The following is a 141,443-nucleotide window of genomic DNA, read 5'->3' on the forward strand; positions in this document are numbered from 1 at the left end:
AGGGGGTCGCCCTCGCTGATGTGGGCCTGCGTCCTGGGACCGGGACTCTCGTCAAGGAGAGCGACCCGAGGGGAGCGTGGGTGTGACCGGCGTGGGCGGCTTTGGCTCTGCTTGGCGGCGGTGTTGTGTGCCGCTTCTGCCACGTGGGCCGGAGGGCCACCGGTCTCCGTGGACAAGGGACCGAGGTTTCACGGCCCGAGGCCTGCACACGCGGGGTACACGAGCCTGAGGCAAGATGCCTGGTCCGCGTGTCGGCTGCAGCCGCCCGGGACACCAACACACGGGCCTGGGCTCCTTATTTTTCTGGCAACTGTGAGCTGCTCGGCCAGTCCCAGGGGATCTGCAGGACTTTTCTTCTGAGCTCTCCAAGGACATTGTCCTTCTCGCCCATCGGTTCTTCTTCTTTTCCTTCTCGAATCACTGCAGCGTAATGACAGACGGGGTGATACCAGCTCCAGCCGCACAACACAGCGACTCGGCGGCTCCCGAGTTCCTCAGGGCTCCCCGTGGTGAGCGTGGTCACCATGTGTCACCCCACAAATTCATTACAGTATTATTGACTGCGTTCCCCGTGCTTTTCTTTCCATCTCTGTGACTTACTTATTTTTTGGCTGCAAGTTTGTGCCTCTCACTCTCCTTTATTTCACCGCCCCCACCCCCCCCCCGCAGCCATCTGTTTGCTCTCTGTTTGGGGAGGCCCCTGGGTGGCTCGGCTGGTTAAGCATCTGACTCCTGATTCGGCTCAGGACACCGTCTCAGGGGTGTGGGGTCGAGCTCCGTGTTGGGCTCTGAGCTGCGGTGTGGGGCCTGCCTGGGATTCTCTCTCCCCCTCTGACCCTCACCCCACCCTCGCTCGTCCAAATCTCTCTAAAAAAACAGGTGTCTGATTTTTTTGTTCATTTGTTTTGTCTTTTAGATTCCACAAGGAATGAAATCTTATCTTGCCAATTCTATTTTAACCAGAGTTTTACCTCCCTTTTTTTATTCTTTGCATTATTTCCCTCCTGGCGTGCTGGGGAAACCTGGGGCTGGAAATTAAGAGACGGAAGCCAAGAACATTGTTATCAGGCTGTGCGACCTTGAGGAGGTCACAGGTGCTCCTGGGCTCAGACTCCTCCAGCGGTGGAGCAGGGGATCCCGGAGGCCCGTCCCCAGCTCTGCCATTAACCTCTCACTGGACAGTCCAGCGAGCTCCGTCTTTTCCCGGGTTGCTGATTTTTCTCATTCATAAAGTAGCCAGAAAATTCCTTCTTGCTAGGATCTGTAAGGGAGGCCAAGAATGAAGGGCCCCTCAGGGCTCACACGTGTCAGTGAGAGGCAAGAGGCAGGGTTCCGGTCCTTGGAGTAGATCTGCAATTCCAGAGCTGCCAGTTAAATCCCCACGGCTGTCCCTGACTTGCTTTGTCCAACTGGACCCGTTAATGAATTACGTTTTGTTTCAACACAGGCAGTGGTTGAGGTTAAATGTTCCTTGAAAACTGGATAATCAGGGAGACGCAAAATAGTGCAGAAATGAATAGCGACCACGCACCCGCTCTAGGGGCTTTGCCGTTTCGGCAGCAAGGCTCGACTGGGCCTACGGTTTGGTGTTGGGCCTGGTCCAAGCGCAGTGAGGTTCTTCCCCCTTTTGTCCATTCCACGTGCAGCCACGCAGTGTAGCCTTGGAGCGCTCGCTCCGCTTACCTGCCTGCGGTAACGGTCCTGGCTCGCGTGGTCCTGGCACTTACCTTGAGTCCATCCTAGGATTTATTCACCTGAAACTGGAGGCTCCTCTCCATCCTCCTGATGAGTGCCCGGTGGCTTCATGTCTGGCTGTGTGCCCCTCTTTAATTCTATTTAGCTCAATGCAGCTTTACAAGCGCAAGCACTTCCTGCTGTATTCGGATCCGTAAGGGCACACGGTGTCACATATAAGAGGACTGCATGACCCAGTCCTAGACTCCAGGGGGCTTACAGTTTTCCCGGGAAGATAAGATACATACATGAAACAGCCTGAGAATGGTCAAGATGGAAGAGCTGTCGTCCCTCGGGCTGAAGAGAGGTTCAAGTGCTCCAACGGATGACCGAGTGACGATGGAGAGAAATTAGAGAAAATATGGGCCTTGACCTGCTCTTGGCATTCTTAGAATGAGACGGGCGATACCAGTTTACGTGGGCATCTCAGGCCCTGGAGGATCAGAAGAACCCCCTAGACCCTGCTGGGGGTGAGACACTGGGTTGAGGGACAGGGATCTCAGGGGAGGTAGGATTAGTAAAGGAGAAGGGCCAGCGATGGAAAGTGGACTTGAAGAAACAGCCTGTTTAATTTGGACCGTGTGAGCTGGTTTCCAAGCAAACACCCTTCCCCTTGCTCCATCCCATACCTTTTTCACTTTCCAGGCCCTGATGTCATGACTCAGCACAGCTGCAGTTATGTATCTTTTCCTTTCCGCTTGAACCCCCTCGGCTAAAGTACCACTTTCTTGGCACCCAGCTTGGCGTGCGCTGCCAGCGGAGCAGATGAGAGCCCGATTCTGGGCCTTCAGCCCTGGTGGAAAACTGAGGGCTACTGCGTGGCTTTCTCTGAGGTGGCCACTAAAAAATGGGGTGGGGTGGGTCTTCCAAGAGGGTAGGATTTGCAAAACCTTTTCTACCAAATGGACACTGGGAGACCTCCCAGGGGCCTGGACTCGGAGCCCTTTTCGAGGGCGTTCCAGGGTTCCTTGCCCTCCAGAGGGACGGAGAGGGCGTTGTGGTGGGAGTTAACGTGTGGTGTACCTGGTAGGGTCTTGAGGGCTCCAGGAAGAACGGGATGAAGAATGAGGCAATGGCCCCTGCCAACCTACTATAGGAAACCACAGATCTGACAGGAGAGAACAGATTTTCTTTTTCACCCAGAGAGGACAGCTGCTTCCTTGGAGAATGCCAGCAGCCAGTGGTGACAGGTAACTTTGTTATTTAAAATATCATCAAGAGGAATTTGGGGTGGGCCTCGGTCTTTCCTAGGTGGGGGAATGGGCACATGACCTGATGAGGGTTTCATTAAGATGATGAAGATCAGGGGATCCCTGGGTGGCTCAGCGGTTTAGCACCTGCCTTTGGCCTGGGGCACAATCCTGGAGTCCCAGGATCGAGTCCCGTGTCGGGCTCCCTGCAGGGAGCCTGCTTCTCCCTCTGCCTGTGTCTCTGCCTCTCTCTCTCTCTCTCTCTATCATGGATAAATAAATAAAATCTTAAAAAAAAAAAAAAAGATGATGAAGATCAGTGTCTCCGGGGCCTTGGAAATGCCGCCTCGCTGGAGCGCCGGAACATTCCTGTAAGCTAACTCACCTGTGCCCGTGTCCTCCCGGGACAGGGAGCGGGGAAGCAGGCCCCAGAAGACCACACGCCGAGAGAAAACACGATCTCCTCGTCCACGCTGCACTGCTCGAGGGCAGGCAAGGGTGGCCGTGGCTGGTCTCTGCTTCAGCTCTGGTCCGACTGGGACACACCCGGATGACATGATGTTTGTGGCCCAGTCGACGCAGAAAGGCGGTTGTGCTGTTTACTAGCAAATAACTGAACAATCCGGGTCTGATCGAGTTTTGATATAAGAGGGGGAAGAAAAAAAAGGCAATTCACTGATTTTGTTACCTTGTGAGAGGCAGGATAGCCTGCTGGTTTAAGAGCCCAGGCTTTGAGGGACGCCCAGGGGGCTCAGTGGTTGGGCGTCTGCCTTCCGCCCGGGGCGTGACCCCGGGGTCCTGGGATCGAGTCCCCCATCGGGCTCCCCGCATGGAGCCTGCTTCTCCCTCTGCCTGTGTCTCTGCCTCTCTCTGTGTCTGTCATGAATAAATGAATAAAATCTTAAAAAAAAAAAAAGAGCATAGGCTTTGACTTCACTTGATTCACGTCTGTGCCCCTTGCTTAAGAGCCGTATGCCTGAGGCCAAGTTTCTTACCTTCTGCAAGCCCCAGTTTCTTCATCAGTAGGACAGGGACAGTAATACCACCTAAATAAATCCAGATCTAAAAGTTTCTTTTAAGAATTCATTGAGATAGTATATGTGTGGCACAAGGCGGTACAACCAGTAAATGGCAGCCAGGAGGAACACTTACTACTTATGGAAGATTTGGGTGGTGAAGATACTTGGTGGAGGCAATGACGTGGCCATTTGGCAAAGAAGTTCATTCTAATACTCATTATTAAAAACAAACAAATAGCATCACCCGGATGGCTCAGCTGGATTACGTGTCTGACTCTTGACCTCAGCTCAGGTCTCGATCTCAGGGTCGTGAGTTTAAGCCCGCGTTGGGCTCCACACTGGGCATGGAGCCCACTTTAAAAAATAATTAAAAACAAACAAATGGGGCAGCCCGGGTGGCTCAGTGGTTTAGCGCCGCCTTCACCCCAGGATGTGATCGAGTCCCACGTCGGGGTCCCTGCATGGAGCCTGCTTCTCCCTCTGCCTGTGTCTCTGCCTCTCTCTCTCTCTGTGTCTCTCATGAATAAATAAATAAAATCTTTTTTAAAACAAAAAGAGATGACCTTGTTAACTGCTTACACGCATAGGCCATGGGGTCAAGGCCATTGGTCACTGCTGGATCCCCGGCTCCTACAACAGTATCTGGCACATAGCAGGAGAGCAGTAAGTATTCTTTGAGTGGATATACTACAGTTTCCAACTCTGACCTATTCTGTTGGCCACCAGCAAGACAAAGGGTCATGGGGTCGGGAAACCCAGGTAGCCAGCCTCAGTCACCTGCCCAGTGGTCAAAGATTATTGCCATGTGGTCATTGGGGAGGTCAAAGGCATCTATCCTATTTATATTTCTTCCCAGTGTTGTTGACATTCATTTGCTTGTTTTCATTTTTTCTTAAGATTTTATTTATTTATTCATGAGACACACACACACACACACACACACACAGAGGCAGAGACACAGGCAGAGGGAGAAGCAGCCTCCATGCGGGGAGCCCGATTCGGGACTCGATCCCGGGACTCCAGCATCACGCCCTGGGCCAAAGTCAGCACTAAACCACTGAGCCACCCAGGGATCCCCATCCTGGTCATTTCTGATAGTGATGAGGGCTGTGGAGCATCTTCTTTTTCTGCAGAGTCGTACGTTGGAGGCTTTGCCGTAGCCGACTCGTGCTGACGTTGAATGTGGCTTTCAAGGCACCGGAGCTGATTTCTCGGTGCCCACCTCTGCCCACACAGGACTCCGGGGCAAAGCTTCTGACTTATGAGACACATGGGCCCCTGGGGCCTCCGAAATACAGAGCGCCACTCAATGTGGGAGAGCCTTGGAAAATCCTTTCTGCCTCCACCTAGGATTATGTTAATAGGTCTTATATCCTAAAAGGCCTCTTTGCAATAAAATTCATGTTTTCATCCAACTCAGTACTTTCCTGTCTCTCCCGCTTGCACAGGTCTCTGTTATTTGGAAGTTGTGTAGAGTCCTTGGGATGACATGTTTCTTAGTCAAACAGAACTATATTCCCCTTTTCATCCTCCAGGCAGAAAAGGATCTCTGGAAACATACACCGACCGCTGCCAGATGCCTGGGAGTCAGGAAAAGGGATACCTGCCAAACCTTTCAAGCTGGATTTTCATCCAAAGTGAAAATTAGGGAGCTGGCTCTCCTGAGGCTTGGATCTGCGTGACACAGGAAGCTGGGCTGGCCCTGAGCTGGAGGTCAGGGGGGCCTGAGTTCTCTGGAAGTTGTTAGTCATGTTCCACCGGACAGGTTGCCGGGTATCTCTGGGGCTGTTCCCTCATCTGTCAACTGGGACAATTCAAGAGTTGTGGGGGTGAAACGAGGCGATGCGTCTGCTTGTGTGATCCAGCAGCGCCCCGGCTCCTTTGGTCCTTGACCTAACCTCCAGAATCCTCTTTCCGCCACCAGCTCAGTCCTCCAGTCTCTTGGTCCCGGCCTGGATCACGCTGTCGCCAGCAGCTGCCCCTAGCTCTGCAGTTTGGTGGCAAGGATCCCTCCTCCGCGAATGCTCTGTTCTCCGGCTCCGGGGCCCCCACGCTGCGGAATTCCCTGGATCCCTGGACCACTCATCCGTTGCCCCTACGGCTCTGTCATTATCCGTCTCTCCCTTCGGCCGCATTTCCTTTGTGGTGGGCTCCAGAATCAGTGTTTTATCACAGCCGCTCCCCCCCCCCCCCCCGTTCCCTGTTGGATTCTCCTGGCACAGTCACCGCTGTGGTTGAACCCAGCTATTCACGTCGTGGCGGCTGAACAAGGCTGGGGAATCACACAAGGCGTGGGGGGGGGGGGGGTTCCATTTAAAGGTCATGACCCCTTACCTTAGATGAGCCCTCGGCCCGCCTGGCCACCCCACGCTCCCCGGTGAGGCTGCCTCGCCTTCAGCAGGTGCCTATTTTAGACTCTGCTCCGTTCTTAGAACTCCAGGCTGCCCCCCCCCCCCGCCCTCCACGGCTGCGGGACCTGCCCCGTGGTTCAGAGACTTGGGGGGCTTCCTGCCCGCTCCTGCAGCCCCGGGCACGCACTCAGCCCCCCGCTTCCTCTCGGCCGGGAGTCGGCGTTGAGCCGGGATCCCCCCAGGACTCCCCTCCTGTGCTTAGCTCCCCTCCCTCTCCCCGCGATCCTCTCGCCATGGGTCTGTTTCCCCAACGTAAGGGTGACGTCATGTCTCCCGCCTTAAAACGGAACAAAATATATTCACCTTGACCTTTCGTGCCCCTGCCTTCCCGGCTCGGCTGCCGGCAGTGGAGCCCCCAGGAGCGCCGTCTGCACCCCTGCCCTGACCGCGGACCCCGGCTCTCAGCCCGCCCCGCGTGGCCCCCCTCTGCCCGAGAGCTCTGGTCACCGGTCACCTCCGTGCCGTCAAGGCCACGAGCTCTCTCTTGTCCTCTTCCTGGACTGTACCAGCGTCCAACAGCTGGAGCTCCCTCCTCCTCCTCCTGCTGGAGACAGGCGCCCCTTTTAGGTCCCGCCAAGTGCCCGCCTCTGGTTGCTGTTCACCTCCTGGTGGCCCTCCCCGTCTCCTTGCTCTCATCTGCACCGTCCCCAGTGTCACCAGCACGCGGAGGAGGATTCCCCAGTTAATATCTTCGGTTCTGACTTCTTCGTCGAACTCCAGGTTCAAATACACAAACACAGGGACCCCTGGGGGGCTCAGTGGTTAGCACCCGCCTCCGGCCCAGGGCGTGACCCCGGGGTCCCAGGATCGAGTCCCGCGTCGGGCTCCCTGCATGGAGCCTGCTTCTCCCTCTGCCTGGGTCTCTGCCTCTCTCTGTGTGTCTCTCAGGAATAAATAAATAAAATCTTAAACAACAACAACAAAACAAGAAAACCCCCCGAATATACAAACACAAACGACACATCTTCACCAGGATGTCCATAAGCCACCTCAAATGTCAACTTTCCAGGACAGAACGAAGGAGACTCCTCCCAAAACTCGCTCTTCTCCAGCATCTCCTCCGTTGGGTTCATTTGTCTGTCTCGCCCCCTAGTCCGTGAGCTCCTTTGGGGTCCTCATTCTCATGGTGTTTAAGAATCCTCAGTGTGTGGTAAGTGTTGGTGCTCAGGAAGTACCTGTTGGGCGAGGGAGTGAAGGCAGGCAGGCGTGTGGTTCGGCGTCACTCCAGGCCGAGGAGAAGGGGGTCCGGTGTCGCGGAGAACGACGCTCATCCACACGGCCCCCGGCTGGGCAGGGACAGGCTCTGGTTTGCCGTCTTCGGTGAAGGAAAGCGAGCGAGTGAGAGGCGGTTAGGGAGAGATACTGTGTCTCTGTTACATGAGGAGATCTCTGCAGGCCGGGGCTCCTCGGCCTGGGAAACCTGCGGGACTCACTCGTCTACAGCTCAAGTCAGTTGACTGCGCCTGCAACGACGAGGTTACGCACCTCGCCTCGCCGTGTCTCCACGCTCGTGTGCAGCTCCCGCGCGGCCGGACGGTGGTGACGGGCGGGTTGGACCACGCTCCAGACCAGGCCCGGTTTCTGCAAACCAGCTCCTCCACGAGGAGCGGCAGTCGAGGTAGGAGCCCACTTTCCCTCTCACTTCACCCTGAACAGAAGGCGCCCAAGTGTCCTAAGCAGGCGATCTGCAGATAACAAGGCTCAGATTTTTAGCTCTTTGAGTCATGAATTTTCTCCAAGGAGCTGAGGACACTGTAGCAAGAATTGGGAACAGACTCTCTTCCTTACGGGATCCTCAGAGGAAGGAGGAAGCGGCAAGAGAGAAACCTCACGTACTGAGAGAGAGTAACTGGGGTCTAGTTGTCTCATTTGTTATCTTCCCTAACCCGATTTAGGGTTTGGAGCAGACACTATTGGTTGATGCCTAGGCCCTACGTCTGCTGTCGACCTTCCATGTCTTCAGAGGGGCCCCACGTCTAGCTCCACGGGGTAAACCATAAGTGGCTGAAGTCAAGAAATTGATACCAAATAGTCCCTTTTCTCTCCTTTTGGTCATCGTCGTGTATGCCCGTGGGTCCCTGCGTGTTGCTGCCTGGAACCGTGCAGCTCTGTTGGGACCATGAGGGGACCTAGAGTGAGTAGGACCCACCAAGGACGGGAGAGCAGAGAGGTGGAAGCGAGCTGGGTCTTTGATGACATCGATGTGCCCCGGATGAGCCGATCCTGGAGCTGTCCTGTTCTGGACCCCTTGTCGTAGAAGCCAAATTTCCCTATTTGGAAATTTCCCTTTTTAGATTAAAGTAATTTTAGTAAGGTTTTCTATTTCTTACAGCCGAAACATTAAGACTCATACAAAGGTGTGGAATGATACCTCGTGCGCAGCATCCAACCCTGGGCCGTCGTTGACTGATGAAGGGGACAATGTAGATATAATAAATGTATAAATAAATGTATAATAAATGTAATCCATTTATATCTAGGAACACGGCTTTTATGAAGAGGTCCCTCGGTAAAAGGGTTGCCTTCTTCCAGCATCTCTGGCGGGATAGGCGCCTCCAGCGCGATCTGAGAGCTTAGGGCCACGTGATGACTAGGAGGCCCCACGGCTGCTTCGGCTGAAGGGCGGGTGGACCGTGACCGACCGGGTCGGGAGCCGGGGCTTCGCCAGTGAGCGCGGCGTCTTTCGAGAACCCCGTAACTCGGAGAGGAGGACTGGGCAAGCCCGTAACTCGGAGAGGAGGACTGAGCAAGCCCGTAACTCGGAGAGGAGGACTGAGCAAGCCGACGCGGTGAGTCAGCCGCGAATTTGCGGCTGCCCCTTGGCAGTGGGCTCTGCTCACAGCTTAAGACACGGTTGGCTCCTAGGGCTTTGGCTGCCTGACGAATCGCTCCAAAACCTCGCGTAGAAGCGGCATTTGTTAGGAACACGGGTCCTGCGGGTCAGGAGCAGGGCACCTCGGGGCAGCTGGGGGCTGGGGCGAGAACCGGTTGCGACATGAGTCGGCCGCTCCCAGGCCTGCTGGTGCTCCTGGGGGGTGGGCCCTGAGCTCCTCTGGCCTCTCTGCAGCTGGTCTCTCCGGGAGGGCGGCCCCCGGGCAGCGCAGCGGCTGCTACGGCCTAGCCTCGGGACTTCGTGGCATCGATGTAGCCCGTCCGATGCCCAGGGAGTTCAAGGTCTGCCCAGGGTCGGGGGGGTACGGACGCCAGTGCTTGACTGAGGAGTGTCGACGTCGTGCTACGCCGTGAGAGGAGTGTGTGCGGATAAGGACCGGTTCCTGCTCCGTCTTGGACATTCACCGTCTCTCGGGCCCGGGGATTCCAGGTGTGGGGGCAAAGACGTAGAAGTAGGGCTGCCCTGCGGCTGAGCCCCTGCCGGCCCGCGCCCGGAGATGCCTGCTCTCGCGCTGCTTGTTCCCCGTGGAGCTTGACTGAATTCTTGAGAATTAAAAAAAAATATATTTTATTTATTTATTCATGAGAAACAGAGAGCGAGAGAGGCAGAGACCCAGGCAGAGGGAGCAGCAGGCTCCCTGCAGGGACCCGACGCGGGACTCGATCCCGGGACCCCGGGGTCACGGCCTGGGCCCAAGGCAGCCCCTCTGCCACTGAGCCCCCGGGTGGCCTGAATTCTTGGTAATCTCCTGGGAAAGTTCCTTCAGGTCCTTGCCTCGGAGACGGGGCTCAGCTCTGGAGCTGCGGAGCGCGGAGGCTGCAGGCAAAGCCAGAGGAAGCCCCGGTGCCCGACGGCTGGAAGCTTCTGTCTTGGAGCTGTTGCCACAGATGCGGGTGGTTGCTAAGGGGCCGAAAATGAATCCGCGGCCGACGCTGCCCAGCAGGGCTCTAGAGTGGATGAAGCATTTCGAGCCCCACGTCTCACCGACAGACCCTCCGCAGGGCGTCAGCTGTTCCCTTGAGCGCGCTGCGGCCAGGCAGCCCCGGGACGCCGGCCACGGCGGGAGGCTGCGGGCCAGGAGGCCGGGCCGTGGGCCGGGCGGGGCTGTCGGGCGCCCTCGGAGGTGATGATGCGGGGGAGAGAGCGCTGCGTCTGGGGGGAGGGAAGGGACGCTTCTTCTTTACTGTTTAAATAAATCAGCCGAGGCACAGGGCGGCACTAGTCTCGGATGCAGAGGTCAGCAGTTCCCCAGCGGCCCGCAGGCCGGCGCGCGCCGCACCACCCGCCCTCCTCCTGCCCGTCGCCCGGCCCCACCCCTGCAGCGGCCCTCGGCGGGCTTCCTAGGCTGAGTCGCTCGCGGTTTGTCCCCCTCTCTGGTTTCTTCCCGGTTTTCCCTCCCTTCCCCTATGATCCTGGGCTGTTTCTTACATTCCACGTAGGAGTGAGACCATATAATTATCTTTCTTTGATCGACTTATCTCACTCCGCACAACACCCTTCGGTTCCATCCACACTGATGTAAATGGTGAGATTTCTCCTTTTTGACGGCCGAGGAATATTCCATCGTATGTGTACGTACGTCACGTCCTCTTTATCCATTGGTCTGTCGTTGGCCATGCGGGCTCCTTCCATAGTCTGTCTCTTGGGGACGTTGCTGCTGTGAACATTGGGGTGCAGGTGCCCCTTTGGGTCACTACATCTGTATCTTGGGTAAATCCCCAGCAGTGCAGCTGCTGGGTCATAGGGCAGCTCCGTGTTCAACTTCTGGAGGCCCCTCCACACTGTTGTCCAGAGTGGCTGTGCCAGCTTATGTTCCCACCAACAGTGTAAGAGGCTCCCCTTCTCCACATCCTCCCCAACATCTGTCGTCTCCTGACTTGTTCATTTTAGCCATTCTCACTGCTGTGAGGTGGGATCTCGTCGTGGTTTTGATCTGTATTTCCCCGATGCTGAGTGATGCGGAGCATTTTCTCATGTGTCTGTTGGCCACGTCTATGTCGTCTTTGGGGAAATGCCTGTTCATGTCTTCTGCCCATGTCTTGACTGGATTACTTGTTCTTTGGGTGGAGTTTGATAAGTTCTCTATAGATCTTGGACACCAGCCCTTTATCTGATGTGTCTTTTGCAAATACCTTCTCCCATCCTGTCGGTTGTCTTTGGTTTTGTTGACTGTTTCCCTTGCTGTGCAGACGCTTCTTATCTTGATGAAGTCCCAATAGTCCATTTTTGCCCTCGTTTCTCTCGCCTCTGGAGACGTGTCTAGCAAGCAGTTGCTGTGGCCGAGGTCACAGAGGTTGTGGCTTGTGTTCTCCTCTAGGATTTTGATGGATTCCTGTCTCATATTTAGGTCTTTCATGCACGTTGAGTGTGGCTTTGGGTGTGGTGTGAGGAAGTGGCCCGGTTCCATTCTCCCGCACGAGGCCGTCCAGTGTTCCCAGCACCGTGTACTGAAGAGACTGTTCTTTCTCCAGTGGAGAGTGTTTCCTGCTTTGTTGGAGATTAGTTGACCACAGAGTTGAGGGCCCATTTCTGGGTTCTCTCTTCTGTTCCACTCATCTCTGTGTCTGTTTTTGTGCCAGAGGAATGTTGAAAAAGAAAACCACAGCTGGTGGCATCGCAGTTCTGGACCTGAGGCTGTGTTACAAAGCTGTGGTCACCCAGAGAGTAAGGAATCTTTCACCAGGGTTCTCCTAAGCAATGTAAACCCAGACCCTTTTCCTACAACCTAAGCATTGCTGCAGTGAAGCCAGTACCACCCCAAATCGGATACTGGTGACAGGTCAGTTTTCCATGTCCTCTGTGTAATGACGTTGAAAGAAGGAAGCAAGCGGTATAGACGGAGAGTGAACTTCTAAAGGTAGAGGCACTCGGTAAGTCAGCCTGGTCAGGTGGACCTGAGGCCCAGCAGAGGTCGATGCTCGAGTTCAGCCCAGCGGGGTGGTAAGCTCCGTCCTGGACCCCAGAATCTGGCCCCAGAAGTAACGGGCTTTGTTCAGGATGCGGTAAATCGCAAGTCCCGGGCTCCCCAGGGGGACTGCGTCTCCGTGGCCCGGGGGCATGTTTTCTTTTGCCGATTTTTAGCTCCCCTTCTCCTTTCCCTCATTGATCGGGATAAACATTCTGTAGCTGGACCGCCGGGTGTGTTGGGAACGTTTTCTCCAGTTTGTTATATGACTTCATTTTAGTTAAGGGTTTCTTTTTTTCCCATGAAGATTTTTAAAGGTCTTAAATATTTTATTTACTTTTTTATTTATTTGAGGGAGAGAGCGAGAGACAGAGAGAGACAGAGAGGCAGAGAGAGAGACAGAGAGACAGAGACAGAGATAGAGACAAAGAGACAGGGAGACAGAGAGAGAGAGACAGAGACAGAGACAGAGAGACAGAGAGAGACAGAGAGACAGAGACAGAGAGAGACAGAGACAGAGAGACAGAGAGAGACAGAGAGACAGAGACAGAGAGACAGAAACAGAGAGACAGAGACAGAGAGACAAAGACAGAGAGAGACAGAGAGGCAGAGAGAGAGACAGAGAGACAGAGACAGAGATAGAGACAAAGAGACAGGGAGACAGAGAGAGACAGAGACAGAGACAGAGAGACAGAGAGAGACAGAGAGACAGAGACAGAGATAGAGACAGAGACAGAGAGACAGAGACAGAGAGAGACAGAAACAGAGAGAGACAGAGACAGAGAGAGACAGAAACAGAGAGACAGAGATAGAGAGACAGAGACAGAGAGAGACAGAGAGAGAGACAGCATGAGTGGGGGAGGGACAGAGGGGGAGGGAGAAGGAGAGGAAGAGAACCTGGAACCCGGTGTGGGCTTGGTTCGGTGACCCTGAGACCATGACCTGAGCTGAAATCTGGAGTCAGACACTTAACCCGCTGAGCCACCCAGGCGTGTTTAAATATTTTAGATGTTACTCATGTTTATCAGCCTTTTTTTCTTTTATGGCTTTTGCTTTTAGTATCATGTTAATCAAGCTTTGCCTTTCACCAAGATAAAGTATATTTACTTTCTATTTCATAAATTCATTTTATACATCTAAGTGTTTGTCTGAGATTTATGTCAACATATGGTATAAAGTATGGGTATACTTCTTCCCTCTGCCCTCAAAGGCTTTTTTTTTTTTTTTTAAGATTTTATCTATTTATTCATGAGAGACACAGAGAGAGAGGCAGAGACACAGGCAGAGGGAGAAGCAGGCTCCCTGTGTGGAGCCCGATGTGGGACTCGATCCCAGGACCCCGGGGTCATGCCCTGGGCCGAAGGCAGGTGCTCAACTGCTGAGGGGAGGGGCGTCGCCGGGCTGGGCCTTGCGCGTTGCTGGCGGCCGGGGGCTCGGTGCGTGGGGTGAAGCAGCTGCCCTGGGGACCTGGGCTCCCCCCTCGGCCTCCCCTTGTTCTCCGGCCCCAGCTGCCAGGGCACCGGTGAGCAGCCGCGGCCTTGCTGAGCACTCGCCCCTGCTGTCGGCCTGGCCTCTCAGCAGCCAGACTCCGGAGTCCGGGGCGCAACCCCCGCCCCCCGCCCTGCCTGCAGAGCTGCACTCGTGGGGTCGACAGCGCAGCGGGGACAGGGGACAGCCCAGCGTCCCCTCCCGGGGAGGGCCTTGCGTCCGCTGAGCACCTGCGGTGAGTGGGGCGCCCGTCACGTGCTTCACAGTGACGGTGAGATGCCGGCGGTGACCCACGGGGAGCACGAACCAGAACTTGTGTTTCTACTTATTTCCTGATATAAAGAGGTTAAGGAGGAGACGACAAACGCCTGCACTAGAGGGACGCTAGCGCCTGTGTGCCTGGTGCAGGGCACCCCGAGGTGGGCCAGGGTGGCTGGCACCCAGGAGGCTGACGGTGTGTCTCAGGGCTCCGTGTGCCCGATCTTCAGCGCTGAGGGCCTGGGAGGCCGTGGCGGGTGGCAGAGGTGCGGGCTGGGGTTCCACGGTGGCCCGGGTGGCCTCCGCCCCATGTCCTGAGCTTGGCCGCCTTGTCAGGCTACGGGCGCCGGGAGAGGGGAGCAGAGGGAAACCGTCGGCGGCCAGTGCGGCTGCGGCCAAGGGGGTCCCCGCAGGCGACCAGAGCCCCCGGGATGTGTCCCCAGCAGCCGCCCCCAGCCCCCCACACCTGGTGACCACCTGCCCTGTGAGGTGCTTCCAGAAAAGACTTCTTGACTTCTTGGTCAAGACGCCACAGTGAGCTGCTCCGGCCCCGGGCCTCCAGGTCAGAGCTCCGGGTCCCACAATGAGCAGCCCGTTCCCGCTCTTGGCTCCACGTGTCCCGGGGCCCCGACAGCCGCAAGCACTGGGAGCGAGCAGAGGAGCCTGCTCCGTGGCTGGAGGTGGGGAGCAGGGGGGACCGAGTGAGGGACCAGGGGGTATCTGAGGGGGACCACCCATGCTTCCCCATCGTTGGGCTTCTGCATGGCCCATGGGCCCCACCCTGGGCCGGTGATGCTTCCACTGAGCAGCGGAACGAGTTGATTGACGGCCGAGAGCCTGTCACGGCACAGAGACCCCGGCGCTGCCGCTCCGACCGCAGTGAGCCTCCCTGTGCCTCCTCTTCCCTGTGACCCACAGGGACCGGGCAGCCTGGTGGCCCTCGTTGGCGGAGGTGGCCACACGGCTCCCTCACCTCGGCTCAGGCCTCTGTGTGGACCGGCCTTGCCTCCGGGGCATCAGAGGCCACACGTGCTGTGCCTGCGTCCCCATGTCACCAGCCTCTCGACCCTGAATCTGTGCCCGTCGGATACTCCTCAGGGCCGTGGCGTTGACTCACAGCTAAGGCAGTGCAGCCCCTGCCACGTGCCGTGACACTGAGCAGCGCTCCCAGCTGACGTGACGCCGTCCAACGGCCTGGAGAGGAGCCAACAAGGGAAGTTCCCCGAGCGCCAGGCCTCTTCCTTCTCTGCCTCCGGGTCAGCGCTCGCCCCCAGAGCGGTTCTCAAATGCCAGCGAGCGGGGCGGCCTGCGGACTCTGGGTCAGCGCGCGGCCCGGGCATCTGCGTCTCTAACCCATTCCCTAACGAGGCTGATGTTGCTGGTGCAGGGTTGTCATTTCGAGAATCACCGCTCTGTAGTTAGTGTCTTTGGTTTTCTGGCGTTTATCCCGGTGGCCCTGCGTGTACGTGAACACAGATCACTACAGTGGACCCGTTTATGTAGGATTTTGAAATTCGGTGGTTTCCGTCTCACAAAATATCCTAGACATCATCCCCACGCTACAGATTAGGATCGCCCACAGTCAGCAGTGTGGCCCGCCAAGTCGGTGGCACCCAGTGACGGCACCTGCTGCGGAGAGCCGGAGGGAGCACACAGAACTGTCCAGTCGTGCGGCTCCCCCGAAACCCGTACGACCCTGTGGGTCACTTGTGCTTCGATAAAAATCAGATTGAAGAAAGAGAGTCGGGAAACCAGCCGCGGAACTGATCCAACACGATGGGAGGGGCCAACGGGAGGAGGCTGCGTAGGCCGAGCCCGAGCCCAGGGGCGGAGGGTCCCGAGGAGCGGCCCCCGAGCTCTCCCGCCGGGCCGGGCCGTCTGTGCAGCCCCGGGAGGCTCCCGGAGGCCCCGGCTCCCTGCACGGCCGCCCGAGTCCTCGGCCCATGTGGACACGGTTCAGCGGCAGGCGATGCCCCTGCAGCCGGGCCTCCCACACGTCCAGCCGTGGAGCGTGATCCTCCGAGGACCTCCGCGTTCCTTCTGTTTTCTAAGCTAGAGGACTCCAGGAGACAGTGCTCCGCTCCGTCCGACTTCACTTCACGGGAGGCCTGGGGCTCGGCGTCTGCACCTGCGCCTCCGACCCGGTGGCCCGCGACCTGCGGCCTCCTCGCTCCTGCAGCTCTGGCCTCCGCCGGGGTCCAGGTGACAGCAGCTCCCTGCTGGGAGGGCCCCTGTCCCCACGGCCCCGAGCGACGGTTTCGCCTTCAGGGAGGTTCCAGTGGTGGCGCGTAACCCGTGTCAGCCCCCGTTCGCGTCCTCCGGCTCCGCGTCCCCGCACCCGCCTTACCCCGACCTCGTGCCTGGGCTCCCGGCCTTCCCCGGGGAGTGGCCGCCGTCCCCCAAGGGGCAGACAGTGCAGGAAGGGGAAGGCGCCGTCGAGGCCTCGGAGCCCGTGACTCCCCTCCTGGGAGCGGAACCCCGGCCGCGTGAGCCACCTGCACCCGTCGTCCCGCCCTCCGCCCGGGGGGGTGGGGGAGCCCACCAGACCCTGCGATCTGTGGTCCACTTTCCCGCCTTTGCCATTCCTGGTTCGGTCTGAGCCCTTTCTTCCTTTCCTGAATGAATGCATCCGTCCGCCAGCTTCCTCCACTCACATCCCTGTCCCGCTCGTGTAATCATTCATTCATTCATTCATTCATTTGTTCATATGATGTTCTGCGGGAACCGACTTCTGTGCCAGACACGTCCCAGAAATGCCACAGGACTGTGCGTTATGAGGCCGTCAGCCGTCTTGGTTCCAAGGACTTGGGGGACTGCCCGGGGAGGGGCTCCACAGGCAGAGGAACTTGGGGTGGGCCTCAAAGTGCGTGCGGGGAACGCGGGACGTTCGGTGAGCCCGTTCCCGTCCTTTCTGGCTGCCGCGGTGTTATTGGGTCACGTCGGTGCCCAGCGACACCGCTTTTGACTTCATGTAGGTCACTTGTAGTTGGGCCTTGAGTTCTCAGGAGCCCAGGCTACTGTGCAGGTGGCATGTGGCCCGGCGCAGGTGGGCCGGCCTCTGCTGGGGGCAGTAATGGGGTCACAGCAGGTGCCATTTGCTTCCCTGATTTCCCCAAGGTCAAGGCTGCAGATTGCGGGGAGTGGGGGTCGTTGCACGGAATCGGCCTGGCCCGAGGGGGAGGACGAGGGTCGGGAGCTGGCACGCGGGTCACGGAGCTTCTCCTTCATTCTTCTCCTAGGCCCGGCGGTGCCCAGGCCAGGCAGGAACCGGGAGCGCAGCGGGAAGGCATCAAGGGCAGAGGTGAGGCGGGGATGCACGGGGCGGACGGGCCCTGTGTCTGCACGATCAACACGCAGGAAGAGCCTTCGTTTGTGAACAAAGGTCCCTCTTGAGTTCCTCCCGCTGCCCACGGACCTCCGGGTTGACCTCGCGTCTTTCTTAGGGGAAAGGAAACGAAAAAGAGTTCCCTGCGGAACAGTGACCCACCTGCCACCCAGGCCCCAGGCTGCGCCAGAACGCGGATGGGGCGGCCTGAGCTCCCTCCAACGGGAGGCCTGGGGCAACGCGGCAGGTCTTGTGGTTTCTCAGGGAGCTCACCGCGGACGCAGGGAGCGGAGAGGGGCCCCTGGGGCTGGGGGTGCCGGCGTCGGGGTGGGGGGTGAAGACGCAGGGAGACGTGGCCAGGAGCAAGGGCTCTGACGGATGGACGCTGCATCCGCTGTGGCCGAGAGCAGGCCAGTGAGACAAAAGAGCCACAGAACACGCAGACGAGCTTAAAGACGAAGCCGAGAGCCTGGTCCTGCGATACAGAAATGGAGAAAACATCCCGGGGCGCCTGGGGGCTCAGCGGGTAAAGCGCCAGACTCTTGAGTTGGGTTCAGGGCATGACCTCAGGGTCCTGGGATGCAGCCCTGAGCCCTGCAGGGCGGGGGGGGGGGGGGGGGGCTTGTCCTCCTTGGGCCTCCTTCCACTCCCTGCCCCTGTGCACTCCCTCGAGTCTCTCTCCCAAGTCAATACATCTTAAAAACATCGTTAGGAGAGATTTATTTATTTATTTATTTATTTTCTTTTTTCAGGAGCATTTTACTGAAAAGTTTTTATTTTATTTTATTTATTTATTTTTTAAGATTTTATTTATTCATGAGAGACACAGAAAGACACAGGCAGAGGGAGAAGCAGGCTCCATGCAGGGAGCCCGACGTGGGACTCGATCCCGGGTCTCCAGGATCACGCCCTGGGCTGCAGGCGGCGTTAAACCGCTGCGCCACCGGGGCTGCCCTCCTCATTTATTTTATTCCCGGAAGCCTGTGCAAAAGTAGGTGAAGGGGAGTGAGGGGTGCAGGCTTCCGGGGCCACTACCCTCATTTGCATAATGAGGAAACCGAGACCCAGGGGAAGTTAAGCAACCTGCCCGGAGTCGCCACCGTGGGGTCGTGGGGTCTGGCTTCGTCGCCAGGGTCCCCGCCCCGGTAACAGCTTCTCGGCGATTAGCTGTAAAGACAATGTGGGCCGTTCGTTGCTTGTATCGCTTTATTTATCACTGTTTCATAATGAACTTAAAGGTTTTAGGTTTAAAGGAGGAAAGGAAGACTTTCCTGAGCAAGACAGGAAACCCAGTGCGCTGGCAGGGTGAGGGTTTGCAGAAGTTAAGCTGGGACCCGTTTACCAATCACGAGAAGCTAGCAAAAAAAACAAAACAAAACTGCATGTATTGATTTCGATGGTGGCCGTTTCCTGAGTGTGACACTTGGAAGGCGGCTTGTTCTCAGCTGGAAACTTTGCCCAAAGAGTACACAGTGAGCGGCAGCGAGGAGGCTGATCGTGAACAGCAGAGGAGAGACCAGAGGAAGAGCAGCTGAGGCCCCGCGGTCCCCGCAGCCTGCAAACCCAGGAAAGCAAACTCAATTTGCTCTGGAAACTGGAAGAACAGAGAAGCCGAGGCTCACGGCAGAGGCAGGGGCTGCAGCTGACGGGCGGTGGCGCCGGCCAGGGGTGAGGCCTGCGGTCGCCACGTGTCCTGATTTCCCGTGGGACGGGCTCGGTGACTGTTCCGACGGAGGCCGCCCAGGCCGCTTCTGGGCTTTCCTGCCCGGGGTCCCCCCGACGCGGACCCCAGCGCCCCCGGGGCCTCCAGCGGCTCCGCGAGCACATTCAGGCTGAAGGAGGAGACGTCATTCATGACGCACGTGCTGGAGAAGGTGTGGGATCACGTTCTGGGATCTTTAAGGCCCCCTTCTCTCCTTTTTTAAGATTTTATTTATTTGTTTGAGAGAGAGGACGGGAAGGGAGGGGCCGGGGGAGAGGGGGAGCCTCAAGCGCAGCCCCACCCGGTGCAAGCCCGGGGCGCCCCGTCCCACCGCCCCACCATCACGACCTGAGCTGAAACCAAGACTTGGGCGTCCACGGGACACGCCCGCCCTGGGGCCCGAGGGTCCCTTCTGCCTGAGGCCGTCACGCTGAGGTACATTCTGACGTTGGCGGCCAAATGACAAAACCTTGAAAACCGCCTCTCCGGGCGCTCGGCGTGCACCAGCCTGGCGCCGAGGTGCTGTTTGTGGGCCGTGACGCGGCCGGCTGAGGCCCGGGCCCGCGTGGGCGCACCTGAGGGCACCCGGATCCGCAGGCAGTGGGGCACGGCCCAGGCCCAGGTGGTGCTTGGCGGTCGGCGGCCACATCCACGGCGCGGCCCTCGCTCATCCGCGGCCCCACGTGGCTGTGCTGTCGCCTGGTCACCCCCGTGACGACCATACAAGGAACCGGCAGGCAGAGACGGAAGGCGCGAGGCGTGACACTGCGACACGAGAGACTTGAGCCGGACGTGGCGGGCGAGCAAGGAGCCGGCGCTGCCGGTGCTCACACGCAGCCAGCCGGGGACACGCGCAGCTGGAGCACGCTCGGCGGCAAGGTGAGCCGAGCGGGGACCTGGTGGTGACGGAGGGCGGCCACGGCCAGAGGAAGCCGTGGTAAAAAGAATTCACGGTAAAGGAAGTTGCAGAGCGACTTGACGACCTCGACAGCACAGGTGACAAAGTGGCAGAAGCGGGTCCCGGCTTGGAAGGCTCTGACGGCCGGCGGTGGCGGGAGGACGCCCAGGCCGCACCTCGGGCGCGGGAGGCCCAGCCGGTTCCAGGAGGTGACCCAAGTCCCCGTGTTCCTGATGTTCCGAGCACAGTGCACTAAACACCCCTTACAGTTTCCCATTTTATTTCACACATAACGGGTAGTAGGAGTTTTTAATATATTGACAGATTTTTGAGGTCACAGTCCTTCTCCCCATCGATTACTAAGCTTGCTTCGAAAGGCCCTCGATGCGGCCCGACCCTGCCTGTGGCCGGGGACACTGCCCGCTTTTTTTTTTTTTTTAATTTTAAGATTTAATTTATTTATTCATGAGAGACACAGAGAGAGGCAGAGACACAGGCAGGGGGAGAAGGAGGCTCCATGCAGGGAGCCCGATGTGGGACTCGATCCTGGTACCCCAGGATCACACCCTGGGCCGAAGGTGGTGCTAAACCACTGAGCCACCCAGGCTGCTCCCCCTTTTTTTAAGATTTAATTTATTTATTTATGAGAGACACAGGCAGAGGGAGAAGCAGGCTCCATGCAGGGAGCCCGACGTGGGACCCGATCCCGGGTCTCCAGGATCACGCCCAGGGCTGAAGGTGGTGCCGAACCACTGAGCCCCCCAGGGATCCCGCCGGTTTCCATTACTGATGGCCAAATACCCCTCTAATCAGACACATACATTCCTTTTGACTCAGTCATTTCTGTATGTGACTCCCTCCTAGGGGAATGAGGGTACCAGTGTGTAGAGATTTATGTAGAGTTTATGTATGACATTGTTTTTGGAAGCAAAGAGCTGAGAACAAATGGAAGGTCTACCAGTAGCCAGGTGGCTAACTAGTGTAGTAGATCCATGCAAAGCCTTGTAGTATGACCTTTAGGAGGAATGATTTAAAAGGAAGTCTATTGAATTGGGGAATGTTCATAGTGAATTGTTATGTGAAAACAGCAAATCGAATAGTTGAATTTATAGTGCAGTCCATTGTTTGTGGGAAAGATCTCCGCATGTGTGTAAATGTTTGTATATTTCTACACGGGCACAGGAAAAAGGGGTAAAAACTGCCTAGAGGAACGAGGGGAGAAACATTTGAATGACACAAGCCTGGTACAAGAAAAGAATCTGCCTTAAATATATATAATTTATATAATATATAAATAAAATATATACAAAAATATATTTTTAAAAATAATAAATATATATACATTTTAAAGATTGTATTTATTTATTTTAGAGAAAGAGAGAGAGAGAGGGAGGGAGAGGGAGAACGAGCGAATCTCAAGCAGAGTCCGTGCTGAGCCTGGAGGGCAGCTTGGGGCTCCGTCTCAGGACCCTGCGATCGTGACCTGAGCTGAATCCAACCGAGCCCCCCAGGAGCCCCAATCTGCCTTCATTTTCAAACTTTATTGAACTATGAAGAGAAGCGTCTCATATGACATAAATGTACATGGTATTGGCAGCTATGTCTTAAATATGGAGGTGAATAGAAGAAAAAAATTTTTAGACATGCAAAACATTAATTTTATTATACAGTAATTTAAAAAATAGACTTTAAAAATTTTTTAAAAAGATTTTATTTGTTCATGGGAGACACACACAGAGAGAGAGAGGTAGAGACACAGGCCGAGGGAGAAGCAGGCTCCTTGCAGGGAGCCCGACGTGGGACTCGATCCCAGGACTCGGGGGTCACGCCCTGGGCCAAAGACAGTTGCTCAACCACTGAGCCCCCCAGGTGCCCAATAGACTTTTAAAAAAAAACACTTTCTAAAAGATTTTTGTTTTTTAGTTCCAGTTTGGTTAACATACAGTGTTGCATTAATTCCAGGCGTACAGTATAGGGATTCAACACCTCCGTACATTACTCGGTGCTCATCCCACCTCCTTCACCCCCTTCACCCACCTCCCCTCTGGCGACCTTCAGTCTGTCCTCTACGGTCAAGAGTCTGTTTTTTGGTTTGTCCCTTTTTCTTTATTCATTTGTTTTGTTTCTTAAATTCCACGTATGAGTGACATCATAGGATATCTGCTTTCTCTGACTTATTTTGCTCAGCGTAATACCCTCCAGTTCCACCCGAGTGGTTGCAAGTGGCAAGATTTTGTTCCTTTTTACGGCTGCGTACTCTTCCGTTGCATCCGTACACCGCCTCTTCTTCATCCATTCACCGATTAAGGATGCACACTTGGGTTACTTCCATAATTTGGCCACCGTAAATCAGGCTGCGGTGAACACGGGGGGACACACATCTTTTCAAGTCAGCATTTTTGTATTCTTGGGGTAAATACCCAGTAGTAGAATTTTTTTTTTTGAAGAGAAACTCTTTTTTTTTTTTTAATTTTTATTTATTTATGATAGTCACACAGAGAGAGAGAGAGGCAGAGACACAGGCAGAGGGAGAAGCAGGCCCCATGCACTGGGAGCCCGATGTGGGATTCAATCCCGGGTCTCCAGGATCGCGCCCTGGGTCAAAGGCAGGCGCCAAACCGCTGCGCCACCCAGGGATCCCCCCAGTAGTAGAATTACTGGCTCCTGTGACGATTCCATTTTTAACTCCTTGAGGAACCCCTGTGCCATTTTCCACAGTTTGCGTTCCCAGCAACAGCGAACAAAGGTTCCCTTTTCTCCACATCCTCCCCGACACTGTTGTTTCTTGAGTTTTTGACTCTAGCTTGTCTGACAGGTGAGAGGTGGTGTCGCCTTGTGGTTTGGAGTCGCACGTCCTGATGCCGAGTGATGTGGAGCATCTCCCATGCGTCTGTGGGCCGTGCGTAGGTCTTCTTTGGGGAAATGTCTGTTCTTGTCTTCTGCCCATTTTAAATTTTTATTTATTTATTTTAAGGATTTTATTTATTTATTCATGAGATGCACAGAGAGAGAGAAAGGGAGACGCAGGCTCCCTGCAGGGAGCCCGGTGCGGGACTCGATCCCGGGTCTCCAGGATCACGCCCTGGGCCGTGACCACGGGGTGACAGCTCATTTTCTCGACTTTCACGACTTTCACGGCAACGGGCCGGGCCTCGGAGGCTCTCCGCCAGGCGCCAGCCAAAGGAGGACAAACACGACCCGGTGTCACCTCTGCGTGAAACCTAGAGGAGCTGAGCTGGCGGGGGTTGCAGGAGCCGCGGTGGGGTCGCATGACGGCCCTCGATGCCGCCGTATGGCCCCCCCGCAGGCTGCCCACGGCCGGGACCCGTTCTTACGACCCCACGGAGGTGGCCACTCGAGGCGGGAGGCGGGAGCTGATGTCACCGTGGTCAGCATCTTGCAGCACCTACGTGTGCCGAAGGGCCGCCGTGCACACCTAGAGGGAGCCCTCCCAGTTGTGGCCTGATGAGCATGGGGGGAAGGGGGGGCAGGCATCATTGTCGCACGCACCCGGGCTGGGCACGGTCTCCATCGGCCGCGGCTTGGGACGTGGGGTGTGTATTTGCCTGGAAGCTCCGCTTCTCCGCCAGACCAGGAAGCCCACGGACCTGCGGGGCCCGACTGTGCGGCCCACGTCGAGTGCCACCATCCGGTCACCTGCAGGGCCCGCTGGCCCCAGGCCACGGCTCCTCGGCCCCAGGCCACGGCTCCTCGGCCCCAGGCGACCACGCGCTCCGCCAACCCAGCCGTTGATCCGGTTACACCCGACGTGTGGCTGTCTGCCCTCGGGCTCTGGGCTGCATGCGGGACAGAGGTCCCCACCCTGGGGACGCCTGACGCACAGGAGTGTGCGCGGCCGCGGGGAGGCTCCGGGATGGCTCCGCAGACAGAGGCGCCAGCCCCGTGTTCTGGAAGGAACGGCTGCACTCCCACAGCCAGGTGGCCAGAGGGCCTGACCTGCTCACACATGCGCCGCGGTCACGCAGGGGACCCTCCGCGGAAAGTCCGCGCGTCCCGCTTCTCTCAGAAGGAAGGGGAGAAGCTGGCCCCTGAGCTGCATGGATGAGCCCGGGGAGCTGCCTCCCCAGCGGGTCCCTCCTTGGCCTTTGCTGTCCCCCCTCGGCCCCCTCGGTCCCCCCGGCAGCTCTGCTCTCGAGGCGCAACTGCTGCGGCTGTGGCTGGGCGTTCTCTGAGCCCGGGGCCGGCAGGACAGTCGGGAGAGGCGAGCCTGTGTCCGTGGGAGCCCGTGTCCTCGGGGGGCCCATGTCCGTGGGGAGCCTGTGTCTGGGGTGAGCCCGTGTTCCATGGGAGCCCGTGTCCTCGGGAAGCCTGTGTCCGGGGGAGCCCATGTCTGTGGGGACCCCCGTGCCCTGGTGCAGGCTCCCCCCGCCGACCCCCACACTCTGGTGCGGGCTCCCCTGCAGACCTTAGGATCCCCTTCGGGAACACGCAGGGCGCTGCGCCGCGGCCGAAGCTCCCGCTGGAGTAAAGGGACACGGGCGTGTCTGCTTTTTCTCTCTCCTGTTGGCTTTCGGCATAAACGTGGCCGCGGTTTTACCCCCAGTTGTAAAATCTGCCTCCCGAAGAGCCATCGCCCACTCGTGCACGACCTCAGTGCTGGTCACAGGGTGCTCCCCACAGGGCCCTGTTCCCCCGAGGCTCCTGCCCCTTCTCTGCCCTAGGGGACCCCACCCCGAAGGAGGCCCCGCCTCCGAGCCTCCCCAGGACACCAGCCTCTGGACACAGGGGATCCCTGAGCCCGGACAGGGTGGGGCGGCTCTGGGGGGGGGGGTACCAGGCGCCTGGGCTGCAGACACCAAGCCTCTCCTGGGCCACCCGCTCGCGGGGTGTGGGGTGTGGACGGCAACAGGGCCTGAATGAGAATCGGGGGGACTGTAAACATGTGCACGCGCCGCCCGGCAGGTCCGCAGCTGGCCTGATGGGGGGTCACTAGCTCAGTGGCGATGGCACCGCCAGGCCCAGGTGGTGAGCACATCCCGCTCGGCTGCACGGAGACCTCAGCAAGTCCCCAGAGAGCAGAGGGGGAGGGGGGCTTCCAGAAGGCGGGGAGGGGACGCGGGCGGGAGCTCCGGGGCTGCCGGGCAGGCAGGAGGCAGGGCCGCGCTGAGGGGGGCAACGGTGGGCTGGGCCAAGGCCACCAAGACGAGGCCGACAGTGGGGACTCCGGTCCTCGCAGGGAACAGCTGGTCCCCGGGATGAAGGGGGACGACTGCTTTGCTTCACTGCAAGAGGGGACAGCCCAGGGCCCCACCGGGACCGGGATCCCGACAGCCCAGGGCCCCACGAACCCCGGGACCGCCTCGGCTTGGGATCAGGGAGGCGGGAGGAGCGGCACCGGAGAGGCTCCCATGGGGTAGAGAGGAGGCGGAGCGGCCCCCGGTCCCCGGGACGGAACAGGGCCCAGGGGCGGAGGGAGCACCAGGTGCAGGCACGGCCGCCCTTCGGGTCCCAGGAGGGGCTGAGGGCTCTGCCGAGGGGCAGCCACCAGGCCGGCGCGCTGGGGACAGGGGCTGCCTCGCTTCACCTCCGGGGGAGGGGGGGGACAGCAGGTGCTCCAGGCTTGCCCTCCCTCATGAAGCCAAGCATCCCTTGGGACCAAGGTCCGGCGCCCCTCCACTGCCACCCGCTCCCGGCCGCTGCCGCACGAGCCCCTGCGGGGTGCAGGTGTGGGGTGCACGCAGGGGTCGCAGGTGCGGGGTGCAGGTGTGGGGGCAGTGGGCCTGGGGGACCCGGGTGGGCAGCCGTAGGACAGCCCTGCGGCAAGGGATGGGGCCCTGGGGGCAGGCAGGCCTGCTCCCCCGTCAGCGGCCCCAGGCAGAGAAACTCCAAGCAAATGCAGGCCTGAGGTCAAGGCTGTGAGTTCTGAGTCCCGAACCCCCGAGGCCTGTGTTGGGACACACGCCCGGGTTCCCTCCTCCGCCAGGCCTCGGGGAAGCTTCTCCTAAGGACGAGGCCCCACACTCGCCTGCCCGCCGCCGAGCCCTGCAGCACCGGGGTTCTCAAACCTGAGCACCCATTGGAAGCACCTAGAAGGGGCCCCAGCGCCTCTGCAGTTTAGTAGGTCTGGGGTGGGGCTGAAAATGTGCCTTCCTGAGAGGCCCCCGAGGGCAGTGTGGCTGCAGGGGGCCTGGGGTCGCCTGGGGTCACCTGGGGCCTGGGGTCACCTGTGGTCGCCTGGGGCCTGGGGGTCACCTGGGGTCACCTGAGGCCTGGGGTCACCTGTGGTTGCCTGGGGTCGCCTGGGGCTGCCTGGAGCCTGGGGGTCACCTGGGGTCGCCTGGAGCCTGGGGCTGCCTGGGGTTGCCTGGGGCCTGGGGTAGCCTGGGGTCACCTGGGGCCTGGGGTCACCTACGGTCGCCTGGGGCCTGGGGGTCACCTGCGGTCACATGGGGCCTGGGGGTCACCTGGGGTCGCCTGAGGCCTGGGGTCACCTACGATCGCCTGGGGTCACCTGGGGGTTACCTGGGGTTGCCTGGAGCCTGGGGCTGCCTGGGGTTGCCTGGGGCCTGGGGTCACCTGGGGCCTGGGGTTGCCTGGGGCCTGGGGTCACCTGGGGTCGCCTGAGGCCTGGGGTCACCTACGATCGCCTGAGGTCACCTGGGGGTTACCTGGGGTTGTCTGGGGCCTGGGGTCACCTGGGGCCTGGGGTTGCCTGGGGCCTGGGGTCACCTGCGGTCGCCTGAGGCTTGGGGTCACTTGCGGTCGCATGGAGCCTGGGGCTGCCTGGGGCCACGGGGTCACCTGGGGTCGCCTGAGGTCTAGGGTCACCTACGATCACCTGGGGTCACCTGGGGGTCGCCTGGGGTCGTCTGGGGTTGCCTGGGGTCGCCTGGGGTCACCTGAGGCCTGGGGTCACCTGAAGTCTCCTGGGGCCTGGGGGTCACCTGGGGTCGCCTGAGGCCTGGGGTCTCCTGAGGCCTGGGGTCACCTGCGGTCGCCTGGGGCCTGGGGGTCACCTGGGGTCACCTGGGGCCGTCTGAGGCTGCCTGGGGCCGCCTGGGGCCTGGGGCTGCCTGGGGCGGCCTGGGGCCCCGGCGCTCTCTGCCTTACAACTTGAGGCCCTTTTGCATGTGGTCTGCACCTGGTCCAGGACCACCGTCTGCGTCAGCGTCTCAGCCAGGCCCCGGTTCCTCTGGGGGCAGGGACCGCGAGCTTGTATTTCCCTCTGCATCGGCCGGCTTAGTGTCAGACGTGTGGACAAGGACCTGCACAGCCGGGACCTCGCAGGACTCGGTCTCTTCAGACGGGGAGCCTTCTCGTTAATTCTAGGATTCCCGCACTTTGCAAAAGAGCATCTAATTTTTTCTCGTCATCCACGTTTGTGGAGGAAAGCTGTGATTCGCTTTGCAGCGGCGCGCCAACCTCAGGGAGAAAAGCTCCAGCCTTGATTGGGGGGGCGGGGTTCCTGGCTTCCTCCTTCCCAACAAGGTGCAGGACAACCGGAGGACAAGGCGCAGGACTGAGAAACACACGGCGTTTTGTACTGCTCACCAGTCTTTAAATAAGTGTAATTCAGATATTAAGGAAAAGAACTGCTGATCACATTAACGCATTACAGAAATCAAAATTAACTTATCACACAAAATAAATTAAAACATTAAATATTAACCTTCTCAGTGCAACATATACAGAAGTCAGAGTAACACGTTCTAAAAAAAAAAAAAAGCATCAGGTTTGTTATAATAAAGGTACTGAAAAGCCGAATGCTTCGGGAGGTCACTGCGGGGGGAGGCGCTGCTTCTCGGGCCGCCTGTGTCCCCCACGAGATCCCTCGGGAAGCCCCGCGGACCGCGGCTGGGGCGGCTCTTGGGCCCCGCGTTAAGGCCAAAGGTCTGTGTCCGCCCGTGCCCGGGGCACCCGCCGCGGCCTGCGTGTCCCCTGCTGAGTGGGTGCAGGGCTCAGGGCCCGGCCCGAGCCACAGGGCAGGGGGGCGAGCCGCACGGGGAGCTTGTCGGTCCGTTTCTGCCAGAACTGCCGGGGGGGAGGGGCGGCTGGTGGCCCAGGTTCCGGAGACAACCCGGCCGGGAGCCCCGGGAGATGCCAGCGCTACCCCCCCCCCCCCCCCCCCCGCCTCGGAGGGCACCGTCCCCAGGGGCCGCACCTGCCCGGCTCCCGGCGCCTCTCGATCCCTCCTCCTGCGGGGGCCAGGGCTGGTGGCTGTGTGCCCTTCACCCGGAGGCCCGCGTGTCCTGTGGGGCCAGGCCAGGCCCCACGGGAGAGTCCCGAGCACCCTCTCCCCTTTCCTCTTCCCGAGACAGACGCGGGGAGCAGCCCCGCTCCCGCCCCGTGGCCGGGTCACCCCGGAAGGGAGCCCTGATCAGAACCCCGGGCTTCGGGGCGGCGCAGACGCAGGAGCCGTCGGCACGGTCCTGAGACGCCCCCCGGAAGGGGGCACCCATCCAGCTGCCGCGGGAGCACCGGCGCCCCGCAGGGCACGGACTCCTGCACTTTCTGGGGCGCACAGGGCTTCCGGGGCGCTCAGCCCCGCCCGCCCTCACCCGGCCTCTGCCGCGGACCGTCCTGCACCTGCCGGTCTCAGGGCACCGCCCCGGGAGCCACGGCGCCCCCCCGCCCCCTGCCCATGGCCTGGCCCAAGGCGATGGCCCGCGGGGAAGCCAGAGGCTCCCGTCCTCCCCTCCCCAGCCTCCGCGAGGGCCGGACGCCCCAAGCCTGGGCCGGGGGCCCGCCAAGCGCGTCAGCAGAGCCCCGTGGCCTCCACTGCTCTGGGAAAGACTGAGGAGAGTCGGGTCCGGGGCTCTCCCGTCCGACTCGATCGGCCGAGGACAGGGCCGGGGGCCGTGGGGGGCCGTGGGGGGGTCCACACAGCGGCCGCAGCCCCCGCCCGTCCCCTCCAAGGTCGCCGGCCGCTTGCTGCCCTAGGGCGGCTCCGGCGCTCCTGCCTCGGCTGGAGGACCTGGGGACGGTCCAGCGGAACGGACAGACGGGGGACGAGAGTCCACGGGGGACGGTCGCCCGATGGAAGATTGAAGCCAACCTGACATTCTAGAGGCCCCTTTCGGGACGTGGGGAGCCGGCGGGCCCGTACACCGAGATCTTCCGCTCCAGACACCAGGGAGCCGAGTCCCGCCGCCCAAGGGCCTCCCGTGGTGCCTCACTGCCGCTGTTTGCCGATTTCAGTGAAAATGACCGATTTCAGTGAAAATCCCGCTGCTCGGCTGGAGGGAACCAGTGGGCTCCCCAGGCAGGCCCGCGGGTCACGACGCCCCCAGACGCCCCCAGGACAGTTTCGCCTTCTGGGGGGGGTGAGACCCGCCCCTTGGGAGGTGACTTGTTAGAGTTTTTGTTAATAAAATTACCAGCATCCTGAATGGAAAGGGCAAAACCAAAACCAAAACCAAAAACAAAAAAAACCAAACAAATCACGGGGATGTTGCTCCTAATGCTGGAAAATAAATAGAAAAGTTAAATTTTCCTTTTAAAAATAAAGCGACAGGTCGACGGGGCAACGACGCGGGGGAGGACGCCCCCTTCACGGGTGCGGCCGCGTCCCTGGGCTCTCCCGGCGCCTCCTGGCTGGGCGTGCGGGGACCCGGCGGGGCTGCCTGGGGGCACTGACCCGCTGTGCACCCGGCCCGGCCCGCCCTCGCCACCACGCGCCCGGGGCCCGTCCCGGAGCCTCAGCTGCCCCGAGCGGCCCCCAGCTCCACGGGCACCACCGCGGCGCGCGCGGGCGTCGGGAAGGGTCGGGGCTCTTTACGCCCACTTGGGAGACCTGCGCCGACCCCACGGTCCAGGGGTCGTCTCCGGGCTGCGGCGGCCTGGGGGGCCTCGGCGACGGGGTGCGGGACAAGCAGCCCCCTCCCCGCCTTCTCCTCCCGGAGGCGGGTGCGGGGAAGCCCTCGGGGCCGGCCGGCACCCTCCGGGGCTGGTGGGAACACGCCACCGAGGGATGGGGCCGCGGAAGGGAGGCCTCCGTGACCCGCAGGACCCCCGCGGCCCGGGCACAGGGCGCAGCCGGGTCAGCCGTGTGGTTGTGCTGGGACCCGTCCTATCGCCGTGGCCCCCCGATGTCTCATCTGGGTCGCACCCGACGACCCCAAGCTCAGAGCTCCCGGCAGTCGCGGGGGCCGAAGACAGGCTGCGCGGGGGGGCTGGCAGGGTGGCGAGGTCTGTCGGCTGGTCCCGGAGAAGCCGCTCCCCTCGGCTGCCACGGCGACCCGGCCAGACGCCCCGGCTCCTCAGACGGCTGCAAGGAAGGACACACGGTGAGTCCAGGGCTGCCCACAGGCTCTCGGGCCTCGCCTCGGTCCTCGGCCTCCACCACCGGGGCCGCGGCTCCTGACACTGTGTCCCTGGAGCCACGGGCCGGGCCGGCAGGGGCGGGGGGCGGGGCGGTGGGGGGCACGACCGCGCTGGGGGCCTGGTGCCCTGGAGGACGGTGGCCAGCCCGTGGTCGGCTCCCGGGAGGCGGCTTCCCCTCGGGCCCCCTAGTGTCTCCCAACGGGGCCTCTGGAGGCCAGCCTCCCCGACGTCTCCCTGCCCTGCTCCCTCCCTGTCCCTCCGGAGTGGGGAGGACGGCGTCCCGGGGAGCTTCGGCCGGGGTGTCTCTGGGAGGCCAGACCTATCCGAGGCTCAGGGCCCACGTCCTCCCAGATGTGGGCAGAGAGGAACATTGGTGAGAAGCTTCCTCCACCCATTTTTTTGAGGGGGGGGGAGGGATTTTATCCATTTATTCCTGAGACAGAGAGAGGCAGAGACCCAGGTGGAGGGAGAAGCAGGCTCTCTGCAGGGAGCCCGACGCGGGACTCGATCCCGGGACCCCGGGGTCACGCCCTGAGCTGAAGGCAGACGCTCCACCGCTGACTCCCCGGGGCTCGGAACTTCCTCCCGTTACGTCCGCCCCGAGGTGCGCACAGATGGGGCAGCATCTGCAAGTCCTCTTAAAAGGCTCAAGCAACGTTCCTCCTGGTGCCCGACGACAATACGGAAGCTTCACCAGCTCTATGGACGGTCCTCCGAGGCCGTGGGGGAGACGGGGAGTGGGGCCCGCAGAGGCCCCTGTGGCTCACGGTCGGACCCAAGCACACCTTTGGCTGACTCAGTTTACCCGCGTCATTCACAAACCCTCCCAAGGCCATAAGGGCTAACGCGTTAGCATCCTCAAGAGGCTCCTGGAGACTGAACAAGCCGCCCCTGCCTGGCCCCTGCCCTGGGGAGGTGAGGGGAGGTGGGGGGGAAGGGGGCTCCTCTGTCTGCTGTGCCCCTGGGGCGGCCCCTTACCCCCCTTACCTGTCTCCGAGTGGCAGCAGGCGGCCCTTCCCTTCAGCAGGGCGCTGGGCTTCTCGTGCCGGCACAGGAGGGCCTGGCACCACTCACAGTGCTTCCGGACCTGGCAGCAGCTGTGGGCAGAGGGCAGAGGACGGGCTGTGCGGGGCTCGGGCACGGGGGCGCCGTGGCACGGGCCCGGCCTTCCCGCGGGGGCCCCGGGCGGGCGAGCAGCTCAGCGCGCAGCCTTCCAGCTGGGTGCAGGCCGTTCGTGCCGCGGCGGAGCAGCACGCGGGCTGGCGGGCAGAGAAGCAAGTGCCGCGTGGGACGCAGCTGACGTGGAGACCCCTGGAGCTGTCCCCGCGGGCCCCGTGGGCCTCGGGCTCCGCCCACCCCGTGGGACCGGGCAGGGCTTCCTGCTGGGCGGGGGCCCAGGAGCCAGCGAGGAAGTGGGCCCGTCGCTCGGCCACCCTCCCGGGGCCCGCTGGCGTCTCATGGTCCAGCCCAGGGCCCCGCATCTCGGGGCAGTGGAGCAAGAGCCTGAGACCCTCCGTCCTGGGCAGCCAGCGCCGTCTGTGTGGCACGGCGCCCTCCTGAGTCGCGAGGCCGAGGCCCGGGGGGTCCAGGGATCCCTTCCGCGGGCAGCTGGTGGGGGACTGGGTCCAGCCACGTCCTAGCAAGGGTCACCCAGGTGGTGAGGCGAGGCCTCCACACAAGCTGGTCGCCACCAACCGTGAGTCAGGAGGCCGCAGGCTGCAGCCCCGGCAGCTGGGTGGGGTGGGGGCTCCCGGCCTCGGCCTCGAGCAAGGGTGGGCCGGGGAGGGGCAGAGGGACAGGACCCGCTGCCTCCCTGGGAGAGAGGCCGCCCCGCCTTCCCGCCTCGTTTCCGTCTGCAGAGACCCTGGGAAAACCTGCTTCTAGATCCCTCGGGACAAGCTCCCAGGGGCCCCCAGCTTGTCCCCGAGGCTCTGGGACTCCTGGCCAGGCAGGCGCCTGGGAGCGACAGCGGGCGCAGGTGGGCGGCCCTTGGGGGTGCCCTCGTGGGGCGCAGGCCTGACCGCTGCCCTTCCCAGCACGCGGGCGGGACACACGGCGAAGGGCAAGGGGCGGGGAGGGCAGCCTCACCCCTGCCCCCGAGGCCCGCACTTGCTCACTGCGGCCCCAGAGGCGCGTGTGTCGCCCCAATGGCCACTAACCAACGCAGGCCAGGGCCTCACGACCGTCTGTCCCGGCCCCTCGGGGCCTCCGTCTGCACCTTCGTCACCACGCAGCCCTCCCCGGCCCCGGTGCTACGGAGGTGCGGCACCCGAGCCGATGACGCCCAGGGCCTGCTCCGTGACGGGCGTGTGTGGGCACTTCCGGGGAGGCCCGCGGCCCACGCTGCCACCACAGCACGGGGGCGTCCCCCTCTGCGGAGAGCCGGGCCAGGGCGCAGGGCAGGGGCCTCCCTTGGTGGAGGTGCGGGAGGGCCCCCAGGGACGCAGGGTGAGGGGCGGCGGGGAGGCAAGTGCAGAGGGAAGGGCCATCGGGGACCTGTCCACACGGCAACCCCGACCTTCGCCGCGGCCGTGGGACCCGCAGAGAGCCCCGGCGCAGAGGAGGCTGGAGCCCTCCCAGTCCCCCGGCACGTCACCACGAGGCCTGCAAGCCCAGCCCCGGGGACACTGCATGCACCTGCTGTGCACCGGCGTCCGGCGACCGCAGTGAGGACCCTCCTGGGATGGGCCCTTCCTCCACTCGGGCAGGCGGCCATGAGCTGGGCGCCCACAGATGCCCGCGGGGCCCGCCGTCGGGGGCAGCACCTACTTACTGTATCAGCACACACGCGATGATGAGGACGGCCAGGGCCACGATGGAGACCGCCACCAGGGCGGTGATGGCCTGCTTCTTCTGGCTGGCGGCCACCACGGCCAGGAGGTCGGCGTGCTCACAGCGCGCCCCGACGTACCCGGAGTGGCAGCTGGGGAAGAAAGGAAAAGGCGCTCGGTCGTCACCGTGTCAGACGCCGGCGACAGGGCGGCCAGTGAGTTAGGTCCCCAGGCCGCTCTGGCACCCACAGGAATCCGGGCTGTTTCTGAACTAAGTGCACGTATTCGGAGTTTGATGACGAGTGGAAACCACGCTAACCCGCAGGAGACACGCACGGGCTGCGCTTTGCTGTGCCACCGTCTTCATCGAATTCCGTCAGCCCTGAGCATGTACGGAGGCGGGGGGCACGCGGGGCTCGGGCTGCAGCGGGCTGGGCCACCTCTGCGAAGGCAGGGCCTGAGAAGCCAGCCCGTTCCAGCGACGCCCGGCCTGCTCCGCCCTGGAGGATCCGTGGGGGCAGGACGGAGCTGGAGCTGCGGACAAGCGGCCCCCGGAGAGGGCACGGCCCCGTAGAGAGCACGGCCCCACATGGAGGGCACGGCCCCGCAGAGGGCACAGCATCACGATCACGGGTATCACAGGCTCCTTCGCCCTCCCGTGTGCGTGTGTGGAGGCCCAGGCTGCTCCCTGCGTGCAGCTCTCGCTCCCACTGCCTCCCGGACCTCCATCCCTGGGGCCGCCGTGGGGTGAGTCCCTGGGACCGGGTCGGCCGAGGAGGGGATGGTCGTTTCCCGATGCAGGTGGTCCCCCCCCAGCCCCGATTCTTTTCAACAGAAGATACTTGCTTGCGGCCCCCGCACGGGTCCCTCCGTCCTGCTGACTTGGCTACTGTACAGAACGTGGGGTCACCGCGGCCTCGGGGGGCCTCCTTCCCGCAGGGACTTGCGCCCCAGTCGCACACGGAGGCCGACCTGTGTTTCCCCCAGCGTGGCCACGGCAGCCACCTTCTCCCTTTTCTTCCCGGGAGGCCCCTCTGGACGCAGCAGCTGGTCTGTGACCTTCACCTCGAAGAATGAGGGAGACGAAGGGGCTGCGGGGCCTGGCAGCATCGTGCGGGGCTTTGCGGTCCCCTAAGCCCGGGGGGGGGGGGGGCAACACGGTGTCGTCTCTGCGGCACAGGCTTCGCTCCGTGTTGATGCGGCGACGCTCAGGCCAGAGCAGCAGGTCACGTCATCACCGAGGTGCACGGGACGTGCTGCCCAAGGCCTCCGGGGACGGCGGACGCTGCTCTCAGGCATGTTACCCCGCGGCCCTGGCACCTGCCCTCCTGGCCGGGGTCTGCGGGTAGCAGTCGGGCCCTCATCCTGTTAGGGGTCCTGGCCTGGCGCACATGCTCCCCCCATCCACGCACGGTGGTCGAGGCGCCTGTCCAGCTCGGGGGACAGGTGGCTTAGGAAACAGGTGGCTCGGGGACAGGTGGCTGGAGGACAGGTGGCTGGGGGACAGGTGGCTCAGGAAACAGGTGGCTCGGGAACAGGTGGCTGGGGGGACAGGTGGCTCAGGACAGGTGGCTCGGGACAGGTGGCTGGGGGACAGGTGGCTGGGGGACAGGTGGCTCAGGAAACAGGTGGCTCGGGAACAGGTGGCTGGGGACAGGTGGCAGGGGGACAGGTGGCTCAGGACAGGTGGCTGGGGGACAGGTGGCTGGGGGACAGGTGGCTGGGGACAGGTGGCTGGGGGAGAGGTGGCTGGGGACAGGTGGCTCGGGACAGGTGGCTCGGGACAGGTGGCAGGGGGACAGGTGGCTCAGGACAGGTGGCTGGGGGACAGGTGGCTGGGGACAGGTGGCTGGGGGACAGGTGGCTGGGGGACAGGTGGCTCAGGACAGGTGGCTGGGGGACAGGTGGCTGGGGACAGGTGGCTGGGGACAGGTGGCTGGGGGACAGGTGGCTGGGGACAGGTGGCTGGGGACAGGTGGCTGGGGGACAGGTGGCTGGGGACAGGTGGCTGGGGGACAGGTGGCTGGGGACAGGTGGCTCAGGACAGGTGGCTGGGGGACAGGTGGCTCAGGACAGGTGGCTGGGGGACAGGTGGCTGGGGGACAGGTGGCTGGGGACAGGTGGCTGGGGGACAGGTGGCTCAGGACAGGTGGCTGGGGGGACAGGTGGCTGGGGGACAGGTGGCTGGGGACAGGTGGCTGGGGGACAGGTGGCTCAGGACAGGTGGCTGGGGGGACAGGTGGCTGGGGGACAGGTGGCTGGGGGACAGGTGGCTGGGGACAGGTGGCTGGGGGACAGGTGGCTCAGGACAGGTGGCTGGGGGACAGGTGGCTGGGGGAGAGGTGGCTGGGGGACAGGTGGCTCAGGACAGGTGGCTGGGGGACAGGTGGCTGGGGGACAGGTGGCTGGGGGGACAGGTGGCTGGGGGACAGGTGGCTGGGGACACGTGGCTGGGGGACAGGTGGCTCAGGACAGGTGGCTGGGGGACAGGTGGCTGGGGGGACAGGTGGCTGGGGGACAGGTGGCTGGGGGGACAGGTGGCTGGGGGACAGGTGGCTGGGGACACGTGGCTGGGGGACAGGTGGCTCAGGACAGGTGGCTGGGGGACAGGTGGCTGGGGGGACAGGTGGCTGGGGGGACAGGTGGCAGGGGGACAGGTGGCTGGGGGACAATGGCTCAGGGACACATGGCTCTGGGACAGGTGGCTCAGGGACAGGCTTCCACCCCGTTTGGGTTCCTGCGCATTCCAGGCTGCGCCCCCCAAACTGCAACGGTGGAACCAGGAGACCGGATCAACCCCTACCTGCTTCTGAAAGAGCGACTTATTTCAGGGGGAGGCCAGGAGGGCGAGAGAGCGCCCGCGTGGGGTGGGGGTGGAGGGCGGAGGCACAGGCCTCAGCAGGACCCACCCGCAGCCCCTGAGCCCCACAGCCCCGCAGTCCCCCAGGCCCGCCCAGGCCCGCAGCCCCGCGGGGTCAGCCCCGGAGCCCAAACCCGCGGCGGCTGCTCATCCTCTGAGCCACCCGGGCCCCACCGGCCAAGCTCTCGCCAAGGCCTGACCCCGCCACACCTGCCCCTCCCCGCGGTGCCCCCGTCACCTGCGCCCAGCCCACCTGCCACCCGCCAGCATCAAGCAGCGCTCAGTGCATGTGCACAGACACACGGACAGACCCACGGATGGACGCACGGCCACCGGGACGACTGCCCTCCGCCGCCCTGTCCCTACACCCCTCAGGCCGCAGCTCGAGGGGCCCCGGCCTGCCCCGGGTGCCCCAGGATCCTGACCCTTGGGCCGCCGTCCTCCGCGGCCTGGCCCTTGCCTCTTGGCTCCCACAGGTGCTTGCAGGCCTGCAGGCTGGGGCAGCACAGGAGCTGCCGGGGAGCCTGCACTTTTGGGGTCTCAGGGGTCTCAGGGCCCTCACGGGAGTCTGCGCCGGGCCATGGCACGTCCCCAGGGGGCCCACGCAGCTCCCCAGGCTGTGCAGCAGGTCCGGGCGCCCCTCCTCTGGCCTGCAGGCTCTGGAGACACGACCCCTGACACCTCCCGCCGGGGCCTCTGCACACCTGCCGCGCGGACCATCAGCGGGGGGCTCCGAGGATCCCGGTTAAACGACGGTGGCCTCCGGCCGATGCGCACAAGGCGGCCATCCTGCCCCGCGCCCGCTCCTCCGGGAAGCCGCGTCTCTTACTCCCAACAGTCACGCACGCAGGTGAGGCCGGGGCTGCTTAGGGACAAGGGGGTGGGGGGCTGCCAGGGTTAAGACCTAATGATCCCCCAGGGAGGCGACCTCTCTGGGGTCCTGCCACGGTCTTCATGGCGCGGAGGGCAACCTGGGGCACTGCTTTCGCGCCAAGCTCCGAGCCTCAGTGCAGAGGGAACGGCGGACGGCTCGGTCCCCTCGCTGCGGCGCCGCCAGTCGCCCGCCCCGGCTCACGGGCTGCACCATCCATCCCCACGCGCGGGAGACACAGCCCCGGCTGGCTCACCTGCTGCCGCCTCCCCCCGTCTTCCTCCCAGGGGAGCCCCCCACCGTTTGTGTGCCGGGCCCTTGCCAGCCCGCCCGGCCCCAAGCTGCCCCTGGAGGGGCTCCGGCTCGTTGGAAGCCGTCGTGTCCACCGGCACGTCTCCGTCCCGCACGGGCACAGTCGTGATCACGCACGTCTCAGCCTCAGGGGCTCAGGGAGCCCAGCGTGCACGTGGCGAGCACTGCCCCGCGAAGCCCGGGGGACGCGGCTGCACCCGACCACGACCCTGCGGGTCCCGGCCTGGGCGCGCTCGGGGAAGAGCGAGTGGGTCCTCGCCCCGAGCGGCCGACTGCGGCAGGGGCGCGAGAGCTGCCGGCCGCGGTCCTCGGGTCCCTCCACCCAGGCCTGAGACCCGGTGGCTTGGAGAAAAGGCCAGAGGTAACGGTGAGGAGGCGGAGGCGGGAGCCACCCACCACGAGGGCCTCCTAGCGACATCCAGGTTGGCTGCGCGCTGCCGTCGCCTCGGGAGCCCGACGCCACCCCTAGGTCCGGGCCGCGGCGTCAGAACCCGCGGGAGGCCGGTCGGGCCTGCTGGTTTCCGCGCTCCCAGGGGGTGCCCGTGGCAGCCAGAGCCGAGGGCCACAGTTGACGCGTCCTGGCCGTGGGGTGGGGGGGTCCTGCCTCCTGCCCGCCTGACGCCCGGGGTCATGGCGATGCTGCCAGGTGCTTTTTTATGAGGTTGGGAAAAGAAAAGGTTGGTGACGTACCTTTTTTTTTTCAAAAAAAAAAAAACAAAAAACCAACTTCCCAAGGTTCTACTGACACGAGGCTTGATTGTGCCGGTTATTCCAGGGACAAGTCTCACGAGGAGGGGAAGAGTCACTGCGCCGGGTCACGAAGGAATCGCGCTGACCCAGCGGCCGTCCCTCCTTGACCGCAAGCCGGCCCCGGTTCCCGCCCGACTGCGTGGTGGAACCCGCGGGAAGACGTGGAGGATGCCAGGGCCGAGGCCACCCCAGAGGCTCCGCCAGCAGGACTGCGCCCCGGGGAGTCTAGGATGCACCCGGCGGAGAACCACTGAGGCACTGGTGTGACTGAAGCACGCAGGTCAGGACCCGGCAACCCAGACCTGCCGCGTCCCTCCGTCCGTCCGTCCGTCCCTCTCTGGACCCTTCCCCAGGGCGGTGCCTGCACAACGGGCCGCCCCAAGCCAGGCGCGGGACAAGGGGCAGAATCTGAACCCAACGGCAGCTGTTTTATCACGAGCGGCAATGGAGAGCGTGTAAGGTGGAGCATTTTCTCACATCCTTTGACCGGCTTCACCCGTGTGCCGTGGGTTTTACCAAACGCAGACCCTGGAATGCCGTTTCGTCTTCCTGATTCTGCAACGAGGCCCTGGGATCCCGTTCAGGCTTTTTACCCCCCAAATAACCAAAACGAAAGCCGCGTACAAGGAAGGGAAAAGGAGGTCGCGGGGGCCGCAGAGGAAGGCAGTGGCTCCGGCCGGGGGCCCCGAGGCCTTGTCATTTTTGTTCCCCCGTCAAGATGGCTTTGGTGCTTCTCCTAGGAGCAAACTGTGGCTGGAGGCCTCCCCGCGTGAACAAGAAGAGAGAAATGATCCTCGAGGCGCCTTTTCTGTCCCCCCGGCCGCGGGCCCGCGTGCGAGCCTTGCCGTCCGCGGACGTCCTCTCTTTCCCCGGTCACAAGGCTCTTTTCCAATTTCCAAGGAACATGATGATGCCTAGAGGGCTACGCTCCCAAACGCTTTCTTTCTTTTTTCTTATAAATTTTCTCCAACTGGAAAAGGAACGTTTCTACGCAAACTGGGAAGTGCATATATTACAATAAAGCGGGAAAAAAAGAAAAAGCCCACACTCGTTGACCCCACGTCCCCTAGGGGCAAACTGACATGTTCCCTTTTGAGCTATTTCTATGTAGTTTTTAATATCGTCGTTTCCTTTTTTTTTTTTTTTTTTGCAGTCTTGTCTCGCCATGTCATTTCCATCTCGTCACCACGTCGTTAGAGGACTGGGAGGTCGTTTCAAATGTCGCACATCGATGTGTGTCCCAAACCCTTCCGGCTCAGGCCGTATCCAGCTCTGGCATCACGGACCCCGACAGGCCGTCACCCGACTGTACGCGCCTCTGTTTGTGCTGCAGACGATGTGCACGGGACAGGGCCCCGCAACGGGACGCCTCATGGAACAGACCGTGGAGCCACACGGGCTCGAGGCCCGTTCGTCGCCTGGTGCCTGCGGGGCCCTGGGGTGCGCTCCTGCTGGGGGCAGCGCGGGAGTGAGGACGCGCCCCTTCTCCAGGCCTACGGATGGCACGACCTCGTGACTTCTTCCCGTATTTTTTACACCCAATGTGGAGCTTGAACTCAAGACCCCGAGATCAAGAGTCGCAGGCCCTGCCAACGGAGCTGCCCGGTGCCCCAACGTCGACTGCGTGGCCCCTGCACCGCCCGCCGCTCGCCGGGACGTAGATCTGCGCCACGTGGCCCGGGCCCCGCCTGCCCGCACCTCCACCTCGCACTCCCCTCCTCGGTGGTGTCGCAGCCGGCTGGGGCGGAGGGCATGTCCCTGCATGACGCTGGCCTCTGTGCGGAGCCCCCGACAACGTGCCCGGCCTGGCCCACGGGGCAGGGTTCCTTTGGCTCAGCAACCCGTGTTTGCTGCGGGAACGTGAAGTTGGGGTTCGGGCACCGCAGAGCACGTCGCAGGAGGGAAGCTGCGGACCGGCTGCCACGGGGTGAGCCCCGGGAACCCTCGGGACAGGTCACCTGGGCGTCTTTCTCCGACAGTTCTCCGTTGTTCCAAGGCCCCGCAGGCAGCGGCCCCCGGGCTGAGTGTGCCCCGGGGAAAGGCCATACAAGTCCCTACCCCGCACTCCTGGGGCTTTGCTGTCCTTGGAAATCCGTTCCCGCGTGCTCCTGCTGTCCCCGCGGGGACCTACTGAAGGAAGCCGCAAGCGCCGCCCGCGGTTCAGCCGAAACGTGGGGCCCAAGGATTTCGCTCACCGCCGACGGCTGCGTCTGACGTCTGCCGGGCTGTGTGCTCTGACTCCAGCTCACACTTCGGGGTGAGACGTCATTCCAGGTTCTCCGGAATCCTGAAGACCGTCCTTCTCATAGAAAACAGGGCTGAGGCACGACAGTAGCTTAGAAGGAGCCCCGCTTCTTCGATTATGATCTCGGGTCACTACGGGCCTTTATAAGGCCGTGACGCGGCCGGCCGGCCTCGAAGGAAGGCTGGTTGTAGTGGCCCGAGTGAGTGTCAGCAACCCAAGGGGCGGTTCACGCAAGCGGGGACAGAAGGTTCCGCTCTCGGCCCAGACTGGGAGTTCCCGCTCTGGGGGGGATTAGTTATCCCAGTCTTCTAGGAACTGCAGACACAAGGGTCCGTGGCATCGTCCCGTCCCCACCAGGTGTCCAAGCTCACACGGTGAGCAGAGTGGGTCAGGGCCCACACCCGCATCAGCACGGGGCAGTGGGGAGCCATGGGGGTGAGACCCGGGGAGGGTGAACTGGGACGGGACGGGATGGGGATGGGGCGGTGATGGGACAGGGACAGGGATGGGATGGGGACGGGGATGGGACAGGGACGGGGATGGGATGGGGACGGGGATGGGACTGGGATAGGGATGGGGACGGGTATGGGATGGGGACAGGGACGGGATGGGTATGGGATGGGGACAGGGATGGGATGGGGACGGGTGTGGGATGGGGATGGGGACGGGTATGGGATGGGGACAGGGATGGGATGGGGACGGGTATGGGATGGGGACAGGGATGGGATGGGGATGGGTATGGGATGGGGACAGGGATGGGATGCGGACGGGTGTGGGATGGGGATGGGGACGGGTATGGGATGGGGACAGGGATGGGATGGGGACGGGTATGGGATGGGGACAGGGATGGGATGGGGATGGGTATGGGATGGGGACAGGGACGGGATGGGTATGGGATGGGGACAGGGATGGGATGGGGATGGGGATGGGATGGGGATGGGGACCAGTATGGGATGGGTATGGGATGGGGATGGGTATGGGATGGGGACAGGGATGGGATGCGGACGGGTGTGGGATGGGGATGGGGACCAGTATGGGATGGGGACGGGATGGGGACGGGTATGGGATGGCGACAGGTATGGGATGGGGATGGGATGGGGACAGGTATGGGATGGGGACGGGATGGGGATGGGATGGGGATGGGCATGGGGATGGAGATGGGGATGGGATGGGGATGGGATGGGGACGGGGACTGGGACAGGTTCAGGGACGTGATAGGATGGGGACAGAGATGGGATGGGATGGGATGGGGATGGGATGGGGACAGGGTGGTGGGTCAGTGAAACTTGACCTCTGGGGATCCCTGGGGGGCTCAGCAGTTTAGCGCCACCTTCGGCCCAGGGCGTGATCCTGGAGACCCGGGATCGAGTCCCACATCGGGCTCCCTGCATGGAGCCTGCTCCTCCCTCTGCTTGTATCTCCCTCTCTCTCTCTCTCTCTCTCTCTCTCTCTCCTCTCATGAATAAATAAATAAAATCTTAAAAAAGAAAAAAAAAAGAAACTTGACCTCTGAAATGCCGGTAACTTCCTGCAACTCCTCAAGGACGACGCAGATCGTCCCCTGCTGCCACGTAGAACACACCTGTGGCCCGATTACCGCCCTGGGCTGCCAAGTTCTGCTGGGGAAACTGAGGTCAGGCGGCGCTCAGTGCTCGCAGGGCTGTGCCTCCCGACAGGTGGTCGGGCCTTTCCGAACCACATGGACGGCCCGGCTGTTTCTGGAGATCCCGCGCTTGCCGGGTGGTCCGGGCGGAGGGCTGGGGGGCGACCCCGACGTCCCTGTGTGTGCGGCGGGCAGACGCCAATGCCCCTCTTGGAAACAGAAGAGCCTAGTGATTCGAGACGTTCAAGAGCAAGACTGAGCTGAGCGAATGTCGAGATCCCGTCGGCGTCCTGCAGCGACGTGGGACCGGGGCCGCGTCGGCCCGGCAGCTGGAAGCCGGGGGAGGCACCTGCGTGGGCGGCCTCGTCTCTCCGGGGCACACGGGGCCCCTTAGGCATGTGCTGTCACGGGAGCTGCCCCGGGGCGTCCCGGGCGACCGGCTGAGCTCGCTCCTGGGGGACAGCGGCGGGGGCTTAGCACAGGTGACTCCATCGGGGACCTGCCGTCTCTTTGTTTAAACAGGTGAGCTTTTAGGGCCAAACAGAGATCCACGTGGGGCAGGAGCTGAGAACACGGGTTTGGGGGCTGGAATCGAGCGGACTGAACCCTCAGCTCAGCCATTTAGCAGCTCGGGGGCCCTGGGCCGACGGCTTCCGTGGGGCCGCCCAGGTGGTCGTCTATGCAGCAAGCACAAGGATTCCCAGTCGAGAAGGGGGCCGTGAGGACTCCGTGCGGCCCTGCATGCGGGTGCGGGGAGCCAGGCCCCACATGCGGCTACAGCTTTTCCAGAAAGCTCGTGATTAGTAACATTTACAGCGTGAACGGGGGTGGGGGCGGCGGGGGCTCAGGCGTCCTGACTGTGAACACGCAGTGCTGTGTAGACGTGGTGGACGGTGAGCTCCCCGGGCTTCCAGAATGAAGAGGACAAAACCCCCCGGGCCCCCGCCTTCAGAGGCGACCGCCCGCTGCCCGGGGCTCCGCCGCCGTGGACGGTGCTGCTCGGGCGCATCGGATGACCCGCTCGCGGCGGGCGGCTCTCGAAGCACTTGCGGCAGCCCCGGCCGGTGCGGAAGGCGCCGGGGAGGAACTGCGCTGAAACTTGGTCCCAACGCGGCAGGGACTCGCCGTCTTTCTCCAAAGAGGAGCCTCCGCCGCGCAGCTGGGTGCGCTGGGCACTGCCGGAGGGCCCACGGTCCCCGCCGAGGGTCCCCACCGATGCTCCCGGCCGCACCGGGGCTTCCTGGGCCACCGCGGCCTTTGTGGGCTCGAGCGTCCGGCACACACTGCGCTGCTGACAACGCGGTGCCGTCAGCCCCCGGGGGCCCTTGCGTGTAACTTAATAGAAATGGTGACCCCGAGTAATCGTCCTCATCGTCTCCTGCTTTGTATTCACGGGCTGGGGACGGAGGCCACGGCCGGGTCAGGCCCCCGGTGAGGCTCCAGGCCCCGCCCGCGTCCATACAGCTGCGCCTCCGGAGGACAGAAGCACAGCATGGGGTGGGCGGACGCACCCGCGGCACCGAGGCTGGGAGCTCCTGCTCTGCGACCCGGGCGCGACCTCTGTGCCCGACTCGTGGGGTCCAGCGTCCCTCACTGGTTCTGTGACGCTGGACCGGGCAACGGCTGCCTTTCTACCAGTTGTGACCCACGGAAACAGCGGCGACCGCACGATGGGTGGCTTCCCACGGGGGCGGGGGGCGGGTTTTGTTCCCTCCCACCCAGAGGGGCCACCTGGAGGCTCTCGATGGCGGCAACTGTGAGGCGGGGGCGCCGGTGCCGAGCGGGTGGGGGCCGGGCTGCTGTCCCTGGACGCCCCGGAGGGCCCGGAGCCCGCAGCTGAGGACTGCCGCCCCCCGGGGGTTCTACACGGCAGACGGACAGACGGCGCTTCTTAGACACCCCTTTCCCCAGACCAGCGCGGACCCCCCGCCTAGAGAACACAGGCCCCGGCCTCCGACTTGTCTCCAGTGTCATCTCCCCGCTGGAGCCACCGCAGGTCCCCCGACGCCCAGGCCTGGGGCGCCTCCCCGTCCCGTCCTCCCCGCCGGGCAAACCCCACCGGCCGCTCAGGGAAGCTTCCCTCAAGAGCCCGGGCACGGGCGCCGAGCACTGCGAGCCCCGGGCCCCCACCCCGCGCCCCGCCCTCCGGAAGCCCCAACGAGGGGATTACGCCTGGAGCCTGGACCCGGGGCTTTTCAGAGTCGGCCGAACCCAGGCGTGACCCCGGGTGCTTGTTACAGATGCAGATCCCCAGGCTCCCACCCGCCCCCGCTCCCCGGCGACCCCAGGGTCCCGCCACTGGAATCCGGAGCTTCAACCCCGGGCTTTGAAGCAGGTGTCGCTCAGCCTGTTGTGCAGACCACCCCCCCGCCCCCAGCTCCTGGCTGAGGCGCGTGGTGGGGCTGTCCCTGTTCCTCCCACGGGCTGCAGGGACGCCCCCGGCCCTGGGACCTCGGGACAGCAGGGGACACTTACACGCACGCGGGCTTGTCCTCCTGCACCAGAAACCTGCAGGTTCCATGGAAGCAGAACTGGCTGTGGGAGTCCGGACAGTCGTTGAAGTGGGACACCACTGCGGCGGCCACGGGCGGGCGTGCTGCGGAGAGAAGGACATGCGGCTCAGACCCGCGGCCCCCGCCCCGCTCCCCCGCACGGGGTCCTCGGCGCTCCCCGTCTCTGGGGCCGGGTCCGCGGGCGCCGGCCCCTCGTGCCTCCCCGCAGGGTGCACCGTGCCCCTACCATGTCGAACACTGGACGGACTCTCCGAGGGACCCAGCGTTTAGGGCCTGCCCTGCGCCACCGCACCTCAACTTTTGCAAAGCGACAGCGACCTTCGTTTCAAGAGAGCCTTCCCAGAACCGCGTTTCAGAGGCAAGAAGCCAGAAGGCAGTCACGGGCGGCGCCTGACCCCCGAGGTGAGGCCGAGCGGCAACAGGGGATGGCGCGAAAGGGCCTCGGGGTGCGTTACCCTAAGTGAAATAGGTGCGGTTCCAACGTGGTTTGTAGAGGACGAGCCCGCGGCTGACGTAGGCAACAGTTCAGGTAGGCGAGGAGGCGCCGGGGCCGGGAGGGGCCTGGAGCCCAGGAGCCCGGGGGAGCAGCACAGACACACGCGGGAGGCCGGGCGTGGGGAGGGCGGCCCCCCTGGGAGCCCCTGGAGCCTGGAGAGCCAAGGTCACGCCCTGGAGCCCCTTGGAGAGCCAAGGTCACGCCCTGGAGCTCCTTGGAGAGCAAGGTCACGCCCTGCTCCTGGACCTACTGAATCAGGGTCTTGGGGAGGCGCCCAAGGACCTGTGACAGGCTCTCTAGGGGATTTTTCTTTTTAAGATTTTGTTTATTTGAGAGAGAAAGATAAAGAGGATAAGCAGGGGGAGCAGCAGGCAGAGGCAAAGGGAGGAGCAGAGGGCCTGATGCAGGACTCGATCCCAGGACCTGGGATCACGACCCGAGCAGAAGGCAGATGCTCAACCGCTGAGCCCCCCAGTGCCTCCAGGTGATTTCCTGTGAATCAGGTTTGTTGAGGTGGGATCACGGTAGGTTCGCAGGTGCGCCAGGGACCGTGCTGCACAGGGACGGGAGGCCCGGCTTGTGTCACACGCGGAACATTGTTCAGAGACAAAGGCCTCTCAGAAGAGCAAGGGGAACCCTTGTGGTGGCAGGTCACGACCCAGGTGCTCACGACCCAGGTGCTCACGACCCAGGTGCTCACGACCTGGTGGCAGGAAGGCCTGCCCTGTGCCGCCGCCCTTTGTGGCCCGGGGTCAGGTCCACGGCCACCCACGAGGACGAGTCTGGATCTGCCCTCCGGGACACGGCTCTCCAGGGCCCTCGGGCAAGGACAAGGCCCCACCCTGCGTTCCCGGTAGCCCGGCCCTGTGGACGCTTGGCCACGGCTCATAGAGGACCCGAGGGTCTCTACCAACATGGGGTCATAAAGGGAGGGGCACAGGTGAGTGAGATGGAGAAGGGAAGGGAAGGGGGGCGGAGGGGGACAGATGCAGGCCCAGCAACAGAGAAGGAGCCACCAGGCCAACGGCGTTGGGGGGGGGAGGGGGGCGGGCAGGGGCAGGAGAGGTCACGCAGGTGTGGTGGCCCCAGGGCACCCAGAGCCCAGCTCCGCCCCAGCCTGGGAAGCAGGGTGCACACACTCAGGCTTGGCTTCGGCTCTGTCCTCCCCCCAGGGCTCCACGTGTCCCACCTCCTGGAGACAGAGCAGGATGCAAGCCCCGTGCAAGCCCCGCGTGGCCCTGAGGCCTGGAGCCGGGCGACGAGCAAGGCCTGCCTGCAGCCCACGCACACTGGCTCCGCAGCGCGGGGTCAGGGACCCGGAGGATGGGCCCTGGGTGCCCCTCAGCCACGGCGGCCCTGAAACCTGTTCATCTTCACACCGTTTCTCTGGATGACGGAGCCACGACGGCGCTAGAGACCTTTGCTGACCCGTCGGAGCCCGTGCGAGGTGCGAGCGCCGCTTCCTCCGGTTGCTGTGCTGCACCCCAGGGTCCACAGGGGGAGGCCCTGCCGCCCCGAAGGCCCATGTGTGTCCCGTGCAGGGCCCTGATGGGCACTGGGCGCGCGGGGGGTGGGGGCGAAGCCCAGGTGGGGGCGCGGTGGGCTTGTTCTCCTCCAGGCCCGGGGCTGGTCCCAGCCAAAGCTTTCGAACCGACCCTGAGCCGACCCTGCGCGGCCCCACCTGGAGTTGCCCAGGGCACGGCCTGTGCACATCGCTGCAGACGTCTCTCGGGGGAGCCGCAGAGCTGAGCCTGGGGACCCCGCACCCGGCCATGGGCCTGGGGCCCGCTTCACAGTGAAGGGCGTCTGCAGCTGCAACCTGGGCACGAGGCGCAGGGACCCGACGGGGTGGGGGGGGGGCTCCCCGGCTCGGCAGGGCCAGGCCAGCCGTCCTGTGGTTCCCAGGCAGCGGGGTGGGCACCGGGCTGTCGGGGGGCCCTCACCGGGCTCTCTGGGCTGCTCGGGGCAGCTCCCCGCTCTGTGTCCCGGTGCCCGGGGTCGCGGACACGTCCCCACGGCAAAGCTCCCTCCACAGCCACCCCATCCCTCCCTCCAGGACTGGGGCTGACCTCGCCACAGTTTACTGCGGACACCGGGCTCTTTAGTAGGAACTTCCAGCCGAGGTTCCTGACCTGCGACCAAACGTTTTCTCCTCAGACGCTGAGGCAAAACCCCGTAAGGCTCCTGGAACGTCCTGGAGGAAGGGCCGTGGGTTCCCTGAGTGAGGCCGGGAGTGGGCGAGCAGCCGCGGCAGGTGAGCGGGGAGGGGGGCGCACACAGATGCCGCGGACCCAGGGCCTCTCGCCCCCGCCGGGCTCCGTTCTGGGCCGGGGGGCTCGCCTCGGGCCAGCAGCCGCCCCACTGGACGGGGTAGAGACGCGTCCCTGGGCCTCGAGGGCACAGTGAGCATCCGGGAGATGGCAGGCGTCCCGAGGGCGAAGGGCATCGTCAGGAGTGAGCGTGGGGACGCTGCTGGCCTTCTCCGCGGAGAGGAGGGCCCTGGGAAGGGGCCGGGTTTCCTGCGGCTGCGGGACTGGGCCGAGCCAGGGGACGGCTGGGACGTGGGCAGTGGGAGCCCCAGAGCACGGAGGAGGCGTCCCGGCCGCCTTACAGGGGAGGGCAAGCTCCCGTCCCAGGGCACCGGCCTGTCCCACGCCATCATCCGGCCCGTTCGTTAGAACCGAGAGCAGGGGATGCTTTAAAGACAGCGGGGGAGCAGCCTGCAAACAGCTCAGGAGACGGGACATTCGCTTTCGGGAAGCGACGAAACGCAGCCCTCTCCGAGGCGCTGGGCCCACGGGGCTGTGCTGGGCGCAGGGGAGGCCGGGCCACTTCTGGGCGTCGTCCCACCCACGCTCCTCAACCTCCTGACGGCAACGCCTGTGCCGAAGGTGCGGGTTTCCCCGAACGCAAGTTACGGGCCCTTCACCGACCTTCTGACGCCGTCTAAGCCTAACCCGGGTGCCTGCCGCCCGGTTTAGACCCTCTGCCCCGGGGCTCACCACGCGTCCTCCTGTTACATCTCCAGCCGGGCCGCGGGGTGAGCGCTACGTCCCTGCTCGGTGTGGGAACCTGCTCAAGGCAGCTGCCTGGGAGGCCCGGGACGCACGGACGGCACCTCTGACTCACGGGGCCGCGGGGCCGCGGAAAGCGAGGGTGCTGCCCCGGCCCGGGAAGGACGCGGGGTCGGCGCACGATCCGCGGGGCAGCCTAGGCAGCTCCAGGCAGCGGAGGGGACGCTTCCAGGAGGAGCACCCGGAGGCAGGACTGCTTCGGGGGCAGCGGGGAACATCTTATCTGCACACGGGAGCGGAGGACGGACGCGAGTGCACAAATCCTTTGCTGGGTGCACGCCCCGTAGGGCCTGGGCTTAGCGTTTGCAGCCCGGTGGGATCTTCTGAGGTCGGACTCCGCGGGTCCTAATGACGGTGACGGCGTCAACCGCGGCGACCGTTAGTGAGTTGTCTACGGCTGTCTACACCACTGCCCACGCGGCATCCAGGGAGCTCCAGGTAATCCTCGCAAAGGTACTAGCCCGGTGTGCTACGGGGAGAAGCCAGAGCCAGGCCGGCTGTCGCTAAAGCTCTCGCTCTAACAGCAACCGTCGCTCGGGGGGGGGGGGGGGGGACACAGAGAACGTGGGGGAGTCGGGGGTCAAGAAACCCTTAAGGGCATCTTGCGTCGGGAGGACACCTCTTCCATTTGAAGAACAGACAAATCAGGGATGAGCAGGAAACACGAAGTCCTAGGACTGTTCTAGAGGCAGAAGCGTGTCCAGTCCCACGGCAAGGCTGTACTCGGCACCGAGGCTTCAGGATCCCAGTCCGATCCCGGTCCTGGAGCCACGGGCCCACGCCGGGGCGTCTCGCCCGACGACGTCCACACCCGTGCCAGGGCCGGCGTCCGGCTCGCCCTCGCTCCACAGTGACACGGCCCCGTCCCCAGAGCGCGTGGGGAGGGGCAGGGGGGTGAGGCGCCCCAGGAGTCCCCAGTCGGCGTCCCGGGTCCATCCCGGAGTAAAAGATGGGACGGAAGGGGGTACGCCCGCCCGCCCCCGCCCCCCACCAGCTCCCCGGGCTGCCCCTCCTTCGGCCTCGGCTTGTCCTCTCCCCGCCGCCTCGGCCCCAGTCGGAAGCACAGAACCCATTACGGAAATTGCAGGTCACGATTTCGCTTTGAAGACCGAAAGGCGAACCCCCCTCCGCCCGCCCCCGTCTCCTATTATTTAACGACTTGATTTCAAAGAGACAGAGCATTTCTTTCTTTCACGGCTTCCACCCAGAAAGCCCCTTATTCTAATTACATCCTCCTGGGGGCCAACAGCATCTGGAACCGCGCTGCAAGCTGCGCCGACGCTGACTGCGTAGACGTCCGGCCCGTCAGCCAGCCTTGAAGCAGAACGGGAACGGCCCCGGGAACGGCCCCGGGAACGGGCGCGGGGTCCCGCTGGACGGGGAATTCTGTCGGGCTTTGTTGAAGGAGCAGCCCCGATGGAGCCCAGGGCTGCCCGGCCCTCTGTCCCTCTGTTCTCCTCTTTACTAACGTCGGGATCTCGGGATCGCTAGGTAAGGGGGCTGGCAGGAAAGCCTCAGCCCACCCCTAGGAAAAACGCTTCCTGCTGTCGAGTCTTTGAGCCATCATCCCGTCAAGCCTTCCACCCTGAGTACATGTAATCACTACCCGGGTGACTGTTTTTCTAGAACATTCTACTCCCCCGGAGCTTTAGACAGATGCCTTTACAGTCGGCAGATGCGGTCTGGACGGATGGAAGATGCTCTTCATTTTAAGTGAGATTGAGGCACCCAGAGGTGAATTTAGGGCAAAGCTCCATAGCCCTAAAAACACAGACGTGGACGTGTGGACGTGCTTTGTCCCATGACCAACCAGTGTGTCTCTCATGAATAAATAAATAAAATATCTAAAAAAATCCGCCCCCCCCCCAAAAACAGCCCTACATACGACACTATAAAGATAATTAGAAGCTAAACGACTTTTATTTTTTATGGTTTTGCTCACGGGACTGTAGTTTTATAGGGAATTATCCTTAAGGATCTCGATTTGAGTCTGCGTAAGAGAGATCACGTTCCTGACTCCTGTCTCATCATTAAAGGGGGATAAGAAAAATAAAATAAAATAAAAAAATAAAATAAAATAAAAATAAAGGGGGATAAGGTGGAGGGACACACAAAAGAAGCGTCTAGGGAAGATGGAGGATGCTCAGATGAAGGGTGTCTAGTGAGGTGGGAGCTCAGGCTGGGCCTCTAGGCACCGAAGTAAATGCTCTTACCATAAACAACAAACCCCACAAAGAACGTGGCCTACGAGAGCCGCTCCGTTTGCGGCTCATACACTCGCATCTTTTTTGTTTGTTTCGGTTGAAAGCCAACAGCAACGAAACCGGAGGCAGGGAATGGGGAGGAGGACGGGACCCGGAGCAGGGACCCCCGGGGTTTCCCTAAACCCGTGTCCCTTTACCTGCCGGGCACGGAGATTACCTGTCCCAGCCTCTCTGGTAGGCAGGTGCGGCCCCATGACCAGACTGGGGCCGACGGATGTGAGCAGAAGCGTCGTGTGCTCCTCCCAGGTCGGCCCATAAAAACCTCTGGGGTCTGTCCTTCCGTCCCTAGCCGGTGGCGGAATGGGGGAGGATGGGAGCTCCCCCGGGGTGCACGTGGCCAGGCCGAGGCCGGGGACACCCGCACAGACTTGGAGGCAAGCAGGCACCAGCGGGCACCGGGGCCACCTCTCCGAGAGGCCTCCCACTCTCAGGCCGAGCCTGCGGTCGACCCGTGTCTGGGGGTGTCCGACGAGGACGAGACCCCATAACAAGTCACATCCTTCCTTCCCTTTCTCCCATGTCCCTTCCGGGAACCGCTCGCCGACGCCAACACGTCTTACGCTCAGAACCTGAAGCCGGCCTGGCCCCGGAGGCCTCCCCTCCGAAACCTCCGCTCTTGGGCTGAAAGTAGGTCCCGTCCGTTCTCCAGCTCAACCCGCACAAACCTCGACGGGGGGGCACAGTCTCGCGGCGGCCGGGGTGACCCGGGCCTGCTCTGAGTGGTTGTGGGGTCGGCCTGTGTAAGCGAGCACGGCGCGGGTGGAGCAAAGCCGGCTTCCCCGGGTCAAGGTCTGACCCTCGGATACGAGGCCGGACCCCGCTGCCGGGCGAGGGAGAAGAGAGGAGGGAGAGCGTCATCCCGGAAGCCGGGCGCGCCCTGCACGACGTGCACACCAGGCGACCCGCGCGCCGCTGCTCCCACCCCCACCAAACTCTCAGAAGTTTCTCCTGGAGGCTACTTGGAAAATGGGCACCTTGTCCCTTCTCCCCGCGGGCACCGCAGCCCAGGGCTGCTGGCGCTCCCGGAGTACCCTGGTGCCCCAGCCCCACCGGCCTACGTCCCTGGGGCTGCGTCCCCTCCCTGTCCTCCAGGTCTGCCCGGGTCCCAGGGAGGAACACTCCGCGCCAGTGTTCCTGCCCCTTCTTGGATCTAAAGGCTCTGCCTCCTATAAAGGTGGGAGTTCTTGGTTTAAGCCCCACAGGCTGAGTATAAACCAACCGTGTTGGACCTTTGTTCTTAAAAGGCGGAACGCTGGGGTTTTCCAGACACACCGAGGTCATTTGCTCTCTTGGTACCTTCTCCAAGCCACACTGGTTGCAGAACAAAGACCTTCTATTTCATCGAAACGCTTCTTTTCCATCAAAAGTAAAACCCGTGAAGCCCTGCAGCTAGCTCTGCCTGCTGCCTCGAGCCCCAGCCTCGGGCCCACGCAGAGCAAGCGCCTTCCGTCCACCCGCCGTCGGCCACCGAACGTGCGTCCGTGTGGCGATGGCCCGTGATGGCCAGTCTCCAGGGGGGTCCCCACGTCCTGGATCCGCGGCCCGTGATGTCCCTCCCACCCCGTTGGGGGGCTGCACCCGGGAGGCTAGGCCAGAAGAGGCCCCGCGGCCTCCGCTTCGCACGTGCTTGCGCGGCCCCTGCCTCTCCGCGCCCACCCGGGGAAGCTGCCGCCGCCACAGGAGGTCCCGTGGTGAGAAATGGGGGCCTCTCACCCCGAGTTGGGTGAATGGGCCACGATCCGGCTTCCGCAAGCTTCCAGGTGGTGGGGGAGCCCCGGTCGGAGCCCCAACAACAACACCACTAACAGAAGCATTTACCAAAGGCGTCAGGGTGGCCTCTGTGCTAAGACTCCTACACGGACCATCTAGATTAATTCTTAGAAAACCCCTGTGACATCACAGTTCTATTATTATACCCATTTTGCAGATGGCGAATGTGGGTTTGGAGAAGTTTAGGGCCTCGCCCAAAGGCATGGAGCTAGAACAGGCGGAGAGGAGACCTAAAAGCAGGCAGCGTGACCTCAGAGCCCAGGCTCTGAAGCAGGAGGCCACGGGAACAGGACAGCAGAAATACCACCTTCGACGATCTGATTTCCACACTAATTTAACTTAATTCTCCATCGATTTTGCCAGCGGTCCTGGAATGCTCCTGGGTTATATAAACGTGTGGTCACCTAAGGCCTCTCGCTTTTCTCCACACAATCTGCTGTCAGACGTGGCCTCCTATCCTTCCTAATTAAATCTCTCCCCTTTTCCCCCTAATTAAATCATTCTTAACCCAAATAGCGTTAGGCTCGTCACTGTTCAATTTAACCTGGTTGATTGGCTCTGGTCCAACGTTCTAGCAAAGGGCTTTTTCCTCTTTGAGCTTTTGTTCTATCATCAGATGCTCTGCGGGCTGGGGCTGCCCGTCGTCTCTGCCTTCCAGCTCTTCCTTCAATTTGTTCTTGGAATTCTCACCGGGAGCAGGAGATAAATCCCGCAGGCACACCACAGGCTCCCCAGGTCACTGCGAGTACAGCAGTGGACACCTTCTGGGATGTTCTGGCTGAAAACTTCCTGACCTTCCTGAAGGCTCCCCGGTGAACCCGGGCAGGCTATGCCTGGGGGTCCGGTCATTTCCGGAGGTCCCTGTCGTTGCTCCGCTTTGCTGACCAGCCACCCTTCCCACTCCCATTTCTCCAGCTTGTCCTACTGAATACTTATTTTTGTCACGTGCTTTGCTGAAATCAGACTGTATCTTCTCGATAGCATGACCCTGGCAGCAGGATTTCCTTAATCAGTCCTATAATGCTGCAAAAAAAAAAAAAAAAAAGAAGAAGAAAAGAAAAGAAGGTCGCTCTAACTCCTTTTTGGTGGGTTCGTTCGGGGCCGAGTACCCACTCTCTGCTGCGACAGCTTGGTCTACGGTTTCCTTCAGAGAATCATCAGGTTTTATCCTCTATAGTCTACAGACTCTTCAGGTGTTTCCACTTCATGTCAGAAACATATTTGCCTTTTTCCACCTTCCGAGCAGTTTTCATATTTGCTACTATTTCTTAAAAAAATCACCAACAGGGGTGGAATGATCTTTGCTATGACTTTCCTCGGTATCCTGAGGTGTTATTCATTGTACCCTTGAAAATAAACCCATTTATAGCATGAGGTGGTCTTTTACGAAGATCCTTGCTCACCTTCTGCCTCTTATTTACTTTGGCTTCATCCTCTCTTCGTCTGTCAAGGACCCTTCTCCTTGACAGAAGATATGAAGACAGAATCATAGTTAGGAGGAGCCTTTTCCTGGTTCTGCACTAACCGTATTTGACCTGCCCCAAAGGATGGACCTACCCCTTCCCTTTTCACCTGCCTGTTCCCAAATATGGTTTTAAAATGCCCTTTACCTGTGTGTGGCCAACAGCCACGTGGGCAACCCTCGGGTTCTCCGTCCTTCAGTTTTCCGGACGTTCTCACGAACACCTGCCAGCACCCACAGTCACACCTGCCACCCAGGAAGCACCAACATCCTTGTTCACCCAACAAAGTGTCATTCAGTACCGTTCTTTGTCATACCTCTTGGGACGCCTCTTTCTTTTGATCGTCTCTGCGCAACTTATTAGGTGGTACGGGAGGCAGCGTCGGGGAACCCAGGTGCACTTGGGTCTTTAAACGTGGACGCCTCGTCTTTCTCTGCATCCTCTGACCATCAAAGTGGAACCATTACAAGGCTTCCAAGCTCCCCAGGCCATGTTCCTTTTTAGAAGTCTAATCATGAAGTCTAATTCATATGGTTTTTCTCTGAATTTTTGTAGTCTCTGCTTTACCGAAGTTGAACTATGCCCAGTGCTTCCTTCTTTCATGGTTATAGACTTTATTTTATTTTATTTTATTTTATTTTATTTTAAATTTTTAATTTTATTTATTTATGATAGGCACACACAGTGAGAGAGAGAGAGGCAGAGACATAGGCAGAGGGAGAAGCAGGCTCCATGCACCAGGAGCCCGATGTGGGATTCGATCCCGGGTCTCCAGGATCGCGCTCTGGGCCAAAGGCAGGCGCCAAACCGCTGCGCTACCCAGAGATCCCGGTTATAGACTTTAAAATGACACACAGATCAACCTGATGTTCCTTCTGGTCAAGCTGCATTCAAAACAGCAGGTGACCCTGTTGTCTTCCCTATCTTTCGGGCAACACCACAACCAACGGGTACGTAAGGAATTTTTTCAGGTGTTCCATTTGTGGCGCGCTGAAATTTCCAGAAAACGTACCAATCTGAAGTCTGCCGTCAAGCCACATTCTATCCTTATGACTACTTTGTAATCAGCCTCCGGCCAGTATTAATTACGCGGGTAAATCATCTCCGGAATTGATCCATGATGATACTAGGTTTGATGCTCCTTCCTTTTACGTCTCAATCAAACATTCAGGTCCCTGTTGAGTGTGCGCTCAACAATGTGGGGCTGCCTGGCAAACATTTTCCTGCTCCCCAAGAGCACCGATTTTCTTTTGGGGAATCACCTCTCCCATCATGGGTTGACAGTGCTTTAAGGCTACAGTCAGATGCCCTAACCTCTCTTACGTGCCCTCTTCTCTAGAATTTGAATCTTGAGAAGACAGAGGGATAGTGCAGGTGGCGTTCACACACCCGACTGCGGCTTGCTGAGCCCCATCCTTGTTTGGGGATGGAGTGTGCGGTGCCCAATGCCTGGCTCCCTGGAGCATCCTTGGTCACTCTTCATTTCCAATAACGATTCTCCAGCTTTTCTGCCAATTTTGTGGGCTTCCAACAGCCTTCCCACGAGGTCGTTTTTGCTCGAGTTAGAATTGATTGCGGCGACCAAAGAGCCCCAGTTGGTGTGCTCCAGAACGAGGCACAAGCGTCCAGTGACGGATTCCAATACCACTCATTTCCGCCGAGTCTCTGACGCCCACAGCATTGGAATCACCCACCCAACTCCCTGGAGTCATCTTTTTATTCCCATTTTCAAAAACATTTTCCCGACAAGCCCACAAGACACAGGGGAAGTAAAATTTCAAGTTTTTTTTTTTCTCAAGGTAAAATTTCAAGTTTAATCTATCGGCTGCCTCCAACGTGAGCTCCGGGGCTATAGTTATCTGAGGTCTTAAGTATTGTTTACAGTCATGCTATGTTCCACATCATTACTGCTCTTTCTTAACTCAGGCTCTCCCCGAGCTGATAAACATGACTTCATGGCCTCCTTGAACATTTTGTGAAGTTTAAAAATAGATTCAATATTGTATCTGAGAGCTGAGAACCAATTCAAAGGGCTGAGTGTTTTTCAATTTTCAAACGACACCTGCTACCCCCTCCATAGCATCTGCTCTGACAGTTTTATTTGTGTCTTTATCGCCTCCTCCGAATTTCTGTTTAGGGACATACGGTGCAGGTAGGGCGGCTCTTTGGCCAAACATGTATTTATTTTCCTGTCTTTACGTGATATAGTCCGTCTCCTGATGGAATCTTTATAGGCCACGGTCATAGTTACCTGTCATCTTTATATAGGCGGCAGGACCACTCCGGTCGCTGTGTTGGCTCTTCTGCATCATACGCTGGATGGATGGTCAAGAAAAACCAGATACTTGCTAATTAGCTGCAGCAGCGCAAACACCACACCCTTCAATAGGAAATCACAGCTCGCAACCACGCTGTCCCCTCCTGGAATGGAAGACTCTTTGGATCTTCTACTTTCCCACGTTATCAAGGCGATGGCATTTGAAAGGCAAAGGCTCACAGAGCAAGTCTCTTAATTCCCGCGTCCTGAATATATTTTCCCTACCTGCCAGGTCAGTAAGTCACTGCTTCCTCTCCTCACTGAAGTGGGTCCCTCCCGCATGTGCCCGCCTGTGAGACTCTTCGTAAAAATGGGGAAGGTCTACGTTCTGCCTCCAGACAACACAGCAAAAACGTGCTCTGTAGACCTGGGTGGTGAAACAATCCAACATTCACATCTATTCCACACCAGTTCCTAGGGGAAGGACCCAGGGAACAAGGGCGGGGTACTGCGCCTCCCTTGAGCTTTGTTTGGGTGCCTCCAGGGTGCACTCCTCCGGGTGGCACCAGACCCCAATCACAGGCCCCTAAGTGGTCTCTCAAAAACCTCTGAGTAAATCCCACCCAGATTCTTACTGCAGCTCCACCTCCCCACCCCCGCCCCCGTTTTAGGAACTTCTGAAATTGCAAAAGCAACCTGTGTTCGAGGCAGAAGACTTGAGCTAACAGCAAAGCACAAAGAAAGATAAAAAACGATACAGATTAAAGTGTAAGTCGCTGCGAGCCCGTCTCACATAGATAATCACTACTGAGCGAGCGATAACCTTCGTCTTTTCCTTATTCTGTGTCCCCACTTTGTCCCCAGGAGGAAATCGAGTGACACGGCCGTGAACTCTTCCCCACCTCAGAGTTACGAGGCCAAGAAACCTTCAATGGCTGAAGTTTCCCACTGATACGGCTGCCTCAGTCTCGGCGGACCCCGTGACAGCTTCCCAACGTCTCAGTTTTGTGAATGACGCAGAACCGAGTATCCTTCCACGTACATCTTTTCGTTCGTGCACATCTGTGATGACTTTCCTGGGAGCTGAAGTAGTGCGACAAAAGGAATGCTTATTTCTAAGAATGTCAAGCTGCGTTCCAGGAGGTTCGCCCCAATTTACACTCCCCCAAGGGGGAGGTGAAGGGCCCTCTGCATCCTTCCCAACACGAGATACCATCTCCCGCTTTGCTCTTGGCCAAGTCCATGCAGGTAGATGGGAGTCTCATAGTGCACTTTCTTGATTTCCTGTGATGCCCACTGTTTTTTCAGATGATTACCATTAGCATTTGTAGTTCAACTCCAGTTAATTAGCTGTTTATATCTTTTGCTCATTTTCCTACTGATACGTCCTTTCCTGTTGGTTTGTAAGAGGTCTTTAAAATAATTAGAAGTCGGTATCCTGTTACATAGATATTGCAAATAATTTGTGGTTGAATCTTCATTTTGTTTATGCAGAAGTCACCTTGCATTATGTCTAGAGGTCTTCCCTTAAGATTATATATACACCTACTTTTTCTTCTACTATTTAATGGTTTACATTTTTTAAAAGATTTATGTATTTATTTATGATATATATATATATATATATATATATATATATATATATACAGACAGAGAGAGAGAGAGAGAGAGAGAGAGAGGCAGAGACACAGGAGGAGGGAGAAGCAGGCTCCATGCCGGGAGCCCAACACGGGACTCGATCCTGGGACTCCAGGATCGTGCCCTGGGCCAAAGGCAGGCACTAAACCGCTGAGCCACCCAGGGATCCCCAGTTTACATTTTTTTAAAAAAGATTTTATTTATTTACTTGACAGAGAGAGGCAGAGCAAGCATAAGCAGGCTCCTCACTGAGCAGAGAACCCGACGCGGGGCTCCACCCCAGGACTCCGGGATTGTGACCTGAGCCGAAGGCAGACCCTTAACCAACTGAGCCACCCAGGTGCCCGGTTTCACATTTAATCCTAAACCATCTGCAATTTTATTTTTATTTTTATTTATTTTTATTTATTTATGATAGTCACAGAGAGAGAGAGGCAGAGACACAGGCAGAGGGAGAAGCAGGCTCCATGCACCGGGAGCCCGACGTGGGATTCAATCCTGGGTCTCCAGGATCCCGCCCTGGGCCAAAGGCAGGCGCTAAACCGCTGCGCCACCCAGGGATCCCCATCTGCAATTCTAGTGTACAGTGTATACTTTATTATTTTCTGAATAGCCAACCAATTTTCCCATTGCCCCTTATTAACCGGTTCATGGCTTCCCTATCGGTCTGAAATGTTCCCTCTATCACACATTAAACACTCTTTTTGTGGTCTATTTAGTTCCCCTGAGATTCTGGGTATTTCCGCATCAGCACCAAACCGCGTTATTTATCGTAACCTCGTAACACAGTTCACTGGCCGTGCAAATCCCTCATTCTCCTTTGCCGCCATCTCTCATGTTTTAAGGACGGATGTTCTCAGGTTTACTTTGTCCTGATGATCTTTGCATCATTTACAAGGTCCGTCCCCCGTAGCCTCATCTTTTGGAGACTGACATTTTAAATGAGCTTAGGGATAACGGGTCACGGAAATATGAAGATGTTCTAGTCACAAGCGCTATGTTTTTCCGTTTATTCGAGTCTCCTTTGTGCATCCGGCACGGAAGTTCCACAGAGCTCCTCACGCAAGCACCTTGCGGGGTTTGCATCTGCTTGCACTACCCCCAGCTCAGGGTTACCTGCCCCTCACAGGGACGGGCCTGGCCGGTCGGGCCGCTGCAACAGTCCGCCTGGACGCTGCACGGGAGGCAACGCAAGACCCTCCACGTTGGCGGCCTGCGTCCTGGGGGGGCCGGGAGTCCACTCCTGGCGACTTTGGGAAATCATTCCCTTCCCTGAGTCTCAGCTTACTCCTCTGCAAAACGGGTTTCCCTGTATAGGCAAGGTGCCCTTCATATTAACATTACGATTCTACCAGAAGTGTGACGGTGGCTGAGAGAAGCCTTCAGGGGGGACGGAGCCTCAGAGGAGTTACAGTGTGCTGCCTGTCATTGTGGTGTGCGTACGGGGGACGGAGTCAAGAATACGGGGTGATCGTCTGCAGGAGGTTTGAGCTGAGAAGGCTCATAGGAGGAGGCGAGCTCGAACGGGGGTCTTGCACGGTGCAGCAGATCCGGGGGGTTGGTGCCCCGACGCGGGGCAGGTGCACAGCTGCAGGGGCGCAGGCGGTGAGGCTCCGGGTGCGTGGCAGCCGCCTGACTCGAGGTGACACTGGCGGGGGGCGACGCGGGCCAGGTTTCGCAGGGCTGCCTGGCTGAGACCCACATGGTCGGCCCGTCGGGGCACAGGCGGTCACTGGATCCAGGCAAAGTGGCTTAGGGGTCCCAGGCCTGAAGCAGGCGCCCCCGGAGCGCGCCCCTTCACCCGCGGGAGGCTCGCACGGGCCGCAGCCGGGCGCCCACGTCCCTCCGTCGGCAGGTGAGGCCTTCTCCCACCAGCTGGCGGGGAGGTGGGCGGTGGAATGCTGCTCCCGGGCACCCTGGCCTCGCGCAACCTGGCGTTTCACACACCCCTTCCTTAGCCTCATTCTCGGCCGTGCCATTCCTCTTCCCACGCGGTGTTTACTAAGATCTGCCCTCCCCACCCGACGAAGCACGAGACCAGGCCTCCCGGGCGGCCCGGGGAGCGTTCCCACAGCTGGGCGAGCCTCCGGGGCAGACGTCACAGGGTGCCACCCTGCCGACCGCAGCGCCCCGCCACCCACTCCGCGGCCAGGGACCCCGTGGCCAGCTCGGGGGCAGCGCGCATTCTCTGGGACAAGAAAACTGTTGGGCGGTGTCTGGGGAACGGGGGCTTTTCCTTTGGGGTTGGCACATAATCAAACCTAAAACAGAAAAACCAACCTTGCAGGAAAAGGAAGAGAAAGAACTTGGGTGGTTTTGCTGCTTGTTTACAAAGCGGCAGCAGCAGTCAAGGGACAAGTGGGAACCCGCGCAGCATCTTATAATCACGGTGTCTACGATCTGCTGTCTAGCTGCACGTTCTTTGTTTTTTTAAAGATTTTATTTATTTATCCGTGAGAGACCCAGAGAGAGAGGCAGGGACCCAGGCAGAGGGAGAAGCGGGCTCCGTGCAGGGAGCCCGATGTGGGACCTGATCCCGGGACCCCGGTGTCACGCCCTGGGCCGAAGGCCTATGCGCTCAGGTGTCCCTGCAGGTTCTATAGTGTGGGCACTGCCCGGGGGCTGGTGGGAGATGCAGAGTGCCAGGCCCCACCCCAGAACCGCGGAGTGAGGACCTGCGTTCTGACCCGACCCCGGCTCCCCGCAGCCGCCCCACAACGCGTCAAGCTGAGAAGTGCTGCTCTGGGACCGAGCGTCTCAGTCCTGGCTGCACCCGGGAGCCACCGTGGAAAAATACCCGCGTTTAGATGCGCCCCCGGGAGTCATGGTTTAACTATTCCGGGCTGCAGCTGGGACAATGGGATTCTGTACGGCTCCCCGGGTGATCCTGTTAGAGCAGAATGTGAGCACCGCTGGTCTAGCACGCGTGTGAATACATTAGGGGGAAAAATCAAGAAGCTCCCCCCTGGACTCCGAGAGTCCACAGAAAGCTCCGCGAACTAAGCAGACGCACCGGGAAGACCCGGGACGCACGAGCCCGGCCCCTGCAGCCGCCGCGGACGGAGGACGCGCTCCAGGCCGGTCGCGCCAGGACGGACCCTACTCTTCGGCGGAGCTGAAAGCCGGCGCCTCCCTCGCGTGTCCTCCTCCCGTCCGTGGCCACTAACCCGGCGCCTCACGCCCGGCCGGCGGGAGCGGCTGAGCTTTCGCCCCGTTACAACAGGTTTATTTTCGCGTCGCGCCGTTCGGGCCTGATAAGGCGCCTGCCCTGCGGTGGCACAAGCACAGAGCAAGTCCTTGTGCTCCCTCGCGGCGCACAGAGCTTCCTTTTACTCACATGTTCCTTTGATGTCGTTGGACATCAATCTTCCTCGCCTAAAAAGGAGGTTTTATTTCCCTGCCAGGGGACGGAACTTCCAAAAAACACAAGTGTCTTTCAGCATCACGCTGGGTAAATAGCCCAGGGGCCGTGAGCTGGTCTCCCTCTGACTTCCTGCCCTATTTGCCCTCAGCTCAGAGAGCGCGGCCTGGCGCTGCGGCCACGGGCGGGTGGGCGTCGCGAGCCCAGGGGTGCCCGGGTGCTCTCGGCCTGTGTGTCCGCACCAGCCCGCGCCTCCCTCCCCACCAAGCCGCTCCCTACGGTCACCCAGGAAAATAGCCAGTGCGCTCGGCCCCGGTGTTGCCGGTCACGTCCGCTGGCGCACGCAACACGACTGCCTGCTTTGCAACAAGGCTCTGTGCGTGCACCCCAAGCTCGGGAGCAGCGCGGGCCCCCCACCCCACGTGCCGCCCCGGAGAGGGTGCTCCTAGCTCCCCGGGCCCCGCCACTGAGCTGGGAAGGCCCCCAAGAGCGCGGCTGAGGACACGGCCTTGGGTCCCTGGCGTCAGGCATGGCCTTGGGAGGCAGCCGCCGGGCCCGACCTGCATCGCAGAGGCGACAGGTGTCAGCAGGCTGGCCGGGGCGCGCAGGGGACCCGCACCACTCAGGACGTCCCAGCTGGGCACACCTGCTCCACTCCAGAGGCTTCCGCCGAGGCCCGCCTGGGCTTGCATGAGTGTCCCCATCCTACGAATCGGTCTACGTGGTTTTAAAGACATTAGTTCTCTTTACCTTCATAGAAATTCAAGAGGAACACGTGCGAACGCTGTGAAGGGTCTGCGCCCCCTGTGCCCAGCCAGCCAGGGCCCCCTTCCGGAGGCAGTGGCCTAACAGGGTCCCGTGCACCCTCCCTTCTCACAAGGGCTCTGCTCCGAGGCGTGAGCGGCCCTCTTTGCTCTGCTCTGACCCCCCAAGGAAAGGCTCCCCTACAGCTTCCTTGCCCTGAGACGAAGACCATGACCCTGCTGCGTCCCCACCTCCATCCCCTGGGAACTCGCGGGCGGCCCGGCCACTCAGCGTGGGTAACAGGTCATGAAGCCCGGAAACGAGCTGCACAAAGGTACGTCTCTAGTGTGTTTCCGGTGAGACCTGCACCTCTACGACTTTTGTCACCAACTATTAACTGAGCGGGTTATGTCACCTGTGCAGGAAAACTCACTACAGGAGAGAAGACGCCCCGTAGGACACAAAACCAAATATATTAAGGACCGGAGGGAAGGAAGGAAGAGTGTAGACGACCCTTGGCCCCGGCACAATAAGGGACTGGGAAGGGGAAGAGGAGCAACGGAGCGTGTCTCACGCCGGCTGAGCCGTCCTCGGCCCGCCGAGAACCTCGACAGGTGCCCAGCGTGCATCTGCTCCTCCGCACCTGCCAAGGTGGGCCCTCGGGAGGGGGTTCTGGAGCGGGACTTGGCGAGTTCTGTCCTGGATCCTGGTCCCCTGGCACGGCCTCGGCATTGTCTGAGCTGGCGAGCGCGCCCCCAGCGGCCGGGCGCCGACAGGATGAGCAGCTGCGTGTGTCGCCCATCGCCCGTTTGTCAGGGTGACGGCGTCCATACAAGCGGGTATTACGTCTCCCGTTTATCAGACAAGGAGACAGACTCCAGAGGTTAAGTGACCTGCCCAAGGTGACGTTGGTGGTTGGTACGAGAGCCACGCAGCGACCCCAGCCCGCCGGGTTAGCCAAGCCTGGGACCCCCCTTTCCACTGAGCGGGGCGGCGGCTTTGCTCACCTCAGTGTTCCCTGACGTCCTTTTAGACTATTAAAGGGCGTCTGCGTAAAGTAGGGGTTTTCCGTATTCCCGTGTTTGACTTCAAACCCCGAGTTCCATTTCACAACCTCTCCTCACATCAGATGACGAGTTGCGACCGCGACCTCCGCGCGGTTCTCACTCACCGCCCGTGCTCCACGTGTGCTCCGAAACCCAGTGCTGCCTTCCACGCCGCTCCCGATGCACACACTTCGCTTGGGGCGTGGACGCCGAGTTCGCCGCTCGTCTGTTCCCCGAGGAGACGGGACCGATTCATTCTTATTTTGAAACGTGGTCCTGATCCCTTGTGGGCACAGGCGGCACTCGGAGGGCCGCACGCACCTCTTTACCTTTCACGTGCTCCAGCCGGAGCCGTGATGGGTATTGGTCCTGGTTCCCGTGCGCACGGGGAAGGAATGTTCTGGAGAAAACCCGAGAAGCTGCCCAGGAGAGCAGGCCGCCCCCACGCTGTGCTGACACTGTGGGCTCCTCCGGCCCCACCGACCGGGTGCCTCCGTGGGCCTGGGGGCGGCCCGCTCTCCTGGGCAGCTCCTGCGGGCCTGGGGGCCAAGCAGTGGACACCCGTCCGGTCCCAAGGCAGGGCCCACCGCGCTGCTGTGGCCTCGCGCTTCTCATTCTCTGTGCGTACAACTTTGCAGCCAATCGGAGGACGTGTCTGAGCAGGACGGATCTTCCAGAAGACCCCACAGGAGGATCTCGGGCCATCGCGGGAGGTCGTGCACCTGGGGTCGGGTTCCCTCGCCGCCTTCTTGTCATAGTCCTAACGGCTGCTCGCCTCCGCGTGCGTCTCTTCTCACCTCCACCGCGCTCAGTGCGACATTCCACGGTCCCCTGTACGAGAACGGGCCACACGCCCAGCGCACACCCCGGGAAGGGAAGTGCTAACAGCAGTGTGGCCCGCTTCCCAAACAAACAAACTGAAATCTGCTCACCAGCCCCACCCGGACTTATCAGCATCGCAACAGCCACGTAGCTAATGGTGGTGAACAGATCCTTAAGGAGGAACAGAACTTGGGGCAAGAAGTGACCCGTAGGGATGAAGACAATGAGATCAAGGGAGCTTGGGACCCAAATCCAGGTCTCTGAACGTCTCACCCAGGACCAGCCGAGGTATAGCTCCGGCTCAGGTACAGAGATTGGATTTTTACGTCTTTTCCAGATGTGTTAGTTTCTGTTTGCTGCTGTAACAAATCATCACAAACTTAGCGACGTCACACGACTGTGTCATGCTACGGTTCGGGAGGTTGGGAGTCTGGATGGGCCAAAATCGAGGTGTCACTCTTCAGACCTTCCTGCTTCTCTCCCCTGTGGGCCTTCAGCTGCGGTAGCCTGACGCGGACGATCTGGGGTGATCTCCCCACCCAGAGCCTTCAGCCTAATCCACTACAAACTCCCATTTGTCACAAATTCTGGGGCTCAGGGCGTGGACATCTTTGGGGGACTGTCCTTCATCCCACCCCACCCAAAGGACAGAACACTGTGCGCGTCCGGTCACCTGCCGTCCTTCGAAGAGTATCTGCGCACCCGACGGCCCTTCTGAAACGCAGAACTAAGTAGAGCAGTAGGAAGAAGAAAGCGCCGTTCTGTTCGTACCGTAATAACCCGACGGGTTAGCGTGGAAGCAAACCAGCACGTCCACCGGCGCTGGCCAAACCTGAGCAGATGCTGAATAAGTAAAGCTGTAAATCCGGCCCCAGATTCATAGTCACTGGAAAGATTCAAGGTTGAAAAACATCCCTCAGAATGGGAACAACAAAGCCCAACCCAAACAATAGTCAGGTGCATCGCTGCCCCTTGTTTATTCACACGCAGGCCTCGTCTGACCCTCGGCTGGTGCCCCGGACACTGAGTGTTTGGTGTGGCCCAGCAACGTGGACACGGGTCCTGCCCGTCCCCTCCCCCAAGCAATTCCCCACCCTCCCCGGCACCTCCCACCGTCTCAGTGCCTGGAGTTTTCCTGCTCAGTGTCTTGCTGCAATCAGCGTCACCGTCACCGTAGCCACGACACTGCCCAAATCTCCCCATTATTGCTGTAGGGTAAATTCTTTCTGGGTCAGTGGGTGAGCAGGGCATTTTAAGGCCTCATGGTAAAAATACATAAATAAACAAATAAATAAATAAATAAACAAACAAAGAATCAAACAAATAAATAAAAAAAATAAGGCCTCGTGGTGAGTGTGGCCGGACGGCCCTCGTACAAGCTGTGACAACTCACCAACCACACCAGTCTCCAACCTCACCCACTTTGTTCACCGACACTTATCCTTATTTTCCCCAATTTGATCAATGAAAACGACATCTCACATTAATTTGCATTTCTCTGATGACCAGCGAGGCTATGCGTCTTTTTCAGCGTCTTTTGTCTTTTTAAGCGTCTGTTGGTCACAGTTGTTATTTCCCGACTTAACTATTCAAGTAATTTGCTTGTTCTCTTACTGGTTTGTTAAAGGTTTTTGTTACCGGTTTGTAAGAGTACTTTGTTATGAAAGCTAGGATTAAATCCTCTTTAAGGATTTAAATATTGGCAAATATTGCCTAGGATTTTCTCTATGGGTGGTTTTTTTTTTTTGAGTGATGGTCACAAAATTGTAATTTCTATCTACCTATTTTCATTTATGGTTTTAGTTTTCAATGTTCTGATTAGTTCTCTTTAAAAAAAATAAGTTATAGGAATAGTCACCTATTGACTATTATTTCTTATTATTTATTGACTCTTATTTTCCTAAGAGAAATTTCACACTTCATTAAGTGATATTCCAGTAGACTAGAACTTATTTTAGAATATTAGGTTTTCCTATTTAACTTTATTTCTTTTTCAGTGTTTAGCTTCTGACCCCAGACTTCCGGGTGACCTCGTCCCGTCTTTTCCCGAGGGATGTGAAATGCTGCTTTATACCACATCAAACCTCATTTGTGCAACTGGCTCTCTTCAGGGGCTTCCTGTACTAGCTTGAATCGATCTGTTTTTGTGCTGGTGTCACTAAATTTTAATTAGAGCAGTTTTATTCATTAATATTTGATAGTACAAATCCTTCTACCTTTCAAAGCAATATTTTCTTGTGCCTTATTAAGGTAAGCTTTAAAAACCTTTAGTCAAATTCCCTCTTTGAATTTGAAATTCTGAAAGACTAGCACTCACTTAAGTTTCCAAAGTAATAATGGGAAGAACTGACAATTTTATAACATTACACTTCCCTATCGAGGCACAAGTCTCTTTATTTAGTCAAACAAATTATCTCAAAAGGAAAGTTTTATGGCAATCTTCAAATAGATCCTCAACATCTTTTGAAGTTCATTCCTACATAATCCATATTTCACAACTCTTTTTTAAAAAGATTTATTTTAGAGAAAAAGAGAGAGTGTGAGAGCTTGAGTGGGGGAGGGTGAGAGAGAGGGAGAGAGACAGAATCTCAAGCTGACTCCCGGCTGAACGTGGAGCCCGACAGGGGGCTCAGTCCCAGGACCCTGAGATCACGACCTGAGCCTAAATCAAGAGTTGGGCACTTAACTGACACAGCCATCCACTATCCCTATATTTCACAGCTATTTTGAAGGTGATCCTACCCCCCTATATTTTTAATTGGTTATTGATGGTTTACAGGAAAACCACTGATTATTTATTTTCTTACTCGCACCCTACTAAATACTCTTAACATTTCTAATAGGCATTCTGGTAGTTTGTGTTTCCTGGGTATATAATTATACAGTTTGTGAAAGCAGCCATGTATTTCCTTTCCAACCAAGTTTACTGAGCACCCTTTGTCCGTCCTCTAGTCTAAAAGTCTGGCTGCTGCACAGATCTGAGCAACACTGCGGAGCAGCTTCCACACCCACACGTGTCCACCTCTGACGCTCCGCTGCGGGAAGTGTTGCTACCAGAGTGTCATCGGTGTTGTCTGGAGCTTGGCCCTGCTTTCCGTGTGCTGCCATAATTATTTTTACTGTTTCCCAAAAACTAGACTTTAAGACTTGCCTTATTCTCAAATTAGGATCATCGGAAATCTCCGTGCTCCAGCGCACATCCACGACTCTCTCCAAAATATGCTTCTATCAGAGTATTTCCTTGTTGCTACCAAATTCTTTTGCATAAAACTGTGGGAGATGATCTGTTTTCATAAGCCCTAGACAAAAAAGTTTTGAGTCACAAGAATAAACTAAATACTTTCTACTAATAAATCTGCAAAAGGTACAGAATAAGGCAAAAGTTTAAGACTGAACCGTAACCTCAGACCGGACTCTGGCACACACTTTTGTAGGCAGGCGGTCGGAAGTCACATCTCAGCTCTTTACTAATTCTGACCTTGGGCAAGCCACCGAAACCCTGCGGGCCGCTGTTCCTCGTGTATCAATAGTGAATGTAATAAAGACGCGATGATGCAAAGTACTGGGTCGCGCTGGGTATTTACACACTCCCACGTGCCTCCCGCGTGCTGAGCCCATGCTGGACAGTGGGGACACACGTGTGAACCACACACCATCATGCCTTCAAGGAACTTAGGTCTCCTGGGGGAGGCCGCAGATGATAAGAGAAGAAATGACATCACGACAGAGTGAGCACCTGGGAGGCCTCGGGCCCAGGCGTGACCCAGGGCCGCTGCGGAAGGTCACCCCAGCAGGACCTCTCTGCGGAGGGGAAGCAGGTAGGTGTGAGCTCTGAAGGACCCAGGGGGTCCGGGAGGGGGCCTGGGCACAGAGCACCGGGCTGAAGGAGCAGCGAGTGCAGAAGCCTGGAGACAGGAGGGGAGAGGCGGTCGGCGAGCTGGGGCAGAGGGAGGGGAGCCCCCGGAGGCAAGGACACTGCTGCGGCCCCTGCTCTAACCTGGTGCCTGCAGGTGCCGCCGGGCCGCCCCAGACATGGAGGTGCACGGTAAGCTGCAGAGCACCTCGGGGGGGTCCAGCCAGTGTTCAGAATTGCTTCTAGACCCAGCGCCGCGCACCAACCCATGAAAGCCACAGCGACCCCCCCCTCCTCCGTGGGGCCCCAGGGGTCCCGGGTGCCGAGGTGCTCCTCGAGCATCTTTCCCTGGGGCATGTGGCATCCCGCCCCACTGACGAAGAGCCCACGGTGGGGAGGAGGCTCAGGTTGGCGGAGGTAGGAAGCGGCCTGAAGCTTCTCAAAAGCCTGGGGGGGCCTACAACCTGATGCCGGACGGCCAGGCTCCGCTGCCGAGGACCTCGGTGGAATGAGTCACACCAGTAAGAACCTTTCAGAGGACCTGCATCCTAGCTGAGTAGGCCGAGGGCTTCTTTCGATCCTTGCATAAGCCCACGATTCATATCAAATGCACAAATCTGTATTTTTATAAGCGGTATTGCATTTATTTCCTGCAAGGGACTCTTGCATTGTTCTGCCTTGAAAACTGCTGTACATGAGAGGAAAAATAATTAAAAACAGCTTATTTCGGCATTAACTCTTAGCTGTGTCAATGGAAAAAAAGGCAACGTGGTGCTTCAATAACTAAAGGAAACCGACTTCTGAGGCAATCTCCAGGTGACCAGAACAGCAGCGTTTCAAGAAGTTGCTTGTAAACCAGTTGGGTGGATTTCAGGATCTAAGCTAATACGAAATATTAAACTGTAGGAAACAAGATACTACAAAGAGTGGGTGAGAATGTTAGACCAACTCACAAAAGCTGGTCTGACCTACTGCATACCTTACCTCTCAAACTGAGTGTTCTCGAATCTTCCAGCCCCAACGGCACTGCCACAAGACAAGGCGCTGGAGACCCACTTTCTGAGGATATGGGTTTCATCTGCTGCTCAACCCATCGGAGAGCAGGAAGGGGCCTCCCCCAGGGCCGGGGTGCTCACTGTCTGCCCTGGCACGGGACTGGAGTGTCAGTGGGAAGGAGCAACAGGACGAGGTTGGAAATAGGGCTGTAGTGGATTACGAGTCTCAGAGCGAAGGGAGAGTAAAGGGAAGGGGCTTGGGAAAGGCTCTGGTGGAACAAAAGCCTCAGCCTTCGCCTAAGGACTAAGGGCTTGTCACAGGCCAGGGAGAGTAATGCAGATGCGGGGAAGGAGATTTTTTCCCCCTGCTTTTCTCCCCTTTGTCACTAAGATCTGCAGGAGGGAGGGAGAAGGGCCCGGCCACTTACTGACTGTGAGAGGAGGCAGATGCAGAGGTGTGGAGGACACTTTCCTCCTTCTGCTGGCTTTGTTGGGGGCGGGGCAGGGAGTAAATGGCAAGTGCACAGCCCCTGTTTATATAAACGTCCACACCTGCAGTGTACACTAACAGACAATATTTACTCACTACTGTAGCTGCCAAAGATTTCACACTTGTTTGATCTTCACTACTATCGGCAGATACGCAAGCTGAGGCTCAGTCAGGATCACAGTCAGGATTCCAAGGCCCTTGTTCTTTTTCTTACGCCTGTGGCTTTCCACCCTGGACACATACTAGAGTCCCTTAGGAAGACTGAGAAAATCCCGATGCTTGGACTCTCCCGCAGGCCTTGTGAATGACGATCTCTGGGGGGTAGGTCCAGGGCGTCATTGTTTTTGAAATTCGCCGGGTAATTCTAATGAGCAGCTAAGGCTGAGAACTCTTGTCCTCCTCAATGGTCCTTAAATTATAGTGTCAACAGAGATCACCAAGGGAGCTGGAGCTGGAGATTCCTGGACCTTACCTTTGAGATTCACATTAAGCCTGTGTAGCAATGTACACCTACCTCTACTCCTCTAGGCACCAGAAGTCTTGGTCTTCCTCACCGCCTGGAAGTTTGGGACGGCCACGTAAGTGCTTCAGACAATGAGATATCAACACTGAAGAGTGACACATATCTGGGTAAGCGTGTCAACAGCTGGCACTAGACCTTACACCTCCCTCACTGATACGAAGGGCTAATCTGAACCATCAGTTTCCCTGGAGAGTGACCCAGGGCCCACGGTGGACTATGAATAAGAGAATTAAACTTTTGCTCTTAAGGCAGTGAGATTTGTCACTGCAGCACAACTTAACATTTCCTGACTGAAACTGTCAGTCTGGAGTGAAGTCTGGGGATATTAAATTTTTTTAAATTTATTTATTCATGAGAGACACACAGAGAGAGGCCGAGACACAGGCAGAGGGAGAAGCAGGCTCCCTGTGAGAAGCCCAATGTGGGATTTGATCCCAGGACCTCGGGATCACGACCTGAGCCAAAGGCAGGTGCTCAAGCACTGAGCCACCCAGGTGCCCCTGGGGGTATTAATTTTTATAAGCATCTCTGTGATTTTTATGCTAGCAGCCTATGGCCTCTACTTGTAGAAGTAAGCCCAATGCTGTGTTAACTTTCTGTGTGTGTGTTTTTTCTTAAAATAATTTATTTTTAGAGAGAGAGGGAGAAAGGAGGGGGAGAAAGTGAGCAAGCATGCGTGGAGGGAGGGAGGGAATCTCAAACAGACTCTCTGCTGAGTGCTGAGCCTGAGCGTGGGCCTTTATCTCATGACCCTGAGATCATGACCTGAGCCAAAGCCAAGAGTCCAATGCTGGGCCAACTGAGCCACGGTATGACCTAGATCTTCAAGGACAGGTCAACACTGCCCAAGCAGGGCATTTTCACAGGTACGCTTTTACAAGAAAGCATTAGACAGCTGGGCTACAGCAGAAAATTGGGGTGACACAGAGAGAGGGCCCAAGGGGCTGCCATTCAGGGAAAGGCCCAGGGTGGAGGGAAGCGGAGCGAGAGGGAACCAAGGTGCCGCAAGGTTCTAGAGCTGTGCTGTCCGGCAAAAATAAATGTGCACCATTATCGGTGATTCTACTTTTCTAGAAGCCACCTTTGGTGGTGGGAAGTGAGATTGATTTGAATATCTAAGCCGACATAGTCAAGACAGTGTCATCTCAATACACCACCAATACAAACAGTAATAGGGAGTTCTTGAAAAGAAGAATGGGTGAGCAGTCTGCCAAGCCTGGGGTGTAGGACAGATTCTTGGCACAGCTTGACTGGGATGAGCCACTGGCAAGAGCTCCAGGGCCACTTGTGGGTTCAGTCCTGAACGGTGCCGCTCGGACGGCTGCCAGGGGCTGCTGGACACATCCTCTCCCGGGGCCCGGTCAGTGGAGCTCGCAGCAGCTCTTGGTCCCGGGGTCTCACCCTCAAGCCCCAGGTGGGGGGTGGAGCTTACTTAAAAGAACAAAGTCGAACTTTCTTCAGGGAAAATACACTGAGCACTGGGCCCTCAATCACCTAAGAACAAAACATGAACCCAGTATCCTCCTTGTGCCAGATTTTTAAAAACGGTGTAAGCCTTTGGACACCAATAAAAATACGGCGACATCTACAAATCCTGTCACTGGCAAAGCCCATTCCCCGGATACCATCCTGGTTGTCCAATTATACGACTTAAGCTAAGGGCAACAGCGTAAGTCAATCTGCAGACCTAACGGCAGAAGCCCACCTCCGGAGACGTTCTACGGGGGCGACTGTTCGGACAGCTCTGTGGCACCACACGCTTCGCCGGGGGAGACGTTTAACTTGCAGGGCGAGCAGCGGGGAGCGAGACCCCTCAGCTCGGCGAACACAGGTGTCTGGGGCCTCCTCTGCTCTCTCCTGACCACGAGCGCCCGTCACCCTTTTGGAGAAGCCGACTTGGCTCGAGGCGCACGCGGGTGATCGGGGCCTAGACACGTCACTGCTTCAGAGTCCTCGACAGATGCTAAACTTAACTTGCTGAAGAATGGTCTGGAGACCGTACTCCTTCCCGTGGTCCACGGGTGAGAGATCCGGATCCTCCAAACACGCACCCCCTGGCCTCCTGCCGCGGCTGAGCTGAGGCCCGACGCAGGGGACCCCGGGCCGGGAGCGCAGACCGAAGCCTCGCCCTGCAGCCCGCCCGGCCCCCCCGCCGCTGCTCCACTCACGCGGGGGGCACTCGCCCATTTCCAGTCGCCCCGCACTCGGGGCCCGCGTCTGGCCCGACGCCCGCACAGCCCTCTGTACCACGCCCTCCCGTTCGACCGTGAGGCTGGTAAATGCTCTTAACGTGAAAATACCGAAAGAAAGACCGACTCAGCTCAAATTGGGCCAAAGATCCCTTCGGTATCATATCCCCTTTCTCAGCGGGACCAAAGAACTATTTTTCCTTTTCTTTTTGAGAAGATACGATTTTCTTCCATGTTGTCACCGGGATGTTAATCCTAAGAGCCGCTGAATCCCAGCAGCTCCGGCTCCTCAATTAGCTGTACCCTCAGCGTAACCGTCTAATTATTTCCCTGCCTTTCGGCGTCTCTAACCTGTGCCCCCACTGGGATTCTCAGATCATTACAAGTAAAAGGGGAATTAGGAGCGCACGGTTCTCAGAGGAGCCACTCTAAACAGTCCCACACGTGGGCATCGGCTGCTCCCCGAACCCCGCCCACGAGGTCCGAGCGGCCGGTTCATACGGCGCCGGGGGCTTCGGCGTGGCGAGCGGGAGACTGCGGGTTCCTCGGGCGAGCGACCACACGGTGCTCACTGCTGGGCCCGGGGACACGTGCCGGGCGCCTGGCCCAGGAAGCCAGGACCTTCTCGACCTTCCTTTCCTGTCGTCTGGAGCCTTGGCTGGCCCCCAGCCTTTCCGCGGGTGGCTGTCCTCCAGGGTCCCTCCGTTCCCCCTGGATGTCCCCGCTCCCAGCTGCCCGTCCCCGGGGCCACACTGCTTCCTCTGCGCTGGGTACTGTACCGAAAGCGACACTGAGCACTTCGGCATCTGCTGCAGCGGCAGGTTCTGTGACGCCACTTCCCCGTGGCCGAGTGGGCTTCCCGACCCGCCGAGTGTGACCAGGCCACGGCCCCGAGCCCTTGCCGCTCAGACCCTGACCGTGTGTGTGCCGCCAGCCGGCTCAGGCCCCCCGGTACGTCACATACCACCTCCTCTGTGGCTGCTGCTGCTTGTCTAGCTTTGCAAATCTAAACCGAAAGGCTTATGTGACGGACGCCCTGGCATGGTTCAACCGCCTCCCGTATGCCGTCTTGCTGAGTCCTCATAAGCCCGCTGCGAGGCGGGCCAGGTTGTTGACTCTACGCGGGGGAAACTGAGCCACAGAGTGGAGACGGGACTCGCCGGAGCTCATGTCCCCAAGGGGCAGGTACCCGGACCCCGGCGTGCCATCGGATTCACCTCCTCTGTATTTTTAAGCACCTTTCCATCAAGCTGCACTGAAACAGATGAAAAAGGCACAATTCCCTGACCTGCTAATGAGAGACTGAAATCAAGGACCGCTTAAGCCCTGAGAATAACGTGGGAATTTCTAACCTAGGAGCCACCCCGACTGGATGCACCGGCAGCTGGCGGGTGGGGAGCACTGCACACAGCCTGGGGGCCCTGCTTTCATCCACACGGACGGACCTTGTCACCTCGACCTCCTGCAGCTTTGATCCCTTGCAGTTCATTAGCCTACTAATGGTCATTTCAGAGAAACCTGTAAGAGGCTTCCTTTAGGACTAAATGTAAACCCTGAACCGCGCACCGCGGTGAGCCCAGTGCCCCGTCACCACACGGCCACACAACGTGAAATGCGACATTATCCACCGCGCTCCCCCTGCTGCACGTTACATCCTTGGGACTTATCTAGGACTGGGGATTTGTACCTTTTGACCCCCTCTCCCATTTTGCCTGCACCACGAGCATGTCACAGACTCCCAGGACCGGCACCGTCCAGCTGAGGATGAGCAAGAGTCCGAGGGAAGGGACCCTGCCCTCAGGATAAGGCACCTTTGAGCCTGATACACGTGCCGGCAACAACAGAAGGAGCAAGGCAGCGGCGGCCGTTCACGTTTGGAGCACCCACTGTATACGCGCACAGCTCCGAGTGCCCGGCGCAGCAGCTCTCCCTCCTCAGGCGAGCCCCAGGAGCAGGTGCTACCTGATTCCTGTTACAGGCAGGGAAGCCGAGGTGCAGAGAGGTCAGGTCGTTTACTGGAGGTCTCACAGCTGGTAGGTGGCGGAGGCGCAATCTGAACTTCGCCTGTCGAGTTGCAAATACTCACATTCTAGGGACTGACCCCATGGCCCAGAGAGGCCCAACTTCTCTTCTGAAACCCAGAAGTGTCAGGCACTTCGAGTTTTTGCAAAGTCGATCAAGATCCAGGGGCCAAAGGGGCTACGGGACAAGAGCCTAGAGAAGCGTCCCCAGAACTGGGAGGTGGACGGGTTACTGTTGGATCGGGGCTGATCTCTCCACAGAAAGGTCCCTGGAGGGCCTGCTGTCCGTGCAGGGGAGCAGGGTGGGCCTCAAGCTGCGGGGCCCCAGGGGAGGGCAGGTCCCCAGAAACCACACCTGAGCCATAGGGACAGCCGCAGTCACGGGACGGTGTGGGAGGGCCTGGCATGACCCACACTGGCCGCCAGACTCGCAGGCACACAGCAGCTACTGCCTCTTCTTCCCTTTTAAAATAGGGCCCCATCCCTTTCTTCCTGATTGTCGCATTAGAATATGCTCGTTGCGGACGTGGCAAAAAACGGGAAAGTACAAAGGAGATTACAATCACCTACATTCCCATTACCCAGAGCTCACCCCCCTGCCAACCCGCCGCAGCAGCTGGCGGGCGCCTCATCAAGGGAGACAACCCAGTAGGATTCTCTCTGGAGACCCCGAGCGAGGAGGCACAGAGACCAGAGACGGAATGAGTTGGAATAGAATTATCTTCGCGGGAGGCACCGGGTAGACAAACGGCGGATTCCTTAAAATCAATCCCCTTTTACCTACGCTGATGTGTCGCCGGATTCTGTTCTTGCGACATGCGGTGCCTGGCACAGTCAGAAGCAGGACCGATCACGCGGAAAAGCAGCTCAGCACCCGGGGCCCAACCGAGCAAGACGCACTGTTTCCCCCGCAAATCAATATGTAGCTTTTATTGCACCTTTTTTTTTTTAATTGCACCTTTAAAACGTCGTAAGTCTGAGGCGTCACCTGGCATCTTGTTTCCATAGCCAGACAGCCCAGATCTTATTCATCGGCCTGCTGAGCTGTTCCTTTTTCAGAAACGTAGATCTCATCTGAAAGTTTTCTGCTCTTTGTGTTTATTTTTTTATTTTTATTTTGCTCTGCTCTTTGTTTTTAACTGTTGGGGCTTTGCTGAGTCTAAACAGTGAGCCTGATACAAGTTCAGCGTTGTGTCCTTCAAGAATTAACTCCTCTTTCCAGGCTGGAGATACTAAACTAGCAACTCTTGGCTCTGTCTACACCCTGTGGGTGTATTTTTTTTGCCCAAGGCATTTCGGATTTCTACAAGAGAAGCATCCTCTTGAATAAGGACCTCGGCGGGGAGGTGAGCACACGCAGACCCCGTCTTGCAGGGCCCACCCCGTACAGCGCCCTGATCCTGCTCTGTCCGCGACCGTAGAGGAATCGTTGCCTGTTCCTTTCTGTTTCCTCACTGTTTGTCGACCCAGAGCCTCTTTTTTTTTTCCTTTCGAGGAGACAGACTCCTACACCGATGTGGCTGAAGGCCCCCTGCAGGCTCCTCTGCGGCCCTTCACAGCGGGACCCTTCAGACAGACGTTCACGTTTTCTGACTATGGTCTTCAAGCTCACAGTAGATGCAGGAACAAAAGAAAGAGTAAGACACGATTTGACAAAGAATAAGAAATACGGGCTGGAAGTCAGAATGCGGTCAAAGCAGGTGTTTTCCTCGGAGAAATCCACCTTGATAGATCAAAGCTTTGTCCATGTTTATGCTTTATCTTGAGATACAAAAGTCATCCGCAGTATCCGTCTGACCCTATGCCCTCTGACGCCCGGGCTTCTTTAATTCTCATGTCTAACCCTGGGGTGCCTGGGAAGAGGAGGTATTTAATAAATGTGTGCTAAATAAATGCCCGAAACCAAAAAAGTGGGAGAACAGTAAGCTTCTACTGGCCTTGATTTTTTAAAAAAAGCCACAAGTTTGTCACTTGCCTTGCTCTTTTCAAAGATGGCAGATGGTCTCTTAGCTGGGCTCAACCTGAACCAAGCTCTTGATTTATGCAGTCCCGTCCTTTCCTAGAAATATCAAGGCCAGCGCTCGCCGCATGCAACATTTTAGCTCGTTGGTTAGTCTGGTTTACCAGTCCATTTCTGTTTTTACCAGTTAAGCTATTTATCAAGAGGACGTTTACGTTTTGTCCCCAAACCTGTTTACTTTGGTTGTACTCATTGTACTTATGTAACTTAATTGCGTATTACATAAAACGAATGAAATACCTGTGCCTCAGCTGTTGTTTCTATTACAAGTTGAGTGTTTTGGAAAGACTTGCTAGAGGCGAGTAGATGGAAATAACTGCTTTAAATTAGAGGTGAGCACGACAAGCATAAAGAAATTAGGTGTATGTGGAGGGGAGACTGTGCTGGTCTAGAGGGATTTATGGCACTTTAAGTGTCCAAGTTCTCACACTAAAGAAATCAGGCCTGGACATCACGGAGGGTGCAATACAGGGACGGCTTATACGGGTGAATGGCGAGGAATGCCCAGATCTCAGGAGTCCGTTCATAACTAAAACAAGAATATCATGAGACATTCCTTGTCCTTCCTTCATACGATGTACGTGACATTCTCTATTCGTAGCTCTCCAATCTCATTTTTAAAAAAAATGTTGGCCGTGACCCACGTGATTTTGTGACTTCTGGTTTGAAAGGACACTGCCTAATGCCGCTCTTCGATTTTATTGATGGGGAACTGAGGTTCTGGGGTTTTGAGGAGCTCTACTAAGGCCACACAGCTGGGGAGTCAGAACTGTAACCATGGATTTCACATCCTAAGGCCTGTCTGCTACCCTGAGCCACCCTCCCTCTCATCCAGCAGTTTCCTTTGCAAAACGTAGAAGGTGAAATGAGCAGCTGGACGACAGGGATAGATCCTACAGAGGCACGCAAAGAATCCCTCGCTCCCTGCGGAGGCCCCACGATCCTCCAGACCTTCTCTGAAACGAGCAAGTCCCAGCACACGCAGGTGTAGGCGCTTCCCCTTCCAAGGCAGGCCGCACCTCCCGCGCTGCAGACACATATCTGGAACAGTGAACTGTGTACCTGGGTAGAACACGTGAGCCTTCTAATTTTAGAATGACTTCAGCTCCACGTGGGAAAACTCCAGACAATGGAACGGGGAAGCAGTGTGCAGTTCTGAAAAGCTTTTGTTAGGCGAGATGAGCAATAAACAGATCTCCTGGTTGCCGGCCGGCCCGTGTTCTACCTGTTTCCCAAACAGGCAACGCCTTCAGAGGCTTTTTCCTGTCATCTGATCTCCCTCCCTCCGTGCACCCCCGGCCGGAGCTCGCCTGCTCCGCAGAGTTAAGCCCAACGTCCTCACCCGAGTCTGACCACCGTCTCCCCAAGCCGGCGGTCCCGGAGGCCTTCCCCATGATAAACCACCGCCGCATAATAAGATCCTTCCATGTCCTTTCACCACCATCTCTGAAAAAGCCCCGAGACTACCCTAAGGGAGCCTTCAAACACTCCCCCATTCCAGCTGGGTGGTGTTAGACACGGGGGACGGCAAGGAGACGTTCAGAGGTTCGGACGTTCCGCGAGGCGTACACGTCGGGCGAGGCAGACGGCAGGGGGAAGCTCGGAGCCTGCTGCCAGGTGTCTGAGAAGGGCCTCGCCACACCCCTCGGCCATTGCAGCGAGTCTCACGAAAACATGAGAACCAGACGGGCGGCCTGGGAAATGCGCAGTATTTCAGAGGGTTAAGCAAGGAGCCACCCAGCAACTCCACCGGCTGTGTTCTGCCCCTTTTAAGGGGCATTAAAAGGTTCCTTTTGAAGATAGGTCATAACTCCTTTCTTGGGAGGGTGTGACAGGTGTTCTAAGCTGCAGGTGATGCCACCCTCTTTCCGCCTCCAGCTAGGTTTCTCTGCATGCTTTACAAATTAACAACCAACCAGATAAAAATTTCGCCTTAACCCCAGACTACTGACTTCACCCCCACAGCATTGGTTTCCTAAATCCCCCACTAAGCGGTCAGCTGAGGTGGCCTTCGGTCATTATGAGGCTGGATTACGAGTTCCCGTGCTATCGTGCGGTGGGGACACGATAGGACAAGGGTCGGGGAGGACTGCTCCGTTGGCCCCAGCAACTAGAATTTGAGAACCTAAATGCAAAAGGACATCTGATTCCAAGAGGATGGAACACAAGGCCGTCGCACTCTTGCCTCCCTGCCGTGGGTCCATGGCGGGTGTCAGGCATGGATCGTGGCTGTATTTCCGGAGAGCCTGACGGCAGCCTTCCAACCCTTCCCAGCAGAGCCTTCCGAGCAATGTCTACCAATTTATCAGAGTGGTCACGTGAAACATCTCACAGGCTCTTTATTCCCGATTCAAGTCCAACAGGTGAGGAAACCCCGATCCAAACGGGAGACAGACGAACAGCTTGCCCAGGGGCTCAGCAACACAGGCCGGCTGGGCCCAACGCCCCGACTCCTGACCGCCAGCCCACGGCGTGTATCTCCCCAGCGTCCCCCCAAAGGAGATGTCTGAAAAGCACTTACTGACCACACTAATGCAGCTTCCTATGCGTCTGGCGTAGTTTACGCCTCACATTTAGGAATCTGAGAGGGAGGAAGATTGGGAGAAACCAACGAAACCTCAACAAGAAAGGCCAAGGGCAACTTTCAAGTGATAAGATCGTGGAACTTCCTCCCGCCCCCGAAAGCACAAGAAAGCCACACGTTCTCGGGGGTTCATGCGCCACACTCGACTGGCGCTCAGGGTCTGCAACTCTCTCCGTGCTGCTCCATCGAGACGTGAGAGCGGAATCCTGATTAGGCCTCCGGTGTGAGCATTCGAGAGTGTATGAAAACCTTTTTTTTTTTTTTTTTTTTTAAAGATTTTTACTTATTCATTCATAGAGATGCACAGAGAGAGAGGCAGAGACACAGGCAGAGGGAGAAGCAGGCTCCATGCAGGGAGCCCGACGTGGGACTCGATCCCGGGACTCCAGGATCACGCCCCGGGCTGTAGGCGGCGCTAAACTGCCACGCCACCGGGGCTGCCCATATGAAAACCTTTTTATTCTGTTACTGTTTCCGAGGCCTGTCGCCCGTGAAGAGCAAAGAGACTTGCACAGTCACGTCATGGATGGAGCTTTGCAGCGTCTGTCCTACAACAGCCCGTCTTTGCAGCTCAGTGGACAGCTCTGAGACTTAGGAAGGTGCCTGCCGACATCCAGAGCACAAAGGGGTCGGGAGGAGGGACGCAGAGGTGCCAGTCTCCCAGGACACTAAGGAGCACACTCGACGAGCTGTGTTCACCCAGAAGGGAGTGTAAGTAGAGAGCAAAATATGAAGACATTAAAGGAAAAGCAGATTAAGCAAAGTACAACCCAAAACCGAACGCAGCGTCCTCTACCCTCCAGATTTAAGGATCTGACAAGAGAGGGCTCCTCTTGCTTTCGTGGGTGTGATGCGACTCTGGCTGTTTCCCACGTCCTCGTCTGGGCTCTAAGTAACATTCACAAGTGACACAGGCTCTGCTCTCACACGTCCCCGCCAAGGGAGAAACTCCAAACGGTGTGAGAACCGAGGAAAGTAAACGGCAGCCGATGCTCGTGGCTGAAGCTGGGCGACGGGCGTGTGCGGGTTCATTTCACGCTTACTTCCTTGCACGTACACAGATTCCCACCGAGCTCAGGCGCAAGCGGCGTTGCTTATTGACGAGGCCAAGAGTGCGACACACACGCCAACGCCGGGGTTGGAGGGTGTGGCTGGTGGGGTGGTGCCCCCGTTTGCGCTGCACCTGCAACAGGATTTCGTCTGCGTCTGGTCAGAGTGGGGTGCGCAGGGGTGGTCGAGGCCGCCCGGGGCTGGGGCGTCTCCGAGAGAAGTACGGTCGCCCTCAAGGAAGAGGAAGTGAAGCAAACAAGCTGATGCGGTTGCAAAGCCCCAGCCCTCGGGGAGGGGGCCGTGACACCACCGCCGCCGTCTGGACTTGTCCCCTCGCCCAGCCCTCTCCGGACTCCGGCCTGGGTCCCGCGGGGCAGGTGGAGCGAGAGTACGAACGGCGAGAGCTGCTCCATCCACCTGCCCGGGCCCGAGGCCCACAGCTGAGGGGCCCGCGGGGGCCGGGCAAGCAGCCCACGTCCCCCCTCCACAGGCCCCTGTCAACGCTGGGCTCTCCGGGTGCCCGCCCGGTGTGCGGGGCTGTGGCACTGCCCCTGCTCTCAGCTGGCACACGGCGCCCTCCGCCCGTCACGGGGGCTGTGCAACCCCGTAGGGCGTGACTGGCTCTCTGGCGACACGCCGTGAAGAGGAAGAGTGAACATCGGGGACTCGGGACAGAGACGTTCGCGCAGAAGCAAATTCAGAAACAGGAACAGAGGCTGGTCAGCAGCGCAGCAAGGACAGGCGCTCCGGGATGAGCACCGCAGGTCTTCCCACGCTTGTCCCGGAAAGACCGGGAGGCCCCCCAGGGCCTGGGCAGGAGCGGCGCCTGAGGGGACAGGCTCCGGGGTGGCCCCAGGGCTCTGCCGCCAGCGTGAGGGGCTGCAGAGGGGCAGGAGGCAGCAGGCAGCGGCGCTGGGTGCATCAGCGTCTGCCGTCACTGCGACTCACCACCCGCAGGTGACTCAGGACAGGAGCTGGCTCTTGGCCTCCCGGCTCCTACAGCGAGGACCATGCGGCTGAGGACGTGAGCCAGGACGCCCGGAGGCAGCCGGGGGGCCCCCACTGCACCCCCCACAGACGCACAGCTGAGCCCTTGCCGACTGGGGAGGAAAGGTGGACACTCTGGTCGACCCCGGGCCTCGGGGGCACTGCTCTGGGACACGCCCACCCCAGCCAAGTGGAACATGGGGGAGCCAGGCATCCTCTTCCGTGGCATCACGGGCCCCCAAGTGGCTTGGACACCTTCGGGGTTCGAGTGCCTCGACGGTGACGGCTCCGAGGGGAGGACACAGGGGCTACAGAAGCAGCATCGTCTCCTCGCGTTTGGAGGAACAAGGAGTGGAAGAGACGAGCAGGGTACAGGGGGGCCGTGTGGCCGGCTGGAGGACCGTGAACGCACAGGAACCGCCCCTCCCTGCCGCACACCTCCCTCGGGTGACTATGGGGGGGCGGCATCCAGCGGGGGCCCGGGACTCAGCACTGCCGGCAAGGAACTTGGCTCCCTGCATGCGGAGGGCTAGCTGGCGACTCGCCACGGGGGGTCACAAGGATATTTATTTGTGTCCCAGGGAGCATCCCGAGGAAAGCCCCCGACCAAAGGGAAAGGCCCTGGGCGTGCGGGGGGCGGGGGGGGGCACCGTGATTTAACTGGACCCCATGTGAGGCCCAGCAGGGAGCGTCGAACTGAACCACACAGTCCGTTTGTGTGGATCCTGACATTTTTGGAAAGATCCACTTATTAGTTATGGGGTGGGGGGAGCAAGCCCACACATACAAGCCTGGGGGGAACTCAGGCGCTGAGCGAGGAGCCCGACGCGGGGCGCAGCCCCACTACCCCAACTGCGGCCTGAGCCCGACCGAGAGCCAGTGGCTTCCCCGACCACGCCATCCGGGAGCCCGAGTGGGACGTTTTAAAAAGATGCATCTCAAGGCTTTGCGGCAACGTGGAGAAACGTACGACTCAAAGCCGCGGCCTAGAGAGCAGCAGTCACGTCGCTTCCCCCCGCGGCGGCCGCACACAACTACGAGTGCACCGGGCGCCGCGAAACGCCAGGCACGTGCAGCGGTGGATGCTCTGAGCCCGGGAGCGTGGCCTCCCACTCTTCCCACGCCGCCCAGGACGTGGGCCCAGGTCTCTGAAGCCAGGGCAAGGTCCCTCGAAATGTCACGAGGTGACCCCTAGAGCAGCGAACAGAGACCAGCGGGCAGGAGCAGACCGCGGCTCGGGAACCCCGGCTCCGCTCTAGGGGCACGGCTGGTGCCGGACAGCGGGGCCCCAGCTCCACGGCGCCCCTGCCCGCCCGCCCCTGCCCCTGCACCCGGGACCCTGGGGCACAGCCCGCCGAGCCCAGGCCGGGGCCCCTGGGGACGCTCAGAGGGAGGCCCCACGAACCGGCCCTCCCGCTCCCCCGCTCGCCGCGCACCCCCGGGCAGGACTCACCGCTCAGGGCGGACGTGCTGTTCTCCAGGGCCTGGCCCGTGGCCAGCAGGACACCTGTGCGGGGAGAAGAGGACAGGTGAGCATCCGTGGCAAAGCCTTCAGGGCTGGGGGGCGGCGCTGGAGGGGCGACGGCCGGGCTGGCCGGGAACCGGGGGGCCCAGGGCAAGGACCGCCGCTGGGGCAGCTCAGTGCCAGCCGATTCCGTCCTTCTCACCTCCCTCTGCCCGGTCCCGCGTCCCCGGCGTTCTGGTTTGTTTCTTTGCTACCGTGTAACTGTCTAAGTTGTCTCGAAACAGAACATTTACTTTGTAACCATTTTAAGTGTCCAATTCAGGGGCGTTCAGTGCGTCGGTGTTGCCGGCCGTGGCCACGGCCGTTTCAGTCTTTACGCCGCCTCTCTCGAGGCACGTGGATTCCTGGGGGACCCGCGGCCCAGGGACACGTGTGGACGACGCGCTGTGACCCGCGGGGCAGGGCACTCTAGTACTGCTCCTCCCCGGGGACCCCGACCCCGCAGACAGCGACCGCGAGGGCATCACAGCCTCCCCGCCAGGACGCTGGGGGACCCAGAGGGAGCCTCATCCCTGCCTGGTCACCCACTGGCCTTGCCACGGAGCTGCCAGCTCGGGATGACGGCACCTGCCGCCGCGCCGTACTGCGGGCGCCCTGGGGTGCAAGCCCCTCACACCACACCTCAGGTCTGGGCCCTCCCGGGGCGGCGGCGGGGGCGCGAGCCCTCGGGGAGGCAGGGAGGTGGCGGTCAGGGGGCTCACGGGAGCCCAGGCTCCAGGTCCCAGGGACACACTTCGTGGTCTCCCAGGATTTCATGCACAAAATACAAATTCAAAGGTAAGACGTGAAGATTTCCAAGGCTGCAACCGCAGAGCTCACAGCCCACCCTCGGGACGCGGGCGAGCAGGGGATGCCGTGAGACCTTGGGGGGGCCCTCGCACACGCCCGCCGGCGGGGATGCTCCGTGCCCTCGCGCCACGGCGCCAGGGCATCCTGGAAACAGCGGCCCAGCGCCCACGAGGAAGGAACCTTCCGGGGCCTACGCAACCGCGTGAGCGAAATCAGACGGGCTCCCTAGGGCCGAGGAGCAAAGACACACACGGGGTTGCGCACCGGCCGGCGGCAGGGGGGAGGCGGCGCGGGCCGCGGGCCACGGGGAGGGAGCTCTGGGCTGGAGCTGCTCCGGTCCCTCCGCGCCTCCCCCTGCGAGCCGTCCTGGCAGGAAAGCTCTGGACGGACTCGGACCCGCGTCTGGCGTCCACACACTCCGTGGCCCGAGGGACACGCAGATGGCGGCGACTCCTCGCGTACCTCGGAGGAGGCGCCGATGGCCGCCACAAGGTGTCCCCGAACCAACGAGGTAGTCGCCGCGTCCGTGCCCGTGTCCTCTCTGTGGTTGGAGCCAGGACGGCCGGGACCAGGCGGCGGGACCCGCGCCCCCAGGCGGGCTGTGCACCGTGGATCCTCGTGGATCCTCCCCGCGGCGCGGCCAGCCCCGGGGCACGGTGGGAACCAGTCGGAGTGTGCGACACTTGTCGTTCCACAGAGAGGGCCACTGGGTCTCTCCCCGTGATCGGAGCCGCAGGGAGGTTCCCTGCACACCCGCGGAATCCCACGGGCAGCAGCAGCCGCCCCGCGCTGCCCCCCCAACCGGGTTCGGCCACAGCTGGTGCCGATGAGGGGGAGGCCTCTGCTCTCCAGGCCCGGCCCGCGGGCTCATGCCTCAGTTGGTCCCACTGTCACCCTCGATGCCGCATCTCCCGGCCTCCCTGCCACCCGCCCCCCGTCCCCCTGCAAACACGTGGTTTCACAGGAGGCAGCGAGGCCTGCAGGGGCGAAGGCTGTCCCAGGCCCTGGAGTCAGCGCGAGCCCAGGTCCGCCCAGGCCCAGGCCGGCGCCGAGTCAGCACCGCACTCGCCCTACCCGCCACCGGCCGGGTCCCAGCCACAGCCCCAGGGCGCACGAACGGCAGACCCCGCGGGCCCCGGCCAAGTCCATGCCTCTGTTCTGGAGGCATCTGCTGCCTCTGATCCCCCCATGGCGAGCGGGCAGCCGGGTGGAGGCCGTCCAGGAACGTGTGTCCCGGCAGGCCCTGCGGCCCGACCGAAGCACAGAGCATCCTTTGGGGGCACCTGAGTGGGGACGGCACCGGCGCCACCACGACGGCTTCAAGGCCACGCAGGGCTCAGATGGAGGCCGCTGCCCGGCCACGGGTCCCCTCGCCTGCCACAGGCCCCCCGGCGGCTGCCTTTGCATCATTCCTGCCTAAGTGGCTGCAAATAGGGGGATCCCTGGATCACGGGCTTCAGGAAAGAGAAAAGGGGAAGCGGTGAAGTGGGGGAAAAAATGACCCATGAGAGCTGATCCCCACCTGAAGAAGCGTGGACGCCCAGGCCGGCCCTCGGGGCAAGGACTGTGGTGCTTAGGGCTCAGCTGTTCCGAACTTAAAGTTTCCAACAGAAAGTCAAAAAGAGGCTCATCCACGTGTCCTGTGGGTTCACAGACCGGAGCCACCGCATAGCCTGTGCACTAACGGGCCGGGCTGTCACAAGGTGCTGGGCCCTCCGTGCCCCTGGCCCCACCGCAGCACCCCCACCCCGGGCCCCCGGGGCAGCCCCACACCCGCACGCGGGATCAGGACACCCTCGTGACACCTGCTCGGGCGCCCAGTCTGGGAGAAGCACCCCAGGCCCCCGGGAACCCCGCCCTGGCGTCTGGCAGGCTCCGACCCAGGCTCCAGCCCAGTCCACCTTGGGGTCCGCTGTTGCCCCCAGAAGTCAAGAGCTGCACGTCTCCTCCATATTAAGATCCCATGAGTCAGGGTGCCCGAGCCAAAGGGTGAGGGTGAGGCTGGTGTCGGGGGACGGAGGGAGGGTCCTTCTGGACGAGGACGCCTGGGTCCTGCAGGTCAGGAGCCAATGCAGGCGGAAGAGGGGTGCAGAGGGGGAGGGTGGGTGCTGGGGGTGCAGCCAGGGCCCCCCGACCCCGTGGCCTGGTACCCAGGGCTGGACGGTCATGAGGGGCGCAGCAGCAGCGCAGAAGGCCGTGGGTACCGAGAGCGAGGGCCCCGCAGCACGGCTGAGGTCTACCGAGGACTCGCAGGGGCGACCGTGTGGGCACAGCAGGGCCTGAAGGGGCCACGCGACACCTGGGCCTCAGGGACAGGAATTTCATCCCACATCAAGCTTTACCCGCAAGCACGGCGCGATTTCAACGGTGCAGCGGAGGCTGGGACGGGGCTTGACCTCAGGATTTTAAACCTAAGACGTTTTGGCTCATGTGGCGACGCTGGTTTCAGGGTAAGAACCGAGTAGAAGAAAGAGAAAGAGGACACAGCGCGGTTGGGACCAGGAGGCGCTGGAGGGACCGGGGGGCAGCGAGCTTGTCCCCCCGAGACTGTCCACCCGCGTCCCGGCTGGCGCGGCGCACGGAGGGTGGCCCACGGCTCCTCTCCATGGAGGGGGCCACAGCTCACGCTTGCCCGGCGCCCAGAGGCCTCAGTGACACCTCGGAGGGTGTTGGGCCCGGCGGCACAGGGATTTGTGGAAGAACTGGCCGGACGGGATCGGGACGCTCTGGGGACAGCAGGGAGAGCGCAGAAAATACGTGACGTGGGAATGAATCACCCCGGGAGACGGGCCTGCGGCACAGAGCGCCCTTTCTTTCACCGTCCCAGCATCTGGTCACTGCTTTTACAGGGCAGGTGGGACCCGCCCCCTGAGCAGAGTGTCCCCCAGGGAAGTCATTTGAAAGGTCTGTCGTGCGGCAGGTGGCGTGTCGTGATGCGAACAAGCCAACCTGCGGGGAAGGGGCAGCTTCCGGTTACAGACCCAGGCCCGTGAGGTCCTGACCCCTTTGCCCAGACGCAGCCGCGATGTGGGACATGCCTCTGTGCCTCGGGGGCCTCCCGCTCTGTCCCCATGTGGCTCCGTCCTAGGATTCCCGCCCGTGCGTCCCCGCGAGCTGCAGTGTGAGCTCCGGCACTGACCACGTGCCCCGCGGAGTCTCTGCGGTCAAAGCAAGTCCAGGAAGGTGGTACCACCGTGCTCCAAGTTTGGAGGAAGTCAGGGAGCAGGGGACGAAGCATGTGCCCCAGGTCACCCAGGTCACCCAGGTCACCCAGCTCACGGGTGACGGGTGCTGCAGGCTCAGCCCACGGGGCCCGACTTGGCTCGCACTCCTCCGTGAAGCACGAGGGACACACACCAGCTCCCCGTGTGCTCTCCTGCGAGGGGACAGGCACGTGCCGTGACGTGGGGGACAGAGGCCAGGAGCCCGAGCTGCGGGGTCGCTGTGGGGGGTCAGCCCCGGCGCTTGCTTCGCCGCCCCGCCTCGCGGGCTCTGCGTCTGTGGATGCCCGAGCTGGGCCCGGACGCCTGCGGGCCTTGAACTCCAGGCACCGGGGAGGATCCAGGGCTGGGGCCGCGGGCGGACACACGGCTGCACACGCACTCCTTGCAGGTGGGGCCCTGCCTTGGTCGAGGATCCCACGGAGCAGACCCGGCGAGCGAGCTTGCTTCGCCGTCACCGTCCTTCAGGTCGGCAGGACGTTCACAGCAAACGTCAGCGCGGAGCGAGGCCCTCGTCTGGTCCTCCACGAGCTCGCCCCAGCTTCGTCTCAGCACTGTCTGGACCTGCTCACGACCCACGAGGGATGCGCTCGGGTCAGCGGGCCTGGCGCCCGGCCACCCTCCGGACGACCTGGGGGCGTCAGTGCCGAGGCCACGGGACGTGCCTAAGGCTGCACCTCGTGACGGCAACATCACGGAAGCCGGTGCTGCCCGGGTGCTCCTAGGGGTTCCCTGCACCCCTGTCGACGCATCTGCGGATGGGGAACAGCCGAAGTACCAAGGGGGGACCTTTGGGGTCCCAGAGATGAGATGAGCAGACGGGTGGCTCATGTTTTCCTTCCTGACGCAGTCATTAGGTCAGAGCAGGAGGGCACCTGCCCCCCACTCAGCCCCCCACTACTGCCGCCCTTGCTGCCGGGCCCTGGCCGCGTCCCGTCGCTGGCCTTGCCCAGCCCTAGGCGTCCTCAGTCCTACATAGGGACAATGGCTGCTCACGCGGCCTCCACAAGGCTCCACGAGGGGAAACGCCGCACACGGAGAAACAGACCGTCCCACACGAGAGCAAAGGGGGTGGGATGGGCCCCACGATCGTGGGTTCCCACGGACGCTGCCCTGCACCCGATCTCAATCCCAAGCCCCGTGTTCAAACGCAAGGTCGCCTCATCCCTGAGCTGCTGCTCCTGTTGGCTTCCGGGCGGGGCTGGGGACCCACGGCATCATCCACCCCCCACCCTGTATCTGAGCCCAGCGCCCCCGCCCGCCCGCCCCCCTGCGGATGCCCCAGCGCAGGCCTCATCACGCCTCCTCGACGTGCTGCGCTGGCCTGGTCTTAGAGGACCCAACCTCCGAAACGAGGAGCTTTTAGGGCAAAATCTTTATCCAAAAAATGGGCTCTTGAGGATGCACCCCTCATTGCATCGGGCAGGACCAGCCCCGTGTCCTGCCCACGCAGGTCCACCCTTTGCCCTCCCCACCAGCTGGAGGGTCAAGGCCGCTCAGTCAGCCACGGCTGGGTCAGGGCCGAGCGGTGAGGTGCCAGGAAGCGGTGGCAGGCGGGGCGCGGGAACCCTGAGGGAACCCCGAGGGAACCCCGAGGGAACCCCGAGCCCTGGACAGCAAGGCTACACGGGACTGTCCCAGGGCAAAGCGGGAGCGGGCACGGGCTGGAGCCCAGGCCAGGCCAGAGCGGCAGGGGCACCGGCTGCACCCGCAAGGACCAGGTGGGCCCGGGGAGTCAGCACCCGGCAGCCAAGAAACTCAGAAATGGAATGGCAGCTCCGGAAGCGTCCACCGGGACGCGAGGGCCCCACCCCGTCCACGAGGTCCGTCCCCGTGCTGCGTCTCTGTCCCCCGCCAGGCCCTGCCCAGACCTCGGAGCAGCGCGGTCGGCCCCACAGCCCCTGTCGAGCCAGGCCGAGCCCCGGGCCCCTCAGGCCCCAGCAGAGCCACCCCAGCAACTGGCGCAGGAGCAGGCGCCGTGCTGGGAGGAGGTGACAAAATAAGTGATCCTTGATTCCTGCACAGAGCAGCCCATGGCGACAGCTCCGGCTTCCCCGCTGCCGCTCCCGGGACACCCCCAGAGCCACCTGCAGATCGCACCGTGGCGCCCGGGCCACGACCAGGAGCAACAGGACATGGGGGGACTTCAGCCTGGGAACGGGGGGCGGACGGCTCTGGGGCGACGCCGCCGGGAGGACTCGCTGCAGCACGCGAGGCCCGAGAGGGAAGCAGAGCAAACAGAGGAAACGCGTCCTGGGAACTGCAGTCTGAAGAGCTGAGGGGACAACACCCTGCAGTTCTTGTGACCCCTCATTTCTCAATCCGCAGCACAGTGCTTCCCCGGGCCCCGGACGCGGGGGCGGGAGGGGGAGCGCCTGGGTGGGAAAGGACCGGACACGGGGAGGAGGCGCTAGGCGGCCTGCCGGGACAGCCCGAGCAGCCCCCCACCGGCAGCGCCCCGCGGCTCTGGACACCTGTGGGGTGGATCCCGCTGCCGCCACGACTGGGGCCCTGCTGCTACCGGGGCAGGGAGAGCAGGGCCGCCACCACGGGATCTGCGCCGTGCGGGGTCCATAGTGCACGCGGGTGGGAGGCTCTGCACCTGCCGGGCGGCCCTCCAAGCGCAGGGCGCACAGCCTCAGCCCAGACCCGGGGTGGCGGCCCTCGTGGGAGCCCGTGAACGGCCTCCAGCCGCGTCCTGCTCGTCGGCTCGCTCTCCTTTAATGGATGCTCCCCACCGGGATTCCCTCCTCCTTACGACTGTCGGTCTCCCCGTGGGAACCTGAAGTGTCCGGGCTGCACGGCAGGAAGCCCACCCCAGTCATGAGACGGGCGGAGCACAAACAGCCCCCAATCCCGGTGGTTCACAGTCTTGGGGTTCCGCAGAGGCTCTAGAGGGTCAGGAGGGTCGGGATGAGAAGCAAAAGGGAAGAGGGAGCAGTGGAAAGAGGACACTTTGCACTGGGACAGGTCAGCTGAGGCAAGAGCAGGAGGGCGCCTGGAGAGCTACGTGGGGGCCACCCTGCGTGTCGGGCCGGAGGGGAGCGCAGTGAGAAGAGGGTGTCGGCGGACGCTCGGCGTGCTTCTGAGGCATTGCCTGGGAAACAACCAGACTCAATAAATGAAGGTGATGTGAGAAGCAAACCCGCGGGTGAGACGGTACAGCTGCTTGGGGGACAGCTGAGTGGTTCGCGGCAAAGTGCAACCTCGTGGGACCATGTGGTCCAGCAGCAGAGCTTCTTGGTATTGACCCAAATGACCGAGAACTCGGGTCCACAGGGAAACCTGTGCACACGCGTGCAGCGGCCTGACTCCTAACTCACACGCGTGCAGCGGCCTGACCGCCGACACTTGTAAGGAGCCAAGAGGCCCCTCGGGGTGAAGGACAGACCGTGGTGCATCCAGACACTGGAGAACTGGACGCATCGTATTACGTGAAATAAGCCAATCCAAAGGGGCTCTAAACTGCGAGTCCGACTCTAGGACATCCCGGAAAAGGAAACACACGGAGACTGAGAAGACAGGTCGGTGCCAGCGGTGCAGGAGGAGGGGCACGGAGATCAACAGGGGAAGACGGGGCCTCGGCCAGAGCAGCGACCCCGCGGGACTCACGACGGCCGGGGGCTCATCTGCCACACGTCCCAGAACGGACGACACAGAGAATCAGCGCTAGTGCAGACTGCGGATTTCGGGTTAAATTCAACGTTGAAAAGTATGAACATTTTTTTTTGTGTGTGTGGTGGGGGGGCACGATACCACTTTTCTCAGCAGTTTGGGGTTTCTCCTTCTGAATGTTTCTCTTGTAGGCTCAGACCCGAACTCTTCCCGCGAGTACCGCCCACACCGCAGAACGGGATGGTCCGCCCTTCAGCCGTGACTGTCGGCCGTCAGTCATGACTCTAAACGACCCTGTGGTTGAGTCTGTGGGGCCCATCGGTACTTCTTAATGCCCTTCTCCGGACTATTATTATTATTTCTTGAGCACGGCTGGCCCACAGCGTCACATGAGTTTCAGGTGCACGCACAGCGATGTGACTGCTCCTAGAGGCTGTGCTGTGCTCGCCGCCAGCGCGCCTCCGCCGTCCCCACGAGACACAGCAGATCCCACGGGTCTCCTCCGTCTGCTGTGCCTGGCGCCCCGTGACCACAGTCACTCTGTGCCTGGGAGCCTGGACGCCCCTCTGTGCCCCTTTTGCCCACACCCACCCCCCTGGAAACCGCCCATTTGTTCCCTGTACTTATTGGGCCTATAAGTAACCTGGAAACCGCCCATTTGTTCCCTGTACTTATAGGCCCAATTCTGCTGTTTGCTTGTTTGGTTGGTTAGAAAAACATTAACTTTCGTTAATAACAATGTGCTGACATTGGCTCGTCGATTGTAATACTTGTACCGTCTCAAGTGAGAGGGTGATAGTAGGGGAAGTTATGGGAATTCTCTGTACTTTACACTCAATTTTTCTATTAAACCTGAAACTACTAAAAAATAAAGAAACAAAAGTCCATTAGAAAGACAGCCGGTGACGATTCTAACACTATGAAGCTGGATTATTTACTCTACGTTCCAACGTGTCCCGTCCTGGGGCTTCCCTAAGTTCAGGGAAAATGTCCTCCTGGGAAGGCTGTGGCGGGGACCTGAGGCCTTGTGAAAACCAAGGAAACCCGGTATCGCAGTTCCGGGGCCACTGGTCTTGCTCCGGCGACTCCTAACGTACGACAGGTAGCACGTCGTGGACACGTGGTCTCAGCTGAGGATGGGCCGTGAACACAATCTTCAAAGCTGTCCACCGGCTGTCAGCTCCGAGGCCGAGGCAGCAGAAAACAAGACCTGCTAGATGGTGGTTTCACCCAGTTTCTTGGCTCTCTGGCCACATCTGAGCGTGGGCTCCCCGGTGGGTGCCAGGCTCGGCCTTGATCGGACCCCAGTGAAGCCACCGTCACGGAGACCACCTCCACGGCCCTCCTCCTGTCCTTGCAAACAGTAATTCAGGCAGAGAAAGAACGAGAGAGCACGGCAGGGGGGGGGGTGATCTGAATTGCCCAAAATCATCCTTCCGGGAAGACCTCCCAGCAAGGTGATGAAGCAAGCGGCTTCCCCTCCGTCTCCGACACGGTCATACGTGGGCTTATCTCCCGTCTCCATGGTAACAAGTGACGTGTCGGGGGAGATGGACTTTCTCAGCTGGCTGAACCCCGGGCGCCGAGAACAGCACCCGACACGGGGCGAGCTCTCGACAGCACCTGTTGAATGAATTCGGTTCCTTTCCGAGCTCAACCCATCGGACCATCCGGAGGTGGTCAGGGAGAGCCACCCACAGAGGCCAACACTTGGGGTCCTAGCTGAGCAGGAGCGGCTAACGCGGACTCTGTAAAATCTAGGTTCTTTCATTCTGGAATAAGAAGACACCTGTAGAACGTTTCTGTGGCGGGAGCTCTCCAAGAAATAGTCCAGACACCGGAGCATTGCCTTCGTCATGGGATGATGATGAGAGAGAGAGGAGGACGGGGAAATAGAGTCACAGGGTCGCAACCGGTGACATCTAACGGCGACTTGAACAGAATGAGGGAACCAGTCCTGCAAATGTCGGGGGGAAGAGCACCCAAAGCTGAGGGAACAGCAAAGGCCACGGTGCTGAGCTAGGAGTGAACTCCGCGTGTTCAAGGAAGAGCAAGAAGGTGGAACAGGACGGTGGTGGGACACAAGGCTGGGGAGAGGCCAGGGGACAGCCAGGCGTCTGGGTTCCACGCTGGACATATTTGAGCAGAGGGATGATGGCACTGGATGTAGGTGTCAGGAGCATCGTCTGGGACACCGGGAAGGGAAGAAGCCTTGTGGAGGCAAGACTGGAAATTGGAAGAGCAGGGATGAGGCCACCGAGAAGTCCAGGTGAGGGGCGGGGGATGCGAGATGTGGTCGGTTCCATACGACAGGGTGGAAAGAAGACTCCTTGGCCTTCTCCCGCTGTCCACACCTGCCCCTGCGTCCTCTCCACCCTCCTAGGCCGAGGGCGACCTTCAAGGCCTGGTTCAAACGTCAACGTCTTCCCAAACCTTGCCCGTCCACCTCAGAGGGAGGACCCCCGTCCCTCTCGAAAAATTAAAAAGCAAACATGCAGACAACCAACCGCCGAGAGCATGGGGTGGAGAGACCCGCCGGCAGGCTCAGCACCCACAGCGTCGAAGCCACACGACTCCAGGTCTCTTGATCCTGATGTTCTCGCTTCCCCGAGGGGCTCTCACTGACAGCTCCCTTCCGTCTGCGCAGGGTCCCCGGGCTCCCCTGGAGGTCTCCACGCCGGGTGACGTGTGCCCCGGGGCAGCCCCGGCCGGGGCCTCGGAACCCTGTCCAGGTAGCTGCAGGCTCGGAGCCGGGACCCACGTTCCACGTCCAGGAGGAGCTGCGAGGCGCTGGCGCCTGGACGACGACACAGGCTCACGGCCTCCTGGGAGCTGGCTGGGTGCACCCTGCTTACCCCGCGCCTCCCACGCGGCCCGCGGGCTGGACTGGGGCCTCCCGGGCTCACGACGGCTGCAGCCACCTGCCGCCACAGCACGCAGGCTGCAGATGGACAGACCGCGGGCCTACTCTGGGCTCTGGGTCTCCGCCCTCAACGTCCCGCCTCGCAGCAACCTTGGCCCAGCCCTTGGCCACCCCCCGACCCCGGGGGACACGGGGCTGGGGACACAGGGCCGATGACCTCACTGGGCACGAACACGCACTTTTACGCAAAAGTCAACGACTTTATCTAGAAGGTGGAACAGGGGATGATGTCCCAGCCCCCTGAGCGGGTCCTGCTGAGTGGGGACGCCCCGGCGCCCTGGCCCTGCTTCCTTGCTCCCGGGTCCCCTCCTTGGGTGCCTGCCTACCCAGTGAGGCACACCCCAGGTCAGACCCCGTCACCCCCATCCCCCGGGCCCGCCGGCTGTGGGCACAGGCACAGCGGCTCTATCCTCAGCCTGAAGACGCACCCCCAGGCCAGCCCGTCCCCTGACTAGGGGAGGCCCATCTAAGGGTCGGGTGTGGCTGTCGTCACTGCCTGACGACCCCAGGGTCATCCCAGCTATGTCCCCCCTTATCGCCCGGGCTTCATGCCGGGATGTGAGCTGACGGGCGGGGGGCACTCGGACCCACGGGGCCTTTCTTCTTGTTCTGCTGCTGAATGTCACCCCGCAAGAGCACCGGTCGCAGGAAGAATGATCAGGTAGCAGGTGTGGGGACGGGGCGACGGCAGCGCAGATCCAGGCAGCCCGGCGCGGCCCGACACGCCCCGCGGAAGCCCCGCAGGCCCCCTGCTCTCAGGGCGACAGGGCTGCTATGAGGAGGTGCTGTCTCCCCAGCTGTCCGGGGCCGGAGGCGGCCCGTGTCCTGGCCACCCGAAGCCTCGGCCTTTCCTCCCTTTACTCTCCCGGGGGCAGCGGGGCCGAGGACTCGAGCTGGAGAACGGTCCAGGGAAGGGTCGTCAAGCAAGGTCCTTTAAATGAAACGGTGATTTTCAAAAATCTCGGGTTTTTTCCTTCTCAGAAAGGGGCCTGTCATTGCAAAAGTGCTCCATCGACGCCAACGGGCAATCACCGCTGATTTATACGCAAACTTTATTTTTTTCTCTTGAGAGAAAGAGAGAGACAGAGAGCGAATCCTAAGCAGGCGCATGCCCAGCCGGGAGCCCGACCCAGGGCTCGATCGCAGGACCCTGAGATCACGACCTGAGCCGAAATCAAGAATCGGACGCTCGACGGACGTAGGCGCCCCAATATATGGAAACGTTTTTGAGTATTCCTAGACCCTGAAAAATAATCCCTTGGGCCTTTCCGGTACCGAGGGACGCATCCTGGTCACGGATGCACAGAACAAACAGGTAAGGCACAGATGCTCCGACGCGGCTCCGGGGCAGGGCCGCTGGGGGCCGAGGCGCGGCGTGCACTTTGGGGGAGTGAGCTTGGCGGGGCCTCCCCACCGCTCGGGGGAGCACGCCGCCCCCGTAAAGGCTGCCAAACAGACGCTGGAAGCTAGTTTGCATGTCTCTGGGTCAGCAAGAAGAGGCACTGGGGCAGGTCGCCCGTGAAAGTGAAGCGGCCGCCACGGACTCCACGCAGGGCACCTGGGGGCCCGACGCAGGGCACGGCCCCTTTACGTCGCCTCACAGGGAAAAACACCCGCCTTTAATGGGCACTGGTGACATGGCACGCACGGCCCCGCTCACACCTGAGGACCCGGATGCCCCACGATCCTCTCCGGGTCACAAGGGCCACAGACGAATGCCGCCCCCGGTGAGGTCCCTGCACACGAGGGGGGCCGCGTCCCGGGGAACGTCGAGGGGAAGAGCCGTAACGTGGCAGCTGCTAGCAACTGTGCCAACGCAGCTTCCACCTGCGGGGCGGCGACCAGCCAAACGTGTCAACCAAGAAGTGGCAAAGGCTCTGCCGTCTCCTGCTAACGCCCGGGCCGTGTCGCCTGGGCAGGTGAGGAGGCCAAGCGGCCTGCCCGGCCCGGGCCTCGGGGACGACCTGCCGAGCTGGCCGGGGGGACGGCGGCAGGACCATCACTGCCCCTGTGCTGAACGCAAACCTTCAGGGAGAGGCTGTGCCATCATTTGGCATCACGTCAGCCACAGAACGGCGCTTCCTGCACCCACAGCCCTCCGTGAGCGCCACAGAGCAGCAGGACGGCCAGGGCAGCGAGGGCCCCGGGTGCGAATCCTCGGCTTGCCCCGTTGCGGAGCTTCAGCTCCCCCCATGGAGGGGATAAGCACCTTACGTCCCGGAGAGTGCGTGGGCTTGGGGGGCTCATGCCCCACGTGAGACCTGGAAAGCAGGGCCAGGGCCATGTGGTGGTGGCCTCCGCTCCCCGGCGGCCTCGCCTTGTGCCCCAACAGCCTGCTCCCCAGCACACGGCGCCCACCACGTGCCTCCCGTCCAGCTGCAGACCTGCCAGCCTCGCAACAGGCCGGGATCCCGCGCCCGGGGGTGAGGCTTGGGGGTACCAAGCCCACAGGCGCCCCACAACGGTCTGCTCCGCGCATGACCCACGTGGAGCCCAGGTCCCCCCAGACAACTGAAGACCCCCCCATTTGGAGCTGGTGGGTCCCACTGTGCTCGCCAGCACCGGGCTCCGCACCACAGGCCCGGTGACCAGGGTCTGGGCGGGCGGGCCCGGGAGCTGCTGGGTCCCAGCTTGGGCAGCAGCAACCGCAGCCGCGGGGACCACGGTGGGGAGCTCCATGCACCTCCTGCTCCCGTGGCTGAGGTCCACAGAGGTGGGGCCGCCTGGTTTGCCATCGCAGGGAGGAAGGCGAGCGAGCCCACGCCGCAGCGGCCACCCGGCCCCGAAGCCTAAGCCCCAGCTGAGGGGTCGCTGGGGGTCCTGCTGCCAAAAACCTCACGCCCCAAGGAGGATTCCAAACAAGACCTTGAAGCGGTGGCCCGTGTGCAAGATCCACCATCTCGAGGTGCACACGGCGCAAGCCTGGGAACCTGGAGTGACGGCGGGCGCGGAGGGAAGGGGCGCGACGCACCGACTGGTCGCTCGTGGGGCAAACGGGAGGTTGTGCGCTGGGCGCCTGGCAGCCTGAGGCTCCACCAGGGACGACCCGTGGGCCCCAGCGACCCGGAGACAGCGTCCTGCTCACTAAGGAGGGCACGGCGCCGGGCACAGGTGCAGCCACTGCTCCCGTCACACTTGGCACCCACTGTTGGAGGGGACTGAGCCGCCGGCGGGCATCAGAGAGGACGGGCACCATCCTTGGGCCAGCCCGAGGGCACCGACAGCCACACACGGGCGGCCTTCAGCGCCGGGCCCTGCGCCCACCTCTCACGACGGGCGCCAGCCATCGGGGCGGCCAGACAGTCCGCAGCTCCGCTCGCCGCCAGGACGCAGGTGCCGCAAACCCGTCGACACAAACAGCGGGAAAATCCCCCGGTACCGGCAATGAAACGGGACACTCCTCCAGAACACGGGGCTCAGGGGGACACCCCAGGAGCATAATGCTGCGGACCGAGTAAAAATGGAAATGCAGCTCATTTGTGGGACGCGGCCAGAACGGTGCTTAGAGACAAACGGACGTCACCGAATGAATGCTCTAGAAAGAGAAGAACGATCTAAAATCATTGATCTAAGTTTTCGTCTTGGGAAAACTTAGAGAAGCAAATTAGATCTAAAGCACAGGTATGGGGATCCCCGGGGGCCTCAGTGGTTGAGCGCCGCCTTCGGCCCAGGACGTGACCCCGGGGTCCCGGGATCGAGTCCCACGTCGGGCTCCCGGCATGGAGCCTGCTTCTCCCTCTGCCTGTGTCTCTGCCTCTTGCTCTAGGTCTATCATGAATAAAAAAAAAAAAAAAAAAAAAAAAAAGGTAGAAGGGGGAATGAGATTTCAAAGAGGGACGGCAAATCCCTTCCTGCCCCAAGTAGGGGTCATAAAGGAACAACGAACAGCTTCTAAGGCCTTGGAAGACAAGAACGAGGTCGTTTTCTGTAAACCCAAGCACAGCACATCCAAGTGTGACCAGCAAGACGAAGGGAACGTTTTCAATATATCTTCTTAAGAACTGTTCACAAATCGGTAAGAAAATGACATGCCCTAAACCTAGTCTGATTCACAAGAAAATGAATGCAAAGGCTCAAACGTGAAAAAGCAGCCAATGTACCAAACGTTGGTTTTTAACAAATACAAATTAAAACAATATGAGATACCATTTTGCCAACGCAACGAGCAGAATCTAGAAAATTGTGATATTAATCATAGGGCTCGTTTGCCAACAAATAGGCATCCGCAACAGGAGGCAGAAGTATGAATCTGTACAGCTTTTCTGGAGGGCAGATGGTCAGAACGTATTAAATGGGTTGAAAAAAGCGTGTCCCTTTTGACCTCCTAGTCCATTTCTAGGGATCTGGCCATAGAAGATACTGGTAACGATGTAGCTGTAAGAGTTTTCACTTGGGGTTTGAGGATTTGAGCTTGAGATAATCCACATCTCTACCCACAAGGGACGGGTAAATACACAACGGCAGGGTCCAACAACGGAATGTGTGCAGTCATCAAATAAAAGGGGAGGTCGATAGATATATTTGTATTTTTGCCACAGATTTTCCCTACGTACTGTAAGTAAAAAGCAAATTGAAAAAATACCAGATGCCTTTTTTTTTCTTTAAAGGAAAAGGTGAGGGGATTCCTGGGTGGCTCAGTGGTTTAGCACCTGCCTTCAGCCCAGGGCGTGACCCCAGGGTCCCGGGATCGAGTCCCACATCGGGCTCCCGGCATGGAGCCTGCTTCTCCCTCTGCCTGTGTCTCTGCCTCTCTCTCTCTGTGTCTCTCATAAATAAATAAATAAAATCTTAAAAAACAAAAAGGAAAAGGTGAGTATATGAAAATCTCTACCCACGGAGAGAAAGAGATCTGATAGGATAGTCGCTAGTTGAACCTAGTAAGAGGAGGTCTCTGGGGAGTCTGATTTGGGGGCGCTTCTTGATTCTTCTCTTTGTAGATTCTGATTTTGATATCGCTTTGGAAGAAGAGCACGTGAGACTTCACGAAGGCCCAGGTAGGGAGGTGCTGGCCAGAGCGGGTGCAGGTTCTCTGAACGGTAAGTGGCCTGCCCCAGAAGTGTGTGTGTTTTGGGGTTTTCTCTGCATGGCTGGGGAGTGGTTGATGGGGCTCAGAGAGAGTCTAGATCCAGGAGGAGTTCCCATCTGTGTGGCCTAGGAGTTTACCTCACCTCCCTAAATAATGCTCAGGCCCCAAGCTTGCTTTCATTCCGGTTCAGGGGCCTATGAGTCATCCCCTGAAACACTAATTATAACACTCAAGGTCTGCTATGTGCAAAAAACATCTGTCATTGTTCAAATTTGCTGGCAGGGAGCGTGAACAGCATGCAAACCGGCCTGATGACATGCTCCCCCAGTGCAAAAATAATAATCCAGAAACTGTTCCAGGTGAGAAGTGCTCCAGCCCAGAGTTGCCACCTGAGCTCAGGGACTTAGAGGGTGAATAGGCTGGACCCTGGCTTATACGCCTGCGCCTCGGAGCCACGGCCCTGGTAAAATTGACAGGTCTTAGGCTTTTTCTTTTTACCAAGAGACGTACGTTGGGTGTGTTTCTGCCGGGTTGGTTCCCAGTGCCTGGCAGGGGGAGGGAGCAGAGTGTGTAATTGCAAACCTCCCATTTATCAGCTTCAGCCGCTTTTGTGTCACCACATTTCGTGCACCATTTAGCCAGTTAATCTCCTGCGCCTCTCGGAAGTGCAGTAATTACCCGGAGAATGCCTCTGACCTGGCAGGAGATGACGAAGGAGCAGGAGAGGTGCGTCCGTCCTTTAAGTGCCCAGGAGAATTGTTTACTGACCTCATTCAAACTTGGATCAGAGGCCCTAAAAGAACCCAAGCTGGAGATACGGTGTCTTTGTAAGAATCCAGTTTTCACCTAGACGTTCCGATCTTAAAAAATAACCCCAGAGGAAATGAGCCAACAGCAGCAAAAATCTCCCACAGGAGCACTGGTTGTCTTGTTTCAAATGCCCGAGTAGCATCTAATGGACACACCAGCGAACCTGGAGGTTTTGAAACTTTTTCAAGCTGAAGGAACCAACAGAAAGGAGTCCGCGGCCTTTGCTACGAAGTACAAGGCCGCGCAGCGTCCGACTCAGAAGCGGCACCGTGTGCGGTTAGGCAGATGAACAAGCTCCTTCCCCGGGCTCCTGGGCGCACTATTAAAATGAAGCCCTCATGTGAATTTGGTTTAAGATTAAAAAGAAAGGTTCCCTCCCCCCTAAAGTATTATATCCAGAAAAACAAACTTGAAAATGGATTTTATTTGGGGGGCCTAGGTGCTTACTTAATTTTGCTGTTTGGTAAAGTCACATGGGCCACAGATGCAAAAGAAAACTTCAAGTTAAAAGGAGATTATTTATAAAATCTATGCCCAAAATTTAGAAATCCGAATTGAAGAGATTGTGAGGAAGATAATTACCAATGACTCATGGGGAGGAGAACTTAAACTGACCGCTAGCAATTTCTTTCAAGCCTTCACAAAGCCACTTACATCCATGATATTTCACCTATTCGAGAGCATAACACAGATGGAAGGTTTTAAAGTGTATTTTATAGGGACACCCGGGGGGCTCAGCGGTTGAGCATCCGCCTTCGGCTCAGGGCCTGACCCCAGGGTCCCAGGATTGAGTCCTGCGTCGGGCTCCCCACAGGGAGCCTGCTTCTCCCTCCGCCTCTCCCCCAGCTCACGCTCTCTCTCTCCCTCCCTCTCTGTCAAATAAAGAAATAAAATCCTAAAAAAATGTATTTTATAAAGCTGATACATTGTTGCTATCAAAACCTAAAAAAAAAAAAAAAAAAAAGAAAGAAAAGAAAAGAAAAGAAAACCAAGGTCCCCAAACACTTCAGAACAGATCAAATCTAGAGGTAAGCCCAGAGAATAATACCACGGAGGGTGCATCCTGGGAATTCAAGGATGCCTCTAACATAAGTGAATCAATAAAAGTCCTCAAAACATCTGAAAAAAAAACCAAAACCCACAGCTCATATCATCTCCTCTTCTTTAAAAAGCAAAGCAAAATGCCAAATATTTTAGAAAGTTGTGAAGAGAAGTACATTTTACTAATGCGATAAAGTGGGTTCGTAAGCAGACACACACACATTTTCATATATATGCACGTATAGAGACGTTCTCACAACAAAGTCATCCTCATACTTAACTGTTAAATGATGCAAACCTAGCAGTGAGTCAAGAAAAACACAAGCACATCTACTGACTTTTAAAAAAATGTTCTTGAAGTTCCAGTCGGTGCGCTAAGTAATAAAAGATAAAAATATTAAAAGAAAGGAGGCAAAGATGTCACTATTCCAGATTATATGATCATGTGCCTGCAAACCTAAGGGAATAAACTGAAAGACTACTAGAATCAACAAAACCCATTACTATATATATATATTTATTTTTTTTAAGCTTTAAATACTAGCAACAGCCAGTTACAATAGAGAGCAGTGGGAAGTGTCCAACTCACTAAAACACAAGCTCCGTGTCTTATTCTAAGCAGATTCCCTAGCCTCAAGGAGCGCTCTCGGCAAACAACAGGTGCTCAATACATGTTTGCAGAACACATGAATGAACAAGTTCACAGTAAGTGCAAAAATGCAAAATAGCAGAACCAAAATAAAATTCTACAGATTCAAGTACTTCTAAGAATTTAGCACGTGATATAAATGGAATTTCAAACCACAGTAGACAAGATAGATTATTCCATAAATAGCAATTGGGACTGGTAAGTGTTTGGCTATTTTTTTTTTTTAATGAGATTTTAAGTTGTACCTTACACCATACATGAGAATAAATTCTGGGTACAATAGGTCAACATAATATAAGAGAGACTTAGGAGATAAAAATAAGCAAATATTTGCCGTATCTTAGGCCAGGGGAGGTTTTCCTAAATGTGTAAGTGAAGGTAGAAGCCTTATGGGAAAGGCTTATTTTTCTAGTTCCTGCTACATAAAAATAACCTTTTGATAAAAATCAAAAACACCATAATCAGTAAAAGACATACAATAAACAGGATATTGCAAAGTATCAAGATCCTTCTTATATAAAGTGTTATAAAGCTCTAAGAAAAGGATAATCAATCCATAAGAAAAAACATTGAAAAGGTTAAGGTGCGAACAAGAGGACATGGCCAACGAATAAACTGAGTCATGCTAACGAATACTATGAAGATTGGGTGGAGGTCTTTTTTTTTTTTTTTTTTTTCCAATCAACTTGGCAAGTGTTAAAACTAACTTCTTGTGTTAGGGAAGATTCAAGAAAATGGCATTTATACACTGCTTGTGGGAGAAAAGGCCAATTGCTAGGAATTTATCCTAAATAAAGACGGGCCAAACACTTACGTACAAAAACATCTGTTGTATCCTTTACCTTCCGGGACCTCAGGCATTATGGATTTTTTTTTTTTTTTTTTTTTAGGCATTATGGATTTAATATCAGCTTGTTACAAAAAATCTAACCAATTCAAACCAAGGCAGGGCATCATGCATAGGGTTCTATGCCTTTCTCGATGTAAGATGTCATGAACCTTTATTCTTTTAAATAGATACATGGTAAATCATTGTACGTCACATGACTTATTAAGGAATCTCCTTAAATAATTACAGCAGTAGGTACCGGCAACTTGTTACTGTCATAAACTGAATCAACAATCGCCTTCCTTTACATTTTGTCTTTGCACATTTAGGCAAGTATTTACGTAGGATCGTATCAAAAGGTAGAACTAATGACCCGAGTTACGCCCCCTTAAGAGTGTCGGCCACTGCCACACTGCCTTCCCGAAAAGTCGCATCGATTTACGTTCCCAACAATAGCGTGTGGATTCTTCATAACAGTGAAGAATGGGGAAAATCTATAGGGCCAAAAGGGTTTCAGAACGGGTTAAATTATAGTAAATATAGTTAACAGATTACTTCCGGGCCTCTAAGAATGATGTAATGACGCTAAGAATGAGTGTTTAATGACATAAAAAAATGTTTATCATAAGGGTTGTTAGGTTGCAAAAACAAGAAGTTAAAACAGCACAAGTCCGTCAGAAACACAGACGCTTTCAAACAGTGTCTCAGCCATATATAACAAAACGTGGTTATTGTTGTGGGGGGGACTACAGGTCACGGAAACACTGTTTCTCTCATGCTTTCTAGAATCGTCTAAATAATCTAGAGGGAAAGAATGATTCTGTGATCATTAAAGACACTAAATCCTAATCTATTTTTAAAAAATAACCGTAACACAGGGATTCTGAAGACTAACTGCATCTGTGTTGCTAGACTTCATATGCGACCCCGTTTGATTATTACAATGAAGAGTTTCTCAGTATGGATGTTAACTCTGTGGCCAAGTATTTGCCGACTGAGTCTATCCCCTGGAGAATCCGGTACTGGGCACCCCAACGGGGTCAGCCTAGCTCCGTGGGCTAAGGGCAGAGATGGAGACCTCGGATCTCCGCCTCCAAAGCACCCGCACGCTACCAAAGAGGACAAGCACCGGCCAGGATTGGTTCGCGGCAGGACATGGAGGGACCAGAACCCTGCTGCTAGGGTTCCCAGCCAGGAAAGTCAACATATTCAAAGACTGAAACCAGGAAAGGCCAGGCACTGGCAGGCTGGTGTTCCGTAGGTCGCACAAGGGGGTTGTGTGTCCATCCCTTCTTGAGGAAGCCCTGACCATCTCTCCACACGCACTTGAGAAACGCAAACAACAAGGTGGGGGAAAGTGAGAGCTCTTCAAGGTAAGAAAGGGGACAAGAAAGCATGAAAAGCAAAAGTGCTGTGCATAGAATTCACTCGACCAGGGGAGAGACTCCACGTGGAACGGTGTTTCCTCTGATTTAAGGGGGGAAAAAGGACTGATGTGAAACGCTAATGAGCATAGAAAGTTAAATGAAACAAAAGAAAAGAAAGCAAAAATCAAATCAATTCCATGGCTAACAACCTCAAATTTAAACATATGAGAACTGGATGCGGGGGGTGGGGGGGGGGCGGTGGATCAAACGATTGCCAAAGATTTAAGGAAGAACATGCTAGAGTGCAGTAAAACAGGTCCTCCCACAACCTCTCTCAAGACCTTACAATATTGCACTAGCAAATACATAAAATTCCATTTCAACAAACTCCCAACTTTTTCTAAGTCATATTTAATACAACCAATTCATGATGTTTCAAAAGACAACCCAGATTTGTATTTCAAAAAAAAAATTTTTTTTTTTAATTTACGAGTGAGAGCATGCAGGTGCACACAAGCTTGTGAGCGGTGGAGGGTGGCGGGGGCGGGGGGGCGGTTGCAGAGGGAAGAGATCTCACTCAGACTCCGCACTGAGCACCGAGCGGGAGGTGGGGCCTGGCTGGATGTGGGGCTCGACCCCAGGACCCTTTGCTTTTAACCAGCTGAGCCACCCAGGTGCCCCAACACTACCCAGATTTTAGAGCTGGTCTGAAGGACTGTGCCTTGTACTTGGAGAGCTCCTCAGAGATGCTTCTGCTGGCCTAGATTTTAGGCTTTCCTGATTCTATGGAAGATTTTTATACTTGACATTTCACAAGGGGGGAAAAAGCAAAACAAAACCAGAAGTCACCATAAAAGTACTCAAATTCTCTATCTAGATGCAATTTTTAGAATTTATTTATTTATTTAGCGAGAGAGAACAAGCAGCAGCAGGAGGAGGGGCAGAGGCAGAGGGAGAGGGAGAGAGAGAGAATCTCAAGCAGACTCTGTGCCGAGCATGGAGCCCGTCGCAGGGCCTCATCTCAGGACCTCAAGATCAGGACCAAAACCAAAAATCAAGAGTCTGACGCCGACCCCACTGAGCCCAGGCACCCCTAGACGCCACCGTAAGCACGTGAGCCTTTAGCACAGAATTAAGTTCATACTTTAAAATGAAGGGATTGAAAGTATTTGAAACGGTAGCAAGACAATGGTCAATTTTGGGCAACCTCCCAAAAAAAGAAAGTGCGACACGCTTAGGGTCAGTCAGCTTCCGTCTACTAACCAAGGACTAGCACAGTTGCGGGGGCAAAGGCCAAGAACGCTCCCGACAATTGAGAGACCTGGTCGAGAGTCCCAGCCTTCGGCAATGGCTCCTCAACCACGGCTGTCGCACGGCCCCCGGACCCTGGATAAAAGGCGGCGGCTAAGCCAGGAGATGGCCTCACAGCTGCCGCGGTTCTCCAAGCGTCCGTCTGTCCTGCCCGCCGGCAGCACGAGCCCCACCTGGACGCGTGGCACGCGTGCAAACCCTCCCCCTCCCGCTGGACAGCCTGGTGCACTGAGCCCGCAGGGGGCCGGGACTCAGGGCGCTGCTCTGCAAGGTCCTCAGAGCGTTCACGGGTGAAGCCGAGCACAGGGTGCCCACTCCGGCGGGTGGGGCCCGCCCCGTGTCGGCTGACCCAAGCTCCACGTCCCGCCGCCCATCCCTTTCAGCCCACAGAGTAGGACTTTGTTCAAACACACTTTCAAAAGGCCCTCAGAGATAGGCCTAATGGAAAAGTCAGCTCGTTTTCCTAGGTTACCATAGTAACAAAGCATCACTTGCTCCTGCAAGAAAGGTCCCCTTTGCAGGGGACACTGAATATTTACAGAAAGATCTCTTTATCCTAGGAAACCAAGTTTTGGAAAAGCAAATACGGGAGACTCAGCCTCCGAGGCTTCCAGATGCACCTAAGGCCCACGTTCTAACTCTCCCCACTTGCGGCTGCACAACACGTGTCCTGGGCAGGCCCCCCCCCCGCCCACCGTCGGCTCTGCAACACGTCACTTCCACGTACGGGCGAAGACAACCGTCTTGGTTCATGCCCCCTACTCGGCCCTCGGTCCCCAATGCACAGGGCCACCCACCTGCTTCATCTCTACCATCCTCATGACACTCAGGGTCCTAATAGGACCCTTCCGTGGGCTACACCCAGCCCCACTTCTGGGAGCTGCCGGGAACGTAACCATGTTTACTTCTGGGTTACAAAACCAATTTCATCCTGTGTGTAGTTCCCTCTCTGTACAGTTTAGAAACAGCTTCTGTATTCACCACCTTATCTGATGCTCATTACAACCTGTGAGGTGGGTGCAGTTTCTTTTTTTAAGATTTTATTTATTTATTCACGAGAGACACAGAGAGAGAGAGAGGTAGAGACACAGGCAGAGGCAGAAGCAGGCTCCATGCAGGGAGCCCGACGTGGGACTTGATGCCAGGACTCCAGGGTCATGCCCTGGGCCGAAGGCAGGTGCTCAACCGCTGAGCCACCCGGGTGTCCCTGGATGCAGTTTTTTTGTTCCCACTAAGAAAACTGGAGCATAGTGTGACTTCAATAAACTGACCATCGAACGTTAAGGAGGAAATACAAATGTTTTGCATCAAAAATTAAAGAACTCATGACGCCCAAGAAAACAATTCCAAACTTGCTTGAGTCTCATTTGCTCCTGGCAAACGAGACTCCGTAAAATCATTAAGTAGGTTTTTAGGTTAGCTGATGATTCCTGGCTTAGGAAGGGCGGAGATAAGACAACCTGTCCCAGCTCCAGAACGGACACAACCTGCTAGGACACCTGGAATTCTGTGGGGCTCAAAGTCGTAACAAGGATGATGATGATGACGACGGCATTGAGGTGACTGCAGCTCTTACGACAAGACACGCGCCGTTCTACGCTCACGGAATATGTTCAACCGCCCTGTGAGCGGCACCGGGTCACAGAGGAGACACACAAAGCACAGAAAAGCGGAGTCACCTGCCCCGGATCACACACGCCGCTCACGGAGGAGGACGTGCGGCAGGAGCCGCCAAGCCCCCGAGAGGTGTGCCCGGCCGAGGACGGAAACCAGCCAAGGAGGGCAGCGCCACAGGAACCCGGATGACATTTCCCGCGCTGCCATTTAGGCCACCGTCTCCGCTCAGTCTCCGCTAAAACATCAGTCAAGGCTCACACCGCGGAATCCGGAGCATCGGCTGCGACTCCAGACAACTGGGGCCCTCTCAGACTGTCCCTCCGGGGGTTAGGAAGGAGGGGAGCGATCTCAGTTTTGCAGATTTGCTGATTTGCCCGTAACTGCCTTCAACTAATTTGAGAAAAATTAGAGAGGAAAGCAGCCCTGGAGGAAATGTGCAAATTAAGGATGCATGTGGCGTCGCTGAGCACTACTTAGTAATCGCGCAGAAAGCGCGGTGGGGGCAGGAGCTGGAGTCAACCGTCGGAACGGACGGCTTTAAAACAACAAACAAAAGAAATATAAAATAAAATACCGGCACTCCTGCCTTCTTTTCCTCTGCTTTCTCCCCCACTCCCCCCGCCCCAACTGCTCATCTTTTGGAGTCCTGTGAACCAGCTTTTACATATTGGCCAATCTCTTTAGGTTTACGTTACACATTTGTTTCTCAATGGAGGAAACAAGGGTCAGGTCCAGCTCTTGGGCAAAAAGGCAAAGTAGCATGATGAGTGCGTGTAGTAGGACGGGGAGGCGGGCGGCTCTCAAAGGTGCCCTCCAGTCTGCACACCTTCCTCATTTCCTGCTTCTAATTTTCACCGAATAACCTCAGGCCACCTTGAGATCCTGGGAGTCCATGGAAGACCCAAGTCAACAGCAAGTTCTGGGGTATACAGCTGCGTGCAATCTCTCCTTCTGGGGATCCCTGGGGGGCTCAGCCGTTTGGCACCACCTTTGGCCCAGGGCCTGATCCTGGAGTCCCGGGATCGATTCCTGCACTGGGCTCCCTGCATGGAGCCTGCTTCTCCCTCTGCCTGGGTCTGTGCCTCTCTCTCTCTTGCTCTGTCTCTGTGTCTCATGAATAAATAAAATCTTAAAAAGAAGAAGAAGAAAAGTGCCAAAGCTGAGAGAGGGGGGCTCCAGCGACCGCGGTCAGCTGACATTTCAAACCGTCCGGTCTCCCACACTCCAATAACCCCGGCCGGTACTTCCTACTGCGGGCCTCTGTGCTTCGCTTTCCTGTCTGTGAAATGGGCACGGTAAGGCCTCCGGCGGGTGCGCGCTTGGCCCGGGGCACAGCTGCCCTGGTCGGGGCTGGGGGGCCCGGAGGCGCGGGTCGGAGGGCGGCGGGGTCCTGCCGCCCTCCCGGGGTCTCGGATCGGAGCCGCCCTCGGAACAGAAACTTAGAAGGGCTTTGGGGAAAGGGGCCTGGGGCCGCCCCATCCTGCCACCTGCCGGTGAGTGTCGGCGCGGGCGGGCGGGCGGCTCCCGGCTCCCGGCTCCCGGCTCCCCGCCCGGTGCTCGGCGGCTTCCCAGGCCGGGATCCCCGCCGCCCCCGCCCCGGCCGCGGCCCGCGTCACCGGGAGGCCGCGGCTCTGTCTGCGCGCTGGGGGGCGGGGGCGGGGGCGCGGGGGGCACCGGGGGCGCGGGGGCGCGCGGGGTACGGGGGGCACGAGAGGGCACGTGGGGGCGCGGGGTACGGGGGCGCGGGGGGCACCGGGGGCGCGGGGGGCGCGGGGGGCACCGGGGGCGCGGGGGGCGCGGGGGGCACCGGGGGCGCACGGGTGGGCGCGGGGGGCGCGGGGGGCACCGGGGGCGCACGGGTGGGCGCGGGGGCGCGGCCGCTCAGGCTCCGGCGGGCGCGGGTCTGGCAAGTGGCTCTGCGGGGCTGAGCCCGGGCACCTGCGCCGAGCGAGCCCCGGCGCCCAAGCCGCGCCCGCGAACCCGGCGGGGGCTGCGACCCCGACCCCGACCCCGACCCCGACCCCGACCCCGACCCCGCCCCCGCCCCGGCCCGGCCCACCGGGGGCGCAGCGGAGCGTCCGGCGTCCCGCCCGCCCCGGGCCCCGCCGCCGCCGAGGGGAGCTCCGAGGGCGGCCGCACCGCTCCGCCGCGGCTCCGGGAAGTTCGCCCTTCCCCGCCCGCGCAGCCCCGGACGGCGGCCCGCGGCGAGGGGGTCCCGGGGCCCCGGACTCAGGGGCGGAGGGCGCGGGCGCTCGCTGCACCCGCCGTGGGCAGCCGGGGACCCGCGGGGGGCAGGTGCGCGGGCCGGGGGGCGGCCAGGTGCGGGGGGGCAGGTGCGGGGGGGGCAGGTGCGCGGGGGGAGCGGCCAGGTGCGCGGGGGGGGGCAGGTGCGGGGGGGGGGCAGGTGCGGGGGGCAGGTGCGCGGGGGGGGGCGGCGGGGCGCGGGGCTCGGGGCTCGAGGGCTCGGTGCCGGCCCCGCCGCGGATTAAAGTTCAGGCGGGTGCACCGGCCCGGGCCCGCCGCCCCCCGCCGCCCCCTGCTCCGCGCGGCCCAGCCCGGCCCTGGGGCCCCGCGACCCCGGCGGTGGGGGGGGGGCGGGGGGGAGGCAGGTGCGCGGGCGGGGGGCGGCGGGGGGGGGCGGCGGCTACGTACCCAGCGCGAGCAGGACGAGCGGTCCGAGCCGCCCGGCCGAGGGCACCATCTTCCGCGGCTGCAGCCCGACTCCCGCCCACCCGCGAGCCGGCCCGAGTGGCGGAGCGGCGCCGCGCTGCGGGGAAAAAGGCGCCGGCGAGGCAAGGCCGGCCCCCGGCGCGGGCGGGCGGAGGCAGGACCGGGCGCTCTCCGCGCCGCTCCCCTGCCCTGCCGCGCGGCCGCGGGCGGAAATGGGGCGGCGGTTGCCGTCGCCTCCCCGCCCCCGCCCCCCGCGACCCGGCCGCGCGGACCCCCTCCCGCCCGCCTGGGGCGCCCCCGCGGGCCCGGGGCGGGGGCGGGGCGGGGCGGGGCGGGGGCGGGGGCGCGGCGGGCGGGCGGGGCGGGGCGGGGCGAGCGGGACGTGGGAGCCCCGCGGCGGGAGCAGGAAGCGCCGACCTCAGACCCCGCCTCGGAGCCGCCGCGCGGTGCGGGGGGCGCTGCGGGGGGGGGGGTGTCTGCGGGGGGTGCTGCGGGGGCTCTGCGGGCAGGGGCGCTGCGAGGGGTGCTGCGGGCAGGGGTGCTGCGGGCGGGGGCGCTGGGGGGGGGCGCTGCGGGGGGTCTGCGGGCAGGGGCTCTCTGGGCAGGGGCGCCGCGGGTGGGGAGCTTCTGGGGGTCTGCGGACAGGGGCGCTGTGGGGCGCTTTGCGGGCAGGGGCTCTGCGGGCAGGGGCGCTGCGGGCGGGGGCGCTGGGGGGGGCGCTGCGGGGGGTCTGCGGACAGGGGCTCTCTGGGCAGGGGCGCCGCGGGTGGGGAGCTTCGGGGGGTCTGCGGGCAGGGGCGCTGTGGGCAGGGGTGGGGAGCAGGACCCACCGGGAGGACCCGCGAGGTCGGCCGTCGCCTGCTCACACTCGGCCCGAGGCGGGGCTCCCCAGAGCCCAGCAGAGAATTTGCGCACCGGGTCTCCCAGCTCCCCCCACCCCGGTGGGGAAGTCGTGACCGCAGGGGCGCGGCCACAGCACCGTTAGGAGCAGCGGCTGTCGCCCATAGGACCTGGGCTCCGGCATGAGGAGGGTCCCTCAGGGGTCCCTGGTCCCACATCATGACCGCTGCCCCAGCGCACCCAGCCCAGCCCGCCGGCAGAGAACAGGGTAGCACAGCAAAGGGGCCCAGACCGGGGCTGCTGGGGCGGCACCCACCTGGGTGGCCCTTTGGGGATATGCGGCTTGAAATCTGGGCAAGTGGACACAGTCTGGGTAGAGAATGGAAGACCCATCAGTTTCTTGGGGACTAGCCCTAGGTTCCCTGAGGACGGGCCATAGGACATATGCCCCCAGGAAGTGACCCATCTTCTCAGATGCTCCAAGCTGAGGGACCACCTCTCCTCTCCTGCCGCCTCCAGCCTGGCTGCTTAGGGTGGACCCACTTTCTTTGGGGGGTGAGGGAATCCCTTGCTGTTTTCCTGGCCTAAAACTCGGGCTCTCGCGGTTGAGTCGTGTTAAGTTTGTTTCATAGGAGCAGAGGGGCCTCGTTTCAAAAAGGACGCATCGGGCCATCGGCCTCAACATTTGGGCCGGAACAGCGGTGCTGGAAGAGGCCTTCGGAAACGACTGCTTTCCAGGTCTCCGTAGAGGACACCTCGCTGTCCCTCCCGCCCTTGACGGTCTGCAGCCAGAGGCGTGCGGGGAGTCCTGCCGCACGTCTTTTCCAGCGTCCGCACCGCCAGCCCAGGGAGCACCCCCCGCCCCCCGACGCCTGCAGCGCCCACCTCCTGGCTGCTGCTGCCCTGTTGGGGGGCTCTTCTGCCTCCTTCCCAGGCTGGCCGGCCCGGTTCCGGGAGGGGGGACGTCAGTCCTCACTGCCCGTGTCCTGTTCTCCGGGCCGCCCAGCGAGGCCTGCTCCCTGCCGGGATGCGCTCAAGTCCACTCTGGCTGCCAGCTTGCTGCCCAGCCCGGCAAGGGGTGGGCTCAGCAGCCTCCCCTTCTCTGGCCGCTGCCCGCGCGCAAGTCGTGGGTGGGGGGAAGTAGCAGCACAATCAAACCCATGAGCTTGTCCCCTTCGGGACTATATAATCTTTTTAATCAAGAGATAATTTGGTATCTTGTAAACGACAGAGAACTCCAAAGTACATCCAGTGCTTTGAAATCCTTAATTCTCCGCCAACGTGTTCAAGAGCCAGTCCGCATCCACGGTTTTATGAACCTTCCAGCTCACTCATGTCGAACAGATCATCAGCATTTTCTTACATCTATGACTTTTTTGGTGAACTGAATTGAGATAATTTTTGAACATTTATTTATAGAGCTAGGAGGAACCCTGATATCCTAACATGCGAACACCCTGCCTTGGGCCTCTTCCGGATCTCATTCAATCCTCACGACAACAATCCTCACCAACAAGATGGATTCCATCGTCCTTATCTTCCTTTTATTTGAAAATGAGACTTAGAGCGTTTAGCAACCCGGAGGTGCAAGGCGGGCAAGTGGCAGAGCCTGACCTAGAAATCACGAGGAGCTGGTTCCAAGGCCGATGTGCTGGCTTCTTTGCTAAGCTGCCTCAGTTTCCACACTTTTAAGAAGGATGATATTGGACTCATTGGGTTGATGTGGGGACTGGGCGCAAGCATTCATCTGCATGCTTAGCGCAGTGTCCCTTATCAAAAGTTATAGTCATCGGGGCGCCCGGGGGGCTCAGCGGTTGAGAGTCCGTCTTCGGCTCAGGGCGTGACCCCGGGGTCCCGGGATCGAGTCCCGCGTCGGGCTCCCGCAGGGAGCCTGCTTCTCCCTTGGCCTGTGTCTCTGCCTCTCTGTGTGTCTGTAATGAATAAGTAGAATCTTTTTTTTTTTTTAAAGTTACAGCTGTTGTTTAAATAAAATCTCTCTCAGTGGAAATACCGTTCCCCTCTCTCAATTTGCTGGCATTACCCTTATTTTATCATTTTTGCATCGTGCCTTTGCCTGCGCCTGCTGTGAGCGTGTGTATGTGTGGGTGCGAGCGCGCCTTCCCATGGGGTCGTTTCACAGCTTCCTCAGGAACGAGGACTTTAGTTTCTCAGCCTGTGAAAGGAATGACGGGGGAGGGGATCTCAGGATCCATTTAAAGTCCAGAAATCCTTTTCCCCCAAGGACGCGTGAAGTTCCCGTGTGCCAGCAGCGTGGACCACGACTCGGGCTGAGCCGAGCGGAGTTCGAGCGCTGTGCGCCTCGCGGCGTGGCAGCTGTCTCGCCAGGCCCTGAGGGTGCCTGTGGTGCCCGAGGAACACGTGGCCCTCGCTCCAGGAGTGCGCCTGGCCCCGAGCTCGAGCCCGGCCCCTCCCGCCCCAAGCCGCCCCCCTCCCCTCCCTGTGCGAACAAGAGAGCTGCTCCGTCCTCAGGCTGGTTACATCCCACTGTCCGCTTTCCCTTTCTTTCCGTCCACATTCCTGTCACCAGCCTGCGTTTAAGGAGCCCCCCTTGGCTGTAAGGAGCCTCTCCCTCGTGCCTGACTCATCTGGGAAGTGACGGGCCGCAAGCCCCGGAGTCTTTCCTGAATGATTCAAGCCCCCGGAGCTCACTGTGGAGCTCGGCAGTTCCCCGACGTGCTGGTGAGTAGATGGCCTGGACGTTCTTTTTTTTTTTTTTGGATTTGATTCCTTTAAAAAAAAATTTTATGTACATTCAATTTGCCAACATATAGTATAACACAGTGCTCACCCCATCACGTGCGCTCCTCTGCGCCTGTCACCCAGTCACCCCGTCACCCCATCCCCCCGCCTGCCTCCCCTTCTGCGACCCTTTGTTTCCCAGAGTCTGGAGTCTCTCATGGTTTGTCTTCCTCTAATTTTTCCCACTCAGTTCCCCTCCTTACCGTGTGGTCCCTTTCACTATTTCCTATATTCCACCATGAGTGAGACCCTAGGATGATTGTCCTTCTCCAACTGACTTAGGTCACTCAGCGTCATGCCCTCCAGTTCCGGCCACGGCGCAGCACCTGGCAGGTGTTGACCCTTTCTGAGCCACTCTTGTTGCACTTGTGTACAGACCAAGCTTCTGCATCCGCTCACCCTCCGGGGACTGGCTCCCGGGGACACTGCCGCTGCCAACACCGGGGGCGGGTGTCCCCGCGTTTCATTGCATCCGTGTCTTTGGGGTGAACGCCCCGCAGGGCAGTGGCCGGGTGGGAGGCAGCCCCCCCCCCAACCTCTTGAGGACCCTCGGGCTGCTTGGGCCTGGACGTTCCGAGGGAGGAAGCTCGGCTGCGGGGGCCCCAGCGCCGTTGGGGGCGATTCCTGCAGACTCGCTGCCCCGAGCAAGGCCCGAGCTGGCTTCGGCCTTGGGACCTCCCGGTTGGCAGCAGCGGTCGGGTCGGGTCGGGGGCACCGGCCCGAGGTGACCAACTCTGGAGAACTGTGCTTGCAGGGGGAGGTCTGCTGTGTCGGGGGGGGGGGGTCCAGGAGCACAAGGCAATGCCCGAGGGTCTGCGGCCTCCGCCGTCAGTCTAGCGCTTGCCTCTAACCAACAGGAAATCGGAGCCTCGTCCTCGTCCGCGGTCCCCACCCGCAGGTCGCCGGGGCTGCCTCGTCCCTGCGGGCGGGGGCGTCAGGTCTACACCGCCGCGGGGGCTCCGGGCGCCGCACCCCGATGCACACACGCGCCCTCTGCTGCCCGGGGGGGCCGGGCCGTGACCCCGGGGCCCAGGTCGAGTCCGGGACCGGGTCACGCCTCCCCGGGGCGCCCAGTCGGACGGAAGAACCTCGGGAGTTCGCCTCGAGCTCGAGGGAAGGACACGCGGACTTGCGGGGACGAGACCCGGGAGCAGGAAGGGCGCAGCCGCGGGCAGGGCTCCCCGGGGCGCCCCGAGGGCGGGGGCAGGGCCGGCGGGGGGCGGGGAGGGGGAGGGGGGGAGGGGATGGGGGTGGGGGAGGGGGACGGGGAGGGGGGAAGGGATGGGGGTGGGGGAGGGGGAACCTCAGGGGGGAGGGGATGGGGAGGGGGACGGGGAGGGGGGAGGGGATGGGGGTGGGGGAGGGGGACGGGGAGGGGGGAGGGGATGGGGTGGGGGAGGGGGACGGGGAGGGGGGAGGGGATGGGGGTGGGGGACGGGGAGGGGGGAGGGGATGGGGTGGGGGAGGGGCGGGGGGCGGGGGGCAGGGTTAGCCGGGCCGCGAAGTCCAGACGCGCGTGTCGGGCCCGAGTAAGCCTGGATGTGCCCGGGCCCACTCGACGCCGAGTCCTCACTCACCTTGTAGAAGACAAAACGCGACTCAGGCTGTCACGGGACGTCCTCGGCGCTGCTGTAAAAGTCAAAAAACAGAAGAAAAATAAATGCGAGACAGACGCCCGAGCGGCCAGCGGTTGAGCGTCCGCCTTCGGCTCAAGCGGTGACCAGGGTCCCGGGGTCGAGTCCCGCGTGGGGCTCCGTGCGTGGGGCCTGCTCCTCCCGCTGCCTGGGTCTCGGCCTCCCTCGGGGTCTCTCAGGAGTAGATAAATAAGAATCTTAGACACGCACACAACTGCCCTGTCAATGCAAAGTAAAATAAATCTGATGACAATATCATTATGAGAAAATGAAGATTTGCACCAAAGAAAAGGAGTATATAAACGGGAGTATTTTGGCAAAAGCTGTCAGAGATATAGGAGAACTACAGGACAAATCATGACCCATTTGTGTGGCCAAGGTCACCTTGGTGGCTCCGTGGAAGCATATTTTCCAGTTACCCGTGGCTCTGGAGCCTCCCACCCTGGGCCACGTGCTTGCTCAGTTCATGGGACTTAGTCAACAGGGTGGTATGGGCAGAGGCTCAGAAACGCTCCCGTGCCCTGGAGCTCGCCCTCCTGGGAGCTTCCACCCCCCGGGGGAGAGGCAGCGCAGCGTCTACTAGAGGACGGAGGCCGCAGTCCCTTGGCCCAGCGCCGTGGGCTCCGCCAGCCGCATTCGCTGTGACAGCGGAACCAGGCAACTCACAGAATCCTGACAAAGAATAAAATGTCACTGTTTTAGACCATAAATTTTGGGCTGGTTTGTTACGCAGCGATGTTTTATGAAGCCTGAACGTTTCTTTCTGCCTGTGGTACCCCAAAACGGTAAACATTAGGTAAAGTCAGGATGAATTCGAATAGTTTATCTAATACAGTTAATCTAATGCATACAGCTCAAGACGTCCGTTCTGCAAACATGAATACATTCCTTTCCAGTATCCTTAGAAGACATTTAAGGATCCGTTGTATGCCGACCCTCCAATGAAACCTTGATAAATTCCAAGAAGAAAAAACTGTTTAGGCTACAGTCAGTAACTGCAATACAATCAGGTTAGAACTTAATAACAAAAGGACAATTTACATATGGTCACTTGGAAATGAAAGGTTTTCTTCCTAAGTTACTGTAGGATCGAAGAGAAAATTAAAATCGTGCTACAAAGTAAGTGACGAAAACAGTTGGGATTCAGCCAAAGCTATGCAAAGAAAAATCTGTAGCCACAAATTTTACTTTATTATTATTAAGAAATAATAAACTAAATGAAATAACAATTTAACTGAAATAGAAATTTTAAAAAAAGAGAAATCTAAGGAAGGCAGAAATACAGGGTCACAATTAAGGCGCAAATTAATGAATTAGGAAAAGCAAATACCAGAGAATAAATGCAAGAGCATTTTTGAGAAGAATAGTAAAAGCATGGCAAGACCAGTCGTGAAGAGTGAAGAGGAAAAATGTACGGCGTTGCGGGTGCGAAGTAGGATAGAACATACGCAGAAGAGATTTCTTATTTATGAGAATATAGTATGTGTAACTCAATGAATTTGAAAAATCTCACTTGAATGATTCACTTTTCTACACAGATGTAAATGCCAAATTGGCTTAAGAAGTAGAAACTGGAAAAGACTAATAATCAGAGGAGAAAAGGAAAAATTGTCAGATAATTACTCCATGAAAGGTGCCTGTTCCACAGTCATAAAGTGTATTTCTCTTAGTCCTTGCGGAATTTAATGTCCTTGCTGTTTAAAACGGCCCAGAACATAAAGGTGGATAGAAAGTGTCCCACATTCAGTCTTTCTTTCCATTTTTTTGTAAGATTGATTTATTTATTTTAGAGAGGAAGAAGGGGGAGGGGCCGAGGGCGAGGGAGAGACAGTCTCTGGCTGACCCAGCCGACCTGTGGCTGGATCTCAAGACCCTGGGATCAGCACTCGAGCCCCACTAAGAAGGGGGTGCTGTAACGGCCTGCACCACCCGGGCACCCGACCCGGTTCAGTATTTCAAATTAAAGTAACCCTGGTATCTCAGACTAACAAAAGTAGTAAAAATAAACAAAAAGAAGGTGACAAACCAAACTACAGACCCATCTGACTTGAGAGCACCGATGAAAAAAGGTAGATAAAATGCTAGCACGTCAGATTCACAACATTATTTAAGCCAATTTACTACGACCCGAGCACCTGGGTGGGTCAGCGGAGGAAGCAGCCGACTCTCGATCTCAGCTCAGGTCTTGATCTCGGGGTTGTGAGTTCGAGCCCTGTTTTGGAGCATGGAGCTTACTTAACAAACAAACAAACGAACAAACCAAAATACACAATTTCCTGTGACCAAGCAGAATTTATTCTGGTAATTCAGGTAATATTTTATCAATGTAAATAATGACCTTTTAAATTGAGATATAATGGACATATAACACGTTAATTTTAGCTACATGACATAATGATTCAATATTTGTATACGGTGCAAAATGATCACCACAAAGATGTCTAGTTAACACACGTCCCACGTGTAATTAGGCATCTTTCTCACATTTTAAAATCAAAGATAAAATACAGTTATGGGAAAATTTCTTAGTTAACTAGAAATAGGCTACTTCACCAGCATGAGGAATACCTGTGTCAAATGGGCACCGATAAAATCCTTAATTTGCAGCTTTAGAAGCCTTCCTGTTAGCAGGCAGGAAGCAACCAACGATGCAAACGAACATTCTTGGTACAATTCGGTTTGGTGGTGGAGGACTTTAAGGTTTTTGGTACTCATTAACTTTCCACATTCTTTCTTTTTTTTCTTTCCGAATATTTTATTTATTTATTCATGAGAGACACAGAGAGAGGCAGAGACACAGGCAGAGGGAGAAGCAGGCTCCCTGCAGGGAGCCCGCGGCGGGACTCGATCCCAAGACCCCCGGGGTCACCGTCTGGGCCAAAGGCAGACGCTCAACCGCTGAGCCCCCCCGCCCCCCCACCGCCTGCGCCCCTTCCCCATTGTTTCTGCGGGTTTGCACTAATCCCTTCACCGCACCACAGATCTGCTCTATTCTTGGGCCCGCCTGCCCGCCCCAGGCTTTATATTCTCTGTCACTATTGTCTCTCTCTGTCCCCCAACTGCTTTGCATTATTTTAGCTTCGTAGTAGGTTCTTACGTGTATTTTAACCCTCCCCTCCACCCCCATGCACACACGAGATAGGACCCCAACTGCCCTACAGAAAAGTTCAACAACTGAACACTCCCACCAGTGTGTGGGAAGCGGGGTCCCCTATTCGGTATTTCCCCAGCCAAGTCGGTAGAAATCCTCGGTTCTGGGGTCACGCGTGCGTTTTGCAGAGACTCTGCTGTAAACTGTGAGGCGTCTTCCCCGCGCTCCCGCGCCGCTCTGCTGCGCTATGTCCACAGCTGCGTCTGCCGACGTTCACAGGCCGAGTGGCGCTGCTCTTCGGGTGGACAAGCTTCCTGGCTGCGCGAGGACCCCGGGTTAGCCGCAGCCGAAGCGAGCATTCATCGACGGTCGTCGACGTTCGTTGCACCACGTCTCGCACTGGAGTCTTCATCCAGTTGCCGTGTCCGGGGGGTTCTCCACAACACATCCCTAGCCGGTGGGTGTGCAGGGGCCCCGGGCCGGCCGGCCCCGAACACGGCGGGGTCCGCGCGAGGAGGAGCAGACCAGGCCGTGGGGCCGCAGCCCTGGTTTCTTTCAGAGAGGAAGAAGGCGGTGAAGGCGGTTTGGGGGGCTTCGGGGTGGCGGGGAAAGCCAGGGGGTCTCTCCTTTCTTGTCACCGTGGAGACGATCGCGGGGTGGCGGCGGCTGAAGAGTGAACACCAACTGCGGGCGCCGCAGCCGCGGTGGCAGGAATCGGGCCCCATGGCTCCGGGGACACAGGGCCCCAGTGTGCGCCGGGCCTGTGATGGGCCCGTCCGCGCTCGGCGAACAAGGGCCCTGTGTCTGCCACCGTCCGACACAAAGGACAGAGGCCCCCTGTTTACTTTGGATTAGAAGCGTTCAGATGAAGGACAGCAAAAACATTTGAGTTTTCCCACTTCTCAGCTTCTTACAAAAAAAAGCAAATTGTAGTGAATCGGGGACTTTTTGGCATCTTCCCTGAATAAAAATCAATCACGCTGGATGGCTGAGGGGAGTCGTAAAGAGCTTCCTTGTTTGTTTATTTATTTATTTATTTTCGATTTATGGGGCTTAAAAGCTAAGAAGTGGCAGTGACCGAGTAGGCGCCTCAATCGTCCATTCATTTCCCAGGAAATGGGGCATTCCCAGTGCCTTGGTCAGCTGGAGCAAGTGACCTTTGACCTTTTGCAACAAGCCCAGCATAGGCTGGGAGCACCCCCAGACTCAGGGCCATGCCGGCCTCCTTCCCTTCCGCCCCTCGTCCCGCACACTGGAGTTCTCCTCTTCCCTCAGCTCCTCGTCCAAGTCCCCGTCTCAGGGAGGCCTGCGGAAGGGTGGGGGGCTTCGCGGCAGCGGACTCCTTAAACCGTAAAAGCCAAGGCGCTTCTGCATCGAAAGGCTGCGAGACCGTGGGGCCTGGGCTCCGAAGGCCGCGGTCACGCGCTCGAGCGGCGCGGGCCTGCGTAGTTTCTGGGTTCGGATCCCAGTCCTGGCGCTACCGAGCCAAAGCTTCCCGAGCCTTCCCACGTGTTGACTCTCTCACCGTACCCTGGGGATCCCCTGCCCCTCGGCGCGGAGCCCTTGATGCGGCCGGAGCCAGACCAGGGGTACTCAGAGCCTGACGCCTGGCTCGGGACGGTGGCGCGGCACCCGGCACGCCTTGCCCTGGCGAAGCCCCGCTTCGGGGGACCGAGTGTCCGGCCTGACGCTGGCTTGTTCTCCAGAAGCCACCGCAGTATCAGCAACAAAGGGGGACGGAGAGCCCCACCGGAGGGGCTTCTGCACCGCACATCCGTCCTGCCCTCGGAGTCTGACGGGCCCTCTGGACGTGTGAGACCGAGAAGGGCCACCGTGATGGCAGGTGACCCCACCACCTCGTGCGCGGTGTGCCAACGAGCGGTAGGTGCGGAGGGAAAGGTGAGAAAGGTGAGGCTAGCTCATACCTGTGTAATCGTCCCCTGCCTGCCACTGACATCATGTCTCAAGTGACACGTGCTTGTCACGCGCCAGATCCGGAGAATTCCTCAATCAGCTCCTGCAGGGACGCTCTCTGGAGCCTGGGCCCTCCGACCCCCAGCAGGGCCGGTGCCCACTGCTCCGGGGCCGCCGAGCTGTCAGCGGCCCCCGCGGGAGCGGAGAAGAAAAGCCAGTGGGTTTTGAGACGCAGCTGAGATGCACTGAGCCGTTCCGCCACACGTCGCGAACTTCTCAGCGATCCAGTGGAGACGGAGCATTTCTCCCTACGACGGGGAGTTGAGCTTTTCTAGAACAGAAGTGACTCCTCTGAGAAATAACCGGAAGGCACGGTCAGTACCAGGTTGTCTGCAGGTCCGCGCGTCACGTCACCACGGCCGTTTCTCTGGCTGTAGACCAGCTCCAGAACCTTCTGTTGGTCCTCCCGGCCCTGCCTCCGCCCTGCCCCTCTGGCCGCCCTTTGCCCTCCCTCGGCCTTGTCCCGCCGCCTCCCGCCGGCCACCGGCAACGGGACGCGGGGAGCTTTCCGGTGACTGCAAACGTAGTTCCGACAGGTGAGGTCTTGGATGCTGCCCTCGGCCTTAGGACAGTATGTCAACATTTTATTTATTGGTTTTAATCTACATTTAGTTGGCCTTTGTGCACACGGGATTCAGTTCATTTTTTCCCCTGGGAGCGCGCATGTCCTTCTCCATTAACGACGGTAACAGGAGTCCGGTGACCGCGCTCCTGGCCTAAAGGGTACTCTGTGCTGCCGTTCTACTTCTTACTCTCATGTGGCTGGATCTCTGGTTTTTAATAGATTTAATTTAATTTTAATACACGTTTACAAGTACAGTAGGAAAGAGCTCAGCATGACCGGGTTCCTGCCGGTGACCCAGCCTTCACCTGCGTCTCGAGACCGCATCCTGGGTCGAAGAACGAGTGTGTCTGCCTCCGGTACCTCTCGCCCGAGCCTTGACTTAGGTATCAGGACGATCTGGCCGGCTGGCTAGCACGGGCTTCCTGATGCCAGACAGGAGTCTGCCAAGTGACCTGCTTCTCCAGTTGGGCGAGACCTTGGAATTCCCCGGACGGGACCTCCTAGGAGGGACAGGTTCTGCGGTATCGCTGTTGGATCACACCGAGTAAGATAACCAGCACCTCGCGCTCGGGCTACTGCTTACACAGAGCTTCCGAATAATTATCTCACTTGATCCTTACCTCAACCTTGGGTGGTGAGCTGCGGGTGTAGCCCTGTCCCATAGACGTACGTACTGAGACCCCGGGGGCCTGGGGGGCTTGTCGGGGGTCCCGCAGCCAGGAGGTGACGAGGGGAGCATCCGAATCTTGGCCCCTGAGTTCCAAGTCCAGGGTGTGGCCCAGAGTGGGCTCAGCACACATTTGCCCTCCTCCTGTACCCTCCACAAGCTAAATGAAAGTCACTGCTTCTCTCTTACAAGGCCGCCCCTCCCTCCAGGCGAGGGCGTGACCACCACCAGGACCCTCAGCAAAGAGGAATTAAAGACATGGTCCTCTTGTGACCTTAATTATTCAGATCTCAGAACTTTCTTGGCCTCTTTGGATTTTCCCTGCCAGCTCAGCTGATGAGACTGCTGTTTTATGTAATACCTGCATGAAAAAGAAAGGAATTCCCCCCGTTTTTCACAGAAATGACAGTTGGGCATCACTGTCACAAAATAATAGAAATGTTAGCAACCGGATTCACATGAGGACTAAGTGGCCCCCATGAGTCACATTGACTCTCATATTCCACTTTGTCCTTTCTATAGTTTTCTGGGTAACAGAGAAAGCTTTTTCTTTCCAAATAACAGTGGGATTGGCAAAATTGGCAATGAAGTTGAAACTTGGAACCAAATTAGAGAAGATGGATCGTATGCAAAAGGGCTGATGAAAATGTGAAACTAGGAGAAAAAAAAATAGAAAATGTAAGACTTGGCTGCATTATTTGTGGGGGCTCAAACTGGGAAAGGTTAAATACCATAATGTTTCCATTTGTTTGGCATTTTGATTCTGAAAAGAAAGCTGGCTTTGCCCATTTTTTATTCCTAAAAACTTATTTTAAAAACGAGAGAGAGAAAGGAACAATTAAAAAAAAAAACACAACAATCACCTTAGAGCATGACAGCCACGAGCAGCTAGCTGGAGCAGCAAGTGACTAAGGGCGCGAGGAATGACGAGCGCGCCTTCCTCTGGGAGGGGCTCCCCCTGCGCGGCTCTTCGCACACAGGAATCTCACCCGCAGACACGTTCTCACACGTATGATGGTGGTGAATGATTTGAAAGAAATTGAAGGCAGAACAAAGAAGAGCCCGGAACACGTTTAATGATTTACCTGTAGATCATTCTGAACAACCTAAAATTTGGGAGACCTCTCGGGGTGCCTTGCCGCTTACACAACTCAGCTGGGAAGCAAGAGCCAACACCTGTTTCCTTGGGAATGTCTCCAAAAGTTCCAGGAAGGTCGGAAATATCTCAACACGAGATTTAGTTGAAGTAGCCCAACTCGCCAAGCCATGATCATAATCAAAAGTTCATCCTTCCAACTCATTAATAGACTTCTCGCCCGCAACAACATTCTCAGGACACACAGACTCCCCCCCCCCCCCCCCCCCCCCCCCCCCGCGCCCTTCCATGCTACTGAGTCTAAAACTTTCCTAGTTAACTCCTACTCCCTTTCCTGGCTCAGCCTAAATGTCCTCCAGGCAGGCTCCTGATTGCTCAGACACGGTCAAGGCCACCCGCGAACTCTGCTAGTACCCTGCCGGCTTCTCAAGGGCGCTCCTAGCATTTCCTCTGTTCCCATCTCAGGGTGCTTTATCTGACCCCGAAGTGCAGATACCGACGCCCTTCCATGCTTCCCCACCCCTCACTAGGTCTCTTGGGCTCCCAAGTATGTCCCAGGGTGTTAAGTAGAAGGATCCCCAGAAGGATGTGGAGGCCTTCGCCCTCCTGGATGTGAGGAGAAGCCAAAGTGGACTTTGGAACCATGAGGGATTGGGGCTGAAGGCGCTCCGTCTCCCAGCGTGGGCTCTGCGGTGGCCTTTCATGGTCAGGAGAGAATGGAACGTCCCGAAGAATGGACTGCCACCGCAGGGGCACGCGGGTCAGGATACGGGGCGCCCAAGTGGGAGCCATCCGGCCTGAGCTATGGGCCCTACCCTGTTTTCCTGGATGGCATCAGCTCCAGGGTAGCAGGAACCACCGGGTGAACCTCAACAACCTGGGCACGTGGGTTCTTAAGCAATATTTAATTTGACGTAGGAGAAGTAGAGGGGTCTTTTAGCTAAATTCATGACCATTACACTCACACCACAGTTACAGTTACACAAGGACTTCCAAAATCGTCAGTTTTACGTCCACCTTCCGCTGTTGGAAACTTGCATACTTAGCACAGCCTACAATGTGGCCGATTCTCAACCAACGTTCACTGCACGGATAAATGAGTGAATCTTTGAAAAATTCCTTGATCTTCCGATAACACAAACTCCCTTGTTGGAAGCTTTTACCAAAGCAAAATCATAAAACTACCGCCACCCAACATGTTTTTGAGAAGTCTACCTCAGCCCTGCAAGTCTAAAATCACAAATTTTGAAAAAAAAAAAAAGGTGTTTTGGTGTTGGGGATTTTTTTAAAGGTAAGAAGAATAGAGACCCTTTTGCTAAGAGTGAGCCCCAGCCCCTCTGCATTAGATATGTTGATGAAGCTCACCCTCTACCTCTGAGGGTCCCCCCAGACCACCCTTTTCTCTTGTGTTTTCCCAACTTTAACCACCCGGTCAAATGTTTGCAAAAGAATAAACCCAGGAAGCAGGCTTGGGAAGCAAGCAGCGGGCACTGCAGCTCTCGCCTCCCGGAGAACGTGCTGCGGGGAGGCCTCCACTCTCTGGGGTTTCAACTGGTGGGAAAGGCGGTGGTTCGGTGGTTAGAAAAGTGTCCCCTGAGGGAGGGGAGGTAGGAAGGGGGGGGTCTTTTCGTGATGAAATCAGCGAGTGACATCTGAGGTGTGTGGACAAAATCAGGTCCTGCAGAAATAGCTCGTGATACGTGATGAGACAATAGCCCTCTCTGTGGCCTGGCCTCTGTTTCCTTACGCCATCCTTGCCCAACCCAAACCAAACAGTCCTATTTCACAGATTTCTGGCAACTTGCCTCTCTCCCTAATGACACACATATAAAAATAGGTAGCCACCGAGAAGTGACTTCTAGCTTTAAATGCCATTTGGCCAGCAGCATATGAGACGGCCCAACTTTTTTTTCTTTTGATGATATTTATGAAAATGAAGACAAGAACTCAAAAAATACTAGAAACTTCAACCCAATCAATGGTTTAAGTAAATTTAGAAAGCATTTTCATGAATTCTAAAGTGGGACACGTGGGATTGGTGAAATCTCACGCAATAGAGGTCAAGAGGAAGCCAGTTGCCCTACGTTTTGTCAGAGACCCGGAGATTCAAGGTCTGTACCTAGTAGAACACGAGGCGGATATTCAAGCCATGGAAGTGCTGCTCTTTGAGGATGCTGATGCGGCATCTATTTGGAGGCAACTCCTCCCAGGAAATAACTGGTCAGGAAGTGTGTGGACACACGGGGGAGGGAATGGGAGGAAGGAGAACCAGCAATTTGGTATTATATCCTGGGAGGTGCACTATTTATTCACAAGTTAAGCACAACAGGCAGGGGTGGGGGCAGGAGGCTCACTAATGGCAGTATACACTGTCCACTGTGGGTAGCAGGTGACTCCTCGGGGGAGGGGACTGGAGAATTAGATGGGGGAACGTGCTGCCTCAGGAGAATGGAGCCACGGCAGGTGCGTGCCTGCCAGAAACTGAAATTTGATCTGGACGCTCTGCGTGGCAGCTCTCACTCCAGGGCTGAAGAGGAGACGCTCATCACACGGTGGACTGAGAATGTGGCCGAGGGCAACACACTTTTGCTCCCTGATGACCAACATCTATCTGGAAAGACCATCTTCGTTCAAGATGAAGGGGAAAAAACCCCAAATCCTACTGTTTACACCTGAAAATGGGGCATATGTAAAAAATCCTACGGATCGATAGAATTCTGAAGATTCTTGGGAACAACCTATGGTAGAACTAGAAGATTCAGGAAGGTTAGCACTTCAATAAAATACAAGAAGACGTGGTATTTCCTAGGGTGACCATTTAATTTATCCTATTTAGAGTGAAAGTTCTATTCATAATTATATCAGTTACAGGGCAGTATCTCTCATAAAAAGAGAGAAAAGGCCCCAGAGGCTCCAGTTCCCCAGCGTCCGAGCTCCAGCCATCATCCAACTACGACTGCATGAGACCCCAGGAGCATAGAGCTAAGTCCTGCCTGCATTCCTGACCCACAGGAACAAAAGGATATAGTAAAATAATTATTGTTGTATGTCACTACATTGTGTTTTTTAAAATTTTATTGAGTTATGATTGACATGTAAAAAGTTGTGCATATTCAACATATACAACTTGGGGCATAAGTGAAACCATCACCATCATCAGAGCCATAGACATATCCATCACCTCCCAAAGTTTTCTTCCATGTCTGTTATTATGAGTATTAGTATTAGTATTAGTATTTATATTATTATTATTATTATTTTTTAGTATTTATATTATTATATAAAAGTGTGCATGTGTAGTAGGACCACTTAACATAAGATCTACTTTCTTGGCAAATTTTAAGTATAAAATGCAGTATTTCTTTTTTAAGATTTTATTTATTTATTCATGAGAGACACACAGAGAGTCAGAGACACACGCAGAGGGAGAAGCAGGCTCCATGCAGGGAACCCGACGTGGGACTCGATCCCGGGTCTCCAGGATCACGCCCCGGGCCGAAGGCAGGCGCCCATCCACTGAGCCACCCAGGGGTCCCAAAATGCAGTATTGTTATTATCGGTACAATGCTGTGCAGTAAATCTCTTATTTACCTTATTGCTCTTATGAACTGGAGCTTTGTGCCCTTGGGCGATCCCCTCCCCATCGCCTCCCCCTCCCCAGCTCTGGAAATCACCACTCTGCTCCCTGCGTCAGCGACCGCCTCGGATACGAGTGAAGTCCCACAGGGTAGTCTCTGTGTCTGGCTACTTCACTTAGCGCCTCCAGGTCCATCCATGTTGTCACAGAAGGCGGTTTTCTTAGTTTTTAAGGCCGAATGTACCCCCATTGCCTGTGGCCCCGTCTGCTTAGGCTGCTATGATGGAAGAGACGGGGTAGCTCATAAAGTCCCACATAGTGGAGGCTGGGGAGTCCGTGACCAAGGTACTGACAGATCCGTGTCCGATCCACTTCCTGGCCCGTAGTTGGTGTTTTCACTGTGTCCTCCCGCGGTGGGGGGGAGGTGGGCTCTCAGGCCTCTTGCAAAGCGCACTAATCCCTCGCAGGAGAGCTCCACCCTCATGGCCTCACCACCGCTGGCAGACTCCAGTCCCAACACTATCGTCTTGGGGTCAGGATCTCAACCCAGGAATCCATGGTGGGGTGGGCACAGACCTCAGGTCGACAGCCGTATGTGTAGACCAGGTTTTCTTTCCTATTTATCTGTCACTAGACTTCAGGTTGTTTCCACACCTTAGCTATTGTGGGTGCTGCCGCAGCGAACACGGGACTGCGGGTATCTCTTCAAGATCCCAGTTTCTATTCCTGGGGCTGAATACCCCAGAGGTGAGATTGCTGGATCACACGGCAGCTCTATTTTTAATTCCTTGGGGACCTCTATGCTGTTTTCCAATTTACATTTCCACCTCCGTGTACCCTTGTTCCCCTTTCTCCACATTGTCACACACACTGAGTTTTTTTTTTTTTTTTTAATTAATAAGAGGCATCCTGGCAGGAGTGAGGTGACGTGTCATTATGGTTTTGATTTGTGTTCCTCTGATGATTAGTGATGCTGAGCACCTTTTTATATGCCCGTTGGCCATTTGTATGTCTTCCTTGGAGAGATGTCTATTCAGATCCATTGCCCATGTTTAAATCTGATTATTTGTTCTTTTTTGCTATCGAGTTTAGGAGTTTGTTACATATTTTGGATGTTAACCCCTTCTCAGATATGTAGTTGCAAATATTTTCTCCCGTCCTTTAGGTGCCTTATCATTTTGCTGTGATTTCCTTTGCTGCACAGATTTTTTTTTCCTGTTTTGTCCCAACTCTATTTTGCTTTCGTTGCCTATGGTTTTGGTGTCATATGCAAAAAACCATTGCCGAGACACATGTCAAGAAGGTTTTTTCCTGGAGGTTCCAGTTCAAGATGGCAACCTGGGAGGCTCCTGAACTCACCTCCTCCCACGGACACCCCACATCTCTAGCTACACATGGATCAATTCCCTCAATTCCCTCTGAGAGAAATCTAGAAACTAGCTGCATGATGCCTACACGTTGGGAAAGTGAGAAAACACCCACATCACAACAGGCAGGCAAGGCTGGAACCCTCCCGTCATAACCTTCACTCTAGGCACAGTTCCATACAGTTGGGAGGGAACGCACAACTCCCAGATTCTCCGTGATGAGCAAGGGGTTTGGACTCAGCATCCAGTACCACAACTCTTACGACCTCCACCCAAGGGATGGGCCCAGACACCTATCCCTAAAAGCATCCACGAGACCCACAAGACTATTGCAAAAAAAGAGAGAGAGTCCTAAGGGACTCATGAGGACCTGCTATGGCTACGCCCCAGGGCTCAGCAAAGGGGAAGCAGACAGAGGCACCCATCTCCCAGTCGCCCCCTGAATAAAACCTCTGTGCCCACTTCAAAAGCTGCTGCCCAGGGCCAGGCTTCCATGTATCACACATCTAGGGGCTGCCTGTGGCCCTCCTGGAGACGGGGGAGGCCGAGGAGGCTGGCAGGGACCATCTCTACCTTCTCCCGCTGGCCTGCTCCAGGTCATCGGTGTCTTCCTGGAAGAGGTTTGGGCACATGCCCTGGCTTTTGTGGCCGCTGCCGGGGGGACACACCCGTTGATCACCTGGCCCTTATGGTCAGCGGGACGTGCATTTGTGGTCCCACAGGACTGTGGCAAACAAAGAGACAGTTTCAACCAGCTATCCCCCCAGGGCTGCAGTGGAAGCAATAGTAGAACATTGAGTCATACGCCTTTCAAGTTGTTGGTGACCAATACTTCTGGAAAAACACCCACAGCAGTTTTGAGGTTATGTCCTTAAGTAGAACGACAGTAATCACATCCATAAGGACTCAGCCTTTGCACTGGGGGCATCTTGATGTTTATGAGGTAAGAACATAAAGATGTTTGGCCATTTATTGACCCCCACAGCAAGATGTGGCTGTGTTCTTTACTAGAAGACCTGCTAATAGCACCCAGAGCCTTCACCCTGTTTGATGTAAATACAGTTGAGAGGCTGTCAAAGTGCATTCATTCATTTATTCATCAACGCCGAGCGCTTATACACCAGGCACCATTCTAGGCGCTCACGCCACGGTGGTAGAAAATAACCTCCAAAAAGCTCTTGCCCTCGTGTGGCTCACATTCTAGTAAATAGATGATAAACTAATAAAACATAAACTATGTGATGGTGATAAGTACTATGGAGTAAAATAAAACGGGAGAGGGAGAGGGAACAAGGTGGGCAAGTAGCTCTTTTTAAAGGGGTATTCAGGGAAGATTTCACTAAGAGATGACATTTGACCAAGGGTCTAAAGGAGGGGAGGGAGTGAGCGTTGCAGACATTTGGGATAGAGTGATCTGGGGTGAGGGAAAGTCAGTGCAAAGGCCCTGATGTAGGAGCATGAGGCAGGGGGAGTAGTGGAGACAGAATTGGAAGCGGGGCAGGCTGTGCAGCGCCCCGTGGGCCATTTGAAGGACTTTGCTCATTGTTCGAGTCGATGGGAGCCACTAGCGGCGTTAGGCAGAGGCGTGACGTGGCCGGAGTTATGTCTGACAAGGACCACCTTGGCCGTGACGTCGAGAACAGGACGAGGGTGCGGGAGTACACACAGTAGGGTCGGGCACAAGGCTCCCGCAATGCTGCAGGTGGAGGAAAGAGGCGACTCGGAACAGGGTGTTCCTGTGGAGTCGGGGGGCGGGGGGGTGCTCGGATGGTGGAAAAATACTGCTGGTGGATTGGAACGAGATTAACTGACGGATGCGTGAGAGAGAGAGATTTTTGGCGCGGGCCACTGGGAGTTTGGAAAAGCCATTTCACTGACACGGGGACACCACGACAACCATGTCCCAGGCGTTGTTCTGGTTGCTTAGGAACTAGAACATGATTGTTTTGTGGGGAGAGTGTCAGTTTTGGACAAGCTGAGTCTAAGAGGAGATGGCTAAGCGGAGATGTCAAGTAAGCAGCTGGAGGCAGCCGTCGGGCCGCTTTTTAAGCCCGCATGAAGCCAGAGGCCTGCTTATTAGCTGAGATTTTGTCCTACCCGTACTGAAAACCAGCAGGAAAAGGCAAATTATCATTTCTGTAATTAAAGCTTTTAGGATTAGGTGGTTTCGTCTCAATCACACAGCCCTAAATAACAGATTGCATCCATCTGGCGACCCACCCATGCTTCAGACCACAACTGTGTTAACCTCAACCTCCGCAGGAATCGCTCTAGTGCTCTGCTGCGCGTCGAAATGTGATCTAGAAAAACGTCAGTATCCAGTTTTTAACTAATGTGGTAGTGGTGAACTAAGTCCGAGTGGTGGGTCTAATGTTGAAAAATGGCCTCAAGATCAGAGCATTCGGGAACTCGCCCGTAGATGCCCTGGCCCCTTGCATAGGACCTGGGGTCATCAAATCAACAGACTGGGACAAACACGTTATCAGTCTATTTTAAAATCGTTTCTGTGCCTTTCTCAGACTATTTCCCCTTTAAGAAAAAACACGATGGTCAAGGTCAAGGTCAGGGGACCTCAGCAGCCTGCGGTGGTCACAGTGGGTATGCTGTGGGCGGGCGTCCAGTCGCAGCCTCGCTGTCTCCGGCTTTGGCAGCCTGGCCTGGGTACCAAGGGCAATACTCGGGTTTCCTGAGTAGGCCCGTGGCTTCTAATTAAGGGCGACCCAATGACAGTTTGGCCACCACGGAGGTTACGTTTCCACCTGAAAATTATGAATAATCACCTTCCATGTTGTCATGAGCACTCTGTAAACAACCTTTTCACTATTTCTTTACCTTTGCCAACTTTGACTTTGCATTTTTTTTTTTTTAAGATTTTATTTATTCATGAGAGACACACAGAGGGAGGCAGAGACAGAGGCAGAGGGACAAGTAGGCTCCCTGCAGGGAGCCCGATGCGGGACCCGATCCCGGGACTCCAGGATCAGGCCCCGGGCCGAAGGCAGGCGCTCAACCGCTGAGCCACCCAGGCGTCCCTTACTTTGCATTTCTTCAGATATTAGTGAGGTTGATCATTTCTTAATATATTCATTGGCAGTTCCTTTTTTTTTTTTTTTTAGAGAGAGAGAGAGGGAGAGAATCCCAAGCCGACTGTGCTCTGAGCACGAGCCTGACGTGGGCAGATCTCACGGGCCCGAGATGATGCCCTGAGCTGAGACGAAGAGTCGGAAGCCTACGCGGCTGAGCCCCCAGGCGCCCTCACTGGCGGTTCCTGTTTCTCCTTCACGTCCTGTCCCTTCAGCCGTAATTCCTGACACGCATAGCCCGTGGCTTTTGTTGCTCGTAGACCATGGACTGAATTTGTCTACTCTGTGAGAGCTTCCCGTTGTAAATAGTCTCTGAATACGACCTTTAGCACCTTTTCAAGAATATTTTATTTCACTTCTGCTGGTTGCAGTCCTCGTGTCCTGAGGTTCTGAACAAGCTGATTTGTCAACCCTACGCATGGCCGTCTGGAGACTTCATTGCAGTCTCTGCTGATATTATGCATGTGCTCCCCTTGTGGGGTTGGTGGAACCCAAACAAGATATCCGTGGTCATATCCGTCTCTGAATGGCCCCAAGACAGCATGTACCTGCACAACCCCCTTTAGCCTTCCCAACTTCCGCAGTTTGGATTCCGCACAGCCTTTAAGAGCAAATGCCTAAAACCAAAATGCCCAACTCGTTCTCTGCACACCTTCTTACACCTTCTACGCGTTTGGACATGGTGGGTGCACGCAGGGCTGGGTGATGAGGGAGGAACTAATAGGGCCTCTGGAGGTTATAAATGCTGCTAAACTCAAGATTCCTGTGGGAAATAACAAGCTATTTTAAGCAAGCCCATGACACCCTTGTGACACCCTTGCCATCACCCAAGTGTAGGTATTTCTCAAGCAGCTAATAGCAAACCCTCACAAGCCCCACGCGCTTGCTCGGAGTGGTGGCTGTCCTTGTCCAGCTGGGGGAGCTGTAAAAATAATCCAGCCTCCACCACGCAGAGTCCACGCGGCACGGCGCGGCTTCCTATGGGCCCCACGGGCTCGCTGAGGGCAGTTACTGTCCCCCTGGCGGTCGCTAAAACTGTTGTGACTGCACCCCTGTGCCACATTTTAGGGAAGGTCATACACGAATTAATAGACAAACCCAGTCTTCTGTAGAAGCTCCCTAGGTTGTCGTCGACTGTTTGCTACTAGCTCGAAGGGGGTAAGAGACGTCAGCAAGGCGCACCTCCGACCCACAGCAGAAGGGATGGATGCTGGGCTCTCCCACGGAATTAGTTCTGCACCAAAGTGTCCGTTTGACCACCAGGTGCTAAGAGAGAGAAGCAAAATGGTCGATACTTTTGAACCATGAAGTCACTTTCCAGTTTGGGAGCTGATTCTCGGAGATGCCGCGACAGGACATCAGGGGCCACGGAGAACTTGTATCCTGATGAGGCCTCGGCCGACCTGCCCGCATTGTGCTGCTTAAAGCATCTACTTAACTGCATTAAGTTGATCTTTATCCTAATACCGCACGTGAAGACCCTTCTCCTGCTGCCCATCTCTGTTGCTATGCCAACAGAGGAGCGTGTATTATATATAGACACGTGTATTTGTAAATATATATATGCTTGCTGGGTGTATGCTTGTAAATACATTTATTTTTCCTTCTTTTTTTAAGAAAAGATGTTATTTATTTATTCATGAGAGACACAGAGGCAGAGACACAGGCAGAGGGAGAAGCAGGCTCCATGCAGGGAGCCCGACGTGGGACTCAATCCCGGGACCCGGGTCACACCCTGGGCTGAAGGTGACACTAAACTGCTGAGCCACCCGGGCTGCCCTATATTTTTCCTTCTTAACCAGCCTAGGAATAATAAAATATGTTTTATTATTACTAACTTTAAGCACATATTTAAAATCTGTGGGATAGGGATCCCTGGGTGGCTCAGCTGTTTGCCACCTGCCTTCGGTGGCACTTGGTCCCATGCCGCGGAGCTCATGACCCGGGCTGACACCCGGACTCGGCCAACCGACGGTGGGCTCTCGTGCCCCGCAGCTGGGTGTCGTCGGGGGCCGTGCCGTCCTGCAGAGAGTGTGGGACACGACACCTCGCAGCGAGCTGGGCACGGGGCTTCCGCGGGGCTCCCCAAGCAGGCCCCCCTCTTCCTCTGCTCTCTGCTCATCAGTCACATTTTCCCAGCACCCAGGTCGGCGTCGAACTGCTCCCCCGTCGATGGTGTCAGAGAGCACAACCACGGTCGAGCCGTCGGCTGCGAATCACGGCCCGCACACCCGCCGCTGCTCCGCGGACCTTCCTGGCGCTGTATTCTTCCTCCTTCACTCGCTTCTTTGAAGCTCTTCCTTTCCTGCTGTAGGCCTGGCTTTCTGACTCATTCTTTTCCTTCCCTCTAAAGGACTTTTTTTTTTTTTTCCTAAGGGACTTCTTTTACCATTTGTCGTGAAGCAGCTCTACCGGCAACAGGTTCCCTCAAGTTTTGTTTGTCCGAGAAAGTCTTTACTTTGCCCTCATGTTTGAGGGTCAGGCTCACGGCACTGGACGCCGGACACCCGGCATGTCTGGCTGCGCTGCCCTTCGCTTGCAGGTCCCAGAGGCGAAGTCGGAGGTGACCTTGTCCCTCTGTCGAGAAGCTGGGTTTTCGTTTTGGTTTTGTTTACCTCTAGCTTCTTTCATGATTTTCAAAATCTACCCCCAGTTTTTCTGTAATTTGAAAATGACACGCCTGGGTATAACCCTTGGGCATCGCCTTCCTCCGTGTTCTCTAAGCTTTCTCAACCTGTAAGCCACTTTGGGGGAAAATCTGTCATTATTGTTTCACATATTTCTTCCGTTCCTTTCTCTTGCCTCCTGGCGTTCTCATGACGTGAACCTTACGCCTTCTCTGGTTGTGCCACGTCCTTGGGTATTTTGTTCTGTTTCTTCAGCCTTTTTTCTCTTCGCTCTTCAGTTTTGAAGGATCGTGTTGAGATAACCCGGAACTCAGAGATTCTCTCCGTACCTGTGTCCGGTGTCTACGAGCAGGCCTGTCAAAGGCAGTCTCCATTCCTGTCACCGTGTTCTGTTTCTAGCTTTTTTTCAGAAAAATTCTTTCTGAGGACTTCCACCTCCCTGCGTGTGTCCTCCTTGGGATTTGGGAGCTGCCGACTTCCGCCGCTGGAGTCCTTAGCGTATTTATCGTCTTTGTTTTAGATCATTGGCCTGAGCATTCCAGCACCCCTCCCAGGCTGGCTCTGAGGTCTGCTCCATCGCTTCAAGTTGCGGTTCTGTGCTTACGCAGCCTCGGCATTCCTGCTGGATGGCAGGACACGTGTCCCGGGGACAGGGAACCGGCTTCAGCAACGCGGTCGCCAAGTGTCAGGGCGGCAGGGAACTGTTCTTTGGTCCCGCGATGAGATCCCAGGATTTTGGTGAGCCTGTGCCTCTGGGCTGTTCACGGATGTTTAGAGAAGCTGTTCCCCCCCCACCCCCCACCCCGCCCCCCGGTTAGGGGGAGGAGGATGGCTGCAGTGGGCCGGGGACGGGGAGGCTGCAGATTCAGGCAAGCCCCAGGGAAATTCAACCCCTTTCCTGGGCTTTCTTTCCACTTTTCTGAGGTTTTTCTCACTGCTCACCTTCGCTCCACCCCCAGAAACAGCGATTTGAGACTTCCAGAGGGGACACCTCTCAGAGATACGTCGGGGAACGGTAGTTTGGGTGGAGGCCTTGAGCACGCTGGGAGGGAGGGAGGCCTTGGACACCCCAGTTTGGCTTAACCATAGTGGTGACAGGCCCCCTTGCAGAAGGAGGGTTAGGAAACGACCCCAAACCATTTGCAGGGCGGGCTGGGCGTGCAGCGGGCTGAGGGACCGCCCTGGGATGGTCCTGAGGGGGGCACGAGGGAATTAATCAGGAGCCTGTGGCCCGACTGGGGAACAACGGCTGTATTCTCACAGCGTAAGGCTTCTGCTCCCGGTGAGAGCGGAGGGGCCGGAGCCCCCCAGCAGTCGTCCCTCTGGGGGCCCTGCGGGTCCTCGCTCGCCTGAGCGCCTGCTCCTGCTGCTGAGACACGCTGGCCACGCTTGCCGGGGTGGGCGGGGACGGCCTGGACGGTGGCCTCTCGGCAGAGCCACAGAGCGGAACCCACTGCAGCTTCCAACCCCCGCTAGCCAGGGGTCCCCAGAATTGGGCCTGAGAAAACAGGGAAGACTCGTGTGAATAGTTCACAAAGAAAGTGTGGAGGCGAATGCTAGTCTCCAGTGTAGTCAAGAGATGCGCTCGTGACAGGTCCCCGCGTGAAACCAGAAGCCAAGGGGACAGGTAAGGAGGGGAGAGGGCAGGGCAGTTTCTTCTTGGGGTCATGGGAAGATTCTAGAATTAGAGTGCGGTAAGAGTCGACAAGCTGTAAAGTTACTGAAAATCACTGAATTGCACACTTAGGGCATGTGAATCTTTACTACAAAAGCTGTTAAATTAAAAAAATAAAAAGGCGGGGCATGGAGAGCTGTTCTGGATTCAAGGGGTCCCTTCTCCCGCGGGTCGCACAACTGCTGAAGCCCAGCAAAACCCAGGGCCGCGCAGAAGGTCGCGGGGAATCCCGTGTCCTCTGACCCAGGCCAGCGGGTGGCAGTTCCCCGCCGCGGATTTTGCCTCGACCTCGTGGAAGGCTGCCAGCAAGGCCCCGTCGGAACAAGAGTGTTTGTGGGGCGGAGCGCTCCGGCCCCGGGGTCAAGCACTGGGCTGTCCCGAGAGGGTCCCTGAAGGGTGCTGGGTGACAGCCCTCCCGGGGGCGGGGCGGGTTAGGCTCCGAGGCTCCGGCTCCCTGCCCTGATGGGGAGACCCCCTTCCCTGCCAGGCTCCGTCTGTCCATCCCGAAGCCAGGATGGTCTTTGCTGCGCTTCTGATTCACCCGGAAGGGGATGTTTGTGCGCTGCTCGCAGATGTGCTGACGGGAGAGACCAGAGGGCCAAGGAGACTCCCTCAAGTCCTAGACTCAGGTAATAACAGGAACTCGGCAGCCCACAGACTGCAATTGTGCCTCCATAATAATAGTAATTAATGCAAGAATAATAACTTCATTTTCAATTTCCTATTGCCGCTTGTGTCCTGGGCAGCCAACAAACCACTTCTGGCCTATGACCCTATGGTAGCTTGTAGGTTTGTTTGTTATAACATTTATGGTTTCCTAAAACATTATAAAAGTGCTATGTTGCCTATTAGAAAAGGCAGAGTATGAAAGATAATAGAAACTACACAGGAATTCCACAAGCCAGTGTTACCCTATTGACATATATCTTGTTATATTTTGTTTTATGAAACTAAAAATGTGGTACGCATACTTAGTAAACGGATTTCTCATTTAACAGTAGAAAATTGCTTTTCCAAGTCACTAAGGATGCCTGCAAGACATTATTTTTAATGTTTGCCTAGGATTGTATACGACAATACATATTAATATATTTAATGTATTCCCTATTGTTTTAGATTTAGATTTCTTCTATTGCTTTTGCTATTGGCCATGAGGTTTTTTAGGTCAAAGCCTTTTTTTTTTTTAAAGTCAAAGTTCATATTTTTAATATAAATGCCCTGGAATGGACTCCACATGTTGAATTTCTGGTTCAAAAATATATAAACATTATTCGAGTTTTTGATCTTTATTTCCAAATTGTCCTTCAAAGAGTTTGTGCCTGTTATACTCAAATTAGCAGGGTAGGAAGACACTCATTTCCTATGTCATCTATAATTCTAGTTATTATTTTCATTGTTAAGTGTTTATCAAATTGCTAGGTATACAATGGTGTCTCATTTTTAAAAATTTGCATTTCCTGGTCATTTTTTAAAAATATATTTTATTTATTTATTTATTCATGAGAGACAGAGAGAGAGAGAGAGAGAGAGAGAGAGAGAGAGAGAGAGGCAGAGACACAGGCAGAGGGAGAAGCAGGCTCCATGCCGGGAGCCCGACATGGGACTCGATCCCGGGACCCCAGGATCACACCCCAGGCCAAAGGCAGGCGCCCAACTGCTGAGCCACCCAGGGATCCCCATCCTGGTCATTTTAAAAAAGGTTTACTTACTTATTTGAGTGAGAGAGAGAGAGCGCGCACGCATGTGCACACAAGCAGGAGGTGGGGCGGGAGATAACAGCAGCAGACTCCATGCTGAGCGCAGAGCTCTACCTGGGGCTCGATCTCACAAGCCTGAGATCGTGACCTGAGCCAAAATCGAGAGTCAGATGCTCAACCAACTGAGCCACCCAGGTGGGCATTTCCTGGTCATTATTGACCTTGACCAATTTTTCATGGATCATGTGTTTTTTTGTCTTTTGTGAATTTCATGCTCACGTTTTTTGTTCATTTTTCTCTCCCACCATTCATCTTTTTCCTATTAATTTATAAATGCATTACATATACTATGGATGTAGAATCTTTGTTTCCTTTACTAATTGCAAATATTTTCTCCCAAACTGATATTTGACTATTAATCTTAGGAATTTTTTTTGATATTTTTTATGTTGTTGAAATTTAGTGATCTAGTTCTTTCAAAACTTCTGTCTTAGAAAGTCCTTCCCCACCCCCAACATATATGTAACTATTTCTTTATCTTCCTTAAGGGTTTTTATGATTTCACTTTTTACATTTACATCTTTAATCTACTGGTTGAGATGCTGAATTATTGTGTGAGGTAGGAACTTCATTTTTTTCCCAAATGGTTAGCCATTTTACCAATAATTGAAAATTTTATTCTTTATTTATTTAGTTTGAAAGATCACCTTTATCACACACTATAGTGTTATGTATATTTTGATCTGTTTCTAGACTTTCTAATGTTTTTCATCAATCTTTTTATCACCAAGCTTTTATTGCTCCAAGACTATCTCAACTAATGTCATTTATTGTAATATATTGTTTATTTGTATATTGTATTGTCTAAGTGGGCAAATTGCTGCTTATTTCATATGAAATTTATTTTTTAGATATTTTGCAGTTTCTGTAACTGTGATCATTGGGAATCTTTCTTTCCATTGGATATTTTGAACAAGTTATTACTGATATTTAGTAAAACCTTTGTTTTTAATATATATTTTTTAGAGCATAACTACTAAGCACTCTCCTATTATTCATATTAAAATATTCTCTCATAGAAAGCAGAACAATAATTTATTCCAAAAGATGACAGATGAATCCTGCAGACAGTTTGGTACAGTACCATCAGGCAGGAACACGTCTTCCCTCTGAACGTATTATTTCTGATTGTCCCACTGGAGTCTGGAATAAACACTTATCCGGATACTGTGTGGTATATTTTCAAAATTATACAGTTCAAAAAGATTTGCTAATATTTTATTTAGGAATTTCCTCCCTGTACTGATAATAGAAATTGATCTGTAATTTTTATTGTCACTTTCATCTTCAGGGCTATGTTAGCTTTATCTTATAAATTGGTTTATTTTATAAAGCAGAAAGCCCTTATAGTTTTATACTGTCTGGGGCAGTTTATTTATTTTTGTAAAGATTTTATTCATTTATTTGAGAGAGAGAAAGAATGAGTGGGGGTGGGTGGGTAAAGGGAGAGGGAGAAGCAGACTCCCTGTTGAGTAGGGAGCACGAGCCAAGGACCCTGGGATTATGACCTGAGCCAAAGGCAGACACTTAACCTACTGAGCCACCCAGGCACCCCACTCTGGAGCAATTTTAAAAAACTTTCCTTCATTATTTTTTCTTTCTTTTTTTTTTTTATAAATTTTTTTTTTAATTTTTATTTATTTATGATAGTCACAGAGAGATAGAGAGAGAGGCAGAGACACAGGCAGAGGGAGAAGCAGGCTCCATGCACCGGGAGCCCGACGTGGGATTCGATCCCGGGTCTCCAGGATCGCGCCCTGGGCCAAAGGCAGGCGCCAAACCGCTGCGCCACCCAGGGATCCCTCATTATTTTTTCTTAATGGCGTGACATAACTTTCCACCAAATTGTTTGAATCTGTCCTTTCAGAATACTACATCTCAAGTCACTGGGGAGTGCTTCTCCTCAGTGTTTAGTCTCTGCCCAGCCTTATATTTTGCATCTCTACATCTCATGTCTTCAAGCTCCAGTCCCAGACATTCCCCTTGTTTCTTGCCAATACCTGTGAGTTAGGTCTTATAATTCCTGGAGCAAGAACCATATTTATAGCCTTGGGCTGGTCTGAGACATGATCATGGTTGTCAGCCTGAGCATAAGTAGAAGCATAAGAAGAGTCGACACTGCAAGGTCTGCCTCAGCTGAGGTCTTTGCAGAGTCTCCAGGCAAGAGGAGATTGCTCCCCCTGATTAGGGAGAGGCAGCCATTCTCCTAGGGCAGGCAATTCAGGGGGGATCTAGGGGTTTAAAATCATTAGAGTCATACATTCGAATGTCCTCATCCTTGTCTCACAGATTCATTGTTTCTTGTATCAGGGCTCTGACTCTAACATGCGACACATATTACGGATACATATTGCTTCCTTTTCTATTCTGATAGCACAATTAGGTCCTGGGCCAGATTTTTGACATGGTGTATCCTATAGCCACTGGAAGTGAGAGTGGGGTTTCAGTAAACGCTTCTATAGAAGCAGTCTGGCTTACACAGCATGCTTTGTGTGCTGAGAATTGGCTGTCCTGATTCCATCATTTTATTTTTTCAAGACTTCCAATTTAATTGACAAAAACTAAACAACTTCAAAATCCTTATAATTCCAATCACCTCCAATAATTCAAGCACCTGCCCCTCCAAACCTAACACTTCACCTTTCATCTGTACTTTATCCCAGTCAACCATAGGTAAGATACTTGGTAATTTTGATGTCAATGTGTGTCAGGAGTTATCACAATCCACTTATCACCAGCTATGGAGACTTGATGGCCATATGACCTGTGAATGACCCATCTACAAAGTCCTTTCCTGAAGGTCCACTCTCTAGGACCACTCCTGGTGCCAAGTATCTTAGCTTGGGTTTCCCTAAAAGCAGAGCCTAGAACTGAAAGGAGAAATAGATGAATCCCCTATCATAATTGGAGATTTTAACACTCCTCTGTTAGAAAGAGACCCAAAAAAAGCAGAAAGTCAGTGAAAACATAGCTGAATTCAACAACACTGTCAATCAACTGGATGTAACTGACATCTCTAGTTGATTTCATGCAACAACTGCAGAATACACCTTCTTCTCAAGCTCACGTGGAACATTCACCAGGATAGACCATTTTCTGGGCCCCAAAGCATACCTTAATGAATTTAAAAGAATAGAAATTATACAATGTCTGTTCTCAGACTACAATGGGATTAAACTAGAAATCAAAAACAGAGAAATAACTGGAAAATCCCAAAATATGTGGAGATTAAACAACACACTTCTAAATAACACATGGATCAAAGAAGAAATCTCAAGAGAAATTTTTAAAATGTTATGGATGAAATGGAAATGAAAACACAGCCTGTGAAAATTTGTGGGATACAGCAAAGTGCTTAGAAGGAAATTTATATCATTGAAAGCATGTACTAGAAGAGAAGAAAGACCTAAAATCAATAATCTAAGTTTCCACCTGTGGAAACTAGAAAAAGAAGAGCAAATTAAACGCAAAGTAAGCAAAATAAAAGAAATAAGAAAATCAACAAAACCCAAACCTGGTTCTTTGAAAAGATCAATAAAATCAATAAGCCCCTGCCCAGGCTAACTAAGAAAAATAATTTGGCAGGACACAAATTACTAATATCAGAAATGAAAGAGGGGATATCACTACAAAGCTCTCTAATTTAAAAAGACAATACAGGAATACTATAAATAATTCTATGCTCACAAGTTTCATAGCTTAGATGAAATGGACCAATTTCTTGAAAGATACAATCTTCCGAACTCACACAATAGGAAATTGACAATCTGAATAGGCCTGTATCTAATAAAGAAATTGAATCAATGATTACTAACCTCCCAAAACAGAAAGCATGAAGCCCAGATGGATTCACTGGTGAATTCCACCAAATGTTTAGGAAGAGATTATACTAATTCTCTACAATCTCTTTCAGAGGATAGAAACAGAGTTGAATGCTTCCTAGCTCATTCTGTTTTATTTTTTAGAGGGGGGAGGGGCAGTGGGAGAGGGAGGGAGAGAATCTTAAGCAGGATCCCAGCATGGAGCCTGATGTGGGACTTGATCTCACAACCCTGAGATCATGACACTTAACCAAGAGTCTGACACTTAACCAACTGAGCCACCCAGACACACTAACGGTACTATCTTAATAACTGAAACCAGACAAAGGCATTACAAGAAAATTACAGAGCAATATCTCTCATGGACATAGATGCAAAAATCTACAACAAAGTATTAGCAAATTGAACCTAACAATACACAAAAGAACTCTATGTAAATACTTTCTCCAACTCTGTGGTTTACCTTCTTATTCTCTTGACATTATCTGTAGCAGCACGGGAGTTTTTAATTTTGTGGGATGTGGGATTTTGTGCCATGACCAAGTGGGATTTATCCCAGATATGCAAGGATGGTTTGACATGTAAAAATCAACTAATGTAATCCATCACATTGACAGAAGTCCATCACTTTCCTGGATATTAGTAATGAATATGTGTAATTTGAAATTTAAAACATAATGCCATTTATATCGGCATTCCCCAAATCAAATAGTTTGGTATAAATCTAATATATATATATATAATCAATATGAGGAAAACTACAAAACTATGATTAATGAAATCAAAGAATAACTACATAAATGAAGATATATTCCATGTTTACAGATATGAAGACTCAGTATTGTTAAGAGATCAGTTTTTCCAAAATTCATCTCTAGATTCATGGCCATCTCAATCAAAATCCCAGGAAGTTATTCTATGAATATTGACAAACTGATTCTAAAGTTTACACGGAGAGGCAAAAGACCCAGAATAGCCACACAATATTGAAGAAGAACAAAGTTGGAGGACTGGCACTACCTACCCAATGTTAAGACTTAACTATAAAGCTACAGCAATCAAGATATTGTGGTATTGGCAGAAGACAAGGCAAATAGATCAATAGAACAGAATAGAGAGCCCAGAAATAGACCCCATAAATGCAGACTACTGATCTTTGGCAAAAAAGAAAAAGCAGGGGGATCCCTGGTGGCTCAGTGGTTTGGTGCCTGCCTTTGGCCCAGGGCATGATCCTGGAGTCTCAGGATCGAGTCCTATGTCAGGCTCCCTGCGTGGAGCCTGCTTCTCCCTCTGCCTGTGTCTCTGCCTCTATCTCTTTGTGTCTCTCATGAATAAATAAATAAGATCTTAAAAAAAAAGAAAAAGAAAAAGCAATACAATGGAGCCAAGATAGCACCTTCAACAAATGATGCAGGAACAGCTGAACATCCACAGGCAAAAAAATAAATCTAGGTACAGACCTATGCCCTTCGCAAAAATTAACTCAAAATGGATCAGAGGTCTAACCATAAAAAGCAAAACTATAAAACTCTTAGAAGATGATGGAAGAAAACCTGGTTGACCTCGGGTATGGTGAGGACTTTCTGGATACAACACCTAAGTCATGGTCCTGAAATAAAGAGTTGATAAGCAGGATTTGATTAAAATTAAAAACTTTTGTGCTGCTACAAATAATGTCAAGAGAATAAGATAAACCACAGAGTTGGAGAAAGTATTTGCAAAAGATACATCTGATAAGGGAACGTTATTCAAAATATACAAAGCATTTTATTTTATTTTTTAAGGATTTTACTTGTTTATCTGAGAGAGAGCACAAGCAGGGGAAAGGGCAAGGGGGGAAGCAGATTCCCTGCTGAGTGTGGAGTCCAATGTGGGGCTCTATCCCAGGACCCTGGACACATGACCTGAGCCAAAGGTAGACGCTTAACTGACTGAGCCACTCAGTCGCCCCAAAATACACAAGGAACTCTTAACACTTAACAGTAAGAAAACAAACAACCCAATTTTTAAAAATGGGACAAAGCCCCCTCAGAGAAGACATACTGATGGTAAATAAGCATACAGCGAGATGCTCCAGATCATGTGTCATCAGGGAAATGCAAATTAAAACAACGAGATACGCGTATGCATTTATTAGAATGGCCAAAATCTGGAACATGGACCACCCCAAATGCCACAAGGACGTGGAGCAACAAGGACTCTCGCATATTGCTGGTGAGAAGGCAAAGAGGTGCAGCCACTTTGGAAGACAGTTGGGCAGTTTCTTATAAAAGTGAACCTACTCTTACCATATGATGCAGCAATCGTACTCCCTGGTGTTTACCTAGAGGTGTTGAAAGCCTACGTCCACCACAACCTACACGAGGCTGTTTAGAGCAGCCTTATTCATAATTGCCAAAACTTAGAGGCAACCAAGAAGCGCTTCTGTAGGTGAATGGACATCCAAGACAATGGAATATTCAGTGCTAAAAAATAATGAGCTATCAAGGCATGAGGAGACACAGAGAAAACTTAAATGCATATTACTAAGTGAAAGAAACCAATCGGAAAAGGCTACATATGACGTGATTCCAACTATACAAAAATCTGGAAAAGGCAAAATTATGGGGTGAGTAAAAAGATATGTGGTTGTCAGAGTTGGAGGGAGATGGGGGAGGGAGGAATGGATGGAGCCCAGAAGACTTTCAAGGCAAGGAAAATACTCTGCATGATGTTATGATGATGGGGTCACGTTATATACACTTGTCCAAACCCATAGAATGTAGGACACCAAGAATGAACCCAAGGTAAATAATGGGCTTTGGGTGATCATGACGTGTCAATGTAGGGTCGTCAGTGTAATGAATGTGCATCTAGTGAGCGATGTTAATGACGGGGGGAGGCTAGGCGGTCGGGGTACACAGGGAATCTGTGCCCTCCTCTCAGTTTTACTGCAAACCTAAAACTTCTCTAAAAAATACAAAAATCTTTAAAAAAATAATAGGCACATATTAAGTCGACGTGGATGCAAATGTATTAGTAATCACCTTAAATACAGAGGAATTAAATATGCCAACGTAAAAACTAAGATTTTCAAAATGAAAATGAAATCAAAAGCCGATTGGAAAAAAACAAAACTAAACAAAGCAGAGCCTGAGACCAAGGCCCATGTATGATTGTCCATCTGGGAGTAGGTCTGGGATTGGGATGGGAGTGAGGGAGGGACAGGGAGATGAAACAGGGAAAGGCGGGGAGGCAAAACTAGGATGTGTTATCAGGCTGACTCACTGATCCAGGATGCTCCATCCCGATGGGCAGCGTGAACTGTAGGACGCGCAGCTCAGGGCCTTGCTCCTGGGGGAAGAAATGGGGAGGCATTTACCCACCTGTTTCCACCAGCCTGGTGGAGGTGGCCCCAAAGGTCACGGGCTGCTTCTTACCTTGGCTGCTCAGGGTCCCGCGGCACCTGTGCTGAGAGAAGAACTAAGGTCTGGAGGACTCCGAGTGGTGCCCTAGAGGCGTCCAAGGGGTCATCCAAACTCTGGGACTACAGGTTTCCTTCTACGACTTTTAAATTTCTTTCAGTATCATCAGGCTTTCTCCTCCTGTTTAGTCTATTCTGGACTAAAATTTGAAAATCAGCCCATTTCATCAAGATCCTCCAACCAGCCAGCAGTTTTTTCTTTTTCTTTCTCTCTCCTTTTTATAAAGTTTATTTATTTATTTTTTTACTTAGAAAAAATTAAGTATTTTTTACTTAGTAAAAAAATAAGTATTTTTTACTTATTTACTATTTTTTATTTATTTTTACTTGCTCTTTTAGGTGTTGTCCAATGTGTTTTTGTTTTAAGGAACCCA

At 57.2% G+C, this 141,443-nt stretch overlaps 1 protein-coding gene across 1 annotated transcript; it reads right to left on the bottom strand.

Annotated features, from left to right (window-relative positions):
- Window positions 1-29,492: 29,492 nt before the first annotated feature.
- Window positions 29,493-107,378, bottom strand: TGFA (transforming growth factor alpha). Its single transcript, XM_072746170.1, has 6 exons — window positions 107,055-107,378; window positions 81,133-81,186; window positions 43,995-44,115; window positions 32,881-33,030; window positions 31,095-31,204; window positions 29,493-30,051 (listed from the first exon to the last, which is right to left on the bottom strand). The coding sequence occupies exons 1-6, from the start codon at window positions 107,101-107,103 to the stop codon at window positions 30,044-30,046; spliced, it is 492 nt and encodes a 163-aa protein (XP_072602271.1). The 5' UTR covers window positions 107,104-107,378; the 3' UTR covers window positions 29,493-30,043.
- Between the last annotated feature and the right edge of the window lie 34,065 nt (window positions 107,379-141,443).

Source organism: Vulpes vulpes, unplaced genomic scaffold (assembly GCF_048418805.1).
Source record: "Vulpes vulpes isolate BD-2025 unplaced genomic scaffold, VulVul3 u000000657, whole genome shotgun sequence".
NCBI classification, from domain to species: domain Eukaryota; kingdom Metazoa; phylum Chordata; class Mammalia; order Carnivora; family Canidae; genus Vulpes; species Vulpes vulpes.

Excerpts from the sequence above, each read along its gene's own strand:
- TGFA (XM_072746170.1), bottom strand. The coding sequence starts at position 107,103 with ATGGTGCCCTCGGCCGGGCGGCTCGGACCGCTCGTCCTGCTCGCGCTG. Across the intron at positions 81,187-107,054 it reads GCTCGTCCTGCTCGCGCTGG|GTGTCCTGCTGGCCACGGGC; the intron begins GTACGTAGCCGC and ends CTCCCCGCACAG. Across the intron at positions 31,205-32,880 it reads ATCGCGTGTGTGCTGATACA|CTGCTGCCAGGTCCGGAAGC; the intron begins GTAAGTAGGTGC and ends CTCTGCCCACAG.